The sequence below is a fragment of the Tyto alba genome, unplaced genomic scaffold, assembly GCF_018691265.1.
Source record: "Tyto alba isolate M040663 unplaced genomic scaffold, T.alba_DEE_v4.0 Super-Scaffold_32, whole genome shotgun sequence".
Classification (NCBI taxonomy): Eukaryota; Metazoa; Chordata; class Aves; order Strigiformes; family Tytonidae; genus Tyto; species Tyto alba.
The window spans coordinates 5,083,607-5,227,785 of record NW_024881307.1 but is presented as its reverse complement, the minus strand read 5'-3'; the positions used below and the strand labels follow the sequence as shown (position 1 = coordinate 5,227,785).

At 43.0% G+C, this 144,179-nt stretch overlaps 3 protein-coding genes across 4 annotated transcripts; all 3 read left to right on the top strand.

The window, feature by feature from the left end:
* The first annotated feature begins 29,594 nt into the window (after positions 1-29,594).
* On the top strand, positions 29,595-105,000 carry UBASH3B (ubiquitin associated and SH3 domain containing B). Of its 2 annotated transcripts, none has more exons than XM_032998201.2 (14): positions 29,595-30,011; positions 77,642-77,695; positions 78,296-78,482; positions 78,969-79,167; positions 81,352-81,521; positions 83,719-83,927; positions 90,376-90,511; positions 90,925-91,045; positions 91,985-92,107; positions 93,916-94,008; positions 94,725-94,869; positions 97,740-97,846; positions 98,786-98,895; positions 99,773-105,000. In XM_032998201.2, exons 1-14 carry the CDS (start codon positions 29,851-29,853, stop codon positions 99,908-99,910), a joined length of 1,953 nt encoding a protein of 650 aa, XP_032854092.2. In that variant the 5' UTR covers positions 29,595-29,850; the 3' UTR covers positions 99,911-105,000. The 2 variants fall into 2 exon arrangements, with proteins under 2 accessions (XP_032854092.2, XP_042656494.1); XM_042800560.1 differs by having other exon boundaries at positions 29,851-30,011; positions 77,642-77,699.
* Positions 105,001-107,001: 2,001 nt separating this feature from the next.
* CRTAM (cytotoxic and regulatory T cell molecule) lies at positions 107,002-121,576 on the top strand. Its single transcript, XM_042800388.1, has 12 exons — positions 107,002-107,050; positions 110,348-110,494; positions 113,216-113,368; positions 113,582-113,713; positions 116,785-116,955; positions 117,528-117,599; positions 117,731-117,796; positions 118,849-118,920; positions 119,452-119,556; positions 119,951-120,097; positions 120,471-120,554; positions 121,446-121,576. Exons 1-12 carry the CDS (start codon positions 107,002-107,004, stop codon positions 121,574-121,576), a joined length of 1,329 nt encoding a protein of 442 aa, XP_042656322.1.
* A 1,216-nt stretch (positions 121,577-122,792) lies between these two features.
* Positions 122,793-142,636, top strand: JHY (junctional cadherin complex regulator). Its single transcript, XM_032998185.2, has 9 exons — positions 122,793-123,155; positions 123,670-124,093; positions 127,076-127,565; positions 131,574-131,684; positions 134,263-134,885; positions 135,729-135,987; positions 137,903-137,983; positions 139,256-139,381; positions 141,449-142,636. Exons 2-9 carry the CDS (start codon positions 123,702-123,704, stop codon positions 141,650-141,652), a joined length of 2,286 nt encoding a protein of 761 aa, XP_032854076.2. The 5' UTR covers positions 122,793-123,155; positions 123,670-123,701; the 3' UTR covers positions 141,653-142,636.
* The last annotated feature ends 1,543 nt before the right edge of the window (positions 142,637-144,179 follow it).

The window sequence follows — 144,179 nt, the reverse complement described above, 5'->3', positions numbered from 1 at the left end:
ACTGGCAAGCAAAGAGAAAAAAGGGCGAGGGGGTGAGAGAGAAAAAAGGGAGGAAGGAAAAAGGATGCGAAAAGAGGAAGAGAAGGATAGAAAGAGGGAGGGAGAAGATGAGAGGATGCTATCAGACTAAAAAGGAATGCTCTTATTGCCAGGAAACAAATAAAAGACCAAATCACAGCACCTCTGGTGACACACTCTGTGAACTTGATTCCTCATCAAATAAAAAGGCTGCCACATTTTCCGGGGTCATCTTTTTAATTCATTCCTTCAATGAGGTTTTTCTGGTGCTTTTTTTTTTTTTTTTTTTTTTAACCTTAACTGCCGAGAAAGGCAAATGCTTAAGGGAGAAAGGACTATCCATTGTCTGGGGTGTCTGCTTCAGCTTCCTTTGTCTGGGAATTATAAGAGAGAGGTAGAGGCTCCTTTTTTTTTTTTTTTTCTTTTTATGCATCTAAAAAAAAAATCAATTTTGCATTTAGCAGTGAAAAATAAAGTACCACGATGCTAGAGCAGACAGACCAGCCTTTCTCTATTTGCCTTTTCTCACTTCTCCCCCTTCCACTTCTCTGCCCCCCTCCATAAGGTAGTAGTCGGATAAAATTTTCAGTCGAGTCCATCAGTCATTCCTGAATCCATTCCAAGGTTCCCCCTCCACCCCGACTCCTTCCACCTCCCCCTGCTCTCAACTCTGGCTATACTTGTCTAACAAATCATTTTTGTAGGACAAGCGACTGGCTCATGCGGAGATTGCACACATAACCCAGGCACTGCCGACAAACTGTCAGGGGAGGAAGAGCTTTAGTAGATTTTTTTTGTTTTGTTTTGTTCCTTTATTTGTAAAAACATTCCTTTTCTGGGATGTTCTCCTCCTCTGTGCTCTCCCCCAGCCACTCCAACCTCAAGCTGACCACACTGATTTTGCCTGAAGCTTCAGTGGAGTGCAGACCATGTTGGGAATTACATCACATAAAATTAGCCTTTTATCAGCGTGTGGCAGCATGGTGGTATCCCCTCAGCGCACAGCAGCCTCGTAAAAACATCTTCTTTTGTGCTTTCTGCCTGAGAATGGGTTTTCTGACCATGCATGCAAAAGGTGCTGCTGTTTGCCCCCTCCCCATCCCACCATACCCGCACAGATTTAGCACTCCCTAAAGCTGGGGAGAAGGGAAAATTACCTGGGCAATGACCACAGTTTTCTTTGTTAGCAGCCGGATGCTCTGTTCATTGGGCTGGGGAGGGGAGGACGCTTGTGGAACTACCTTGGCCATCTCCTCTGCCGCCAGTGCCAACGAGAGCCCCACGGCAAATGCCCACTGCCTGCAGCAGTGGGGGTGGCAGGGCCACACAGACTGGCCACCTGCCTCCCGCGAGGAAAAGCATGGCTATTTTAAACAGCACGAGCTATTTAAAACTGTACGTCTAAAATAGCTCTGGACATGTAGAAAAATGCCCAGGTGAAGCCTCTGGTAACTGTTGATAATGATGACGTTCCCACACAAGGTATATTCAGAGAGCTTTTCTTGGTTATTGTTCTGGCAGACATCTGAACCAATCAATTAAAATTCATTTTAAGATTTTGTAGTCAGAGTCCAAAGTCCTCTGAGATATCAAGTGACTCTGTGGCTAGAGCTGCGGAAGACCAAGGTTTAAGTCCCATACCTAATTAATTGGGATGAATTAGGTTCACTCTCTCCTGCTGATGGTTCTTCATTGACAATAAATTACACTGTGCATTTTTTTCCATTCAGTCACGCTAAGTTTCTAGCAGACACACTATTCTTCCTCATTTGTCACTTTTATTATAGCACTATCTTGAACGCATAGTTGTAGACACTTAATCAATCCTGCTGAGCTGTTATGTCTCTTTGCAACTTACTGCAACTCTGAAGAAGACTCCTAGATGATTCAGTCTTCACTAGAAAACCTTGGGACTCTTGCTTGCCTATGTATTTTCTGATGCTGAAAGTTAAGACATTTCATAGTGCCATTTGCCCTCTAAGAAGAGCTCACTGCTAAACAAAAATCACTCCCTACTTTGCTTAGGTGTCAACTCCCACAGTATAGGGATAAAACAAATTCAAATATCCCTTCTTCACACAAAGGTGACTCCAAATCGAGAGATCTATTTCTCATTTACTGACATTTCTCCAGCTGTGGCCCTCCAAAGGGTTAAAGCAACGGCACATTTGTAGATGAAGACAACGCTGCAGGTCTGACTGCGCTAATTGGATAACAGAACAATAATGAAAGCAAGAACAGGGGATGGTGGAAAGGGGTTTTTGCAGTAGACTGAACAATCGCAAGAGCAAGATTCTATGACAGAAGATAAAATCACAGTGAATTTTAGTGGCTTGACGCTGCCCCACACCAAAGGCACGCAATTCCCGCTGAGCTCAAGGAGAGTTACACCACCAGCGAGGCCAATTCCATACAGCTCTCATTCATTTGCCACCTCTCTCTGGAAGTACACAAATAGCAAATCGCCAGATTCTGCTGACCACCATTACTGGGGGCTGTGAGCCCAGCGCAAGCTCCAGCTGAGAAGGGACCTGAATATTGGAGCTGTGATGGAGCAGCACATCTGAAGTTTCCAGCCAAAGCCCAGGGGAAAAAAAAAAAAAAGTTTTTAGTTTGGCTCAGGTTTCAGTGCTAAGGCAACAAAGGTAAATGTTATTAATTATTACAAGCAGGTAAGCAAAAATGCCAGCAGTGGAGAGGATAAATATAAAATCCCCAGCTATGGTTCAGCCCAACTTCCTTCCCCAAAGCCTGGCTCCATTAATTCAAGAGCCACAATAAGAGCAGCATAGTTCAGCATGCACATGGTAAGCACCAATGGCCTCTGAGCTTTCATCAGGCTCTGAGAGAGGCAGGCAAATGCAAAGCAAGAGCTAACACTACAGCAACTTCCCAACTTTAGGCACAAAAAGGAAGAGAATAATGATGATTTAGAACAAGAAGTTTCTTATTCTCAGTACAAGACTCAATGAATTTGCTCACCAAGGGATTCGGTAGAGCCTCCAACAAAATTCTAAGTGGGAAAACACATCTGCCAAGGGACAATCTGGGCCTTGTGATCCAGAACTGGAGAGTGGGGATGGACTACAGAGCATCCACTCTAACCTTATGATTACAAAGCAATTTTTAACTTGTCCATTCTGCAGAGCTGGCCAACTTAGGTACAGACGGCTGAAATTACGTGAGACACCGAGTCCTGAGAGGGGCTCTCATTATGAAACTACTGGGTTTTTTCCTCAGATGAGTATTAAATGGAGCAGTGCAGACCTCACACAGTATTTGTTTATTATAGCTAACAGGGAATGGTTATCGGAGACTTTTAAAGTAGAAATAGCAAAGAACTTCCAGTGAAATTAAAAATGTAAATGTATTTCTGATATCAGTTTCAGATTCCTTCCCCCCACCCCACTTCCTGAAAATTAGTGTATAAGCCTCTGCCACCAGATTTCCAAGATAGCTTCCTGTAATACGACTGGAGGCATATGCCATCAGCACCTGAATATTACTTTGTTGTTAGGGACCAGCCATATGTTTCCTATTTAAAAAAATTACTTTATATCACAGGAAGCCACTTTTTCTAGCAACAATAGCGGAGGTTCTTGTAACCGTTTCACCCATAGAGGGAAAAATAATGACTAACCACCAACTATGGCAGCTTTATCAAAGTCACAACTGTAACGTGTTTTTTGAGTCTTTATATTCAACAAATCTTACATTCTGATTAATTTATTCAGTGAAATGCTGCTACTGCAACAGCAGTCAGGGGAAATTAAAAGACTTCAGGATATGAACAACATGTTGGAAAAGCGTCAGCTTCCTCAGTCACTGTGCCTCCTGCCTGAAACTAGAACTCAGCTTTACATAGGGACAGAAAACTTTAAATCTGACAGAATGTTTGGCTCGTTGACAAGGGGACACCTCCTCATCATGAAAAATAAGACCCAGTCACTTGACACAGAATTTCCAAAATCATATTGAAGATAGTTGCTGATACTACACACAACCATAGCGTGGAGTATCTGGAATGGAAGACAGATGGGAGTTTGCCAAAATTATATTACATTTTTCATTTGAAAAGGAAACTTTCTTTCAAACAACATTATTTGCAGTGACAGTGATTTTCCTCTTGAAAAACATCCTGAGTACATTTCAATTTGATAGACCACTGCATCACGCCATGCCTGAGACGGGAGGCTGGGGATCATCATGGGAGAGGGAGAAAAGTGCCTCCTGCCTAAAGAGGGACCAAGAAGCATTGCAGTTACAGTTCATAATGCACCATGATGCCTTATTTCTGGAACCTAAATCATTTGGGGTTTCAACTACAATATTTAGTGTTTGATTTCTAGCAGGAAGAAAAAAAAATTTTTCTTCCTCAGAAGCTCTTCTGGAAAAGCTCCACATCCCATTCCTCCTTTGCCAGCTGGCCAAGCGTTCAGAAACATGGCACTCGGCAGCAGTTGCTTGTGGGTATTTATTTCCCTTAGATATTGAGGTAGACATTTGATGCGTCTCTTGACAGAAATTGAAAGTGTAAAAAGTTTTAAGAAAAAGTGACAACTATAAAGAAAGCTTTCCAAAGATGGAAGGTTAAATATTTCAGTATTTTCAAGGTATTCTGATGGTAGCAGGTACATCTTCCATCTACTTTATGAGAAGAAAGGTATCTGAGTCTCAAACTCTGATTTGTGAGAATCAACTTTATTTCACTTTTCACTCGATTACAGCTGGGATTTTTCAGTCGCCAATGTCTGAAAATTTTCAGTCAGACGCAGCAGAGTGCTAAAGCTGGTTCGTCATCGAATTTAGGTTGTCACAACACATATTTGAATTTGAGTTGAAATTTTCAGGATATTTTTGGGAAAATGAAAATATATGACATACTCTGCCTTGTTCTGAATGTAAGCATTTTAGGTTTAATACCCCAATCTAAACTTCCTCCTGAGGAGTAAAGTACTGCTCCTCATGTAAAACTCTGGCACACAGTCTATCCTCGCCACACTGTAATTCATATTGTCCATCTGAAATTCCCACAAGTTCAGAGTAAGATTCAAGATACCCTTTCCCTCAGAGCTTTGGCTGAGCTTCCCTCAAGATATTTTGATGTCTCCAGTCCTAAATGAAACCACACAACTCCCAAATGTGTGAAAATTAGCAAACAAATATTTAGGGTTAAAAAAAAAAAAAATTATTATTATTTTTCTGCCAAGTAGATATTTTGGTTGGCTGCGGGTGTGCACAAAGTGGTTCAAACTGCCATCTGCGTAAGAGACAGTAATGGGATGTGATCGGAGTGCAGACACAACACGGCGAAGGCAGCGCTGCCTCACTCGCGCTATTGTCTTTCAGCCTCTGGGAGCTCTGCCTGCATCTGGCAGAAAAGTTGATCAACTTGGGGTAGCTAATCAGGCTGCTGCAATTTCCGGCCCTTTCTTTCCGAGATTCCTCAGATCAAAGTTCAAGTCCCAGAATTATTATTCCCCGAATGCTTAATGAGCTCCAACCGAGGGACACCAAAGGCAAAGCTAAAACATTGACCGTGCACTCCATTGAGTTTGGCCAATGTGGCTAAAAACAGGAGGGTGGGATCCATTGCATGCAAAATCACAATATACAGATTTGTATTTTAATCCAATTAAGATTCCTACACAGGAGCAGGGACGGCAAAAGGCTTCAGTCACTTTGTAAAGAGACGTCTGCTTTCCTCATTGCTTTCCCCATATTAAAATTTTGCAAAGGTAGAATTGGCCTTGTCGTCAATCATTTCTAAAGACCTCTCTTTTGGGAGAACAGCAGAGCCCCACAAGCACAAAAGCTTCCTTGAAGACTAAAGTTCAGGATGTTGAAATGCAAAAGTCAGATTTTGCCAGGAGGCACAATTTCTGAAGCCAGATGATTCCACCTCAGATTAAGTTATTGAAGATCTTTGCATGCAGAAACATTTCTTTGTTCTGGCAAACACTCCCTGAGTTTTCTATTCACAAACGTGACCCCTAGGAAAGCCAGCCAAGATTCTTTCGCGTTATCAGGTCAGAATGTTCAGGGCCCAATTATTTTAATAGTTATAAAAAAACCCCCGACAATGGTTCAGTACACCAGTGAGAAAAGTATTCAGGGACTTAACAAGTCGTTCACTCTAACATCTGGCATGTTCTTTCGAGAAGACTAAACACATGGAGAGTCTTGCTGCAAAAGTCAATGGAAAGGAATGATAATTGCTCATTAGAATGCCTCCTCCACAGGTTATTTTTAACTTCCCCTACTCTTTCTAATCATGGTGCATGCATCAGATGATACTGAAAAGGGTCAGTGCATAGGTTTCTCCTCTCCAAAAACACACTTATAACAAAGCCTTTTCATGAAGCTGAAGATTCACATGCTACACCAGTGGCACCTGTTTTTAGACTACAAGCAGGGGCCCAAACAGAATACTCCCAAAGCATCATGCCTTCAGCCAGCAATCCAGACTGCAAAGGCAAAGATACTGACTAGAAAAATCAAGAGCTTTATTTTAATCTATGATGAAGACAATCATTTTCCCTCTCCCTCAGCTTTAAGAATGATGTACATGGGATGAATTAGACATGCCCAAATACAAAGGCATTAGAAGACATAAGACACAAAGAACAAGGACAGGGTCCTAATATCAGGAGCCCAGTGTCAGCAAAGTAATGAATTAGAAGCCACTAACTGTCAAATGAAGCAAAGGAAGAAAAATTTTGGCTGCATTTCCACAGCATATTTCACTTAGTGTCTTCAAGAGCGGGGGCTACAGGTTTTTCTCATTCTTAAAATCAGTGTTACCAGAGCATGCCCACAAGTATGGAGAGAAGAGACAGCAAACTGGTCAGGTCTGCACACTGTTCTTGAAAGGTTGGACTGGGCTAGCCTGGCTTGGCAGGGGCACCTTTACATCCCTAGCTGTGTCTCCTTGGCCTTTCAGGCGGTGCAGTGCAAAGACATCTGAGCTCAGCCCTGTCTAAGTGAGTTCAGATCTTTTTGCTGAACCCATCACCATAGCATCTGAGCCTTTGTAAGTGGCACAAAAACTCTTTGCATGGGTCACCCCACTTCCTCTCAACCTAGTTACATAAAACTTTTTTTTTTTTTTTTTTTTTTTTTTTTTTTAATGGGGGTTCAGCAGAGCATTTGGAAAAAGGGGAGATTCTTTGTGGTGTAACATCAAAGACTGCACACAAGGAATCTTGTTCTGAAGCCTCTCACCAGGAAAAGCCAAACGAATGAAAAGCTCACATCAGACAGTTAGAAGACAGCAAAGGCGACGGACCTAGAGGCACAAGGAAAACTGAAATCCAACAGTTTACAGCCAAGACTCAGGAGGCTGTGTCCTTATTTAAGGCTTTTTAAAACAGCAAAAAGCTGTTTGAAGAGGAACTGAAGGACATGCTCTTAATGGGCTGTAATTTGTTTGTTTATCTGTCTGTTTTTAATGAAGGAACCACAGAGCCTACTGGAGAATATTTGAGTTTCACTTCTGTCATTGTCCCAGCCATTCTCTAAAAGCACTGCAACCACATCAAATAGCTGCCAGAGCTCCCTAGGAATGGGCCTTAAAACATGTTTCAGAGCACTGAGCCCCGAGGGAAGGCAGCGGCTGGACGCTCCTGGAATGCAAATCTTCTTTCAGCAACCAGACACGACCCTGACAGTAGCCATGCAAGCATCCCTCGCGCCTCCTGCACCAACCTGCCCCCCAGACCACCCTGGAAGGATAAATTGCAGGCGGAGGAATTGAGATCAGGCATAGAGGGCTTTTCAGCCTTGATAACTGGAGCGAAGCTGCCAACAAGCAGGCCACCTGCGCAGCAGCCGCAGACGCCGGGATGTTGGACACCCTCGGCTCCAGCTGGCTCACGTCTGCCAAACCGCTTCACCTCCACCAAACAGCTGTCTGAGGCTGCAAGGCAAATCCTTGGGCCAAAACCAAGACAATGATTTGGAGGTGAAACCTGGAGCTCCCGGGACCAATTCAGACCCCAGCCATCTAGCGTCAGCTCCCAGCCCCCTGCCTCCGCAAAGGCGAGAGCCGGACCGCGCTCGTTTTGCCGTTTGCCTTTCACACTTGTGACAAATCCCCTTTCCTGCCAAGAACATACTCCTCACTCGCACCGGGTTTGGCTGTACACAGAAGTAAACCAGGGTGGCAAACAACCCAGAGGTGGCCCAAGCCGAATTAACCCTCCCTTCTGGGTCAAGTTTTCCTCCAAGGCCATGCTGCCTTTTTGCAGCCATATCCGCAGTGCAACACTGACCTCCTGTGGCTGCTGCTCCTCAGCCACGACCCAAAGCAGCCACCAGCAGGCTCTGCCCTTCTCCCCCCTGCCAGCTGATTACTTAGACTACCTGGGCAAAAAAGGCTGAAAAACTCCCTCTGTGCACATCCCTAACTTCGACGTGTCTATCGCCAGAGAGAGGATGAAGGAAAGCTTGCTTTCACTCAACTCCTGGCATCAGTCCCAAAATTACGACACAAAACTAGTCCCTGACAGAGGGAGAGAGACATGTATTTCTACAAAATAAGGCTTGTGCTGTGCAGAGCCCTTCTGAAGTCATCTACAAATAGATGAATTCCATCCATAGTTCAGTGGCAACGTTAAAGCGATTTCTGTTTTTTCTCATGGCTGCCTAAATTAAAACAGAAACGGCATCTTGCCTGTGTCAGAAGGGGGTCTCAGGGAAGCCAGGATGTACTGTCAGATACTGCTCTTCTGAGCAAGAGAGTGGGAAGGCAGCTTGGTCGGGGTTTTATGGTTGTCACAGCTACCAGGTGTTGAAACAACTTCCATAGCGTGTTTTCACTTCCTGCAAGCTTATGCTCTTTTACCACAGGCGATATGAAAATCCCTTCTGGGAGACAAGTGCAGATTGTCCATGAGTTTCCACCTGAGAAATCATGCTGACCTGCTGTATAGCTCAAAGCAGTAAGGAATCCCACAGCAAATCCAAGTGCTTTTAACAGGTCACCATGGTAAAGACTTTCAAAATCTAAGTCATGCTCAAAAACTGTCCAGACTGCATTCATGGTATTACCTGCCTTTGCTCTGCAAGCAAGCTTGGTCCTGAAGGGCTCTGTTTTGTGGCTGGGTCCACCACAGAGTGTGTTGGGAGTGGGGAGAGCCTCTCGGCAGCTGATGAATATCCCCATACGACAGTCCCAAGACACATGCCTCAACTCTCCGAGAGCCCACAATGAAGATGGCTCTTGAGGAAGATGACAGCAGATTCCCCCAGGGAATTTCTCCATTCAGGACTGTGGGAAGCCTGGCTACACAAATGAACCATGCACAAGCAGGTGACGCTGGCCTCAGCCACGCTCTCAGGTACCCTCTGGGATGCTCAGCAGCACCCAGCACTGACTTGCCTTCCCTGCTCACAGGAGCCACACACATGTTCCCAGGAACCACAGTTTGACTATCCACAGAGCGTGCTGTCTCCAAATATCACTAGATATGTTGCTGTTCCTGCCCTGTACCAAATATTTTAGGATCCTCTTCAAAACAGCCTGGAGTTAGACGACTTTTCTACTGACCAGCAGCAACACACCACTGAAAGACAAACAGCTGCCTCCTAGATGCAATGGGAAATGAGCAGGGATCAGTGTGTCCCTCGGAGTGAAATTATACCTGTTGGGTTGCTCTGGGTGACCCCAAAACCTGACAAGGTCCTGCAGATATGGCTTGGAGGGCACGCTCTGCTGATAGTGGTAACTTGCCATAGTGAAAGGACACTTTCTCTGCCGTGCCAGCAGGAAGCAAGAGGGAAACAAGAACCGCTGCCCTTGCCAGAAGCTGTTAATCAGTTGGGTTTTGCCCCTGTGCAGAACAGTGGCTCCTGCTGAGCTGAGAATTATAAACCTGCATTTTCACTCCACCTGCCCCTAGCCTGCCCTGGTTTGAACACTGGGTTGTAAATGATGCATAACCCTTCTGGGCCTTCTGCCTGGGTGCAGAAACTTTTTCATATCATGGGAATTAAAAACTAGGTTAAACATACTTGTCACTCCAGTAAGTTCCTTAAAGCAGATGCAAAAGACTTTTTTTTGGTCACTTCTCATTAGAATTGTGCGATAAGACTCCCTGCAAAGGCTAGAAGTGTTAGATCACAGCTGAAACCCAGCAGAGAGGGGCTTGTGGTGGCCCATCCGGACAGCCACGTCCATGTGTTTAACAGGCTTGTTCTCCAACAGCAATCAGCCCTTCTGGAATTTACCAGCGTAAAGCCATAAAAGACATGTAAGAGATTAAACTGACAGTATACCTGAGTGCACACATTCATTACCCTGAATGCTTGATCCTTAACTGAGCATATTGTAGCTCTATCACCCCTAAGGAAAGCCGGATGGCAATATTGATGTTTGGATATGAAGCATCCCAAAGTACAAAAGATCAGGTTACCACATGGGGCATCTTCTCTGCCAAGTCCACATTATTTAAAGACAAGGTAGAAGCATTCAGAAGATTCTTTTTTAAAGCCCTGTTCTCATCACATGGTATACATGTCAATGATACACAATTAACTGCATGTGTGCAATGACGGAGACATTGGCAGAAGAAATGTACATCTAAAGGAAAAGAAAAGCAAAGAGACATGCCGTGACATGTTATCATTAGGGAGTCATAATTTCCTTCCTGTAGTCATACAACAGCTGTCACTAACATCTTGAACACAGACCATGTATTAGAATACCATAGCAAATGCCTTTTCAGGCAAAAGAAAGAGAGGGCATGTTAACTGGGTGAATAGCAGGAAGAATATTTTGACAGCTTGAATGCATTAACCTCCCCGTAGAACGCCCACCACCTTTGCTAGAACTTGGCTTGGTAGATACCTTCCACATGCTGGGCGAGGAGCGAAGGACTCCAGCAGCTTTATCGCAGGCACCTCCAGAAGCCTCAGCTGCCCACAGGCCCATTTTGGTAGGCAAGGGAGATCCGTTCCCCCATAGTCACCTCTGGGGTCCATGTCTCCATCTCCACCCTCACAGCTTTGCACTTCCAGCTTAGATTCAGAAGAGCCAAAGCAGCTGTCTGAATGCGAGTGTCCTACCTTGTAGACAGAGGGAATGATAGCACAGGTTGACCTTACACATGAGAATAGAGCCTTTAGCGTTGTCTTCAGGAAGAGGGAAGACATTTTATATCTTCTAGCTATGACTGCTAGCCAACAGACAGGTCCCACCAAGGATGCTATAGTTGCCATCTTAAAACAGAATTCAACCTAAGTAACTAAATCTTTTGATGGTTTCTGCCTCAATATTGTAACTTCTGAGAAAGCTACACACCACTGTCTTCACCACCCTCTCTTAGTGATAATACATCAGCCAACACATTTTAAGAATACATTTTCCTCACATGGATGAGGTCCTCAAGGGTTACTGTGATAGGACCATGTTCCTATCACCTTGAATGTTTGCTATAAGCAGTTTATCTAAGGCAGACTGATTATTAAACCTATCAGTGCAGCTTTTCCAGGAACAGTAGTTCTTGTTACAAGGCAGGCTGCAACAACTCCTCAATCTTGCGCAAAAGATAATTAATCAGCATCCAGAGCCATTTTTGCAAATACAAAGCCTGGTTGAAACAAACCAAAATAAGAGAGGGGGAGAAAAAAGAAAAACATGACAGAGCTGTTGGCACTTGCCAACTCCTCTTGATTAAACTTATTTTCACCTCCAGGTGCATACACAGGATGAGTTTTGTTAATTAAACCTGCCAGTCAACTCATTATGCATTCAATTAAAAAAGCCTGATGCCTTGATTTTATGCAGCTGGCAGGCTGTGCAGTGACAGGCCGTGTTGTTATAGTGCATAAGTTCTAATGGGGAAGGGAGAAGAGATGCTCCAAAATATGGCTAAGTGAGATATTTGCTAATTGGACATCCTCTTGGTGTTTTGTCTTTTTTTTGTTAGGGTTTTGGTTGTTTTTTTTGTTTTGAGGTTATAATGGATGGGGTTGTTTATCAGACATACAGCCTGCCTGCGTAAAGTGAAAGTCAAGGCAGAGAGTGGAAGAGTGTGTTCATCTCATTTGGAAACCCATATAGATGCTCAGAATATTCATGATAGACTCTGGCAAGGTTAAGAGATGAGGAGAGTGGCACCTAGATGCCATGGTGATGAATGCTGTGTGAATAGATTAGACAGAGGCCCTGAAGCTTCTATAAAATTGTGGGGGTTTAATTTACATGAAAGATAGCCTTTATTCTTACGGCATCACACAGAGTCGGCAGATCTGGATGCAGGCCCTGGCTCTGCTACAAACTCCTTGCATGACCTTGAATAAATCCCAGAGGACCATGCTTTAAAGATACGTACAGTTATATCTTTCAAGTGGCAACCCTTAGCCACCTCTGTGTTCCTCATCTATCTGCCAGTAACTGAAGGCTATTGCTTCTGCTGTGCCTAACACTATGAGCTATTTATATTCAACTTCTTAAGAACAGACTATATCTCTTGTTATACACTGCAAGAAAACCTGTTTACAATGAATATCCCATCTTAGATGACAGACAGAATGAAAACCTGTAACATTGGTGACAAAAAGAATTTGTAGTTGCATGCAATAGTTTTACAGTTACCTCCCACTGACATTTCTAACTCTGTTTCATGCTGACCACAAATATGAGAAATGACCTACAACAGAGGTGACCCATCTGTCGTGCTCTGAGGTAGAGAATTATTTTACACTGTTTCTGTTGTTTTCACGTTTGCATGCTTTTGAAAAAGCTGCTTGTACAGACAAGAGGTATACTACTCCAGTATTATGTTAATGTGTTAATGACATCTCTCCATCTCAGACCATGCTCTCTAGTTCTTGTGATAATCGGGGAAATTTCTTTAATGCATATATCATCAGTGGGAAAACCTTAGGACACTGGCAATAGCATTTATTTCTTCTTTTTTTTTTTTTTTTTTTTTTTTTGTGCAGAGCTGTATGATCGTGACTTTTCACATTTTTACTGCAGGTCTTCATTTTGTTACTGGATATTTTGTGACTGATGAGGAATGAACCAGATATTCTGTGAAGCCCTCTAAACTACACCTCTGTCCTAAAGTTGACTGTAATTGTGAGAAACTGAACTTTGACCAAGTTGGTCCCTTGAGTCTTGTATGTTTTATCAGACCTTGAAATGGAGAGGGTTTTTTTATTATTACTGTAACTGTCTTTGCTATCAGGTTTCACACACCCCTGCAACTGCTAGAATCAATGGCCCAGATACACAAGGATGTCCAAGGACAAAAAAACATATACCAAATACTTGGTCAATCCCAACAGATCTCTCTAGTGACCTGAATCCCATTGTCCACCAACATATGAGAATTGGTCCAAATCCAGAATGACTGTTCCAGACTCCAGCTAAATGCAAATCAATAGTCAAGCCTCTCTTCCCTTGTGGATTTTTTTTTTTTTTTCTGTTAGCAGCTGTGTCCCTATCATCAAAACTAGCAAGGCAATTTGTGGTTGGCAGTAGCTATCACAGCTGGTCTGAATTTTTTATTACAACTTTCATTGAGAAATACTAGTTTGTCAGAACAAAATAAAAAAGGTTGTGAAGGATGTTGGGTCAGATATTCTCTGTTGGGACCAAACCACAGGATGGATAATAGTCTCAGAGAGACACTGACCCCTACCCAGCCAAATACCCTTGTGACTGAGTCTGTTATTTGCTGCTCCAATCTGTTTTCTGACCCAGACTTGGACTGGAGCACTTTCACTTCCCAGGTGAGAACTTGGCCCACTGGGTCAGCAGCTGCTCTGTTCAAGGAGTTTAATTTCCCTATGAAAGTTTTCTAAAAATCACAGCTTAGCCTCACACCTGGATGGAAGAAAGTGATAAAACCTCAAGCTTTTTTAAGCAATCTGTCATTCTTGAATTCCAGCCAACCATAGATGTTTATCACCTTTTCCAACAGATGATGGTTTGCAATTCCACCCACGTGTGAACCGTTTATTAACACATCTTAACACACAGAGACCAGCAGCTACTGCTGAACAGTCTTAAGCCAGGACCAAATTTTCTGTCCCTTCTCAAACTTCTAATAGAGGAAAATAGTTAAGTTTGCATGGAAAACATATCCCACCAAAGAGTTATGGTTGTTTCATCTGAAGGCAGCCCAGATCAGATGCTGCATCTGGTTCTCCCAGGAGACACAATGCAGGCAAGCATGTGTGTACTGGTGGGTACATGGAGGGGAGACTTTGCAGGTAAGAGCAACAGCCCATCTAGTCCATGTACCCCATATGACCACTGTGCTAGGGAGAATGCAGGAACAGGATACGTACAGAGAGATCCTTCCATGCTTGGTCTTTCCAGCCTCAGACACAGGCGCTTCAGGGATTTTCTCAGACAGAGGTTACACTAGGTTAAAACTAAACTTGCCACCTCAAAGGAAATTCAAAGTGAATATAAAATGAAAATAACAGTTCAAGAAAATCTGGAAAGCCTTTTTCCATGCCATCAGTGTAATTGCTGCTGTCCTCTATTCACATTCATTTGCAAGGATAAAATAGAAAATTACCGGTCTACAAGTAATTGCTTTCTTCCCCTAACCTAGAAAATAATAATAGTTTGCATTTCTATAGCTCCTTCCACCCAGAGATCTCAAAGCACTTCACAATCACTTATTAGTCATTGCTCTCAGACCCCTGCAAGGTAGGTAACCAAACTACAACGTACTTTGTACACACCTGGAGATGCACGGAACACACATGGCACAGCCACAAATAAGCATATAGGGAATCTGACAGAGTCTCTCTCACCAAGCAATAAACTCTATACCCAGTCAAATGGAAACAGCCCCCTCCCCTTTACTCCATCTCCAACTAACAGCACAGTGGGAGGTGCACGTCCCCCCTCTCCAGGCTGGAACAGCTCAGGGCACCGTCCAAGCTCCAGCATCCATGAGAATTGTTTTGCAAGGCTGTTCCTCAGGTCCTTGTAACACACAACAGTTGTCTCCGTGCTGCTCATCTCTCATCTGATCTTGCTCTCCACTCTACAGACTAGAAAGCTGGATGCTGTGCAAGGTTTATGTCTACTTTTGCAATGAATGGAAATACTCTGGCTATATGTCCAGCATTCCTTCCCAATGATCAGCCTTTGGGCAACTGAAAATTGAGCACAGGATCTGAGAAGGGAAAGGCAATATGTGTTCAGGGTCTATGTGTAAATTCATCGCATCCTCTAAAGACCTAACGTTATTTTGGTTCCCTATTCCTGTAGGCAACAATTGAAAATACTATACTTAGCACGTGTCATTGTCAGCAAATTACTACTTTCTAAAGACGAGGTGGCAGTGACTTGAGCAGCAAGGAACAATTAACATAACCAGAACAAATTCACAGTTACTGCGCTTTATAATGGTAAATCCTCATTCCTCTAGCTCTTTCCTACTTGAAACACTGTTATTACCCTTATGGCGTATTGTGTCCAATACTTAACCGGAGTGAAAGTATGCCTGAAAGAAGACTATCTGTTTTAGCATATTAGAGTAAATGAAATAATAATTGTTCCCTTACCACTTTGACTTTTTATCCAAGAACTGTAATAATATTTTAGATGTATTAAATTAAGACTCCATCTCTGTAAGGTAGGAAATATTCCCACTTGGTGGAATCAAGAGACAAAGAATCGGCCACTGTACATGATACTACAGCCTCTATGCACTCTGCTGGGTAGGTAATATGCCTGATTTCCAAGTGTTACTGAGTCATTAGCAGAGCAGAGAAGCTTTGGAAATCACACAACTGAACTGGGAGCTTCAGTTCTGCTTTCCGAAGTGTCTTGAGACCTTGCAGTTCATGTGACTTTTCAGTGATAGTGGGGTCCTTAACAAGCTTTTCAAAGTGAAGCTGTACTAACCCACAGCCACAGCCCTCAACCCTTGCACCACACTGATCATGCAGTTTCTTCCACCTAAAACCCTTCTCCAATCCTCAAGCCAGATGGCCCTTTAGTACAAACTGACCTCTTTGGCCCAGGAGCTAAGCACGTTAACAAAATTTCTTGCAAGAAATATCCTTATCTCTACTGAGGTCTGAAAATGATTTCCGCCTCCTAGCAGATGGCAGAGCTGCCATACAATTCACATCTTGGCACCACTACAGGCTGGCCCTGCCAGGGGTTTTTTGGAACACAGGACCATTATGAGCTTCACAGAGAAGTTCGGAGGGAATCAGCAACACAGAGAAAGATGGGGAGCAGCCTTCAGCTCTTAGATGTCAGTTCCATAATGCTACTGCAAAACACCAAACAATGTTGAGGTCAGATAGGGTATTTCAGACATTAAGCACACTTACAGCATCCCCGAGAAAGCAAGGTTAATTTTGTGCCAGCATTTTAATACTTTACCTTGGATCCAAGTGAATAAAAAAACTATTTTATTCTTATCTATTCTCATAAGTGCCAAGAATAGCCTCATTGCACACTGAACAGTCCCCTTGCACCATTTAAAAATGCAACATAAATAAGCCCTTAGCATTAGCTTTTTAAAAGTGGGACCTTCTCCACGTGAGACAGAGCTGTTCTGGAAAAGGGATGAGGAAGGGGAAAGACCTCTCTAACCCATCACACGAGAGAGAACAACATAGAGCACTCATACAGAGACCAGGCTACAAAAGCCGCAGCCCAGCTACCCCATTCCAGATGCCTCCAGTGGATATGACCAACTTGTCCTCTCCCCTTTCTATCCCACACTGGGGGCTCCTGGGACTTACTAGCTTCTCCTCGACAGGCCACGTGCTCGCAGGAACTAAACAGGACAGTCATGTCACACATGGTCTCTACTAAGGCCGAGGGAGCATCAGAGCTCAGCTGCACTTCGGTCGCCGCCGGGCAGAGGTCAGCAACACAGAACAGCTCGCAGACACCCTGCTCGGTCAAACAGTCATTCTCTCCGTCAAAAAACAGGGGGCTTGGCTTCATGGTCCCAATTCTCATCTTCCCTGCAAGCAGGAGGGCAGGGAAAGACCTATAATACACTTTCCATGTCTACAGTAAGTCCCTGTCTTCCCCACCTTGCCTTGCCTTTCTCTCTGAGGCACAGCAAAACCTTGTTTCTTCAAAAGCAGAATATGTACAAATGTGGTACACACCAGAGTGTCACCACCCTGGCAAGGTTGCAGCCAGAGCCACCAAGCATTTGTTGTTTGAACATTCTGCATTAAAAAAATCCACCTGAGGTAACTCTTCTTATGAAATGTGTTGGGGTTTCAGAGGAACATCTTTTATATTCCCTAAATTTTGTTTTGTTCTTTCCCAGTTCTGAACACCCATACTTTTAACCCCATACCCTCAACCTAGAAAATTGTGACATTTTCCAAACTGCTCTTTTTGTAATCTCATTCTGCAAAAAATGAGCCCTCATTCACGCAACACTTCCTTTCAGTAACTAATGCTTAAGCTATTTCTCTGTGTGAGAACTAATTCTGTGTATTTAACATGCACAGGTATTGCTCAAACAGCCAGAAGGCAAAACTAAAATGGGGGACTGAGAGCTGCATTAGGTAAATCAAATGCGGGAATTAAAATTCAACAAACTCCAGGCTCAATACATAGTGTACCCACTAGATGGGGCAAAAAGCTGTATTCTGTTTAAAAAAAAGCTCTCCAGGTGCTCTTTTCAGTACAGTTTCACCTGCCCCATACAACTAGGCAGAAGGCCAGGGCAGAAAGAGCTCTGGGTGCTAAACTGTTTTTTTTAAGTCTAAAACTGCTCCACGCTGGAGCAGCCCAGCTCCTTGGCTGTGCTCCTCTATCCCCCACATATACGCTGACCTGCCAGGCCTGAATTACTACAGCCAGAGATTAAATAACCCAGCCAAACCTAGACTCTGTGTCAAAGCTGTCACTTAGGAAAGAGATCCTCGATGAAGCTGGCGTGCAGGGGCTCCCGTGCACGGCCGTGCCGCTGCAGAGGAAGGAAGGACACAACACTCTGGAGCAGCGTACGTCCACGATGCAGAGCTGCCCCAGCTGACAGCTCAGCGTGGTGTAAGTGCCATGAACCCCACGCAAACCCACAGCCCCTGGGAAGCTGAATGTAGCTAAAGAAAATGAAAGGACCTTAACTCTTCCCCTGCCAAAAATTCCCCTCCCGCACAAACATTTCACATAGCTTAATGTGCCAAACCATTTGCTAAGCTTGGCCTGCTGCCTTAATTTTAAGGCCCTGCTGTTTTGGTCATATGAGAGCCTTTTGTCTAGACAGTGTTGGTGTTAGGAAGTGTTTTAGGCTGGGCTCTGCGCTCAGCTGCACTGCCTGTGGAATAACTCTCTTCACCTCCCATGGAATTATACCAGCTTCAAACCGATGACCCTGTGCGGGGGATCAGGACATCTGCTTCACAAGCAATTGCTCTGGAAGCTGCATTTCTTCACCTTCAGCATCACAACTATGTCCAGTATTTGCCTTTCACAGGATGAGCATGATATTCTAGTCAGAGCGATTTCAGGTACAGACTAGGAATGAATTACATATATTCACTAGTACTGCACTAACAAGTTGCCAAAGCAAGAAACGTCCCCCCGTTTTTATGCTTCTAGAACACATGAATTTACACAGAGCAATGTTAGCAGACCAGGCATCGACTCAGTGAGGCCACGAACACAGAGCACAGAATCCTGATCCAAAGCCTATTAGAAATGAGTAAGAATTATGGAAAAGCTTCCACTGGGCCATCCAGAAAGACACTCAAGGTTGCTGGCACACTGGGAGAGTCCTTCCCAAAACCTTCCTGGAAAACACCTGGAAGATGAAGTATCAGGTAGGTTTTTCAGGCTGAAATACCATTACCAATTACACTGTAATTCCAAACCCCCATCAGCCCAGCCCAGTAGCTTGTTCAGCACCCAAAACAAAAGGCTTTACAATCACACTCATCCCATATCTCTCCTCCTAGCAATTTCTGCAGCAACTGGAGTGAACATTAGACCCTGGTCTGTATGCAAAAAATAATGTCAGTATTTGCTATAATCACATACTACAAACAAGCTTGCTAATCACCACAGTCTCCTCTCCAAGGGAATGGCCATCAGCCCACACCCAGAATTACCAAACTGATTAATAAGATTTTCCCACCTCAAAAGGCTTCTTTTCTTCTTTATGCTTTAATGAGACCACGCTACAAAAAAATTAAATAAAACTTGGCGAAGCTCCACAAACAAAACCAAATGAAACCTCAGTTTGAGTTACTGTGAACTTCCACTCTCTGAAGCCAGGAAGATCTGATTCACCGAAACAGTTGCTGTGTCCCTGTAGCTCTTTTTATAGCACATCTCTGGTCTCTGCTGGGTGCCTGGTTTCCCCCAGTTATACCAACCACCTGTGCAAACCTGGCACAAAAGTTAACTTTTTGCATCCCTCATCTTGCATCATGCCTTCACCCCCCCTCCTGCAGTTGACTTATCACTTCCAACAGACTTCTTGAAAATGACCCATTCATGCAGAAAAGCCTCATTCAGCACCCCAACTGGAACGAGTCAACTCGCTGTAATCCTGTACATCTCACCATCAAAATGCAGCTGCTCCTGGTCAGAAGTACGCTAATATTTTAACAGGGATAAGTTTAAGGCAGGGAATAAGAAATCTTCAGTCTAGACTCAGTGGGACTAACAAACAGGCTGAATGCTAACTCCCAGGCTGAATCAGAGCACGTATGAATGAAAGAAGCCAGTTAATTTAGTTTGCCTTGACTGTAGCTCAGACTGGCTTGCGTTTCTTATTTCTATGCTGAAAGCTCTCATGTACCTCCAAGGATGGCAATTCATCGCTAACAAGCCACAACCTTTTCTCTACCACTACCAAAGCACCTTGCAGCACTGAGAGAGGCAGCATGTGGCTCACGATCCCCTTCTAGCTAAATATACTAATGCAGCCCCATTAAAGGTCTCACGTCATGTCTGAAAACCTCATCTTCAATCACACACTTGGCCTGCAGATACTGTACCTCGATTCATTTTCTCCTCTCCTTGTTTTGTAATAAATAATTGCCAGGCTTTCAAGGAGGAGGATAAATGGAAACAAGTCATTTGAGGCCTACATTAAAATCAAATGCTCTCATCTCTCTTTACCTGACCTGCTGGAAACTTTCTCTTCGGCCCTGCTCCAAATCAATAGCTGACAGCAGCATGGTGCACGCTAAATAGCATCAAGCAAACCTACTTTGTATGGAAAGAACAGAAAGTCCATACTTAAATGCCCTAGGAGAACTTTTGCTGAACAGGTAACAGCATCTCACCGCAGAGACAGATAAATTTCAGCACAGCAACCCTCAGTCTTTTGAAAACATAACTGGAAAATATTTCTATACAATATTCAGTGTTAGAAGTCTCTTTCAGCATAGTTAAGTAAGGGAAGCTGATCCCAATTCATACGTCTGCCTTCCTTATGGTGTTAAATCCAGAGCTGAGGGAGGAAGACAAGCATCTGTCTGTATATACTATGAGGATGCATGATCTTGTGTGACCCATCTGCTGTAAAACTATATGTTCGGATTCACTGGGGTTTTTTGATTTGTCAGAGAAGTACCCAAATGTTGTGCAGAATGTAGTAAAAATCTTGCAGAAATAAAGCAGAACTTCCATATATGTCATGGTAGCTCCCCCCTTCAAAATACCTCCATGGGAATATTGGTGGTCTGAGACTTTAATCTCCAGCAAATAGGTTAGGAGCAACAAAGCCAGGAAAAAAAAAAAAAAAAAGCCACTATTAGCTGCACTGTAATTAAGCAGCTCCAACCTCCTTATTCATCCTGGTGAGAAATGATTTACTAGAGTCACTCTAGTTCTGGGGTTTTCACTACTACATGATTTTTCTTTACAGCCAAAATCAGAAAAATGCGCTGGAACACAACTGATGATAGAAAACCTCATCACTTCATCTCTTGCCTAAAAAAAGTCAGGGTATACAATTGTACTTCAGATTTAGTAACCCCGGGACTGGACCCTGATTTTGCCATTGTATACAAGCTGGTTTAAACTCCATGGACTAGAGTGTGAAAGGACAGGCAGGACCTTGCCCTCTTGGGAGAAATCAGTGTTCCCTTACATGGACTTTTCTTTCACAAAAAAGTCAAAATGTCACTGTCCCAGGGCAACTCCTCTTCTTGTGACCCCAGCCATATGGTATACAAGCTGGCCAGAATTATCTCATGCTATATTCAGCACACAAAAACAGGGCTTCCGCCTCAGGGAAAAAAAAAAAAAAAAATCAAAAATGGCATGGGGAAATATTCAATTATTCCAGCAACTCTTGGGAAAGTAGACAATCAAGGAAGGGTAAACAAAAGCTGCTCACCATTCACCAGGATTTGGGGGGATACTCCTGAGAAGTGCAACACTCTCTGCATGTCTTGCAAGCAGGCAAAGAAATACAGTATTATTGGCAAACACAAGAGGGAAGTGCAGCACCAAAATCCAGCCCATCACGGGGAGAGAGGAGCAACAGGCTTTTAGGCTCGGCTTAAAGGTTTGTGCTCACACACTGGGGCACAGTGACATAAAAAAGATGGGTCATTTCATGGTAGAGCCTGTCCCCTTGTACTGATGCCTGGACCCATCAAGAATCTCATTTACTTTACATGGCTTCAAGGTGGCCATTTTAGTGAACAACACTGCAAGCTCAGGGCGAGTGCAAGATGCGCTTCAGCCACAGTCTTCAACTAAAGAAAATGTTGTCACTTAAGCCCAAGGTTAAATTCAATTGGACTGTATATTCTACTGTAGGTACATTTGTAATTATCCATATTTTTCTTGTCTAAATTCAACTATTTCATTGTCTACTCTTTGACAGAATGCCTTTAAAAGAACAGTGTTACTAGACCCTAAAGCAGGAATCTGAACCCAGTCACTTAGGACTTTGTGTTCAGTATTTCAGAGGTTGATACAGGAAATCCTACCAGATTTAATAGAGATAATGAGCTTTCAGACTGTACTTTGGACAGAACCACAACAATTTTCCATCTTAATGATGACACAGAATGATTCAAAAAAACTTTGTCCAACAAAAACTTTTTTTTTTTATTATTTTTTTTTAAACCGTCAGAAAGAATTAATGCAAGATCCCTTTGCATTTCCAGAAAACCCGAAGGACTGTACTCTAGGGTCTCTAGCAGTTCTCTGAAGACCCCTTCTCAGAGGTGAATGTCTTTCATGCATCATTACCACGTTTTCACTGAAGTAGCACCTCTGCCCTGGCAGAGAAATGAAGGGGCGAGAGCTCATTCATTTGCTGCGGCTGAAAGCTCTGGAGCAGCAGCATCAATGGCTCTGGTGCATGTTCCTCAGCAGTCTCCAAGCTCTCCCCTGCCCCGAGCCCCTGATCTGCAATCACACCTCCATTTCCTACCCTCTCCCATTTCCGAGCAAGCCTATCTCCTCTAGCAGGCAGCAGCTTGGAGCTCGGTTGTAATTACTCCCGGGTTGCTTTTAGCTCAGTGTAACACCAAGGATTCCTGCAGGGACACAGGCCATCTACACAGATCCGAGTGAAATAAGAATCCAATTCAGAAGTAGGAAGCTCAAAGTATTAACCCAGACTTTGTGTTCTTTAACATGAGATGTATACAGTGTGGAAATGCTCCCCTAAGTCAAACTGAATGAGAAACAGATGGGAAATTATTCGCAAACAGGAACTCTTTTCTTTCCTTGTTTGCTTGCCTTGTTTTGTTTACCCCTCAAAATCCCAACATGAAACACAAGCAGGATAATATGACTGCAAGCTACTTCATACTAGCAGAGCTGGGTAAACAAAACTACAAAGCATTGACAAAGCAACATATTTATTTTTACATGATGTGTTGAGTAAGGCATCAAGTCTTACCTTGGGCCCCAGTCCAGCAGATGCTGATGCATGGACTTAATTTCATTGCTGGGAATACAACGAGGCTATGCTGAGCAGCAGAGATAAACATATGTGTAGACTTTTAGGACTGTGGCCTTAACCACTAAATCTTAATTACTCTTGCAGATGACAAGAGCAAGGTTTATGCTAAGTATTATTAGTAGAGATTAGAGTTTTGACTGAGCATATTTAATTTGGTGCACCGTTCAGTCAGATAAAGACAGCAGCAGCTGAAATCAAGGCACTATGTAAATTTATGCTCTAAGTAAGAATGTAACATTTTAGTAAAAGATTGCAAAGAGTTACACATGGAGCCACATACGGTGGAACTTAATTTACGGAGAACAGTCTCTATCTTTTAGCCATTCATATAATGAAGATTTAAATACGAAATAAATTGCAAACACTTGCAGCTGAAACAGGATGTTGGACGATGTTCATTCATATTGAAATTACATCTTTAAGTTCCTCTCAAGTTACAGAAGTGTACCTATCATGGACATACACGTACATATGAAACAATCCTCTTCTGTAACAAAAAGATGTGCATTATTAAAGTGCTGGTTTCCAGATAAAATTCTTACCATAAACATTAAAAATTGGTCTCATGCTCCCAAGTATGTTCGATAAATACATTAGAAACATTTTTTTCAAATTTTGTTTCTCTCTACCATTTTGGCTTTGTTACTGTTTTATTATTTCCATGAACTTTGTGAAACTTGATTAATTGTTTCCACTTTTCCCTGTAAGCACTTAAACTCTCTTCTCCATTCAAAGGCTGTTGCTGTGTCCAAGAAGAGGAAAGCTAATAATCAAAAATAGCTAAAGAAAAAATGAGAAAAGGAACCAAAGCAATCCTTAGTGTTATTCCACTGCTTGTAGGTTGTTATTGCCTGTCTTTGAGACTAAACCAAATCACCAATCTTCCTATCTTTTCAAAAAATTCTACAAAATAATTAGGAAGATTTCAAGTGACCATAAACACCCCCTTCCCTTCCTTCTCAACATTACATCAAACAAATGTCCTTTTCTTGAAGTAATCTGTCAAGGGCCCCGTTAACGGTATGGGAATGCAGTTAAACAAATCAAAGAAAAAACAATAATTACAACAAAAAGCAAAAGTCAAAAAGAAAGGCCTTTGCAGCAATGCTGCGGAGTCTGTACAACCTCCTGCACATCAGCATATTTCACTCTGTGAGGCAGTTGGGGAAATCCCAGCAGCTTTCTATTGTATCTTGTTATTTCTTGGCTTATTCCCAAACAAATAAATAATCATCATAATAAACTAGATTCATACAAGTGTAGCAGAAACAGACATGTAATCCAGCAGATAAGATAGACAATGCTCAAGATGTTTCTTGCACATGGGCTAGGAGCTGGGACTCCATTAATCTTTTGTTTGCTCAACTGTTTGTCCACTTACAAAAACGAGGATTACAGAGAGAAAACCACAGCAGGACCCAGCTAACCACACTTCTCAAGCCCAGCCTAAATGGATTTCATACCAATATGCTAATTTACCAGTGGCTTTAGTTCACTTTGAAAATCCCACCTGCGTTACTACACAGAGACTGCGAGCGTTTTTCACAGCACACTGTACATGAGCTTCCCCCGGTCAGCTGCACTGCTGTGGCAATCACGTCTGCAAGGAGAAATTAAAAGGAAGATTTGCTGTGTGCAAATATTTGCCGAATATATGAAAGAATGCAGTGCTGCACAGGTTAGGAGAGGCTGAACTCCGTCATTGCAAAGCCTCAGCTACTCACTACTCCTACGTCTGCGGTTTGTTCATTTTTTAATGACCCATGAAAGCCCATTCTGTTAAAAGTGCTAAATGAAGCTCCCATCCCTCCTGGCAGGCAAATTTTGCTCTCGCATACCGAGTCCCCTCACTCCACGGGGTCACTGAACTGAGGGAACTGGGCTCCAGAGGAGAAGATTTGGTGCAGTAAATCATCTGCTAGGCACAACCAGCAAGAAAGCCAGGAGTCCTTCCTCACGTGGAATCCCCTGTTGCCTTCTAACCAAAAATAGCTCAAAGCATTTTAAAATACATATGCTATTTTATTCTTCTTTTACACTGAGAACTGGGCTTGAAAATTAGGCAGGCTGCACTAGATATCATCTCCTGCCCTCTGCTCTCAAAGTGAAATATCTGAAGGACATTTTGCCTCCTGGCTCATACCTGACACTCCTGCTCAACTCCACAGCTCTATGCACAAATGAAGGGATTATGATGAAATTAAAGTGGATTTTGTTTGTAATGATGAAAATACGCTCCAAATTTGAAGGAAATCCAAGCTAGCAAAGCAAATTCTCCTGTGCCTGTGGCCAGCTTGGATCCTCCAGGCCCAAGGCCCAGCTGCTCTCTCACGAAGCCAATAGTTCTGTGACCAGCCCTGGGCCCAAATCCACCCCCACACCTCCAGGTCTGCAGCAGAGTTTGGAATTACAGCCTCAAGGCAATAAAAGCTGGAGATGGATAAAAAATCCTCAGTCCTTAGGGAGTGGTCTGCAGCCCTAATGAACCCTCCCAGAGCCCAAATCTCATGGCAGAGGTTTGAGGTGAGGTAGATATGGTAAAGGGTGAGAAAGTCCTTTCACAGCCTTCTGGACAAAATACAGAATCCTGTTCTATAAACCAGCTGCTCTTTCTATTTTTAAATACTCTGGAGGGATTCAAATACTGTGGTGATGAGAGAAGAGGAGGCTCACATAAGTACCTAGGCAGATGGATGCTTAGCAAAGGAAGGAAACTGTCCCTATGGGATGGAACCACAAATAAATGCTCATTCCAGCTCAATTATCGAAGCCCAAACAGGTAAAATATCTGGACAAAGGTGTTTTAGGCTTTAAAATTAAGCTGCTCTCAGGAATGTTGTTCTTCCACTTTCACCAAGGCTCAGCAGTTGTTCCAAACATGCTCAGATGGGTGTTACAACACAAAACCCAAGCAGTCACAAAACACAGCCCACAGAGCAATTACCAACTACATAAGGAAATGGGCTGAAGTTTGCTGAAGTTTCTCTGGTCTTAAGCTTTGTAAAAACTCTGACTAATAATTTTCATGCTGTTTTGAATCAAGTGTGAGGCAGCTGTTCATTTTTCTCAGTGATAAATCACCATTTCTTCACATTTGGAAACTAGGGAGACAAAAAAAAAGGAGGGGGAAGTGCTGAGGGTGGACTCAATTTCAATTATTTAGTGCATTCAGATGCTCAGCCACAAAGATGTGTTGACACCGCTTCAACATGCAGGCAAATAATCGAAGGATGGACTTGCCAAAGCAAGTAGCCCTCCTTCCCCTCAGCTGCCAATGGGCCTCAAGTTGCCATGCGGAATATCTGCGTATGTAAAGATGGCTCAAGCATGCAAATCACTGCAAGACCAGGCTCAAAGTTGAGCAAACCACAATCTTGCTGTGTCCTTCGTTGTTCAGCTTTTACTCAATGTTTGCCTTATGGCAGACTTCTCTTTCTCTTCTCTAGGGACAGGAGGGAAAAGGGACAGGCTTCCCCTTGCTGCTCCTACAAAGGAGGTGCTGGGCAACAACACAATTCAGTTGGTAATAATTCAAAAGCACAATCTTGAATAGGGACTTTCTGAAAGCATCTGACCCCTTTTTTTAAGGGAGGGAATTTAGGAAGGAGGAAAGCAAAACCCCTACTCTCTTTCCTGCTGTTGTGCTGTTTATTTCAGAATATTTCTATTGTGAGAGAGTAAGCCCTTTGCATGTGAAGGCGAGGAGGTAGCATCAGCCTCCGAAGACTGCTAAATTTGGCTCCAATTCCTTAGGAGCCTGACCTCTTTCTACTGAAGTATATAGCAACACTCCCACTCACTGTCCAGTGTGGCATTTTTAAACACCTCCCCCCCAATTAATCTTGCATTGCATTGAAGGAAGTGATATAAATAATCCCCTAAGAATGCATTTTCATGTAGGTAAATGGATAATATTTGAGTTTCAATCAGGAAAATAGAAGAGCACAGAGAACACAGACGAGCCTGTTGCTGCAGGAACTCATACACTTGCCTGGCTTTGGGTACCCGGATGCTATCGCACTGGTCAGGAAAATGATTAGCAGTAATAAGTTAAGCACATGTATAAATTTCTAGGATCAGGCCAGCAGAGAGAAGGCCACGTGAAAAAAAAAAAAAAAAAAAAAAGAAGAAAGGTTTTATGTGAAAATCTGACAGCATTCTAAAAGAAACTGCATATCACAGATTGCATACAGGCACAATACTTTCATATATTTCAATTTTTTTCACTAAAATTATTGTTAATTTGGGGGACTGAAGCACAATTTTCTGGGTGTTTGCTTTTTTAAAAATTTGCTTTCTACCTTTATTTTCTTTCTTTTTCCTATTTGATCACTAAGACAGCTTTCATTTTCAGCTTTCAATCAAAAAAAAAAAAAGGTGGGAGGAAGCATTATTTCAAGGCACATATTTAATTTGGGGGGAAAAAAAAAAAAAAGGACTGCTTCCCAGTGAAGGAGTTTTAATGTGAAAAAGCACAGCCAGACTAAATGCAGAGGCACCCACTAAAGTTACAGGGACAGGAGGCGGTTCTCTTAGCAGGCTTGAAAAATGTTTTCAAGACAGTATACAGCCAGCTTCACTGATGGACTACAAATTGTACACTCAGCTAGCCTAGATGTGTAAACATCCTATTTCTGTTCCTTCTTGTTTGTTGTAACATCTTCAATGCTTCCAGCGGAGTTAGTTGCAGCAATTCATCCAACCAACCTTCAATATTGTAACTCCTATAATGTGGACATTTTTTTAATTGATCACGTGAATCTGTCACAGCTACAGAAAAGAGATTCTCATCTGGGCACAGTCCCTGGAAGCTACTTCCATAGCAAATTACATCTTTATTGTTATTTCCTGATTGAGTAATACAGTTGGAGCAGAAGCATGCATGGGTAAAGCATATCGAGTGAAGTCAAAACACAACAACCCTCACAGATTGCTGTTGGCTGCAACCCCCTGGCCATTGATCAGATTCTCCTGGAAATTGCTTGCAGCGCTTGTTTGGCAGGTGGGAGAGCGGGGTCAGCTTTCATTTGGGATTTTCATCTTCCCCCTTCACAGGCCCAGAACAAGCTGTATCTTTGTGGCACTCCTAGCATGGCTGGGTATGAGTTCAGCGGTGACAAACGCTTCTGGGGGCTCTGGAAACATATGTTCTGGTGCAAATATTGTTAATAATAATCCTTAACTCTCCTCCTCTGTTAAAATGGAATAGATTGGGTGCCTGGTTTTCATTTCACGGTTGCAAAACGTCTAACACGGCTGAAATCCATGACTAAACGCTTCTTGGTTTCACCCACTGACTTTAATGAAGTTCTTGCCAATTAATAGCGGGGGTAAACGAAAGAATCAGTGCCTCAGCAACATCAAAGGAGTTAAAAGTGACTTCAAGAAGCGAACAAGAAGGGCTTTGTGCCGTGCCCTTCTGGAGGTTTAATTTTCGTGGCGCTCGTTAGCTCAGCCCGCGCGAGGACGGCTTGCCCGGCCCGTTGTCCCCGTGGGAACACGGGCCCCAGCGCAGCACGGCAGCGCTGACTGCAGCGCGGCCGCTCCTCATCGCGCCTCTGGATAAAGCGGCAGAAAATCAGCTGCCGCGGGAGGGGAAGGAGCGAAGAGTCGGGAGGGGATTTTTTTTTTCCCTTCTCCAGCTTCATTGATACAACAAAATGGAAATGGGCTGTTTGTTTATCCCTAATGCTAATAACTGTAGTGATGGATGTGTCATTGCCAACATTGCTTTCCTTCCCCAACACAAATTATTCTACTTTAAAAAAAATGCCTCTTAATGGTTTTTATTTCTTTGCGGGGTTTAATTTCGCACTGTTCTCCACAGCCCTGCAAGCTGGGCCTGCTCTGGGAAGATCAGTAGTGGTGTCTGCTTGGCTTTAAAAGCGAAGTAGAAAGCCGGGCGGTTGTGGGGTGAAGGAGGGAAGAAGAGGATGTCAGAAAGAAGACCAAGGAGGAGGAGGATGCCTCCTGGCACGTATAAACCCCTTGTTTTACACCCCAAACTGAAGTCTGAAGTACAGCTAGGAAGAAAACAGCAGTATTTGTCACACCCAGCCCATAGGAACACGTAGTTTTTGCATGGGAGGGGAGCAGAGGAGAGGAGCAGAGCTGTGGGTCACAGCAGGACAGGAAGCTGTGTCTTGGGTCCATTTTTGTCAAATAGCTGCGTCCACATCCCTGCCGTGGAACTGTCACCCTCCGAGGCCCTGGATTGTAAGGCCAGGCCTGGCAAGAGCTGAGAAGGATGCGGGAGAACACAAGATTGAGGTGGAAATTTTGGAGGGCAACTCTTCTGCCTGTAACTACGTCTCGTTTAACCACTACTGCTGCCACAACAGAGCAGTGTCAAGAAACGGACAGGGCCCCCGAAGTCCCAGCGCTGCCATGGAGCACCCTGTGTCTCCTCTGCTCTCTCAATATTACGCAGAGCTTTTCCTCCCCGCCAAAAAAATAAAAAAGGTAAAAAAAAAAAAAACCAAACCAAAACACAAAAAACCAAACCCACCAAAATAATTCTCTGTGCACGTGCTTTTGTTTTTTAAAGCAAGCCTGCGTTTCTCTCTCAGTGGCCCCACTCAGCGCATCCCTCCCCTCCTCTCTCAGCGCCTCCTCCACCCCCCCCCGCCCGTGGGTCATCCCCAACGCAGCGCCTGCGGGTGGGCGCCCCCAACCCCCCCTCCCCACGCGGGACACGGCGTGGGGCTGGCTGCCGGCCGGATCTGCCCCCGCCCGCCCGGAGGCGGCTTTTAAGAGCGGGGGCGGGCGGTTTCTCCTCGCCCGCCGAGCCTTTGCGAAGTCGCCGGTGGCGGCGTGGGCTGCGTGGGGCGCACACGTGTGGCGGAGGGGGCGGCCCTGCCCCGGCCCCCGGCGGGGCGCTGGGCGCTGCGGGTGTGCATGGCCCTGCGTGGGCGGCGATGGCTGCGTGATGGCCCAGCGCGGGCAGCCCGCACCGCACGCCATGGCTGCCAAAGAGGAGCTCTACAGCAAAGTCATCCCCCGGCGGAACCGGCAGCACCGCGCGGGGACCATCAAACATGGCTCGTCGCTGGAGATCCTGCTGTCAATGGGCTTCCCCAAAGCCCGGGCGTAAGTCGCCGCACGGCCCCTTCTTTCCTTTTACCCCCCACACCCCCCCCCACGCCCCTCCGCTTTCCCTTTTCGCGGCGGGGAGAAGCGACGGGCGCCTTTTTGCTTCGCTGCTCCAGACCGCCGCGGGCGGAGCCGGCGGGAGGGAGCCCCGGCCCCCGGGGGCTGCGCTCCCGGCGCGGCCCCGGGGCTGCTCTCCGGGGGCTGCACCGGGTCGGGTCTCCCGCAGCCCCCGCAGGAAGCGCTGCCCCGGCTGCGGGGGGCGAGGGGGGGGCGGCAGGTGCCATCCCCAGGCGCGCTGAGACACCCCCCCCCCCCCCCTTAAGCCTCCCGCGGGAGCCAGGGTGCTGAAGGGGCCCCCGGGGTGCTGAAGGGACCCCCGGGGCGGCCGGAGCAGCCCACCCGCACCACCCAGCCAAGCATCGCTGGAAAGTTTGGGATCGCCAGGGAGGCAATTTTTTGCACACACGCACCACTCCCCCCCCCGTCCCCCATAGAAATCGGAACCCGTCGTCCCTAGGCTTGGAAAATAAGGAGTCCGCGGTGCAATTGCTTTGGCTAACTCGGTCACCCGGGAGGGAGATTTTTGTTCATCTGCGCACAAGTCAAGCAAAAAGGAACGGAGCGATACAAGAAAATTGCCATAGTCCAAAGTGGTGGGGGTTTCTTGCCCAATTTAACAATGCCCTGGTGTAATCTCCCTGCATGTGCTTATGCTTTAAATTAATTAGGCGGCAACCTAATGATAGCTTAATAGTGACGCTCCCAGTTTCAAACGTAGTGACTCCTGAAGTGGGACTGTGCGCCTTAGGATGCAAATGAAATCAGTGGGGATTTGGATGATTCCTTGATCTGCTTAAGTTTTTTCCTTTTGTTGTTGATACCAATCAGAACTCGGTGGTTTTGCAGCCTTTGTGCAGTTTTCTTATAAATATAGAAGTATGCACATGAAGTTTTAAGGACATATGTCATCTGTGGGTTCATGAGATTGCCATGGATCCGCTAGCACATACAGAAAACCTAATCTGTGTTTTCCATTGTCCTGCTTACACTCCTTATGTCTGTCAGTGATTTAGTTATCTATTGAAATCAACATACAGCACGTATATACAATGAATGCAAATTCAGATAGTAGGAGACTGGTGTCTTCATGCTCTGCTTGTTTGGAGAAACAGATGTGCGTCTTTCAGTGTAGCTAGAGAAAAAAACAGCTTGATATTGTGAATGAAACTAGTTATTACCTGTACAACAGTGCCATCAAGGCTGACAGCCAGCTCTGGTCTTACCTAAATGTTAGCTGAGGAACTATGTCTGTGGTTCATATCCTTGCCCTAGAAAATGCTAATATTTGACAAAAATGGACCCAAAGCTTCATTATACAAGATAGGGAAAGTTAAACACAGAGGGCAAGCCGGAGAAAGGGGTAAAATATACCCAACTGCAAAGAGTACTTATTGCAAATATAACCAGCCAGATGGGTAAAACTGTCTTGATACTAAATTCAAGATACTGTGATATAACCCTGTTTGACAAGTCAGCTGTCTGCTCAGAGGGGGACTGCTTGGCTGATCTGAAGTAGCAATTAGTGCCCCTATTCTAGCCTTATGGAAATACTACATATAATTCATCATTAAAATTCAGATAAGAAGCAAAACAGAAGTAAAACCAAACAACTAAGTACTGCCACCAAGGGTACGCTATGGAACAGCACACAAGGTCGGACGCGTGGGAGATAGGACCTCACGGGGAAAAAGGACATTCCCTAAAGGTCACTGCTTCCCAGAAGCTGCTTTTTAACTCACAGCATATTACTCTGTAAGCGTGGATGGAAGATTACCAAGTTGCCAAGAAGGTAAAAAGACCCAGTCTCCCAAAGATGGTACTGAGAAGTAGCCTTAGAGCAAAGCCCTTTTGAGTGTTCTCCCAGAACTCTCCCACCCCTCCTCTTTCCTACCCCAAAGCCACAGCTGCAACAGGAGACAGAATTCAGCGGAATGGGGAGATTTCAGATCTGTGCCTGTAGATGCTGCATACAAATACGAGCCAGGCTGATACTTAAAAGTGGTGACCATCTGTTTGGATGGCTTACGCACAACAAAGCTCCCAAGTTGTCAGACTAGTCTGTCAGGCATGTCACAAAAAGCCATCAGTGGCCTCCTGGCTTCTTGTTAGAGCTGGGGGGTGGGGGGGAGTGGGAGAAGGGAAATGACTGGGGCAGGGGAAAAGAGAGGACTGTCAAAGCCTGGGTAAGAGACACGGGAGCTACCTGCTGATGACAAGAGTGCTGTTTTCAGGTGTGGTATTGAGACAGTACTGAGATCCTGGGGAGTACTCACATCGCCAAACTTTCAGCTTCTAATTCAGCTCAAGTAACTTCACGTACCTCCCATCCCTGCCAATGGGCAGGTCAGCTTTTGTCTTTTCAAAACTGAAATTGTTAATTATTTGATAATACTTCTCCATGCTTACAGTTTATGGCAGCAATAAGAGCTCAGGTGGCCAGGATGATCCTGGGCTTGCAAAACTGACAGGAGCTGAGGATTCTCATGTTAATTTTATTTTCCTGGTTATGTGTTACTTTGGGAAAGCCACTTCTACCCTATGTGTGTTAAAATAATCAAAGGTAAAAAACTAAATATTATTTCCAACTATTACTGGACGGTTAGTATAGACTAGCTCAGTTAAGGGTAGAAAATGGTATGAGCCAGGCTGAAACCAAGAGAAGATGTCATAGTTGTTTACTCTTCGGGTGCAAAACTGCTGTGGATCTTTTGTTTAAATCAAGGCATTTATTTTATAAGCCTTTATTTGTCCAGCCTGCATGTGGTTTATGGGGGACTGGGGGTAAAGGGTCCCTCAAAGAAGGACATATCCTTCCTTTCTGAACTAAGATTAATTGAAATGAATGGAACTCCACTGGTGTCAGTGTCCCACAACTGACCCCAGAGGTTTTCCCCACTCCCCACCAAAGTCCTTGTCAGCACAGGTAGAAAAGCAGCTCTGTTGTGTGCTCCTGGACGGACGTCTGTCTCTTTTCCTCCTTCCCAGCAAGAGCTTCAATTCAGATGGGCTACTCAAAATTACATGGTGACACAGTGATGTACAAACCACCTCTGGATGCGTTTACCTGTGGATGGCAATCGCTCAAACCACTGTAGTATGTCATTACTTTGGACTATTACCACGATGAGCTGGTCTATTTTGGTGGGTTTTGTCAGCACACCAACATTCTTTTTTTGTTTTGCAATTAGCCCATTATATTACGTACTGTCTAGTCACACAGGAGGAGGCTGTCCCTATCCCAAGTAGATTCTGATTTAAACAAGGAAAGAAGGCAAAGGTGATGTTATGGTTGCCATTTTGCAATTTGGGCACCAAGACAAGCATTTTACCCAGGGTCACACAAAAGTCTAACCAGATCCCCAGTGTCCCAAGACTCTAAACACAAGAACAGGCTTCCTCTAGAAAGAGATTTCACACAACTATTTTTTCCCTGTTGCCCTGAAATATTGTACCTCATCTCGTTATGGATCTACTGCCAGTGGTCGTACCCACACATCTAATCTGACTGCCAGCACCTCTCATTATTGTGTGATAATCCTATATAGGTGTTGATAGTTTTCCTGAGAGTTAATAAAAGGGGAAGCACAGTGTAGTTTACAGGCCACTGAAACCACAGGGGATCCCTTAAAATTATTATGCACGTACAACCAAATAAAAAAAATTATGCATAACATGTATCTCTCCAAAATGGTAAATATAGGAAAATTTAGTGATGGACTGCAGTTTTTTTCAGAAGGCCTTTGACCAAAATTCAATTATTGGAACTAATACAGGGATAAGTAGTTTAAATACTCTAGCCTACATGATGCAGAAGTCAGTGTGGCTCCAGAATCTGCGAGTTCAGTGATTTACCGTTTTTAAAGTTTCATGTCAAAATTTAAACTCTTCCAAAACATCCTCAGAAACAGAAAGTTAAAATTCTAGTATGAGAAAAAATCCTGCATGCTTTGTTTTAACTCTGGTTGCACATATGTGCATGAATATATAAATATATAAGATTTTAAGTGTTACTTGAGTTTCTGCATATAACTCTGAATTCAAGCTGCAGCCCCAAGGGGCTGTTTCAGAAGAGATCCAGACCTAGAAAAATCAAGATAATTCTCTGGCCCCTGCATTACTCAGACTGGGCAAATCGCTGTCCATAAACAGAACACTTAGAATTACAGGCATCATGCTTTTTTGGTCGCTGTTCTCTGAGTGATAAGCGTAAGAGATGGGTGCTGATCTTGACACAGGTGGCAAAACTCCCCAACATTAAACTGGTGTTCTTTCCCAGCATCTTGGCCTGAAAAAGGGGGACCATCTTCTACAGATAGATCCATTCCATTGGTTCAGTATGTAATGCTGTGCTCCTGGGTGGATCTGCTGACGCTGGACATAACTGCAAACACTTCCCCCTCATAAAAATGGGATAGATGGGAATATTGTACGGTTTACCATGAATCAACTTCACTGCTTCCCCTATGCTACGCATTTCCTCCTTCCTCCCTCCCACAAAAGACCACCTGGGTTTAACTCCGTGTTCACGGGCATGAAGAGGAGATAATTCACAAAGCTGTACCACGTTTCCCCTAGTCCTGAATAGAACCAAGCTAGTCTGATTTTGTTTCTCAGTAGCTGTGAGAATTTAGGAGTATTAAGAGTTTCATTAATCTCAAAGAAAAGAAGCTCAGACCCAGTTTACAAACAGTAAAATCTTCTCTTGTGTTTTGAAAATGTTTTCTAGGCTGTTAAAACATGTTTTGCCTAGTAACAGACGTAGCAACATAGCAGTATTTCAGCACAGAAAGGCTGTGAAGTCTCTCATTCCTCTAGGGTTTGAACTGGATTTGGGAAAATACTGCATAGAAAAAAAGTACTGCAGATAATCTTTCAGTTTTGAAGTGGTTTCTGTTCCTTTGTGGCCTTGCCTTCAGGGTATTAGTTTTCTGCAAATGCTCTTAGCTGAAATTCATTCTGCTATAAAGGACTAGCCCAAAACATAGGCATCCTGTAAGTCCCACTTGAGCCCAAGCTTTAGAATGGTTTTTATAATTCACAGTGACTTGTGTTGGCTCGGGATGTGGAGGGAAACCCCATCCCAAGTGAAGAAGCTGATGGATAGAAATGTTTCTAGAAGCCACAGTTTAAAAAGCTACACTGAAAGTGGATTTCCAAGTTTGTTAACAGCACTGGAGGAAATCTTCCAGCTACTGAATAGAAAATCCAGGTGGTGTAGCCACAAGGTCTTAGGCAAAATCTTCCCATAATGTTCTGTCCATGCTCATCACTCAAAACAGTGAGTTTTGGGCTCGGACAGAGCCACTGGACCATGCAGTAGAGAAACCATCTAACCAAAACACTTCCATTTCCAGTACGTCATGTCAGCCATCAGGCCAATGGGCATTTTTAAGTAGGAGCTTCGTAGGAAGTGTTGGAGACCTGTTTACAAATAGTGAAAGGGGAAGAACTTGCTGGAGGTGCACTCTTTGGCAGATCACTTGGCTAAGACCTGCTTTCCCTACTGTGACCCTCCCTTTCTGTGTGCCTGTTTTAAGTTTTTGTCCGAAGTTGTGAGGCATGCAGCTCTTCACCCGTGCCAGGGTTTAACGGATAAGAGTCTGCGTTTTAACTTGAGCAACAGTTTGAGCGATTAACTGGTCTAGTTCATGTATTGCAATTCCAAGGTTCAGCACCGAGGCCTCTGAACAATTTTGTACATCTGTGCTGGAAGGGATCCCACAGGTCTGCACTGCGCAGTGGGACATGGATACGGCAGTGGAGTTAGCAGCTGCCAGGAAGGTGCACTGGAGAAAGGCTTGAGCAAACATACATTTGGGACCGAGTCCCATGGCTGCCCTGCATATGTTTTTTTTTTTTTCATGGACTTTATTGCAGATTTCTGCTGTGGGACTGAGAGATAATTACTGCAGTATTCAGACTGTTACGTGCCAGCAGCTCCACTGTGTTTGGTAGGGGGGAGATCTGTATCAGACAGTTCCTTACTTTAAAGATCTGAAGTGATAAAACATAGAGGGCTCTTTATTTCCACTTTATAGTCTGGAAACCGAGGCACAGAGAAGCCTAGATATATACATCAAATGTGTAGTTAGGCTGTCACTTGGCACCTGCCTCTAGAGTTTCAGTCTATTAGCTTAATCATAAGACTTAGATATCTTGTTTAAGTAAAACATCTGTTTCCATGACTTTGTATAAAATTTTCAAATGGAGAGAGACCTTCTCCTATCAGAGGCTGAAGGAGTCATTCCTGTGATAAGATCGCACTCTAAAATGATAATGGCAGCAGTAGCACTCCATATTACTGCAGTGATTCAGGATACTGTATTCATAACTGCCATTAATCATATCTGATGGTTGGGAGAAGTGGAACAATCAGATACTCAGGTCTGATATCGACAAAGAAAATGCTTCTGCCACAAACATCGAGAAAATGGTTTAAGGACAGAGCATCCCTAAAGATTGCTCACAGTAGAGCCAAGGTCAGCGTGTCACTGCAATACTTGCTGCATAAGTGCTGGCTGCCCAGAAAGCAAGCTTGCATGTGTTCAGAGGAGAAAAAACAAAAAACCACCACCAAAAAACCACCACCACCCCCCACATACATTTTTAGTGCCTTCACACACCATGCTTCATTGGGTTCTCATATTTAAATATCTAAGTAGCATCACCGTATGCAGTGTGTTCCTGGTTCAGTGGTCAAGTCAGTCAGAAGACAATAATCCCTGGATTTCTGAGATGTGTTTTTCAGGACTATCTAACTTTGGCAAACAATGCAAGAGTTGTCAGAAAGTTTCCCGGTCCCTACGTAATTAGTTTGTTTTGGTATTAAAAAGACATGGTGACAAGAAAACATTTGCTTGTGCTTCCGTCTGATGATTTTTTTGTCTTGGAGTGAAGGTCCTGAACTTGATCTTACTCTCTACACGAGGAAGGAGAAGAGCTTCAGAAAGTGCAACCCAGACACCACATGTCACTGACAGAGCCTGAGGAATTACTTTGTGCCTTCCATGCCAAAACCCCAAGCAGTTAATGTCTTGATCCTTAGTAAGAAATGCCCTTTCAAGCTACATATCAGTTTCAAGTGATATAGATACCAGTGTTACCTTTTCCTTTTCTGTCTCTTTCTCTCACTTCACAGACCTGATACTACTTGCCAGGAGCCAGTTTAAATTTACCTATGAGATTCTCAAGACAAAGTCTCGCTAGAGAAACTTATGATTTCAGATATCCAGCATGAACTATTTGAATGGAGCCTTGTTTGCATAAAATACTGATTATTCATCCCCCTTGGAGGCTTGGTGACAGTGGCAGCATATTGGCCTGTTTCTGCAGAATTCTGCAGCACTCCTTTTAAAGCCCTCTGGAAGTTTACCCCTGGATTACTGCTGCCACTTTGCTATGCAAGATCCCATGCTCAAAGGGTGCTGCCAGCCCTTGGGACCTCCTGAATAAATACACTGACAAAAGTCAGGGGGGAATTCAGCTTTTTGAAAAATCATGAGCAAAAGTTTGGGAAAGAAAAAAAAAGTTTTTTTAAATGTCAAGTGCTAATCCTGCTAGCTCCTGATGAAACTTGAGTTTTTAAGTCACCTTTGAAAGTGAGTCTTAGACTCCTGAGTCTTGCTCACACTTGAAAACACTGCCATAGGTTTTAACTGGTGCTCATAGTGGATTCACAGCATGTGCCCCGCAATTGCAAAAAGAATAGAGACATCCATGTGTGTGTCTGTACTGCACCAGTCTAATTATCCTCAACAAGCAGAGTCATCAAAAGAGCTGTAGTTTAGCAGCTGACAGCATTTTGGATTCCATCACCAAGACTCGCTGCAGGCTTTGTGCATTACAATGGGGTTCACCGCGGCGCCTGTGTCTTACTCACCCCCTATATAAACAGACCTGAAAAGAATAGGTCTTGGCTTTGCTTGGCATTATTCTGTCCCCACCGTATCCTATGCTGCCCGTTCGTGCACAAAGACCAAATCTAGAGAGCAGCGTAAAGTGGAAGGGAAAAAAACAGCAGCAAGAAATAACAGGATGGGTTGAGGGAATTGCTAAAGTCACCGCAAAAAAACAGCTGACAACCTACATAAACAGTGGTTTAGACATTTTGTTCCTCTTGTCTGTGTTCATATGATGCAGGTGCTACCCTTTCAAATCCACTCTCCCAATATTTTTCCTGAAGCTTTGTCAAGTCCCAGCAGCAAAAGGCATTGTTTAAAGTACTCCCAAATACCCACAACTCATGATATGCAGCTAAGAGATGTTGGTCTTGCATACCTAGGGAGCAGGAGCCATTGCTCCTCCATTCCCTGGGAAGCCTCAGCCTTCCCGTTTCTCACAGATTCACAGAAGAATAAAGACCGGCACGGAGAGCAGAGTTGCATGCGCAGATGTGACAATATCCTGACAGGTATTGTCAGGACCTGAGTGGTTTTTGTCACCCACCAAGCAGCAGCGTACCATTTAAACAGAAAGCAAGCAATTATAAAGTGGAACCTGGAATGGGTGACAGGAGATGTGTTTGATGTCTCTGCTTTCCCCATACACCAAATTCAAGTCCTTGAGGCTGAAGTCTCCTGTTCCTGCCAGCACCAATACCTTGCAGGCCAGTCCCTGTCAGAGGGAGATTAGCATGAAAATGCTGGTGAAAGGTGGCTGAGCAAACAGCAGCCCTCAATAAACGTCGGGATATCTGTCTTCTGTGCTAGAAATGCAGAGGCATGCCCAAAGATAGGTAACGCTGATAAACACCCTGGCCTTCCTAAGAAGTTTTAGCTGTATTTCACTCACACCCATCACCCCCCCTGCTCTTACCAAACACAAGGCAAGTGCTACTTTTTTCCCTTTCATGTAGTAATAGCTAGACTCTGCAGTACATGCTAGTGCAGAGTTAATCATTTGTGGTTGGTGACTGTGAAGTAATTACCAATGTAGAGGCGGGTGTGTTTCAGAAAGATTTTTCATCTCCTGATTTGTAAAAATGATGGTTTTCTTTCCCCTCTACCCAATGAAATATAACAAGTTCTTACATGACACAAATCCCATTAATGGCCTGATTCAGCAAAGCCCTTGAGCACGTGCTTCTCTTGAATGGCTGAGCTTAAGATGTTCGATACAATTCTACCGAGCATGAAGGGCAATGTGTTAAATGGCACTGGAAATACCCAAAATAGATAAAGTGGTACTGTTTTTCTTCTAAGCTGTTCCTCATTTTATCGAGAGCAATTGAACTGGTTTCACGACGCAGATTTCAAGCCCTGAGTTTGTGTGGATGTGAAGCACTACTACTGTTTTTCCCTTGTGTGACACCAGTGAGTAGAAGCCTGATTTTTATGTACCACAATTCTGTTGTGCTGTGGGCTGTGCGAACAGAAAAGGCAAACATCATCCCTGCTCCAGGAGCTGACAATCTAAAGACGAGCCAGAAAGAGCAAATGCCTCCAGAGAGGAGGGTAGGGAGAGGCCACATGAGGAAGCAGACGGTATCCTCTCCTGCTGCCAGGCAGTGATCCCAGCATTGCCTTCAAAATCTTTTACTCCAGCTTGCTACTCATAGTTACAGCAAGTGAGATTGATGGGTGAAATTCACAGCTGCATGAGAATGGCACTGTTATGGACAGCTACTTTGAAATAAGTACCATTCCCATTTTACACACGGAAAAATTTAAAATGAGATAATACATCACATTGCTTGATGCCACAGAGGGCATCTTAATTAACATTTGCCATCCGCTCAAGACAAAAGGCGCTCCAGAATTGCAGACTGTAAATGGTGTCAATGATGTCCTGCTCCCTTGTTTTACTATTATATTGAATTTATTCTTCACAATCAATATTTCTTTCTGAGAGTAGCTGCCAAGTCATAGCGAGTGTCAAATCACAATATATTACCCACAGATAAGTTGCAGTCTGTTCTCCCAGGCACTGTTCAAAGAAATCTCAAACTCAACAAGAACTGGATCTGGTTCATATTCACACTAGTCTATGGGCAACAGAAACAAGCCTTGGAATAAATGTAATTTACAGCTTTACCTTACAAGACACATTTATATTCCTTCTACAGTCTTTTTGACCCCTCCCGTAGCATAGCTGTATCACAAATGCATTCATGTTCTAAAGGGCAAAGCCTCCAGTAGTGTAAATCAGCCCAGCACCATTTATTTTGTTGGAGAGATACTAATACACACCAGCTGAGGATTTTACCCAGAAATAACCCGATTTTCATTGCTATGAAAGCTTCCTTTAGAGAAATAGGGTTTTTTACACCATTCAGGTAGTGCGAAGACCCTGTGTGTAAATAAGAATCAGTACCAAAGCCTCTGGGAGAAAAATATAAACCTCAGGTGTTTCTCACCTCTTCACAGCACATTTATATGTTGGGGCTGCAGAGTGTTTTACAAATAGTGGCTACTCGCTGCCTGGGGGAGCACCAGGGCCTCCCAGTGTTTCCCAGAGCTGGTGCACGTACTAGCATTTTCCCAGGCAGTGAGGGTGCAGGTGGCTCCCCAGGTACCCTGATTATTTGGGTCTGTAACACGTCAGCAGGCTGGGGGGAGGATGAATCAGGATGGGTCCACAGAGACCCGACTCACGCACGCTCCCTGCAGCGGGCAGATAGCTTGGGCTGTGGTGGTGCGGATCGGCTGATGCTGTTCCCTTACAGTATGACAGTGGCAGCAGGTTCGCTGCTCCAGTAGCATCCATCGTCTACACTGTTTAACCCCCTCTCTGCTCCAAATTAGCCCTGACGTGTACCAGAGGCCTCCTGTGTGGGGTGAGTTGCACAACTGGGACCTCTTACACCAACCTGAAACGAGCTGTACGGGGGTATTTTAAGTCTCATGGACCCGCTCCCCTGTGGTATTTCTTATGTTCCCACTAAGGTAAAATTTTCTACTTGCAAATGAGTCAGCCTTTATAAGAATTCTCCATTTCATCATCCAGCTTCCCAAAGCAGCTCCTCAGATACCATCTCTGAGAGAGGATTTAACTCCCTATGAAGACCCTGACATTGGGGGTCGATGTATCTTCCCAACTTCCACCTCTTCCTGCCCCAAAGCTGCTGATCCTCACTGGGATCAAAGGACTGTAAAGCCTTGGGAATTCTGAGGGGCAGAATGGCATGTTAAAAGTGCAGTTGGGGTTTTGCTGGATTTCCATGTGCCCACCAACATCTGACAGCCGCCATTCGCGCGGCCTTCAGCTCCTCTGAAAGTGCATCGCACAGAGGGGAACTTCTGCTAGTGGGTAGCCTCTGGGATTGCAGCCTAGGCTGTGTCTTAGCGACTCGAGTGCCCAAGAAACGTGTCTCACCAGGCTTCTTGTGTGAGTCAGCCTAACCAAGGGCACTGGGCAGCCTGCTGTGATCCTTTTCATGTTCTCCTAGGAAACTCCTGCGACCAGCTGCCGATTTCTTCGCTTGCGCTTGGTGTTTAGATAGGCCCATCTGCTGCAAAGTGAACTTTAAAAGGGTAGAGCCAGGGCCACCCAGCTAAAATGGGATGACAGGCGGGAAATAATGAATAAGTCTTTTAGGATGGTGCAGAAACCGGCTGCAAGAGCCTGGGGCCAGATTGGCAGAACTGCCCTTGGAAGTAGGTACTGGGATCCTTTGGGTTTAGAGATCTCTTAGCATGGGAACAGGATTGCCATGTCTTAATTAAATTTCCTCCCTCCCTTCGCCGCCCACCTCTGCACCACCAGTCTGCATGGCAAATGGGGATAAAATTCTCCCAATGTGGTTGCTGCCACTGTCTCTTTTCAACCATAGGACTAGGAGCTTGCTGAGGTGTCGTAGGATTTCCCTGGACAACAGCTTAAGAATTTTACATACTTGCTGTCAGCAGCTTGTTCTAGGGGTGAAGGATAGCAGAGACATGATTTCAGTCCTTCCTGACAGCCCGTGGGGTTAGGCAGATACGGGAAGGGATAAGGGCAGTGTATGCCAGAGCACCCAACCCAAGACGAGCACCTAACACCCCCTCCTACTTCTGTGGGAGTGAGGCGCAGCGGAGAGGACACAGTCATCAGGGGCTGTTCATCATCCTTTCTGACATGTAAAGGTCAGTGGAAAACCTCATCAGATCTAACAGGAAGCTCAAGTGAGGGATGCAGCAAGAGCTGGCTGCCAGCCTGGGAGAAGAAACATCTGCACCGGTCCCTTGCACCACAGCCAGCTTCTAGGGCAAGGGGCTGCTTTCCTTGGGCTTCGGGGGCCCGTGGGTAGAGCGGAGCAACTCCCTGTCTCACAGGTGTTTCAGAGGATAAATACATTAAAGATTGGGAATATAGAGGTGCGAGCTGTGATAGTGATGGGGCACAGGGGTTCTGTATGGTCCACAAAAATGGCATGGTTCCCCCTGGATCACCAAAACCCCCCCCCCAAAAAGCCCCAAGAAACATTACAGAGCAGCACACAGGAGAAAGTTGTATTGCTGGGTTGTTGTTTTTTTTTTTCCTTGCAACTAAGAGTTGATTCACCAAAAGAAACTCTGAAATCCAAGTGCGTTGCTGTGTCTGGAAACCAAGCTCTTTTAAGAAGTCCAAAATGGATTACCTAAAGTCAGCAACCACTTTGGAAAATCTTGGCTAAGTGATTCTCAGTGTCTCTGCAGATTAAACACCTCCCAACAAGCATGAAAGCATTATATGGTATTTGCCTGAGGACATAGAGTCTCCTGCAGTACTGGGTTTAGATCTCAGTAATTTGGATTTGCCATCAGGCCATAAATAACACAAAAATGTACTCTTATGTGGCAATTAGATACTGTTCCAGCCATCTAGCTCAACTTTCCACCTACTAAATATTATTTCAATTTTCATATCCCCAAGTTTTACCGGACCTTTGATGTGACTTTCATTTCAGTAATAGACATGAAATTTTACGGTTTCATAGGTTGGGTGTAAGTAGTGGTAAGGAAGGAATCCTTTTACCATGCTGCTTTATCTTTCCCTTACTTGCAACACATTAGTCCTGAGTGTCAGGAACATGCAGTCAGTTTATTTGTGGATTATCTTTCTAATCACAAAACTAGTTGAAGCAGTTGAACAATTTAGATGAGATTATGCAAATGGAATTGAATGTTGTGACTAGATAATTGTCCCTTTGCTTCAAGGTATGCGTCAAACCAGAAACAGGAATGAAAATTCCTGAAAACTACGTCTTCTTTGTGACTGTTATTGGTGGTCGGTGGGAAAACAATCAGTGAATCCTAGCAGCATCCCATCTACACCCTGCAAGGTCTGGGCACAGTTGTTTCCACTGCTGAAGGGCAGTTTAAGGTCTGCCTAGTGTACAAACAGGCCTGTGGCTTTTGCAGCTTAAAGCAAAGCCGAGCTTTGCGGCAGCGTGCCAGGCAGCAGGAATGCCATCCTTTGAGCAGCGCACTCTGAGGAGCCACGCAGGTTTCCACAGGTTCCCCCGCCGGGCCCCGCATCCAAGGAGGAAACTGGGATGAATTTAGGTGCCAGTCTGGCAAAGGATTCAAACGTGGTGCTCAAGTTCAAACACATTAATAGTTCCATTGGTTTTAATTGAGATTAATCAGGCGTGTAAATGCAGGGCTAGCTGGTGGCCGTTGAAACAATCTTGGTTTCAAATATTGTGGCGCAGGGTGGAGCTTTGCTCATAGTCCTTTGCTGCTGTTGTTACCATTAGCTAACTGCCATCCCACATTAGAACTGCTCTATTTGGTTATCTGGATTAGTGTCTCTAATTTCATTTCCTCTTGGGTGTTAATCAAGAAGGTTTTTTTCTCTTATGTGTATATGTGCATCCTGTTTGTTCTGAAATGTGCAATTCCATTATTTGTCTCTAATTATTGCCATACCCACTGCCCATGCCCATGCCCCTGATCTGCTGCTTCTAAAGCAACAGGGTTTCAAGTACAGCAATTGCCTCATAGTAACTATGAATGTTCTGCCACCCGCTGCAGCGTAGGGAAGACAGAGAAATTTCCGGCAGCTTTCTTTGCCATCAGCAGGGTGATAAGTGTTACCGCCATCCCCATTTCACAGATATGAAAACTGCAAGTACAGAAGGATTAAGCTTCTGTTTTCAAAACTGGCTTTCAATTTTTCGGTTCTAAACATGTAAAAACAGGCAGGTGTGAGTGCTCACGCGTCCAACACCAGATGCATCACGCTCACCATCTTTGAAAATCCCTGCACGACTGAAATGGAAGCACTCAAAATCAGCACCTGCTTTTGACAAACCGAGTCTATGTAATTTGTCCAAAGCCAAACTACCAGTCCAATTTGCATATACAACCTGGTATGACATGTCTAACATAATCTACAGATTCAATAGCTATTTTCAAAGGTGATTTGGGGCGGGCTGTATTATCAAAAGTACCTAGGCATCTAGACACACAACAATTCAATCTTGTTTTCAACTATGTTTTTTAAAAGAAGCTGCAGGTACAGTCCTGCCCTGGTCCCCAGGTGAAATCCAGGATCAACCCAAGATGGATTCAGCCATCACCTCCTGTTCGTTCTCAGCAATTCTCTCAGCACCATCTTGGCTGCTACCACATACCGTTCTGCACTCTCCTGCCTGCTAGATTTTGCTGTATATCTGTAATGGCTCCACTCATACCCACGGTGTTACATTGCATTAATGACGCATAAAAATTGGAAGAAAGAGAGGCTTGTATTCTACCTTATTCAGGTTAACCTTTCTTTTTCAATACTAGTGCTTAAGATCTTCTAACCACACGCAGGAGGCAAGGGGATCTAACATCTAACAGACGAGCTTTCTTTAAAGATGTAGATTGCATTATAGGAAATGAGAAGCAATAATCAAAGGAAGTCCTTCATTCTCATTATCAGTTCTCACAGTCTAGTTTCTCACAGTAGAGTACTTCTGTATATCCAGCACAGCCCCTCTCAATTCTCTTCATTAGAGACTGAAGCCTGCCTGCATCTCATCATCACAACCTCTGCACAGCCACAATCGCATTCCCCAAGCCAGCATGGATTTTGCCTTTACTTTTAAACAACTCATTTTCAAACCTAGCGAAAGACGCAGCTCCTTTGCCTCGAAAATCAATCGCTATCAAAGCTTTCTTTTGTCGAGCCTCGTTCAGAGCATGCTGGCTTGAAGAGAAATCATTCCCTTGGATTCAGCAGCCTTTGAATCGGGTTGTAAGCATTGATTTTCCTCCCTTACTTGTGTGCTAGTGATATCCAAGTCATCTATAAACCAGCTTCAGCCAGGAAATGTGATTAGCCTGGCCAGCGAGATTGGCGTGGCTTCAGCTGGTCAGAAGACCAGGCTGAGAAGAGAACGTGTAAATGTTTGCAATAATTGGTGACAATGAATCTTCTATGCTGATGGCTGAATGGACCTATTAAGACATGCAGAGAAGGACATTCAGGTTCCTGTTCAAGAAAGCCCTAAACACATGTTTACATCCCATTGATTTCAGTGAATGGGATCGACTGAGGTAGAGAAATATTTTCCTCTCTCCCTCCCGGTGCAAGCTAAGCACAGCAGGCAGCCTGTCGGAATAGGAGTCGTTTTCTCACTTTGCACGTGTTCAAAATGGCTGAATACAGCAAATGGCAGTAGGAAACCCAACCCTCTAGGTTTCAGAGAGCGGTGTGCCTCACTGATTCTGGTTAAAATTTTCAGAAAGCCCTGAAGTATCTAGTGGGTCTGGCTTTTAGGAGGTTTCTGAATCACTGTGGGGATCCAGCTCTGTGCCGTTTTGTCCCCACCGGGCTTTCAGTGCCAGCTGACGTGCTTGCAGAGGTTTGTCTCTGCGAGCGACGTTGGGGGAAACAAGAAGAGCAGATGTGGAGAAGGCCAGAGCCACCGTGACCTCCCGTCCAGCTGCAGAACCTACCCCTCCCCGCAGAGCTCCTTCAGCACAAGTGCAAACACGTGGCAAACCTTTCCTCCCTGTCGTGCTAACGCTTTCCAGGCATGCTCCACCGGCAGCTTTGGCCAGGGCTATTGGGCGTGTTTTTTCCCTTCCGAGGGTCTCCGCTTTTGCAGAATCTCGTATTCTCGTGATGCGATAGCTCACAGCAAAGCGGCATTGAACACATCCCAGAAACACAGTCCCTAGCTTCCTTTCCATCCCTACCCTCTCTCCCAGGAGTGTGTCAGACAGAGCGCAGCACACAACTGTCCTTGCTCTGGGCAGGAAACAAAGGTCAGAAATCTGGAGCTGTAAATCTGCCACCAGTGTCTATTTCTGGTTTCGGCTCTGGTTACAGAAATATGCTCTGGTGGCAGGTGACTTCACTGGCCTACCTTAAGTGAAAAGAAATGTTGAAATACAGGGGTTTTGTGTCTTCCTCTCGCCTCCTCTTCATGATTCAAAGGAGAGAAAGAATAATTCTCCCCCCTGAACTGTGCAAGTTTTAAAACTGCTATGACTTTTTATAAGTCATATTCTTCTTGTCAAGACCAGTGCAGCCCCTGGAGCACCTCTTTTACCCATTTCCATAATCTTTACAAGCGAGAAGAGAAGCACAGAGTATCTAGAAGATAGTGGAGGCCCCTTTCTCCGTCCAAACACTGAGTTTGCTTCCTGCTCTGCCTTCCCTACCATCCTGGGGAACTTGTCATGACACAACATAGGGACACTTTGTCTCCTGTGTACTGCATCTGGGAAGGAAAGGGCTTCTTTCATCTCTGCAACTATCTAGCTCACCTAAAACATCTTAAGGCAATTACATATCTATGCAAATACAACATATTTATAATGCTGAAAAATCCCCAAGATTACTTAGAGCTAGTAGCCATAAAAATACACAGCAATATACCTACTTAATATATATATATACAGGCATATGCACACATTTATATATGCATACACAAGCATATGTTCCTACAATATATACAATGAAGTATGCAGAGTATGTACAGTTGAAGTTAGGCAGCAATTTGTGGCCAGCATGTGGTTTTCCTTTTTTTTTTTTTTTTTTTTTTTTCCTCTCTACAATACAAACCAAACCATCAGAATTAGCAGTAGAAGCCAGGAAAAGAACCTGGAGAGTGACAACAAGCATCACTTACAAAAACCTGCAGGACACATCCCAACCAGCCAGCCATTGCAGAGGGGCTGCAACGTTATTCGATTCAGACCACAAGCAAAGTACTTGCAAGGGCTGGCACCAGGAGCACAAACCTGTCCTACAACATATTTGTTCTGATGAGGTATGTCTCCCTGACCACACTGGTAGGAACTTGATGCCTGGTTAATAGAATCTTACATTTTCACAGCATATTACATGACTATTTCACCCCTGCTTTGCAAGTTGTAGCCTGGATTAACAGCAGGCTGTTGTCAAACAACATATAGGACAGGGCTTAAAAAGAACAGGACACTCAGCAAATCACCCTCGGACCCATACTGAGATGAACAGCGCTTTGGGGAAAGTGGTGTGTGTATATTGTCTTGACAGGCCTCATTTTCTGTGGTTTCATCTAAGAGATGCACACCATCGCATGGTTGAACACATACAGGATGTGAGCCAGCGGTTTCAGGAAATGAATGGGCTTAATTCTGATCACGTTTGCACAGTGATAAATGAGCAGTCCGAATCCCCTGCTGCCAGTGGGGCTCTGCCACAGTTATCACACTGAATTCAGTGATCAGTCCTGGCCTGCTACGATACGAGAGATGTCAGAAATCATTCATCCAGGCTATAAAGAACAGCAGCTTGCCCTTCCTCTAATGTGCACACATAAAACTATACGACTTGCACAGATGAAAGGTTCATTTAGCTTAATATGCCGCTAAGCAGTTCTTCTGTTCTTAGTCTGTGCCAATCAGCAAATTGGAAATTTCCTGAGCCAAGCTTTGCATTTGGCCCAAAATGCTTGAAAGCTACCACTGAGCCAATCCTAACTTAGATTTCCTTTTCTTAATGCATTTATACTTTAACCTCCACACTGCTATGTGCCAGTAATTTCCACCACTCAGTAATGCATTATCTTAAAAGTACTTGAGTTTTCTTATGTTTTTAAGCACAAAAGATCTTGACTCTTTTAAGGTGAGATCTCGGGTTGTCTTAATAACCATCTAAATCAACTCCAGAGGATGCCCAAGCCTCCTAAGCTTTTATTTTAGGTGGCTCAGTTAAATACACGTAGAAGCATCCAAACCTGAGTTTAGCAAACAAGATTCAGCAAAGAGGACTTAATTTTCCTGGTAAAAAAAAAAAGGCAAACACATCTGCCTTCCCATTCTCCCCAAAGATACACAAGTCCTTTATTTCTCATCCACTCATTTCAGTGCTGCTTGTATATTTTTAAATTGATAGACCTGGGAAAAAGCATGGACAATGGCATAGTCTTAATTCTTTTAAATGCATTTGACAAAACTTGGTTATTAATCTTAGTGCAAGTTTTGACAGCACAGAAAGTATTCGGTTAGATAAATTTTAATCCTGGCCTTCAATGAGTACGAACAAATCCATACTTATTCTGAGCTGGGCATCTGCTTGCTGTAACTCCATCAAGTACTACACTAGGGCCACGAGCCTTTTGAAGACAATACTGCAAAGCCACATGAAAACTAGTGGGAGCACAGTTCTGACTTGTATTCAAATCATAGCAAATACAGTTTAGAAGTGTCCAATCTTACTGATGTTTGAAGGAAATTGAGAGAACCGAGGATGCAAGTTATCGCAAGAGTTCAGACAAACAGAGATCAGTGGCTATTATTTAGCTGCATTCTCTCTTAATGGAAAGCAAAAAGGCACTCAGTAGAAGTGGGAAACCCCCCTTCTCCCTTTCAGATAAAAAAAATGAGCTTAAAGTTTCAGCACGAGAATCCTGTCTCCCGTGTGCTGCTTGGTATTCCCCTATTCTCCAGGATGCTGTGAGGGCTGTGTCATACTTCAGTATTAGAAGTATTCTGAACTCAGCCTAGGCTGAACAACTCAGAAATTAGTCAGCAAGAACAGAAGTGAGCCATTATCAGGCAAAGCAGTCACGTGTTTTGTCTCTGAGCCAGCTCAGGGATGAACAGCATTAAAAACCAGTTTACAGGATCATGTAAAATTGTGATATAAGCAAATCCCAGCACCTAAGTCCTTTGATGCTGAGCTTATTAAAGGATGGGTGATAACCGTTAATTGAACGTGTGGGGGAAACAATACAGGAACAGTTGGAAGCAAAGTCTGTCTCTTTGGTCTGCGCGGTTTATCCAGAAGAAAGTACCCCATGTGAACATATGTCCACACAAGAAACTGGAAGGACCTCAGAATCTGTCCTGCAGTTATCATAGTCTACAATCTGAACACGAGTCAAATTGTGAAATCACTGGGATCCCTGCCATTCAGTTTCCTTCAATATGAATGGAAGGGTCACAGCCTCTATATTTTAAAAGTGACTAAGACTAATAAAAAGCTGGGCTATCTTTTGGTAGCAGAAGAAGGTGCCATTGCATCTGCTATGTGAGTGGGAAAACTCTTTACTTCTATTTAGTGCCTCTCTTGTCTATTCGTCCTGGACACGTGATAACAGAGCTTGCCCTAAAAGCTGTGGCTTGTCCCCTGAGCAGCAGGCAAGGTGCAGACCCTCAGCTGGCGAGCATGACAAAGGCCATGAGATCATGCCATGACCACCAGTGACTTCATGTGAGCTGCACTTGTACCCCTCTTTCTTCAGGACAGGTCACTTTAATTGCAAGCAGATTTTCCCCAAGTATAGTTTGCAAGATGATCATCCTTGGCAAAACAGGAGAGGCCAAAAGGTTCAGGGACAGTTGCAGGGCTACCAGGATAATGACTCAACCCAGATGAGTTTGGGGGGAAGCACTTTGACAGTAGAGACTGAAATCTGCATGTGTAGTATCAATGAACCTTTATTCTGCAACCAGATGCACGCCAGATGCTGGGATTAAAACTGAAACTTTTCCCTACAGTCCTAGGAAGGCAGAATAAAATCTAAACATGGGCCACTTCAAAGCTCAGCAGCGTTTGAAAGCTACTTTGCTGTGATCTCTGGTGGTTCTGCTCTTAGCAGGTGCCACGGTTGTAGTTGACAGGAGATTCAGCTCCTGACGATATGGAAAAAGCTTCACACAAATCAGTCACTTCAGTATTTGAGCAAAGGTGAAAGTCACGTGAATGACCCAAGTCTTGGGCAGTTTTATCACCACCGCCTCACCGGCGCCACAATCACACATCCTGCACACGGCTTAGATTGGGGAGGGTTGCCAAAGCCTAAAGGATTACAATTTGGGGAAATACTGAAGGGAGAGAATTAGACCATTGGCTTCTGTTACATCCTGCAGCCAAAACTATAGATTACAGCATCACATAGTCCACTTGCTTGGATGTTTGTGCAGAGAGATGATAAATCTCAGCATTTGCCGTATAAAGGCCCTCTACCTATTGCTAAGAGTGATTCTAATGACACAATAGTCCTTTTATGCAAAAGCCTCAGGGCATTTTGCAGTACTGCCTGTCAGGGGTGTCAGGGGGCCACCTTATGTGTGCAGAATGGGATGTCCTGTGTGAAAGCTGCTTTCCAGGCAGAGGAGTTGCCCCCCCACCAGTCCTGTAAGAGTGCTGCAAGCTCCTTGCTCAAGCTTTGCTTTCAATTCCTTGCAGCAACTTGAGCCATTACAAATTTACCTACTTGGTGGCTTGTCAGGCAGCTGAACACTCCCAGATATAGCCAAGGGCTGCGCTAGTTTATGTGGAAGGGGAATAAACAAAATGATAGTGCTACTGCAGAAATTACACTGCTTTGCGAAAGGAAAGCTTAGTAAAACAGGGGCTGAGACCTGTGCAACACATCTGACCTGCTCCCTCTTTGATGCTAGGCGGTCCCAAGGACGATAGACTGTTTACTCCAGTCTGTCTTCTCTGTTGAAGCTGTGAGTACTTCAGGGCAGGGATTGTGTCTTATCCTTTCAACACACAGCAGCTCTGGGCCTGAAGGAAATAAAAGCATCTCTCTCAGCCCGCATATTTTAGCATGCCTGAGGAGCCTGGCTGTGAAGCTCCGGGGAACGGCACACCGGGTTCAGCTCTTCAACTAGCAGAATACATGAGATGGGAGAAAGTATAGTAAACAACTCTGGGTTATTACTGTTTATTTGATAGGGGTTTGGGGAATGTAGGTGGTGTGATTTTTTTTTTTTTTTCCTTCAGTCACTTCATAATTTCTTGACTATTGGGTTGTGCCATGTTGTACTGAGAACTGATGGTTTGTTCCTGTGGAAATAGATGGAGCATTCGAAGAAGCAACACCCTGTTAGTTATGAGCAGATTTAACACCCCTGCAAAGCTACCATCTGCCACCAAGAAAGGGAAATTAAAGCAAGATGCCTGAGATTCAGACAGCTGCCAGGGCTTGACTGCCTCCTTGCTTTCTGCTTTAGTGATTTGTTTTAGGTAAGCATCAGCAAAAAAGAAAGCTGACACATAGTTCAGGTGTTGTGCCATTAAAAGAACATTTCTGTAATTTCTTGAAAATGAGAAACTGTTGGGTTTGTTTGGGGTTTTGTGTTTGTCATTGATAATTGTCAGCCTTGGGGCTATAATTAGCTTTTTTGTGCCATGTATTTATACAGGGGAAAACGGTGCTTTAAAGATCATGATTTTCCCTCTGTTAACAAAATGGTTGTACCACATGCTGTCTGCTCTTTGCTGAGTCTTTCAGGGCTCAGATGAATGCAAAACTAGCAGCACCGTTCACCTCGCCCCATCGATAGCACAGGAAGTGGTTCTCTGAGTATTTCCTAGACAACTACAAGAAAGAAATACCAAGGCAGGACTCTCCCAATGTCACACTCCAGGTATAGACCAAAAGGCCGAGGGGAATTATATTCATATGGGGACACCCACAATACTTCCCAGCCTACAGACAAGGGCAGCACCTATTCCATAATGGTCTTAATCTAAGCATGGAGGCAGAATAAGGGAGCGAGAACCAGGTGGAATCATACAAGTCAGATGGACTCACTGCTGGCAGAAAGAGACAATTCGGGCTCCGTAAAGGCACGCAAAGGGCCTGGCATGAGCAGGGCCAGCGTTTGGATAAAGGAGAGAGGGATTTCATAGGACTTGAGGAACTTCACATGAATTTATAAACAGCTGTGCATTTAGACTGATTCTTTTTTTGATTTCCACAGAGGGTTGCCAAACTCCGGCCACAGCTGGAGACTGAAGGACACGTCTGTGGCACTGCGCAGGGACGTTATCTGTGCTGTGATATCCCGGCGGTGCTTCATGGCATTGGAATGCAGCATCCTGCCATGAGGGCTCTGAGCTCTTTCAGGGGGATGGGGAAAATGATGCCAGAAGTATAAATTTAAGTTTTCTCCCTTTTCAGGGGTGTACTGTCCCTAGCAAGCTGTAAGCACAGAAATTACCAACAAAGTTTGTTGGGTTTTTTGGTTCTTTTTATTCCCATGCTATTAAAACCCAAATTAATTTCTACAGATGTACTGATACGCTCAACACGTGAAAATCAGAATTTCCTGGAAGTAGCTAGACCAAACTGTGACCATTATCAAGGCAATGGTCTTTACATTAAAGGATAGACAAATCCAGAAATGTGAACTATTCACCATTATCAATAAAATTCATAACATGACTCAGTCAGATGTTTTCATTTCTAAGGATTTTAGATAATCCCAACATGAAATTTTACTGTATATGCTTCTTTTTTTCCTTTTTCTATAAATGATGTCCCCATCATTCTGCCACTAACATTCCTGCTTAACTTTTTGTCCTTAAGTCCCAGAATATATTATTATCTATGAAAATATAATTCTTGAGGCAGCAAATAATAGGAGCAGAAGAAAGATGAGAGGATTTTTTTTTTCCTTCTAACGTTCAGTGAGCAGGACAGGGGAATTAGCTTATTCTTTGTTCTCTCACTGAATTACCTACCGTGTTCTAAGTTTAACTACCAAAACCATTCGTGCTGTGGTTTTCTCTCTGTAACTAAGGGTAATGGCTGCCTGAGACATCAGCATAGAGTTTAATCCACTGACCACCGTAAAGCATTCTGAAATTCTCAGAAAATAGGGTGCAGGAGTAATGCTTACCTTCAAATTATGGAAAATTCAGATTTGTTCCTAAGCGAAACACTGTCCCTTTAAGTCATTAAATATGTAACTGCAATACAGACACACTTAAATAAATTATTTAAAGTTATTTCTAGTTGTGTGTGGGAGTTGGGTGGGCGATGAAGTTGATACTTAGTGGTTAGAGCAGCCTTTAGCCTTTACATTTCTCCCTGCTTTCACATGAGCATATTTTTTTTGGTCTTTTTAACTCCTCTGTCTGCTGCAGACAATTGAGTTGGCTTTGATCAAACTTTTTAGGAGATTGTGAGAGCTTATTCTAATTCTGCAGTGTCATTAGGCTTTTTTATGCACCTTGAAAATGTCAGTTTGCAATGATACAAAAGCGGCTTCGCCCTGTCCTTTTGGTGACATCATGAGAGTCCAAGAAGGACTCCTCACTTCTCAGAAGGCTTGTCAGTCTCATGGCTTCTACCCTTTTTATTTAAGGATTAAAGCATATAATTTCCATGCGATCCTAGTGTTTTTTCCATGAAACTTTATTTGTCTACAACCAAAATTCAAAAATCATTCCTAAGCCTGAATTACAGCCCTGTGAATGTTCCTTAACAAACCCAAATCTCGATGCCATTTTCTCTCCCCATCTATTGCATATCTAATCACTGTGGTACCCAGGTACAAATGTTCCCACTGCAGGAGATGGAGTAAATTACACAAACCCAAATACTGACTTCTCCATTTTGCCACATTTCTTGCCCTTCTATTTCCTCTTATAAGAATTGTTGGGAATTAATATTGTTAGGAAACATTTTTAGCAGACAATTGGGCATTTTGCTTTTAAACAAAGATTTGAGTTTTGCGACTGAATTTAGTATGAACAGGATTTAGTGTCAGAGGGAAGCAGACAAATAGCAATGCTAGAAGATGAAAAGCAATGATTCTCTGAAAAAAAAAAAAAAAGATTAGAAAAGTTCCTATAGGATCAAAAAATACAGTTGCAGTTGATGGAGATCTGCATTGAGGAGGAACTACCCAGACTCGTGCACTGAGAACAGTCACATCGCTGACATACCCTTGAAATCTGAATATATCATTTCTGTAAATGTCTCTTCATGTGTATTTGTTTACAGGTTGCCTCCCTCAAACCTAAAATGAGCCTAGCATACATTTTCTGTCTTTCTCCACTATCTGCTAGTCCACATACAGCATGATCACAGTCAGATTTTGTTGTCTGGGTATAAAAAAATGCTCAATATTTCAAAGGCAAACAATTTCTCAAGAATAAGAAAATCTATTGAAGTTTTGAAAATTCCAGCATTTAAGGAGCTCTAGCTTAGATACAGCAAATACAAATTAAGCCACTTGATCCCTCCCCACAGACCTTTATATACCATAATACAAGGGAAGAAAATTCTGGTTCCTCATAATTAGTTGTTCTGATATTTGCATTAATAATGCATATGCTGGTAGAACCAAAAAGCCTCCTTCTGACATCAAGGTCACAAGCTAGTAAGCACTGTTCATACATATATTGATGCCCTTTACGACAAAAGGCTCCACCTAAGTAATGGAGAGGCAACATCATGTGAATACAGACAGGGAAAATGAAAGGGAAGATAGGGACTGTAGCATGGGAAGAATTGCCTGCTTCATCATCCTATACAGAGATGGACTTTGCATGGCAAATGAGAGTGCAGGACCTTGTCTACCCATAGAGCTTCCTAGAAAGACAGAAACATCAGCCCTTGTAACATAACATGCGTATATAATGCTATTTATTTCCATCTGCAAGTTACCAACCCCACACTGAGCTGCATTTCAGCATGCACAGCACAGACATTATAGATGAGCTCTGACTTAGGAAGGCTTTCGGGGGTGGGATTTTCAGAGGAGACTAAAGAAATTAAGCAATTTAGATCTTTGCAAAGCAAGGTGATTTTTAAAATGAAAGTTGATTTGGGAAGCTCACCCTTCAGGGTGCCTGTAAAAATCTCAGCTCAGGTGCTCCGTAATGCACAGGGAGAAAAAAAATCATCAAAGACTTCATTCTGCTGAAGTCTCTAAAGCAGAGAGCTACCAATAAAGCAAGGAAATTCATAGAAAAGCTGCAAGGAATTAATGGAAGGAATAAAATGTATGTTGGCTGAGCGACAGCGATATGTATCTCATGCGCTCACTGGAGCATCATGCACTGTGGAAACAGTTGGTAGGTAGAATTAACAGCCCTGTGCTGTTACCAGTTAGTGGCCACACTCCCTTGATATGACTGCCAAAGCTTCAAACCCTGCTTTCAATCCATACAAAAAAAAAAAAAAAAAAAAATCCTTTCTTAAGCAGCCAGATAGGAATGCAATTACAGTTGCCTCGTGAAGTTCATAAAGGCTAATGCATGAAAATAAGCAAAGACAAATTATGGCGGAATATTAGGAAGAACATTTCTAATTGTAAGGTCGGCTGGACTCATTCCTTGAGCCTCTGAATACTGAGCTGAAGAAAGCAAATGAGACAATACTACCGGGAACAATTCTGTGCTGTCTGGGAGATGGGCAAGATGAGTAATATGAAAACTGCTTCTCTACAATATAATGCACTTTTTCAGCCTTACTCTAGAAATCCAGCTACAGTTTCTGGCACCTACATATGAACCTGTATCCTTCAGAAATTAAGATATCTTTTTTTTTTTTTTTTTTTTTTGCCAAACTTTCTCTCTCCTCACTAGCATGTTTCCTTAGCATAGTGTAGGATGTTAGCACAGGCTTTACTGATTCAGGAGAAAGGACTATCTCCTCTCCTTAAACTCTCAGTCACAGCTGGAATTGGTCTCCAACTCATGTTAATATATTTGGCTTTTCTTCTTGGTTTGTTTTCAGAGTTTGGCTGTGACTTGAGCTTGAATTACAAAAATACCACATGCACACACAGAAAAAAAAAAAAACAGAAAAAAAAAAAAAAAAACAAAAAAAACAAAGCACCAAAACCCAAACTTGTTCTCAATGTTTCCTGCCATGAAGAACCAGATATTCTGCCTATTCTGGCCTTCTTTCCAAGCAGCTCTTGTAGGCTGTGCTGGTTCTGGTAGTTTAGTTCAAGGAGGGAAGCCTGGGAAACCATCGCCTTGAATCTATCTCCGCTATTCGCAGTGCTTAGGATCACCCTCTAACTTCAGGGTTTTTCCCTATGCCTGTTTTCCAAACTGTAAAATGGGAATATCCCATTAATAACACAGGCACTCTAGCAAAAAACAGTAAGCCTTTTCATGCAAGTGTATCTGTGGGAATTAGAGTATTTGTCACAAATGTACCAGTGATTAAAACTGCTTCAGGGTTCATTCATGCCTCAGTGGGGAATGTGAAGTGAATATGAATATGCATGTACATTTTAATTCTTTATCTCCTATCTTCTAAGACAGCTGTGGGGCATGGGGATGGACAAATAGTCGCCTTATTCTCAAGTATGTGTGAGTGTATCTCACACTCATGTGCAGGGAAAAAATCCTAAAATGGTGGTTAAATAAGTCTTTGTGTAATTTTTATCTACGATTTTCCACTATGAGTCACCATAATTTACATGTTATCTAACATTGAGAGTCTCAAGTTTATGTTATTCTGTTCTATCCAATGCTTAGTGGGGGAAATCGACTTCTTGAGGCTTTTACAGCCTGCTTGGAAGAGGTCCTCACGGATTGAAGGAGTTAATGGTTTGCTAGAATAACTGTCATCAGACAATTGTGTTATAAAGAGCAGCAGTTACCAAAATACATTTTAGCCTGCAGCATACAAGAACAATACAGCTATTGTACTGGAACCACAGAATTTGGCACACAGATAAGCTTGAAAGGGAATCATGTTTTGTTTATTACGGAAGTGATGGAATCCACTGAAAGGTTATTGTTTGACTCCTTTTGAAGCAAATTCCAGCCCATTTGTGAAGGGTGTTTGCAATCTTTGGGTCAAAGGCAGAAGGGAGTTTATTCAGTGGTGTTACCTTTCTTCCAGCAGAGATACTCTGGAGGATAACAAAATCAATCTGCCTCCAGGTGACCCTTCAGAAACCCCTGACAAACTGTAATTTCTATTACAAAGGCAAGGAAAGGCTGAAATGTTCAGTAGAAGAGTTTATCAGAATTTTCATCAGAAAACCCACTCCCTAAAAATAAACCCAAGCTTGAAATCAGAATATGTTCAGATCTTTTCAACAAGGTCAAAAAATGCATGTTTTATTTGCAAACATGTCATTCTCAGACAAGAAAAAGGTTGATTTTCAGGCTGCATAAAATGCCTAATCCTCATGGAAATGGACAAGGTGTGAGGCTGCCACTTACTTGGCTTATCCCCAGGATCGTGTATGCTGGTTTTAGTGAAGGTCCTCCATCACTTGATCTGTAGCTCCACAGTGTGTGTGTGTATATAAATATATATATATATATATTTATACACGGACGGTCTCAGTTACCATTTTACACATTGCTTTGGCCACAAGCAACGTAAGAAGCTGCCTGGGACCTACAGCTGGTGCAGGAGGGAAAAGGCTTAAAATAAGCTCCAGGAAGAATTTCTTCACACAGCAAATAACAGCAGCATGGAAATCACAGAGGCAGGTTGTCATAAAGGTGGAATGCGATCATGGGTTCAGAGATCATTCCTCACAGTCGTTCAGTTGCCCTTTCTGGCTCAAAAAAATACTTAGAACTGCCAGTTGCCAAATACTGGGAAGGTAGAAAGGTATGGGCAGAGGAAAATGACTTCTGTATGCCTGCGTTTACGCTGGTTCTAAGTACTCACTGCTGGCCACGGAACAGGAAAAAAATAATGCCCTGCATGGGCCTTCTATCAGGTCTAATAAAACACTTCCTGAGTATCACAAAGATCAAATACTGCAATAAAAACAAAAAAATCAACAGTGGATTTTAGAATGCTCACAGAGAAGGTTTTTTCAGCAAGTACAGACTCTTTTGCCTTTTCTTTATGAGTAATGTCTGAATTTATTCAACCAACCTTGAGTTGAGAGAAGAGAGGAGAAAAATGATGGGCACTTTAATATAGTGAGTAGAGTTTTAAATGATAGTGGACTGCCCAAAAAAATGCTCTTTTGGGTGTCTCTATTAATGGGATGGAGAAATACAGAAAATTAGCCACAGCCTCACCATAAACTGCCATATATTTTTAATTCCTGTGGGGAACTGCCAGAAAGTTTGAGGGATTGGAGGAACTGCAGTTTCTGACCCCTTTTTCTCTCCATCTTGCACCTACTGCAATAGAGGACTGCAAAACTTAAGGCTTATGACTAAGGACAGAAGCTCATGAGATTGGCTTAAAGACAGTGAGATTTAATAGCCAGAACATTAAATCTTGATTTTTTTTTTTTTTTTTTTGGGTCATGGTCTCTAAGATTTTAAGACACACTTAAGTTATTTTCTTAAGCTTTTCTCCGCAGGCAGGAAGGATATGGATTGACTTTGCTTTTTCTAATGAAACTCATTGATTCTGAAAGAATCACTTGGTATTAGGACCTGTGCCATTAAATAATAATAAAAAAAAAGGAAGTAAAATGACAGGATTGAGGAACTCTAATAATATGAATATGAAAGGGCTTTAAAAATTCTTCAAAGGTTATTATGCCCTCAACACTTTGCTGATTTTTTAAAGTGCATAATTTCATTTGAGTCACTTCAATTACATACTTAAAAACCTGCTGATATTGCCTCCAATACTTAGAAAAACATCCCATTTTAGACTTTTTTCCCATCCCCCCACAGTATCTCAATTCTACTTCAACAGATACATTCAGTCCATATTTTAAATTTTTTTTTTAACCTCAGCAGTAGCACAGTAACTCAGTTACAATTAGCTATCACATACAATGCAGAGCCATCTTAAATCTTCAGTCTTCCTAGTTCTTTTTCAACAGAAGGTTTCTTTTCTACTATTTTAATTATCTTTGCACTTGGTATTACTAATTTTAAGCCAAGTTCAGTAGGGAGCAGTGGCATTTCATATACTGTGGGATCTTATCCAAAATGTCTACAGCTTTAATTAGAAATATTAAAGCCAAAGACACTCAGGCTTGGGTAAGTTAGGCAGCAACATCTATACAAAGCAAAATAAAAGCAACCTGGTTTGATAAAAATACTGACTGCCTGCTGATCCTCAGAGCCACAGATTTTAACAGCACATTTGAAAATTAAGGCAGTTTTGTTTAGGTTTCTATTGAGATGCCGTACCTGAGTGTATGACATTTGAAATTTTTTGCCCAAATAATCAAAATTCACAGTGCCTTGTGCAGCCCACGGCTTATAAAACCCTCCTCCATCTTACAGATGCTGAAACCAAATGCAGAGAAGCAGATCCCTCCCTCCATGTAGCCATGTTGAACTGGAGCACACACGTGAAACAATCCTTCCACTCATCCTGAAGGAGTCAGACCAATTCATACAGATGTCCCAAAGGCTTCTGTAAGCCACTGGGATTTTATTCTGTGGGTTTCAGCAGATTTTGGGAATCTCTGATAACCTAAAGAATAGCAGCAGCAGCTAGAGACCTCACTACCTCTATTTTGGGCACGGTGTAAAATGCACCCAGAAATACACAGATTTGTCAACATCAACCAGCAAAAGAGAACCAAATCCAGTTCTCTATCTGACTACCCAAGCCCCCTCAAGACTTTAAGTCATGTTTCTCCCTAAGTTTCGCTTGGCCTTACTTTATTGCAGTGAAGAAGCTCCTCTATTAGAAAAAAAGCTACATGTAATTTCTCTTCCACCCATAGTCCATCCGTCCGTCCATCTGGATACCACAGAGAACTGTGATTTCATGACACAGGTGATGTGCAGCAGGAATTAGTGAGATTTCATCGGTATTGGTGAACTACCAAACAACAGAGGTTCTGTATTCATGTAAACACCCCAGAGACAAAAATAGGGAAAACTCAGAGAAGTATATACGTGTTTATTTCCAGAACAGTCTCCACAAAGACTACTTTGTACAGTTTTATTATTGTTGTTTTTTCCCAGAAGCAGCAGCAATTCCTTAGGCGTGTAATTTATAAGAGACTAAAATCTAAATTATGCATCAAAAAGGGAAAGATGTAACTTTGGGGTAATGATGCATTTCAAAAATAACTTCAAATGCGTAGTTCAGAGCAGCAGCCTATAGCTGGAAACTAGTGCCCAGTCAGCAAAGGAGTAAAAATGACTCTTCCCTACATATAAAAAACTGGTAGAGATCTTTATTTTTAAAACTGGCAGCAGCAGGGCTGTATCTTGGAATCCTGAATCTATTTGAAGGACTTATCTGAGGGGGTGATCCTTCAGAAAGACACTAAACTATTAAAATAGACAAGTCTTGCATAGAGGGCAGCTGGGTTTGCAGCACGGAACTCTTCCTTCATACGTGACTGAATATCCAAAAAGGACACTGCAAATCAACAGTGAAGGAACTATCTGAAATTATATTTCAAACTGAAAAGAAAGGAATCCCTTCTGTTTAACAGACACATCACTATAATATAGCCCAGGGCAGACAAATACCAGTCCTAAAGCCATCACTCGGAAATCTATGAGAACTCTGCGAGAAGACCTTGTAGTCCAGTCTGCAGCAGAGATATAACTTTCTACTAAGTTTCACTGAAACCTAGAGATGGGTGATCTTTTACTAATAATTTCTTACAGGGGGTATTTAGTTGAGGATAAAGAAACTGTGAATCATACATAAAAGATGCTTGCATGGGTTAGGGTAAAACATCTTCCCTTTTAGCTCTTTTGATAGCATAGAGACCACACTATGAATAGCTCGTCTCTTACAACTGTTTTGTTTTTTCTGGTCTGTATGTACTAATTGGAAAGTATTGTTCTGTTATTTTTGTGATGGTACTTCTGAAAGATTCCAAGATACTGTGACGCTGACATCACGCGTTACAGGAGTTTACAGTGCCGAGGGGAATTTATGAGCTAAACATAGAGGAGAAGAGGATAGAACACATCAAGAGACAGAGAGTAAGCACAGAAAAACGGAGGGCAGGCGCACTTTCACATAACCTTACATGTCAGTAGGTGATGCCCATGTCTGGACTAGTCATCTCACTCTTCTTCCAGGCCATGGGGAGAAACAGGCACTTCTAGAGCATGAGTCATCTGGCCCATTTTAGATGCCGACCCTTGCCAAAAGTAAACATGCACTATGGGTACCCTATTAACTGTGAAGACAAGCCTAGATGCAGGTATCTACAGTATCAATAACTACACTTAAAAGGAAGGATGCCACCACCACAAGATTCTTTCACTTCACTGAAACGACCCACAAAGCGAGCAACTGATGCCACCGCAGTTGGTTTAATGGGGCAAATCCCCCTCAACCTTTCCTTGAGGCAAAAGTCTGTCCTTAGGCTACTGCCATATCAGGTGCCTTTTTAACTGTCCACATTTACTGCCACAAAGAAACGGATTCAACCTGATATCCTCAACTGGACAAAAGAAAGGTGGAGAAATCTAGGCATAAACCGATGAAAATCCACCAGAACAGGATGATATGGATTCTCTTTCCATGTTGTTTTACTGTTTCCCACTAACAGCTGGCACTCAAAATATAAGACAGATTCTGCTCCCAGCAACCCAGATGGAGTCACTCCAGATTTACTGTGAATGCAGCACAGTTTTTGGGGACTCCTGCCAGGGTAACTGAGAAGAACACACTCTCTCCAGCTCCCTTCACACTGCACTGCAAAAGTGTGAAACACTTTGAGAGGTGACAAAGCCCTGTGTTCACAGGTGGCCACCTTACTCTCTCTTAGAAGATCAAATAAAAACCTATTTTGGGGGACAGGAATGCTAGAAATAAAACAATAACAATAGGGAAAGTAATAGCTCCAAGCTTGTACACCTCTCCTTACTCTTCTTCTCACAAGGCTACAGGAGAGATGGCTTTGGACATGCAATTTTTTATCTCTCAGGGGTTAGTTTCTTGTCAGGGCTGTGTTGCAAATGAAGGCCTTGACTATCACAGTGAGTAAATTTTTATCCTTCACCAATATTGGGGCTCCAGTTCAGTGTCAAAACTGGGACAGGAACTGGTAACAAATTTTTCCCTTCCTCTTTTAATGGAGTTTTAAATTTTCCTCTTGTGACTAGGTTTACTGCTCTCAGGGTATGCAGTCACACTGAAATACTACCAGAATTTGTGAGTGTAATGTAAGGAGATACAACAATAATCACTGATTAAAAAGGAAGAATGAAAAGAGTAAGAGCTGGTGGCAGGATTGCTAAATGCTGATCAGTACTGTAAGACAGCCTTTGATTTTTTTAATTAATTATACATTCCCTCATACTTTGTGCTGCCGTTGATTTAATTGGACTCCTTATTTTTAGACAACTACAGCAAGGGGAAGATAGCATACAGCTTTCAAAAGCTCAGCTCATGCAATACCACTGGGAGCAAAATTAGGCTAATGCTGAGCTCTTCTGAACGGCTCGTGGTCTCGATGCAGTTTAGCACACTGCATGTTTATCTGTCTTGCAAGATGGAGTAATTTCGATGAAGTTTAGTCTGTCCACACAGGAATCCACGCAGAACTGGGCCTAGCATCCGTAAACATCCCAAAACAACACAGGAAAGAGTAAGTGTTGAACAGCAGAAAATGGTAGTGAGGTCTGTCTCCAACCAACAGAATTTGTGCTGATACTCACTTCAGCCTTACTCCATGCAATTTATTTGCGCCCTGTATAGAAACATGTGTGCTAACATGCTTTGTGGAGATAAAGCATTAAATGTTAAACTGCAGAAGGGCAAAGAGAAGTGCACCAAGAAAGATCTGTTTTCAGCTGCAGCCTGAAATCATGTATTGCCACGGGTGAAAGGGACATGGGGAGACAGAGAAAACCCCTGTGTGCACGCACTAAGTGACATTTCATGGAATTTCATCTGTGCTTCCCAAGGGTGCTTTGTGAAATTATTGAGGGTGGTAGGAGCAGCAAGAGGCTGGCAGAAAGAGATCTGTTGAGAGAACAGGGAAGGAGTGAGGAAAAGTTACGTTATCCCACATGCCTGTACACAGATGAAACAGTGGCTGACAGCACTGGCAGCACAGAAGCCTGCAGATCTACAGCTGGGAGGCCCTTATCCTGCAATATTTGTTGATTTTCTCAAAGCCTCAGCTCCTCTAGTTGTAGGATCCCCCAGACACATGTCTTGTTGAAACATTCTGCTCTTCCCCAGGATAGTAATTTCTGCAGAATGTTCCCAATATATCTGCAACTGTGACAGCATAAAAGCACTGGTGTTGGTATAGTTCTTGCACTTTCAGATCTGAACCCCTGTACAGTCCTGATCTTGCTCGGGCTTTCACTCTCTGCACAAAAGCCCTGCCTACCCTGATGAATCTACGGCAGAAAAATGTGTAGAGCATGCTGTAGCTGTCTTTGAACCTTTGCTGTCTTTGAACAAGCAGCTCCGGGAACGCCAGAACTCACAAAGCCTCGTTTTGTGCACGTCTTTCTGATAGTTGATGCTTTTCTTATGACTGCAGCATTTCTTAGGGCCTGCTTCTGTGAGGACCCTCTGATGTCTAATAACAAGGAAGCTCATCTCACAATCTTTTCCAGCTGGTGCCCTCCTAAAGTTACTTATGGCTATCCAAAAACCTATTTTTACAGAAGCTGCGAGACATGAAATATCCTTGATAGCTCTACGTCTCTGTCACACTGGGTTTAAATATACTAGTAGGTTCAGAAGTTATTGTAGGAAGTTAAACTCGCAGACACACACACGGATGCAGCACGTTCCTGTAAGCCTGAGATTCTTTGAGAACCAGACTAAAGTAAGGCCTAACTCAGAGAAAAGCTTGAAATGTGTTCCCTCAAATTTTAAAACCTAGGAAAAAAGGCAAGAAGAACTCACCACGTCTTCATTTTCAGTATTTTTGAGAAGTGGGTTCCATTTTTTCAACCTGCTCAACTTAGAATTCTGTATTTTCTCTTTTTGCCTTAATCTGAGGATCTAAGCCTGTCTCCTGGTTTGGTGATGGCAAGCCTGCAGCTGACTCGGGCTGCAGTCTGTAGGGCAGCGGCTCAAATGGGCAGTGACACCCTGGATGCGTTTGCATTCAGAAGGCAATGCTGGGCAGGGTTAAAAGAAGGGCTACAGCTTTCTATTCCTGTGAAACCCACTGGAATGAGTTTGTCTCATGGAATAATGGGGTTCTGAACTCCAGAAGGGCTCTCCCACCTCTTACAGCACACTTACACACACGATTTACCATACATGTCTCGCTATTAGCCTCTGAAATTTACTGCAAATAATTATTCTGAACTGACACCTAGTATTCTCCTTTCTTGCCTACTTTTCACAAGACAGCTCGTAAATATTTACCAAGAAGGAAGCTCATGTCAGTCTAGGTCCTCTACCATAATCACAGAAGCCTGCATAACAAAGTACTCTTTAAAAACCAAGGGGACTTTTAACTGATCCTTATCCACACTAAGCACCTGTCATTCATTAATTTATAGCTCCTTCTTATTTTGTCTCCCAAGAGCCCACTCTGACAGGGCCGAGAGAGGGGGTCTTGTCGTAAGCACAGCTATTATTTTGCAGTACCAGTGCTGCAAGGTGCTCTTCCTGGGTACTGCCGCTGACGTGCCACACTTGCTAATGCTGCTGTTAGTGACGGCTGCCTGGCTAGCAAGAGCTGAAGTGGATCAGTGACACACAGCACAGGACAGGCTGCCTCGTCAGTGTGATGGAAAGAAAGGCTGCGATATTGTCACCAGTCCTTCTGCACTGAAGAAAAAAATTGCACTTCTTCATACGCTTTCAAGATATCAGACACACACACAAAATAGATAAGATGGGGATTAGTTGTAAAAGATTTGCATCATGAATAATTTTAGAAATACACCCCCACACCAGTACTTATACTCCAGCGCGGGGGAGAGCTACGCTATGGAAATGAGGTGATGCTAGTGTGTATGTGTATCTGTCTGTCTAACAATACCTGCCTGAAAAGATCAATCTGGATAACAAGGTCTTCAAGGCAAGCATCCAAGACTTGGCCTCCTACACAACCCTGGCAATGGGATGAAGTGTGCCTTCACACAGGAGATGCTTCTGGTGAAGTGCTACGGCAAAGCACTAGCTGCCTTTGGTGACTGGCAGAGGAAAAATCATGAGAAAAAACACTTCATACTTAGGCAACACACTTCATCCAAGAATCCTTATGGTCAAAACACTTAACAAAACGGAAACCCCAAATCTCCCACCATTTAGGTACCCGAGCAATCACAAAACATCAGAAGTCATGTTGGCTGAGCACATGAATAGCAGAGGCCAGGTTATGTCTCAGTCCTCATACACATACACAGCGAGCTTTGTTCAGGCAAAAGGACTATCTCCTTACCTATTTCCAGCCTATTGCTCCCAGTACCTGACTTAGGTGTCAGAAATTAAAATGATAATGCTGAGAGGAAGAGAAGAAAAGAGACATAACTAGACTGTGGGACCCACTTCACATTGATTCTTGATGTGCAAAACACCGAACAGGAGTCAAGGACCTTTATGGTCAGCGCTGTAAAGTTTGCAGGTTTCACCAGTGGCTTAGCCCCTGGGAATTCCCATCTTCTGCAGTTGGATGAAACTGTGTGCTGAGCACTTTCTAAGACCTAATGCTGCTTGCGTTGACTCGGATGGCTCCGAAGAGACTGAGATGATTAGGGGGGGGGACCCACAGAGCTCATGTTTCATGATCTATACTGTGGTTGTGCACTGCTGAGGTCTCTGAGCCTCACTGTGCCAGGCACTGCAGAGTGCTGCAGAGACCATCTTGTGATTTTAAACAGACATCTCGGAGCACAGAAAGGTGAAGTTACTCCTCCACAAACATGAGAACTAAGTGCTAGCGTAACCAGTGCATTCACGATACCCTCTAGATTTGGGAGCCCTTAATTGAAGGCTGTGAACTGGGTCAAGGAGAATCCCGTGGCGAGGGGACGAAGCGGGGCCATGCGGGTGATGTGCTGTGCTGCAGGCTGCGACAGAGCTTGGGTCAGGTATGCTGCTTTGGGGGTTTTTGTGAGGGGGTGAGGGTGTTAATTACAGTCCTGTTCCAGCAAGTGCACATCCATCTGTTACTTGCTATCATCAAATCCCCAGGTTATCACTGAAATGAAAAAAGTCACCTTTATCATATCAAACACTTGCTTTAAAATCCTTAGAAATGCTTACAGAAGAAATAATAAACCCAAAGCCTTGATTTGCAATAACCTTTCAGCACATGCTTTGCAGAAGAGCAGTTGGCACGTGCTTATGCCTCACTGAAGTCTGTAAGTACATGCTTGAAGTTAAATATATGCATAAGTACTCTTTGGTGTAGGGATAATTACTAAATCCAGGTCTCATTAAGGTCTTCCTATTTGCTTTTTTGTAACTCACGTATTCTGCAAGAATATGATCAGGTACAGGAATAAAGATTACACAGTTAGAACTAACAAGCCGTAAGAAAATCAGGAAAGTATGCAGGGAAATATTCCCAGTCTGTAGTAGTTTTCTCATTACATTCTTAGATCCTTCTTTATCTCATTGTTTCTCAGTTTATCACAATTCTTCATTTCCTGTTCCCTTTTAGACTTCAAACATATATATTTTTAATGTGGCTTTTTTTAACCCTATCGTCGTTAGTATTTAAACCTTTCAGAGACTCTTGGTTAGAGCTGATGTGTAAATTCGAGATTACTTAACCAGACATTACAAGGACACTTCTACTATATAATCTGGTATTAGAGTGTAAAGTCTGGCAAAAAGTTTATGACTTCTTATTGTTATTAATGTTATAACAGCAAAACAATTGTACTGTGTGTTGTTACAGCTTCTGCCAGGCGAGGCTGGTAAAAGATATTAATGCAGCATACTCCATTTAAATTTCAATATCCCACCTTACTTTTGTGTATAGGACTCATAAAAGCATCCACATTTGCCTAAATTTCCTTCTCTGGCAAGAAGCAGTAGAAGAGGCAAGCCAAAGCTGAGCTAACCTAAAAATCTCCACCAAAGTTTTTGTTACAGCTTCATTTGACTGCAGTTTTCCTTATGTCCTGGTCTGCAGGATTACTTTAGAAATCTCACCACAACTAGCAAAGACTTGTATCAGCTGAGGACTACAAAGCGATCTGAAGAAGACAAAATACAGTTACCCAAATTGAAATTGAGACTGGAGCTTGCTAACTAACTTTTTTTTTCCCCTAATGGAAACTTTGACATTAGCTTTGGCTTACTGGTTTAACCACACACTTCAAAATCTCTGAGGCAAGAGGCTGAGACCTGTGTGCAATTTCTCACCCCAAGATGGAGCTTCTAGTACCATGGCACTCCCAACCCCAAAACTATTTGGGGGGGGGTGTTTTAGCCTTGAGTCAGTGGCAAGTGTGCCTCATCATCTGCTGCATTAACCCTCCTTTCCCCCATATCCTACAGCACTTTGGGGTTCTTGCTCAGGTCTCCCATACAAATATTGACATAAGATGGTCCTATCTAGATGGCAAGAAACAATAAGCAAGGAATACTTACTTGAAATATTTGTACTACTGAAAACAACAAGGCTTAAAAAATTTCCTGAACAGAGCTGTCTAGAGCAGAAGGCTATTTTGAGTATCTCTCTTTGCCTTTAATCCAACTATCTCAGCACCCCACCCTTCTTCCTTCCACCTTCCTTAATTTCTTAGACTTCCTTCTTGTTGCTTTGCGTGAATCTATTTGAGGTGTGAGATTGTGGTTATCTTCTTGCTAGGCATCTACTTCTCATTTTCTGTCTCTGGAGTTTGCCTTTTCAGCAAAGTTGTGAGTCCATTAGTACATACAACATGTAAGATTCTTCATGATAAACAGACATGGCCCATAAAGAAGAAAAAACAAGTACTTGAGAAGAAAAATCAGGTGTCGGAATACACACAGCTAGGCTTTTCCAGATGCAGGAAAAAATGCAAAACCTGACTAGTGCAAAGAACACCAAATTAAGTTTGCCGAGTCCAGCTGTCAGAACATGAGTGTCTTAACACTTCCATCTCTGGCAAACAGATATTCAGACTAACCACAAAATATTGCTTTGATATTAACCATCGCCTTTCCTCTTGGTAGAAAGTTATTCCATCTCATGCATTGACCAACTTGAACATTAAATTCCAAATAGGCCCATGAAGCCTTACTGTGGAGCCCACGGTGGGATTTAGTCATGATATATTCCCTCTACTAGATGGACAGGGACTGAAACAGTGAATGGATTTGGCTATGCAGGCCCCAACCTGATGCTTCACTCTTTTTGGACAAAACTTCAGGGGTGCTTGTTGTTTGCACATAAGTGGACGGGATAGTCCAAATCTCATTGCTGTCAAGTCAGAGCAAGTTCAGACAAACATTCAAACTCTCCCTCTGAGGATATGCATGATACAAAGATCTGGGCTGTAGCCTAGAAGGAAGTTTGCATCACAAGTTTCATCACAAGATCCAAACCGAGTAGCTCAATGCTTTGTTTTCAGTCTTTAGCTATACCATGTTGACATTGGTCTATGTTATCTCTACCCGCTTCCTCTCTGTCGGGCCGGGAAGACTTCCCCTTAGCTCTGGGGTTTACTCCGTCTCTGGAGAACAAGTCAACTCTCCACTGGTAGTCAAGAGGAGGTAAAACCACAAGGCTCCTAGTATTAGGAGCAGCATATCAAAACCTTCTTGCATCGCGCTGAGAATTAGTCCCAGAAAATGAAGGCCTCGGTGGCCTGCAGGACTCAAGTTCCGGGTAGAGCCCAGTGTCACCGACTTCACAGAACAGCGGCTTTCTGGCAAATTGTGCAACTGTACCACCCCCAAACTTCCTGTTTTGAAACCCCAAGAAGCTGGAAAATGTTAACACCGGCACTTTAAAGTGCTAGTTGTGGCTTTTTTTTTTTTCTTCTTCTTCTTCTTCCTAAAGATCTACATGATACTAAAAAATCCTACATACAAAGGGGCAAAGTGGGGCTGCCTTAAGGAAGTGGGGGCAGAAGAGCAAGCACGTGTCTCTCCAGGGAGCCCTAAGCCAGTCAGAGCATCCATAACAAACCCATCCATTCCGTGAGCTGTGTGACACCAGGTAGCTCACCTCCCATCTCACCCTCTCCGAATTTGGTACGGGGTGTGCTCCATCGCTGTGGCCATGGCTAAGTTTTTTTGGCAGCGGGTCCCGGTGCTACAGCTGGAGCCGTGCTGGGCACTTGCTGGAACAGCGGTGGCCGAAGTCGAGTTGTGCCACCTGGAGCGAGCGGCGAGGTGGCAGATGGAGGGGCGGGTGCTCACCAAGTGGCAGCGAGGCAATCACGATTCACGTGTCGAGCTGTGCTCACCGGGCACCGCGTGCCGCGAGCGGGCTTCCCACTCGGGCCAGCCATGTGGCAGGTCCACACTGCCTAAAACCCACCCGTGACGGGGAGAAGAGGCTCTAGTGATAAGAGGACCTTGATACCGAAAACAGATATGGCCAATCTCTGTTTCATTCCAGCTCATTCTTGTATAGGAAGAAGAGCAATTGGAAGGAAGAAAGCATCATGTTTGTCTTGAAGGCTGAAAGGGAACTTATTTATTTCCAATCAGCATGACAACTGCTTCCTTTTCAGGCTATCACTGAAACTCCAGATGGTACATTTGAGCATACTTAAACCTCTAACTTGGCTCCTTACAAAGACATTGTCTTCCTGGTTAGCTAAAAATGTATTAATAGTATTGGGATGAAAGCTCCTGTTCTCCTGCACTGTGCTATTTGAATAATGAAATCTTGGCCATTCTGCAGCATTCTGGCTAGTATTAAAACGAGGCATTTGAAGGGGACAAGCCTCTGCTGAATGTACTCCAGTTGTAACCACCTTCTATTTTAATTTATTTGCATTAACTACATTTGACTGTTTTTCTAATATTCAGAATTCTGCAAATCCTTGAACAGCAGCAATTATTACCTGTCTGTCTTAATATTACCTGTCTTACTTAACCCTGTCACCCTCTTCCAGTGATTGCGTCAAAATTTTGAACCTTTCTGAATCAGCCAGCTGAGGCACTGCTAACTCTTATGGGTTTAGTAGGGAACTGTAAGACACATCATTTTCTTAAGTCTCCAGCTTCAGGACTCCTGTTATTCTGTTCATCGAGCAGCAGTATATTTCTAGATTTGCACATAGGAGGAAAAGCTTGAGGAAGTGAACTAGGAAGCCAGGCAACAAATATAATCCAAAACAAAAACTAAAAAGAAAACCAGTATCATGCTAGTAAGCAAAACTAGTAACAAGGATTTGCACCTGAGGCTGAAGGGGAGAATAAAAGGACAGAGGAATTTCTATAGTGTGTGACCAATTCAGATCGTCCAAAATACCTGCACCTCGGTCCTCCTCCTTCACACAGAACCTGGTGGAGTGGATGCAAATGCAAGCTCAGGACTTTGACATCTAAGCCCATGCCTCATAAAAAAGCTGTACTGTTATTGTTCTAAAGAAAATAATATCCTGTTTCCTTTTTAAACTGTGTATCTCTTTAAAAATGTTAAATGGCTGCTACATTCCTGCCTTTATCCCGGACACTTTTTATGAGTCTGTACTTCCCTCTTGTCTTGCTTTAACAAGCCAGCTAAGCAGAGGATTAGGGGAATGACTTAGTACACATGTGCTAAAGAAGGGGGGGGGGAAAATCTGCCTTCAAAATCTTACATAACTTTAAAAAATAAACACGTAAAACAGAGACACACACCCAGGCCCTCACTCTTTGCACTTAAAAATAATAATCATCATCATGTGGCCAGACTGCAGTTTGCCAGCTGGACTGTCCTCTGAAAAAATGAACATTTTAAATTATGGAAACTAGAAATACATAGCAGCACATTTCCCAAACTTATTCCTGATGGCGTTTCCCATTTCTCCCTCTTTCCTATTACCAGAGCTTGGTATTCAATAGCTGGGAGTACGCACGCACCCCTCGGGAAGGAGGAGGAAGACAACTACCGAGCCCCTATCAGGCTGGCTGTCAGGCACCTTCTATAAATATTTATGTGACCTACAGGATACAGCACAGTTTGAAATCTTGCAGTCTCCGTAGCCACTGTGCAGTCAGGCAGTTCCCCCTACTCCTCAGAATGTTCCTGTATTTCAGGCAAGACCTGGGTCTTTACATAGCCGTGATCTGCTTATAGCATTGGCTGACCTAAATTGGGGATGTTGTACCGAACAGCATGTTCCTAAGGGGAGCTCGGCGTCTAGCAATGAACTTGCGTTTTATGGAGGATGTGGCTGCAATTAGAATCACTCAGTTAAACGTGAGGAGGACTTCATGTCCACCATCACGCGCAGAGCGCAACAGAAGAATAAGACAAGGTAATGCTTGAAGGATTGAGCCAGAGGTCAGTGAAGGGAAGAAAAAGTAATTCTTCTGCCATGCACTTATGTTAGAGTCATTTCTGTCTTGCAAAAAACTCAGGTTTTGTTGTTTTTTTTTTCTTGACAAACTGCAGAAAAGGAACCTACCCAACCCCCTACCCTAAACAGGAACTTGATCCCTAGTGATATCTTCCTGTCCTGTCCCTATTTATAGAAGCAAGGTCACCCAAATAAGAACAGAAAAGATATCATATGATTTTTGGTGACCAACTGAATTCTGCATATTGAGAATTCAGGGGAACATATTTGAATAACCCACATAGAAAACCATTTGGAAATAACACCTCACTGTGGCCATTTTTGTGTGCAGAACAACTAAGCAATTCATGAAACACGCGGTCAGTTATTCGGAATTTGGGTATCTTTCCCTAAATCAAATAATCAAGTCATTAGATAGACAGAAATTTTGCTGGCAAAACTGTTCTTCAGTGTGCAATTGTTTATTGAAAGCCTAAAATAGACATGTTTCCACTATTGTACTGTTAATGGTATAAACAATTGATGAAAAACTGCAAAAATTAAGGAATCTGTAAAGGTCACTTGATGGGCAATTTGAAAACACACACACACAAAGCCGGGAATTTCACTGTTTGCGAAGATTTACAACTGCTTCCCTGTACGTATTGCTATAGAGCAGGGTTTGAATTCAGAACCTCCTGCACCAGGACTGAGTTTGACACGTAAGCTACAGAGGGAGTTAACTGATGAGCTTCTGACCTGTACCTGGCCTGACAGCCGTGCCCCAAACAACAACTACAGCCACATCTAGAAAAGGCCTATTTTTTGTCATTCTCTGCAGACAGCCAGCATTTTGTTGTCTGTTCTTTTACCACTAACCAACACAGACTGAAAAAAGTCAAGCATTAAATAGATATACCTCTTTGAATATATGTTTACATAAATACATATTTTATACACACATACAAGCAAAAATAAAGATGCCTATTTTATATTCCTAAGAAAAATGTTACTTTGACAGCATTCTTCTTTCAAACTCATTTGGCATAAATTACGATCCATAATTCCTATCTTACCATGTCAGGCAGTCCTTCGAACTGAACCTAATGATGAAGAGTGCCAAGTACTTCCATCATGTTTAATGCAGTTTCCAAAAAATCTTTATTTACACAGCTAAATATTTTATGGGCCAAAGATTCAGGGCTACTTGAAATGATGAATTCATCTCTCCGAGGGGTTTTGTTCACGGATAAGAAGTTTGTCTAGGCTTGAGGCACATAATGAAAGGAAGGATTTAGTCATTCCCTTTCTTTTACAGGCTGCCTCCATCCTTCCATTGCTCATTCACAAATCCCTTGGTGCCTCCGTAGGCAGACAACTCGTAGGTGGATCTGAGGTAGAGACTGCTCCGAGCACTTTCTGCTGCCTCTGTGAGCGGCAACACACAGCAGAGCAAGCTCCCCCTTACGAACTGAGGGAGGCCAGCTCTGCCGACGGCAGGGTTTGAACCTAGGCTTATTATAGCAAAGGGAGAGCCAGCGGAAACGGGGAAATTCAGTCCTAAGCGGCAGCCAGAGGGGCCAACTTTCTATGAATTAGATGTTGCTTCTGGAGAACAAACAGGCTCTCCGGGCCCGAGGGTCCAGACCAGCTGCGTGACTCAGCCTCGGTGTATTTGAACGTGTGAGGAGGAGCAGCGACTGCCTGCCGCGGGCCCTGCTCTGAGGGCCTGCACATGCCAGGCCCCGCAGCCCCGCCGGGCCGCGCCGGGGCTGGGGACCCCGCACGGCCACCCCGCACGGCCGTCGGCTGACCGCTGCTGCGGGCATCGACACCCCGACACTGGCATGCCTTTTTAGCGATACGGTATCATGCAGGTGCAGATAAAGAACTTTATCTCAAAACCGTTCACCTCCATCCCTTGCTCTTGTGCTGTTTGCATTGGCTTTCCTGCATGGCAGTTCGTTACCCGGCGCACTACGGCACTGCTGGCAGACATACACACCCTCCTTTTTTGCACCGGGCTAGAGTAAGGAAGCTGAGCACTTACAGAGGAAGGATTTCTGTGTGGTGCTTCTGAGACTGAAGGTTCTCTTTATGGTTATAATGCATCAATCCCCATTACAGTCATTTCCTCTGAAGTAAATGGGATTTTGCCATTATACTTTATGTTCATTGATACGTATTTTCCTAGCTGAATTGACATTCCCCTGTCACCTTTTTTTCCTACCTTAAAATTGCAGGAAGACAAAAATCCTTCAACAGTAATGAGTTAAGTTCTGCAGCCAGCAGAGCTGTGTGCTCGCTCATTAAGTGGGCCGGAATTAAAATGGGCACCATTTACGCATTAATATATGTGCCAGGGCAGCAACACGGGTTCTTCTGTAATGTTTCAGGCTGAGGGGTCAACTGTTTAGCTGGGACGCTTCCTAGTGATATTTTGGCACTGTTTAACCAGTGATTGAGTGGAGGAAGACTTTCCTTGTGACTTGGTGAGTGTCACAGGGAAGCCTTTGAGGTTGAAGAATCAAAAACATCCAATTCTTTGCAGTGGCTAAAATACCTGCAGCCCTTTTGGGAGACACTGGTATTGGGATCTTCTTTCCCCTTCCCATAACTCTTCATTTCCAGACCTGCAGTTGGACATAGCATCTCCCCTGTTGTCTGTTCAAAATAGTTATTGCGTGTTGCTGTGCATTGTTAAATGATTTCCCTGTACTTCATCTCAGAGGCAGCACGAGTTAAGAGATAGAGGAATTGGGTGGCTTGAGGAAATATTAATACTGCACAGAGCCTTTCACCTCAAATCTGAATCCCAACTGCAACTTAGGCATGACCAGAAATGGTTAATGTGTGATGCCAGTTTGTTAGATTCTGAAAAATATGTTATTTTCTCACTTTTTTTTTTTCTTTTCTGGTGTATCTGCATCACAAAACCACTTCTTACCATTAGCTACAGTACTACAGCCAACACTTACTACCCAGCATGAGTAAATCTGAGTACCTAAGCTATAGCTAGTCACCTAATTAAGTGACCTGATTTTCTCAGGAGCAGAATATGTCTTCCAGCTCCCACTGCACTCAGCAGTTGTGAAAATCAGGCCATTTTTGAAAGTGGCAAAACATAGCTGTGTCTAGTTTTGAGTAGTCAACTTTTCAAAAGTTGATCTTGACAGGGCCGTGGGGCTGGAGCACCTGGAGAATGGGTCCTCTGCAGGTTCTGGCTGGTGGCTACAGAGGAGGGTGTTTGGGAAGGATGGACTGCATGCCCTGTTTTCTGACTAACCAGAGGCTATCAGTCATCATCACCATTCCCAGCACTAAATAAAGAAAAAAAAAAGCTTCAGCCCCCCTGATAAAAATATACTTTGGCTTTTGTTTGCTTTATGCAGTATTTCCTCCTTGCACTGAAAATTAAATTGAAAAGGGAATTTATTGTCCCTGTGGAAGAGATAGGCACCTTTTGAAATCACACATGAACAAATGTGCATGGGGCCCAGCCTAATGTTTTCTACCGCCCTTTGGGGTCCCAGGAGCACAAAGGCAGCAGAGAAGGAGCTGCAGTCAATTCCAGCAGAGCTCTATTGTGCGATTTGTTCCAAGGAAACATCAATTCATTAAGCGAACGAGTCAACAAGGGTGGGTGGCAGAACCGTCTGTCCTGCTAGATTGTGCATGACTCCTTCAGAGATCTGCTCTGGGGTCTGGAGAGTAAATAACAAGTGAGAGCCAGCTTGCCTGCCCTCGCTTTGCAACGGGAGAAACTGCTCATTTCAAGCCACAGCTTTACTGGGAGGGTGTTTTAAATGCACTGCCTGGGATGCAACACAGACACACTTGAATGGCAAGATACATGGTCAGGAGAGCCAGGTTTTAGTCGTGTTTTAAAGAGCATAAACAACCCAGGCAAGAGGGGAGGTGAACTGAGCAAAGGCAACCTAACAGAAAGGGACAATGAAACCAGGGTAGGGGAAATCCGCAACCGGCCATCGCTCTGCTCAAGGAGCAGCCTCCCTGAAAGGTCCCCAGCCTGCGTAAGGGGAGAGCTTTTTGCTCTTTGCTCTTGTCTGAACCACTTTTCAAAGCAAAGTAGCGGCTGTTGTTCATAGTGCATCTGAGCCAGACTAGGGAAAGGTCAGCAAGATAGAACAGACCCAACTACGATGTTGACCACGCAAGATACATCCTTCCAGAAGGCAGGTGCTTGGACTAGCACTCTGCTGATCTCAGATGAATGCTGGCAGATAAGGGCAGCAAAATGCTTCAGGAGGAAGTATTTTCATAATCACACATTTGCAACACAGCCCTTTTTTGCAGCATTATCTTTCTGCCTTCCTCTTACTCTCAAAATTAACAGAAATATGTATATTCAAGGGGTGGGGAAGCCAAGGGCAGAGCTGAAACACAGCTGAGTCAACAACACATGTGTACGAGCTGGTGGGTAACGTTGCATATTCCCACATGGTTATCAGAGTGCTTTCGAAAGGCATCACCGTGGACAGAAAGGGCGACAGAAGCGCAGTAAATACCCTACACAGTGCTATGGGCAGAAACAAGAAATGCTGACGGGTCCCAGCTGCCCTGATCCTAGAGACGTGGGTTGGACCCCAGAGTCACGACCCTTTTTCCTCACTTGGACCCTCTTCTTATAACCAACCAGCAGATAACACAGGGTGCATAGTACATTGATCTTGTCCCTTTGGTCAGACACGTTCCCTCTAGCTTAAAGATATCAGCAAGTCTTTTGCACTGTTACCAAGCTGTAACACACCATATTTAGTAAGATTAGGTTGCGGCTGGTGTAAACTAGAAGTTTTCCTGTCCTCAGTCAGATTTTCTGTCGCTAAGAGCAGGCAACTCTCAGACATGGCATATAACCCACAGAGCAGAAGGCAGGCAGCTGCTTCGGCCAAATTAACACCAGGAGACCACAACTAGCTGTCACCTTCACCAGTCCCTGTGCTGTCCTCCTGCTTGTGCTTCCCACACCAAATGGCAGCCCGAATGCATTTCTCTGCTAGGGAAGGCACCCCTGTCTACCGGTGCAGCGTGGTGGCTCTGTAGGTTGTAGATCCTGTTCTGGCACTGCCCATCTGCAGAATCCCTTTCCTGGCTTTGGGGGACAGCTGCCTGGAGACCCCACTCTCACCTTCTGTGAAGGCTTCTTGCTCTTCAGACCTTCCTCCACCCACACCATTTTGTTCAAGTGTGTGCTAGTTTATTAGATTAAACCAGCATCCTGTTCATTTTGTCCTCCTTCCTACCAGACCTGTAGTACTTGTTTGAGAGCAATACTGCCCTTCTTCCCTTAAAGTAGGAAGCTCTGAAATCATCTTGAAATTCGTGAGGGATTTGCCTCCTGATACCCAACTGGAGAGCCTGATTTCTGCTCCACGACCCTAACGTTTCTATCCTTTTTGCTAAATATTTAGGCCATTTGGATTCTGGGTGAATTCCTCATTTTGGCAGTCTCTAGCGTTACAAAGCTGAGCTGATCCACAGCTGCATTTCAGTGCTGATGTCAAGCATTTGGAAAACACTATTACATGCCTACAAGTTAAACAGCACTGCGCTGGCTTGTTCTGCAACCAGAAAACTTGCTGAACGGGAGACTTGAGTCTTCCTAGCTGGAGTGAAAAGGGATTTACACGCATCCTGAAGGGAAATCAGCAAAAGAGCACTTTCAGCGTATCAAGGACAGAAGGGAGCTAGCAAATATTGGCAAGTTATTGTAACCTGAAAAATCTCTGGTTTGTGCCCCCTCGTGGCAGTTGAATTTTTCTTGTCCTCAGTGCCATTGTAATGTCTGCAATTCCAGACCCAAACTTTTTGATTTTCATGCTGAGCAAATGACCAGTAAAGAGGTTATTAAATGCCAATAGCCAGTGCTTCACTGCCCAGAAAAACACCAGGCCAAGCAGGGAAAACCCAGAGGTCCATCTCTCATACTTTAAATAGATTGCATGACTTTGCCCCTCAAACTGCGTACAGCTATTTGACAGGCAGCACGTTTGAAAGAAAAGCCCAGGGCTGAGAGAATCAGTCTGAAAAGAGTATTCTGCAGGTTTCTAAAAACACCATTACAACCCTCCCCCAGCAAGGACCCAGGTTCAAGCAATAGATGTGACTATAGCCATATAATCCAGCATCACTGAAATATTCTTTTTATTTTGTTCTCTCTTCAGACAAAAAGCACTGGCATCTACAGGTGGAAGAAGTGTTCAAGCAGCATGCGACTGGTTGGTATGAACTAATAAATGTTAAAAAGAGTAAAAGAAATAGTGAATTTAACATCTAAGACTCTCGCCATTAGAACGTGGAATGAAAACCACTATGTTTTGTATAAAACACGTAAAACATGTTTTATCTGAAAAACACTAGCAAAATTATTGAGCCATTAAGTGCTGTAAATAAGCAGACCAGAAACAAGCCTTGTCTGAGAGAGTTTGTGATCTTGACTAATAGCAAAAAAAGGTAAGAGAAAGGAACCACTACTCTCTCCACCCTAGCATCTAAACAGAAAACTGAGAGCTGCCTTTTCAAAGATGTTGAGCAATTTCTAGTGCTCTCCTCCCCGTGTTTTATACACCGAAAGTCAGAAAGGCAGAAGCAGTGACCTGGGTTAGATCTTCAGAGCCTCAGTCTGAAACTAAAACCCAATTTTCTATATTACTTAGTAATGGTAATGGGCTGCAAGTGAGATAGTGCACCTCTGCCTGACCTGCCGGAGCTGATTTTTTCCATAATGGGAGAACAAAAGGGAGTGATAGGGAAGCTGATTTTTCTGAAAAAATAAGATGTCTTTATCTGTCAGTCTAACAGTTCTGTCTCCCTCTCAGGCTGTTCTCCCATGTGGGTGACCCATTCCTCGATGACACCCTGCCTCGGGAATACGTCCTCTACCTGCGCCCCACCGGCCCCCTGGCTCAGAAGCTGTCTGAGTTCTGGCAGCAGTCAAAGCAGATCTGTGGGAAGAACAAAGCTCACAACATTTTCCCACATATCACCCTTTGCCAGTTCTTCATGGTAAACCAGAGCTCCTCTTTCCGTCGCCTTTATGCATGCATTCATGAGCAGCCCTCGCCAGGCTCTGACTGGAGATGTTACACGCTTCCTTCAGTCACTGCAGAAGGGTTTGTGCTCACGGGTTGGGGGGGGTTGTTGAGGACGTAACTGGTTTTTAAGTGGGTTGTTTTCAGCAGCAGAAGACTAAACTCTCATCATCTCAAGTGATCGTTAACATGAGAATAGACAGCATAGGGAGGGGTGAGGTTAGGAAGGTTACTTGGGGATAGCTGGTCCTGCTTTGAGGACAAGAGAGGGGCAGATGACTTCTAAACATACCTTTTTCTATGACCCTGTGCTTTTTCTCACTGGGTTACAGCAAAGATAGACCATTCACGCCCACCCACCCAAGCCTTTCCTTCCTCTACCCACTGCAGTAGGGAGTTAAGCACGGGGGTAAGGAATGATTAGCCACCTGAGAAATGCTTGTCCTGTTTCCTTTGGCAGTGTGAGGACAGCAAGGTCGATGCTCTCACTGAAGCTCTGCAGGCCACGGTGATGCGGTGGAAATGCAAATTCCCTGCCCCTTTGCCTTTGGAGCTCTACACGTCCTCAAACTTCATTGGGCTTTTTGTCAAGGAAGAAAGTGCTGAGGTGCTCAAGAAGTTTGCTGCAGACTTTGCTGCAGAGGCTGCTTCTAAAGCAGGTGAGTGACTATGCTGGCAGCTACAAAGAGCTCATGGCTTGGTCAAGGCTTGGGCATTTTCAGAAACCAAAGTTTTAATGGCATGAAGAAATGAAGCTCATTAAGCCAATACCTGATTTTTAAAAGTGACCTGAAGGCTAAGAACCAAAGAGGAACACTGTACTGGGTGCTTTGGGTTTCAGCTCTTTTGCAGTTGAAAGTTCACCTCACACTTAGTCTCAAGTGTTATCTCCTGAAAGGGAAGTTGACATTTGGTGGTTCCTTAACCTTTCAGATAGACACATTTCCTGCTCCACTCGCTACCTCAAGCCACTGCCACAAAACTTTCCTCAGCCATATAAAGCCCGTGTTCATTTGTTTGCTGAATTTCTGAGATGCAAACAGGACTCTGGATGAAGACCCCAAGTGCCCTGTCAACCTAGAAGGAAACTTCTTCAAATCTCAGTACCAACACGTCTGGCTCATTGCCTGGTCCTCTACTGCTTCTGGAGGGGAGAACCCGTCAGGAGCCGGGAGTGGGGAGATAACCAGAGCACCCCATGCTCTGATGGGCTCTCCAGGTGCCCTCCGATTGCCCCCAAACTTGGAAGTCAGAACAGCATTGGAGCACTATAATAGCTCCCTGATTACTCCTCCCACACGCCGTCACTGTAGTTCCCAGCATGGACTAGGCACAGCATGTTTAGTCCTGCATTATCACAGGCTTATGTTGGAGCTGAAGTGCATCAAGATATAGCAACTTCTGAGTCCCTGGGGTGTTTCTGTGCTAGACAGGCACCCCATAACACCATGCAGAACAGCTACAAGTCTCTGCCCCTGGTTCAAAGGAAGAGATACAGACGTGTCATGGGTTCATCACATCTCTGAAATGCATTGCTTTCTCCTGACAGCGACCTAGAGTTTTTCTTCCCTTTAGAAGAGGGAGGAAATGGCTGTTATCTTTACAAATGCACATTTTGGAAGGCAGCGACAGGCACAGTGACATTAGGCGGGTCCAAGAACTGATGCAGCCACACGAGAATGGTACAAGTGTTGCCCTGCACAGCACAGACATACCCTCCAAACTGACACAGTCACAAGGGGCAGTTCTTACTCCAAAAACACTGGCCTAGAAGAAGGAAGCATCAATTACTTCCAGCAAGCTTCTGCCCCTGCAACTGCTCCAATTCAGACCAAACTGGTTCTTTTCTTAGGGGAAGCCGATTGCTGCACTGCAGTCCACAGCTTGGTCAGGTTATCACATTAAAGTCTCTGGGGCTTTTTCAGAGATGCAGAGCATATTTTTTCTTGCTGATCAAAAAAAAAGATGGATGAGCTTGCAGAGCTACCTCTGGCTGGCTCTTGGAGCCAAGTCTCTGAATAGCTGCAATTTTAACTGAATAATCAGTCAAATTTAATTGCAATTTTCGGTTGAATAAGCAAGAATAAATTACATGCAAACAACGTATCCTATGATTTCCACATCTACTGGAAGAGTCCAATATTTCACACACTTTCACCTTTCTGCTTCCTGGAATCTTCTTCCAATAAAAATTCTTTTTCTGGAGGATCATTTTGAGTCATCATATCACTGTTTCCACAACTTTGGAATACCTCACCCTCAGTGGGGAAAACTGGTAATGTAACTGATGTGCAGGAAAAAGATCTAATCAACTCACGTGAACCTGTAAATTCCTTGGATTTGTAATTGCTTCTGTAGGAGAGAGAAAAGAGGAGGGAGAGTAAAAATTATGATTTTTAACTTGCTTATTCTGGAGAGATCCTTATCTGCTAATGAAAGAAAGTCCACCTCTTTCCTGGAAAATTCTCTTTTTTGGCAGAAGACGAAGTGGGTTCAGAATTACAATAATTGTTATCACACCATCCAGAAATCCATTGTTCTCTGAATACAAATGACATTTGGCAGTTTGGCAAGGATGCCTTGTCTACCACCATGGTGTGACTCAGGACTGAATCAGACCAAAAATCTTGTAATAATTTAAGCCAAGGTGCAACATATATAGGGAAGTCACGTTTAACTTCCCCAAAACCTTTTCATAAACCAGCCTACAATTTGTTCCACTTGAACTATCTTGAAAAGTTCAGCTCCCAGCTCCTGTTCGGAGGCGATAGACACACTTATACCTTCGAAAAGCTGCTAATCGCGACAGTCGCTTGTTGTTAACTGACATCTTCTCGTTGCAGATGTTCACGTGGAGCCCCACAAGAAGCAGCTACACGTGACGCTGGCCTATCACTTCCAGACCAGCCACCTGCCCACGCTGGAGAAGTTAGCGCAGAACATCGATGTCAAGCTGGGCTGCGACTGGGTGGCCGCGATATTCTCCCGAGACATACGCTTCGTTAATCACGAGGTAAATTTTTTTGGAGCTAGTTTCAGTCCAAAAAAAAAAAAAAAAAAAAAAAAAAAACAGCAAAGTTGCAGGCTGTCTTAGCTGCATTTGCAGCTCAAGAGTGCTCACAAGCTGCGAGCTGAATGACTCCCATGTCCCCTGCTGCAAACAGTATGGATACACAGTGCAGACTATACAGACATTAAGGAATTTGCCTCAGGTCCCACAAGGACACCCAGAATCTCCCACATCCCACCAGTCATCTGTTAAGATCACAGACCATCTTGCCCTTTTTTACTCATACTGTCTAGACTTGCTGTTTCACACACCTCATTTATTGCTTCTTGTGTGAATAATGTCCGGCCAGATTAATTAATTCTAACCATGATTCTCCTGTTCACTCAGAGTAAACTGGTCCAGTCTCTCAAGAACCGGGGCCAGTATCTTAACATGACTGCTATCCATTTCTTCTGTACAGACTTGACATTATTACTAGTCACAGCATTTCATTTCACCATGTAAGAAACATTTACCGTCATGGCCTGTATACTTCACTTACTCATGGATTATATAACTGCAGTATCTAAGTGTCTTAACATAGTTTTCTTAATACTGTTTTCTAACACAATATGCAAAAAAAAAAAAACACCACAGTATTTCCATTTTGTAGATTGGGATCTTGGGCGTAGAGAAACCACACGTGAGATTCATCTAACCTGCCTGTAAATATTCCCAAGTTAGACCTCTAAGTCTGAGCCAGTCTGAGGTTCCCTTTGCACTGAGGCTCGGTGCAGAGAAACAGGCACCTCCAGAAAGTGAGTCATCTGACCTACCTAAGATGTCTATCTCAGGATGAGATGAATCAACTTCTGGAGGAGGGAACCTCCAGAAAGTCCCTGCTCAGGCTTAGGCAGCTAATTAGACTCCTAAGGTTGGGGTGATAAACCCCACCAAAGTGCATTGTCCAGAATGAGACACACAAAACCTGTGGCAGAATGGGAAAAGATTATTTCAGTCTAGCACACAATACACCACAGAGTAAACAGATGCCAAAACTTCTGGAGAGCTGAAGCCTCCCGTGCACGGTGCTCTGACCCAGCCCGGGCCATGCTTCAAGCCTGACAGCCTCCTTTACTATCCAGAGTCATCTTGTCCTTTAGAAGCTGCAAGTAGTCAACACTATCACTGATTGCAGAAGGAGCTGCTGATGAAAACCAGCTCACATCTTTGCATATCTGACTTCAGGCAGCCATGTGTGAAAGTTCTGGCCTTGTGGTATCAGGTGACAGTGACTAGTTTCCATCTTCCTTTGAAGATAGCACAAATAGTCTAAGGAGAATTAGTGAGCAAACGGGCTGACACCATCAGGCGATCAGAGCTGCTCAGCAGATGATGGGTTTTGTTTGCCTAATGCCATTGGAGAAGTTAGGTTTGGCCAGGGACAATAACACGTTTGTTCTCCTTTTAAATGGGGGACGGCTGTAGCCATTTCCAAGGAAAGTTACTGATGGATATTTAATACATGTGGATTCCTCATGCTCCAGTGAGAAGAAGATCACAGAATTACACTCACTGATCTTTCCCCCACCTTCTAACTTAATCTTGTTCATGTTAGGAAATACGAATAAAACAATGAGGCCACATCCCAGTGTTTCTCACCACCTCTGCTTTTTCCTGTGCATTCTCTTGAACAGTTTTGAGAGCAGGGAGTCAGAGAGTCAAACCTGTTAGCCTCCCCAACAGTGTCTCTGCCTTCTCTTCAAAAGCAACAGCAACAAGGAGAACTTCTCTTTCCAATCAAGCATGAGAAGATGAACCAAAAATGGTCACCATCCACTGTGTAAATTCCACGTCCCAATAAGAATTTGCTTCCATTTTTAACAGGGCACTTAGATTTAAGCACATGGTCATGTTTTCGCTCACTCTGAAAAATCATCCCCTCCCTTTCCCTCCTGGTTATCAGAGACACAACTGGAATCAAAGCAGGAAGCAGTAAATAACTAAAAAAGCTTTCCAAAGGCAAAGAGCAGGAAGTGGCAGGAATTCCCTGAAGGTAAAGCTTTCCTGGATAAAGCACAAAGCGATGCATTACAAGGAGAGCTCTTCACACCTTGCTAAGGTTAAAGGCCCAGTATGGGAGTGCTCCTGCCCCACTCTGCTAAAGGTTCCTTTCCATTAACAATCCTTTCATTCATTTGTGCTTCTGTTTTTCCCCCAGACTCTGCAAGTGATCTATCCTTACACCCCCCAGAATGATGATGAACTGGAGCTGGTCCCAGGGGATTTTATTTTCATGTCCCCAGTGGAACAAACCAGTACAAGTGAGGGCTGGATTTATGGCATTTCCCTTGCAACTGGCTGTTCTGGGCTACTGCCTGAAAATTACATCACGAAGGCGGATGAATGTGGGACCTGGGTGTTTCATGGGTAGGTAAAGCTGCACAGTCCAGTTTCCATCGCTGTAAAAAGGGGGCTTAGCAGCTGTGATTTTACCTGGGTAAGTGAAGAGTCTCCCAGGGCTGCTGAGAAGGTTGCTTGGGGGGAAACGTACTGGCACACATAGCCAGCCCCATCTCATAAGCAAAGGAAGAGCAGATGCTGTCCCTGGGCATGGGATTAGAGGACGATGTGATTTATTTAGCTAAGATGTTACATCAACTATTACTCATAGGATCGCTGCTGCTGGTTAATGGAACCAGAGCAGATGGCCACTGTAGAGCCACTGCTGTGTAGATACCTCTGTGGTGAACTGTGATCAGGAAAGTTTAAATTTCAGCATTAATTTGGGAAGCAAGATCTTCTGTGCATAATTCCCTGGGGAAAAGGACTTGGGATCAGCAATGTTTCTTAGCAAGATTTTCAGAAGCGATTGGTCACCTACATGCTGCTGGCTTCACTGAGAATGCAGACTTCACCTTTTGAATAAGGGTATGCCTTATGCCTCTTGATTTTGATGGGAATTAGTTAAACAGCAATAAAAAAGTAGTCCTTGAGGGGTGCGTCTGGACACTCCTACATGGCTGCCTGCATCCCTAAGCACCCAAACGCCTTTGACAAATCTGGAGCGTAGGGAGTAGTTTGTATGTAAGAGCACAGGACGACAAGGAGCGGCCGTGCAGGTACAGCAGTTCGGTTACGGTCACACCAGCAAGCAGGTTAGTTACAAAGGGAAGGAATGGAGATACAGAACAAAACACGGAGAGTTCGGATTTCAGGTTTCAGTGGGCAAACATGACCTGGGGAGGGGGGATCTCTGAGCAGAAGGGGAAAGTGTTTGGTAACCCGTGTCAGCACAGGACAGCCAGAGGAACTGACTCAGCACTTCAACAGAAACTGATCCAACAACTCCTTAAATCGAGCAAAATGCAGGAAACAAAAAGAGCAAAAAGAGGCAAGCAGCCTTTTTCTTCGGCTGTGACTTTTCGTGCTTAACACATGCAATGTAGTGAGTGACAGACGGAGAGCAGGCACAGGGCAGTCGTAGCTTGCAGGCTGGCTTCCAGATGTGACTGCCACCGACCACTGCCCTTCTGTAAGCCAGCCCTGGCTTACCCTGAGTTCTCCCCAACCCAGAAGTCCATCATGCAGGGACAAGCATAGCAAGAGATCACTCATTTACCCCTCTTGTCACAACCATCTATTCTTTTCTTGCCTGCCCTCTGAGAAATTAACACCACAAATAAAGGGCTTTCATCCATACATTTGCCAAACTGAACAAACCTATCTATACCGAATCTGTCGCTATCAAACTCCAACTCAGCTTTCATTACAAGGAAAGAAAATATCTCCACTAACCAGGGCTTAAAGAACTGAAAATCAAGACACATGAGCAAAGTCAGTTGGTGTCTGTATGAAGACAGGACTTAATCCAGACCATCCAATTTGCAATCCTGCAAGACCATTCTTTCTTCCCCTAAAATTTGCCAGCCAAAATGGTCTCAGGTCCACAAAGACTGCAGCAGCCTGCTCCAGTGGATTCTCTTTTTTCTTATAGTGCTTGGAAGAGTTTTGAGGCCTACGGAATACCACGGAAAAGAATTACTATTGCAGCAGCAACTAAAAGGAAAGCCAAATGTTTTGTAACTCCAGCACCTCTGCCTCCAGACAAGCAAAGAAAGGAAATGCCCCTTCCCTGATTACTACTAAAGACTATAAATCATTAATTGGAGCGTGCAGTATGAAGCGTTTATCAAAACCATTATTACATACCCGGAAACAGCCTCATTTTGCATAACAGCTTCCCGCAGGGAATATTAGGTTACAGAATGTCATGTGGTCAAAACAATATAGCAAGCTAAGGAAAACCTAAGCCCCACTGCTGTCTAGGCCACGGTATTCAGAGTAGGATCCTTGTGATAAGAGAATGGCATACAGATATCTTAATTTCAGAGGCATGAAAATAAGCGTAGCAGTACTCACAGGGACTGTAGGAGATTGGACCCAGCTCATGGTGTTGGGACTAAGGCTGTTGTTGGCGAGCGATGCTGTGATCCCAGGGGCTGGTTTGTGCTGCCTCTGTGTACGCAGCCACATCCTGTTTTATCCTGCAGAGGATGAAAAAGAAAGAATTAACAGCCATGGAGCTTTCCCTCCTAGTCACCAGAGACTGCATTTTTCAAGTGAAAATCATGCATTATCGAGATCGTCATGAAAATACAGCTCACTGGGCTTCAGCACCCTGGCTATACCACGGAAGAGATGTGACAGGCAAAATGCTGTTCTGGGATATTTGATCAAGTCTTTATTACAGAAAAATTAGATTGGCAAGTTTGTGGACATTTCACCTGAAGAAGGTTTTCCTGTTGCACTACTCAGGTGAGGCAGAAGCTGAGCTGTGGCCTTTGCAGGACATGGTTTTTATGGCTAATATCCAAATAGTGCCTCAAGAGCTGTGCCCAGCGCACAGACCTTCCTGCCTAGCATTGTACAAAGACACAACCAAAAGCTGTCCCTGCCCTGTAGAAAGGTCTCTACCTTAGCTGCAGACCAACAGGCTGCCACAAGAAGACAAGCTTGATGATGTGTTTAATACGGGAGAAGAGATTTTGCCTTTGAGGCAGAGTTACTGCCCATGAAACCAGGTTGTGTCTTGAGAGACTCCAGGTCTGAATCCTTTCCCTATCTACTAGAAATAGGAATGGCATCACTTCTATTCTGCAAACCCCAGGGATTTTCCATACACCTCAACTACAGTTCTTTGCTGGCTGTGGCACATCCCTGCATAATTTCTTCTCATGCCAAGGACTGGACCTGCTGGTAACAGTGAGCAGAAACATTCGATCTCTGGTCAGTTCTAGATTGGAAAGTAACTGAAGATAAACTGCTTCGGCATCCCACACAACGCAGCCCAGATCCTAAGTCTGTGTAACCCATTCTTGTCATCCCCCTCAATAAGGGCATGCAAGGCAAAAATAACCTTTCCGAACCAAGCACTTGACTCTCCTTGGGGGAGGAACCAATTATGTTTGTATCAATATCAGGAGATCTGTTCTGATTGAGCCTAGGAGAAGACCTGGCCACAGGTATGTTAAAACCAAAATACTTTTCCCCCTGTATGGTGTGAAGATGGAAATCCTCTCCTGGTAGCAGCAGAAGCTACTGGTGAGCTGAAACTACTTGGAATTAATCCAAACTACAGATCCAGTAATAAAGATATATATATATATATATATTCTCTGTGTGTGTGTGTGTGTATATATATATATGTGTATATATATATATATGCATATCCACCCTTAAAGCTTCCCAGCAAACTGCCTGCAGGGTATTTTCTAAGTTGTCTTCTGTGCCTGAAAATTAATGGGCTACCAAGTCAACAGAAGAAACTCTCCACCTTCAGCACACGGAGCCCAGAGGAAGTGGGAAGCCCAGTGAAGGTACAAGAATTTACTTGCCCCGCAGAAGCCACAAAAACCAAGCATTCAAGACCATGGGGCTCTCCACATATGTGTGAAAGGCATGTGGTAGAAGTAAGTGTGCTATCTTTGTATCTGTGGACCCAGCATCACCCCAAAGCTGTCTTTCCATTACCAGCAAAGCCAGAAACAGTCATTTCCTCTGCCCAAAAATGGATAGAAACACTGTAAATACTACACCACAGTCTATTTCAGCTTCTCATGAGATGCCAAAGCTATTCCTTGCCCCTTCAATAAGCCTGAAAAATCAAACTTGGCACAAGTACCAGGGGGAGGAAAAACAGCCCTTATTTTTCAAACTATATTTGGGCCTCAGTATGTTGTTTTCCACTCTGTCTTCCTCCCATTCTGCAACAATGAACGGCTGGTTCGTTTTCCCCCAGGATCCCTCTCCTCTAGATAATGATGAGTGATGCAGCAGAGGAGTCTTTTCCTACACAGAGCTGAGGACCAGCACTGTTGTGCCATGACAGAGACCCTCTCTGCAGCATCTCCATTCTTCAAGGAGCCTTTCCTGACTAGGAGGACATTACTTCCAGGGACACAGCAGTACCACTGACAGAGCAGTGAAGGCAAGGCATCATCCAGAAGACGGTAGATGTTGTTGTCTGCCCTCAGTCTCTGTTTGCCAAGCAGAGGAACCACAAGCCTTTGGGAAAATCTTCCATACAATGACCTATGCTTAGAAGATGACTAAGCTGAAATAGCTTCAGCGGTTTCTGTTTTCCAGCAACATCAAGGAGATATCACTGAAGACAGGCTGGTGGCTCTCCTCCAGACACACCAAGGTAGCATGGCTTTGCCTCATCATCACTCACAGCTAATCCTAGCATCTATAAATAGACAGTAAAGCATTCCTGGCCTTTTAATAAGGGCTTAGAGAGAAGAAAGTATTAGAAATTGTGCAGCAGCTCCTGGGGGTAAAGGGAAGAGGGATACTCAAACAAAGCTGTAGTATTCTCCAGGCTAGCATCCTTAAACTGTCATATGGGAAAAGCAGGAAAGGGCTGGCATGGGATGAGGGGCTAGAAGCTGCAATACAGAAGTAAAGACAAAGAGCTCAGGCACAAGATCTACTTCGTACAGCAACAGAGATGGGTCCTAGCTAAGAAATTCAGATTCTTCTCATATTGAGATATTCGTTTTCAGGTATTTATGTATCTGTGCTAGCAGCACCCACACTCCAAGTTGACCACTTAATACTGTGATAAATGTCTGTTCTTGCTCCCTGCTCAGTGCTTAGCACACATTAATGCACTCAGGCAGCTTTTGGATCAGAGTTGGCCTTATCCTGCCAACTGGAAGTGTGGTCCCAGTGTGCCTGTAAGGTATTGCATACATATATTCTGAGGAGGGTTAGACATAACTTCTCACCACAGCACCCGGTAATATTTCCTTCAGCTTATCCACAAAGCTCTCCTGCCTACATTTAACTCCCCTTCAAATCCACCACCCCTGTTGCACCTCAGAGTCCTACCATGCCTAACTCAGAGGTATTTGCTGCCCTGACCTCTGATGCTCATTTGGGCAATGAGAGGAACAGTTCCTTGGAGCGAGCCCAGCCCTTGCTGGGAACTCACCACAAATAAAATACAGTTAGAAACCAAGAAGGTCAGGTCTGACAGAGTTAGAGCAGGAGGCTGGAGAGGTTATCTGCTGCAAGGCTGCTGCCTCACGCTCTTGGACAGGGACCAGCAGTGCTGTCCCCAGCATGGCTGGTTCCCACCTCCCGCTCCCCTTGCCTGCCAGTGCTTCTCTGCATAGCACATTCATCTGACCAAATAAGCCAGTACCTCAGTCTTGTCCTTGCACCCTAATTCCACCAGATAAGGGTCCAACAGTATGGTATTTTTTTTCTTCTTTAAACTGGTGCAAATCATACAGTCTCACAGAAGATGAGTTCTTCACAAAAATGTAGTGACCTATTTTTGTTCCATTGGTAGAGGTGCTTGGTATTATTTTAACAGCTATGAAACCCCTCTGAGATTTTATCCTAACTAGGTGCTAGTCTGGAAGCAACTTCTGACATATTTAAGGCACTGAAAAGTGCAAGCAACAGCAACTATTTCTGTCAAAGTAAATGACCATATACATTATCTGCCAAGGGGGTTTTTTTAATGACTAAGCAAATGTAAGCCATACAGTGTAACTGAATCAGCAGAGGGTCACTGAGGCTTCTGTAATTGCCTGTCAGAGTTTACTCCCAAGGGTCTTGGTCAAAGTCCTTGAACATCTGGACATGAAAGCTCTATTCAGAGGGAGCATCATTAGATAAGCCCCTTGAGGGAGAATGGGATCTATTATACCCTTTTGGCTACACTTAACAGGAAGCACTGGTGAGAATAAATTCCCACTGTGGATTGGAAACAGAATAGACAGCACTGAAAAATGTAGAAACAACAACCCAGACTGAGTGTGCCATGTCCCTACCGGGGGATACAAGCTATTTTGTGCACATGATCCCTGAAAACTGCCCAGCATGAGAAGCAGGGCTATGCTTCAGCTTTCTACTGAAGTAATAGCTTCTGCTACAAAGGTGAGTGAAAACTCCCCGTAGCCATTAGTTTCCAAACTTTGGTCCACAAGACCATGGTAAGTAATGTGCAGCTGGTCCCCAGATGATGTTAGCGAGTATCCTGTAGCTGTGAGGAAGGTCTTGGCGTTTTCCGTGAGAATATTTGAAGGCTGACAGAGCCTAGCAGACCAAAGTTTGGGAACTGTTATTCTGTGAAACTGTTTCTAAGGAAACGGAAAGCCTGCTGAGATGGGATTTGTCTCTTAATGTGTGTACATCACCTAGCAAGGTTCTCTCTCGCAGCACTAAAATGCAAATAATAATGTAATAACATGACAACGGTAATTATCATCAGTTCCTGAAGTCTACAGAAATGTCCTTTCTGCAGCCTGAGCACACGGAGTCCAGAGCATTCCCAAAGCCAACATCCTTCTATTTTTGGCAGGTCCTACTCAATTCTGAATACTACATCTTCCCCGTCCCTTCAAGCCTTCACTGACGGAGCTCTGGAAAGAAGACAGCAGGAAGACCAAGGACCTGGGGATGCAGGGCCCCTCACTATCATCTGCCAGAACGTGCAGGTAGGGACACACACACACACAACACACACATATATATATATATAAATCACACACAGTTTTAGTGGCAAGTTTCCAGCAACTGCGTTTTCCCCAACTACTTATCCTTTGGTCTCCTTTCACTGCCTGCCTCAGAAGTTACAAGTTAAAGCTTCTGAATGACAGGATTAACCATAGGCACAGAAGACATTGCTGTCCCCAGACTTGCTCTTAGCATGGGGAGGCAGGGCCCCCCATCCTCTGCTCACTTTAGCTGTTTTATACCAGCATACCTTTACCAACTTCAGAAGAGTAAAACTTCATTTGCATGGGGGTAAAGCAAGCGGTGCCTGGTCCTGACTCCCGTTAGTAAATGAGATCTCAGAAAAACCTTTGCACTTTGATGAAGGTCAAACATGCCATAACTTTCCTTCCAGCCTCTGAGAATAACCAGCCAGCCAGGGCCTCAGAAACGCTGCCTGTTTGTCTGCAGGCATGGGGAAAGGATGGATGTCGTTTTTGGGAAGTACTGGTTGTCACAGTGTTTTGATGCCAAAGGTGAGTCAGCTCCTGTGTGTCTCTCGGGGTCTAGGCTTAGGTGAGGGAAGGAGAGTGGTAAAGCTTAGATGGAAGCTGGGGTCTCCTAACACAAAGTCTTGCTTTGAGCAGTTATGAGTAGCACAGCATCTCAGTGGAGAGCTCTGCCGTGGTAGGGCTGCAGTCCGAAGCAGAAGCACAAGCCAGGGAGTAAATACGACATTTGCTAATATTTGGGAAACTATTGCAAGAAAGATTACATTAGAGTAATGTCACCAAAGAGCATTTTCATTTGGAAACGAAGTCATGATGTTAGTAGTCAGTGTCCAGTGCAAACATCTACTACCATCAGGAAAATCTTTTGCTAGCTGTGTCCTAAATGAAAATACTACCACTACAAGTACAGTTCATAGTGCCTTTTGGGGCATAAAACGGAGTTTGCAACCCAGTAATATGCTTGAGTTTCAGATTATAGTGAACAGACTATAACTTCCAGCTGTGTTGGCATAAGAGCTGATCAGAAATTTGTCCAAAAAGTCCTTTTTCTATTCAAAAATTGCCAATATCTTGTACTCAAAATCATTGAAAAAAAAGGATGATTTTACAACTACCTTCTTTCTAAATTATGTTTGAAGAGCTCTGACATTTTAGCCTCCTGTAAAAGCGTAACATTTGAGGTTTCTTTTGTTGTGGGATAGAAATTATGTTCCGTTAGGGAAATCTGTCCTAAATATAACTTTAAAAACATTAGCAACATTCTCTGATGATTTTGTACTGATAGAGCTGCTTAATTTTACCAGATTCCTGATAGTTTTACACAGGAAAAACTGCTCGACAGCCAGGCCTGGGCAATGCCTGCAAAGTGCAGATGTGGTGAAAGAGGGTAGAAACAGGCCTGACACTCTCTGCCTCTCTCTGATCGAATAATTCCAGCAACTACTTCTGATCTCTCCCTCACAGGAAGGTATATGCGTAGTAACCTGAATATGCCTCACAGCTTACCTCAAAGAAGCGGCGGTTTCAGGGATTACGAAAAAGACGCGCCAATCACTGTGCTGGGCTGTACGCAGGCAAGACTTGTTGGTAAGTTGTCCTCAGCAGACAAGAGCTTGCCCAGGAAGCTTTGTTACCTTCCTCCCACACACCCAGGCAGAGAAAGAGAAAGTGCAAGGCAGAAAAAAACGAAGCAGAGGCCCTCAACAGACAGGATTTAGACATTTCAAGAGCCTTCGCAAAGTCCCTTCACCTTCCCCAGCAAGCCCCCTTTTTCGAAGGAAACCTTGTCTCCTTCAGCTGCTGCAGCTGAAGAAGAAACAAAGCCCAAAATCTAGGACATGGTATGAAATCAGAGCCATCAGCAGTGCGGTTGCAGAGCGTTCCTACTGCCCTGTAAACGTGCAACGCTGGAAGATGCTGTTGTTATCGTTGTCGGTGAGAAATGCAGCAGCGTGACAGTCACCTCATGCAAAATACGTTTTTTCCTTGACTTTGAAAATCTTAAATTTTGGCCTGCAGTTTGCTACACCAATATACTTTTATCAGCCTGTCTGGCTTTACATTTATGTGGCGCAAAACCGGTCCAAATTCTTTTCAGTGTTCTCCCACCCCCCCATCCTTGTCCCTGACTTCTGAGCCTGTTGGTTTGTGTACAGACAGAAAATTACTTGGGAGTCAAAGAGCGCATATTGAGCACTGTGATTAGAGGAGCCTTAAAGACGTGAGCTTCAGAGAGCAGTACTTAGCATTTTCTGAAATTCAAATCCTTTAGAGCACTTGGTGTCGGTCACATTCAAACTAGGCCAGCTAAAATTATACTTGCTTTTTAAACAAAAAGAAATCACTGTGCAACAGCAGGATGCTCCGGCTCCTGGCCACATGGCATCAGGGCTCGCAATACACCCAGAACAGAAGGCGAATCTGGGAGCACTCACAGCACGCTTTGCTGGTGTCATTAATCGGGTCCGAGCACGCAACTGCAGACGTGACCCCGATGCCGTCGAGCTGCCGGTGCGGCCACGGCACACCGGCCGTCTGCAGGCAGCCGCACAGACGCAGCCCCGACGATTGCTGGAGCCGTAATTCCTCCGACAGCCGAAGCAAATGAGCAGCTTCCCCGTGACGGAGGGCTGTTAGCTGTGCCGCTCCCTCTAAATCACCCCACTTCTCTCAAGAGATTTATGGATGGGTTTGACATGGCTACAGCCATCATTAAACAGACGAAGTCAGGGTTAATAACCCCTTCTTGCTCCCACTTCTTTGTCCTGCCTCTTCAAATATAACAGAAATATAATTCTTTCTCACTACAAGTCTGTGCAACGCTGAGCAGACTCCTGTTCTCATTTGGTTCCCTTTAGCATTGCAAGAATATTAATAACCCCAATAGCAGAGTTGATTCTTATCTCATTTTCAGTGATCCTCCACCTGTGTAATGACATGGTAATTTATACTAGCGAAGAATCAAGCCAATTGAATTAAGTTGGGTTTGAGTTAAGTTGAATCATTCTGATTTACAGCTTATAAATGAAATTAAATTAAATTCAAGCACTTTACAGTTTTTCTCAGCACACTGTTTGCTTTTTGGCTAAATCTAAGAGAAGCAGAAACTGAGCAAAAGCTTCTGTGATTTCCTTGCATAATGGTTAAGTACCTAGATGCGCGTGGAGCGGCACACACAGAAAAAATATATCCCAGTTCCACAGCTGTGCACATCACAGTACCCAACACACCACTGAAATAAAATACGACGGGTAAACATGTTTCCCAAAATACAAGCCGTGCATCTGGGAAGCTGCTTTAGCTCCTTGCTCGGTGGCAGATACCCTGCACACTGCCATTGCTGTTACAGTGCCATTCGTCTGGCTTTATTGATGGGTGTTGAAATTTGCTTGCAGGTGAAGCCTTGCTAGAAACAAATACCATTGTAGACTACATCTACAGCTCCCCATCCTTACGGTGTGTACAGACAGCACACAATATCCTGAAAGGTAAGAACCCAGTGAGCAGGGAAGGCTGCATTCTCCTCACTTTCTGTGAAAAACACTGCCACCCAGATAAAAGGGAGCCTTGCATGGGAGACCCAAGGACATGGTAATTCAGGGTGAGGATTATTTCCATGGGAATATCCTTCCCATTAGCGCAACACTGCCCATAAGGAGCCCTTTTCTACTTGTACAGTGTGACAAGTGCTTAGGCAAGCAGCGTGCTGGCCCTGGCACCAGCTGCCAGTCAGGGCTGGGTTTGTTCCCCCCCCCCAGAAGCCAGATGTGTGGTTGGGATGGTTGGCCACGTCCAGCTCGGCAAGCCTTGCGCCCGTGCCTGCTTCCACAGCAGTTGCTACCACCAAGCAACTTCCTATCCCCAGTAAGAATAATTTACTGCAGAAACTGGGAAGGGAAATAGTGATCGAGGCATGAGATGCCCTGGCATGGAAAACAGTCGAGGAATAGTTCCAAAATACAGTCATGCCTGGGTTCAGCATATTACATGTAGCTGCCAGCCAGAAGTTTGCATTCCCTGGGATATCATATGCCAAGTACATATATTAAATACTTCATCTTTCACACATACTATTAATCAACTGACTACTCAGAGAGAAAAAAATTAATTTACAATCAAACAGAAGTATTAAAGTTGCAAAGTCTTGCTGCCTTCCTCCCCAGCTACATTCACTGATACCTGGTCTCCTTTCTGCCTTCGCCAGGTATGCAACAGGAGAACAACCTGAAAATTCGAATAGAGCCGGGCTTATTTGAATGGACCAAGTGGGTCTCTGGGAGCACACTACCTGCCTGGATACCCCCCGTGGATTTAGCTGCAGCTACTCTAAGCGTTGATACAACCTACAGGTAGCTGAAAGGGGGGTGAGAGGGTCTCCAATTGCTTTCTGGCTTTGTTTTTTGAAGAGTAACATTCTGTTGAGTTTTCAGATTTAGGCAGTGACTGGAAGAGCTGCTGAGGCTCCCGGAATAACCTTCAAGTAGGCTCAAGGCCTGAGAATGGCTTATTATAAATCAGATTTCCCAGATCACTGGCAAGGTCCAGCTATGTTGCTGATCATGTAGGTTCTCTTTCTAGTGCTCCTTCCATCCTGCGCATCTTTCAGGTGTCCAGGAAACCCTCAAAGTATTTCTGGTTTGTTTAACCCTTTTTCCTAAAACTTAGGAGTTTGGGCTAAGCTAACAGAACTAGTTTTGCTGACTTAGTTCCCTGACCATGGTGTTCATAGATTGAAGCGGATCCAGAGCTCATTGACACCCGCCCCTCCCTTCCCCAGAGGAAAAATCTAGTCTGTCTCTCTTACCATTAGTAGGGTGAGGGATCTTAACTGTAAATTTTGCATCACCCTGGGGAACATGTTTACATCTGTCAGGAATTCAGGGTTTCCTGTGACATCAAAATTCAGAGGTTTTCTATCAAAGAGCTAAACTTTAAGCATTTCTCACCTCTCAGCAATTACATCTGAAGAGTTCTTAGTGGAAAAAATGGCAGGTTTCTGACTCAGATTTTCATGGTATTCAACCTAAAAACAGTTGCTGAAAGCAAACAGAGTAAACATCTAGAATGGCAAATGGATAAGCACCACTGATCTTGCCTCCCACTCTGCAGAAAAGGGAAATACAACGATAATTCACTCGGCTTTTGGGGGCCCTGACAGAGCTCCAAAAGCGCAGAGCTGACCTTCGCAGAGCCCAGCATTTTTGCCAGCCACCCCTGCGGCTGCACAGATCAGTCCTGCTGCCTGGTGAGGCTCCATATCTCAAATTCATGCCCTGCCAGCCTCTGCTGCTTTCCTTTTATCCAGCCACATGGCCATACCTCCGCGTTCCCAATGTCATTGCCAGCAAACACCACAGGGCCCCTGGGAGCAGCCTCGTCTGGAAGGAAACTCAAGACCTTCTGACTCCCCAGTAAAGCATCGCAGCCATGGTGCCCTCAGCCTAACACACAAATGCTTTTTACTGTAAGCTGCGGAGAGGAAGGCTAAAGAAAACCCAGCAGAAATAGTCATGTGGCACAGAACAGACAAGATGATCTGTTCAGGCTCCTTACTCTCAAATTTATGATTCATTTATACAAGCCAGACTCAAAGAGCTCCCACAAAGAGGGAAACTCCAGAAAGGTCACACGGTTCCTGTCCTCCACTGCATCTCACTGCTGAAATTTCTGTATCACTATGACTTTTTGCGGAGACCAGCCCTTTCTATTTTAAGTGTGAGCCTGATCACCGGCTGAGCAATCTCAGATAAAAACAAAGCATTTATAAGACACATGTAGTATACATAGACAGGAGTTCCACCTACATGGGCTTGGTGACAACTACTTTGTGGCTGGGCTTTTGTGGTTTATGGTATCACCAGAAATGCTGGTGTCTCCCAGTGTCTCAGGGCACCCATGTCTTTAAGAACCCTCAAGTGGAATAGCAGTTGAAACATTAAAAAGAAAAAAAAAAAAAAAAAGGAAAAATGTAAAGAAAAGCCATTTTTTTTCATACCTAATTATACCGTAAACTTACATTGTGTCCTTTTGGTTTGCAGCTAAAATTCCAACTCCAAGTATCTAAATAGAAGTCCTTACACTGTATTTATCCCTGAAAGGGTATCACATGGCTAACGCTCAGCAGAGCGTCTAGACCACAGGAGAGTCTCTGCTTTGGAAAACACGTGTCTTCTGGGAAGACCATAATGAATATTCTCAGCACAAGAAGAGAGCTGGCTCTTGTGTGCTCAGCTGGTTAGGTGGGGGACTGGGAGACAGCCCTCCTGGTGCTCTCTGTCTCCTCTCACAAGGGTAATTCCTGTAGATATATCAGATCACTGAATGTAAGGAAAAGTTTGGCCTTTTCCTTGCACCACAGCAGGGAAAATACAGCCTTCTGCTTCCCGCCCCTTGCTCCTCTGCACATGAACCTACCCCAGCTGATACAACTGGCCAGAGTCCTGCCAGGCAATTCACTGAAACGCCCTGGCCCAGGAGGAGTCCAGCTAATTCCAGGCATTTCCCAGCAATGCAGCTTTACAGAGGGCCAGAGCAGCAGTTTGCCTCTGCCCTTCACCATCAAAGCCTGAGCAGCAAAGCGAGCCAGCATCTGCCTTCTCCACGCTCCACGTTTCTCCCTGTACCTGCCCGATCTCCCCTGACAGACACAGAAGTTGACAGCCCAGCCCCGAGCTGGGAGCCGTGGTAGCCCAGCGCAGACCTCAGCCTGGGAAAAGATGGCTTGGCCGGTGCCTTGTCGCGCTGCTGCGAGCGCGGAGCCCCCAGCTCGACACCGTCCTTGTCCTGCCGTCCCTGCCAGCTCCCCTGCTCCTGCCCGGGACAAGTTTAGCTCTCCTGCCACTCACTAACTTTAGGCGGGTGGGTGAGCCCTGAAATCTGCTCCTCAAAGGACACATGCTTAAATAAATGCAAAGTGGCATTGTTACTGATGCATGTAACACACGTATCGTCAGCGTGTTGTCTGCTGTCTCCACTAACTGGTCCACATCAGAGGAAGCGACTATAATTTTTCCCAGATAACTGAAATATCTTAATGCAGGAACAGTAAACATCTCAAGTTGTGGAGTTTAAAAATCATCATAGTGGTCCTGACACAACACGCAGTTCTGGGGATGCGGGGAATTAGAAGAGTTAAACAGATACTTTCAGATGAATCGTAACTTGCACTTAAAACATTATTGCTTCTTCCAATTTACCGTACTTGTTTTTATGCTCACAGACCTCATATTCCTGTCAGCAAGTTAGTGGTTTCCGAATCTTATGATACATACATAAGTAGAAGCTATCAAGTAACAAAAGAAATCATCAGTGAATGTAAAGGCAAAGGTAAGTGCTACAGAGGGGGTGAAAAACAAGACAGGCTTTCTGGGATGTGAATGCTGATATTCCTGACCAGTCTTTCCCTCTTCAAGGAGATGAATCCCCATACCTGAATCTCTCATCCCCTCTCCCGGAGACATTGCAAAGTCCTGTATGGGTCAGAACTGAGTTCAGATATGCTTACCTCACAAGAAAGGTCCATAAATTTAATAGCAGAAGTATTTTAGGGATCCCTACCCCACACAAGCTCTCTGTTTCTCCAGGGAATAAATAAGGCACTTGCACTCTGTTGTTACTAGCATCAGATGGGGCATCCCCTATCTGAGCTACTCTTCTGAAATATACTATCCACAAAGAATATAGGACATTTCTCCAAACACAATATTGAAATTAAAAAAGCTCTAGCTTTTATTTCCCATTCACAGTATAGGAACAGGATGTTTCTAAGTTCTGGTGATTTCACTAATTTCATTTCACTGATTCGTCTCTACATTCTAAGCTTATATTTTAATAGTTTTCCCACAAACCTTGATAGCACAGTGTGTCATTGGTTGTAAAGGCTCTTGGAAATGGAAATCTAAAGCTATCACTGTGGAAAACCAGCAACTGAAAGTAAAGTGCTTGTTTTAATCAGAATTAATTTTGGGGTAGGAGGAAAGCATTTGCTTCACAAGACAGCTGAAATCTCACTGGAATTCTTGTTTTCTTCAGAAAGCCCTGTTAAAACTAAGTAGCACTGAGTTAACCATTATCCTGAAAATTGAGAAATGCTCTAAATATGTCACTAAACCATGCTTTTTCCCCTGTATACATACAGTTTAATGTGTTGTTATATGATAAACTGAACCTGTTTTGCAAATTTTAAATGGTCTCCTTGATCTTGGCAGCAGTCCCTAAAGCTGGCTTCATCTCCCTCCTCAGCTGGCATTTCTCACTTTATTTCAGGAAATAACATCCTGATAGTGGCACACGCATCCTCCCTGGAGGCTTGTACCTGCCAGCTCCAAGGGCTCTCGCCGCAGAACTCCAAGGACTTTGTACAGATGGTCCGAAAGGTAATTACCAGCAAGGAGTAAAGCTCGCTGGCTTTACAAAGAGAAAAGAAATTTGCAATCTGCTTAACCAGGCAAAGGACACTTTGTTCCTCTTGTCTGATCGTTCTGCGCATTATTGTGTTCCATCCATTTCAGAAGTCAGGAGAGTAAAGCAGATGGGTTTAAGAGGCTTATCTTAACATGCCACTTCTGTAGCAGACAGCATGGGATCAGATGCCCACCTACAAATGGGCTTGCGGTCACTTCATGCTTTATGCTTGTAGATACCGGGGCTGTACAGAGGCTCCCACAGTGCCCTCCAGTGCCGAAAACACCTTAACCACAGCTAACAGGGCATTTCTGGCCTACAACACTTCCCCTTCTCTTTCCACTCTCTTAATGGTCAGGGAAAAGGCCTGAAAATTCTAATGCGGTCTTCTGCCTTCATTGCTTTACCCCTGCCCTGGCTAAGGAGATAGCATTATTCACTGCCAACCTTGCAGACACTCTGTGGGATATTCATAGCTGGTACTGATCTGAGGACACCTGAGCCAGAGTAGCATCCGCATACCTCCTCCGTAGCTGTGCTGGCCTTCAGGGTTTGGGACCATGTCAGCCAACAGGACATCTTTGGTTTGGACTGGCCCATATTTAAACTACATTACAGGAGTATAATCTGACTTTCCCAGTGTTCTGCACACACAGTGGTACACACCGTCTGGCTGTCACACCTGAGTCCTACGGACTTCTTCTGAAAATGGACTTTGGGGAGAGGGAAAGAGAGAGAAGACAGTTAAATGCTTCAATAGCACAACAGTACTTCAGCCCTTAGGGGAGCTCCCTCCTTGCGCAGCTTGATCCCTGCTCATTGCCTTTATTTCCATCTCTCCTCACACAGATTCCATACTTGGGATTTTGTTCGTGCGAAGAACTGGGAGATACAGGTGTTTGGCAGCTTACGGACCCCCCCATCCTCCCTCTCACACACGGACCAACTGGAGGCTTTAACTGGAGAGAAACCTTACTACAAGAATAGGCAAAGCTACATAAGCAAGGAAAACCCATGGCCTTTCTAAGCATTGGAGAATGTCTCTTCTTTCTTGTGTTTATTGACAGTGGAAAAATAGTCATGATATGTTCAGTGGATCACAAAAACAGCTGTTCTAGCATCTCTCTCACAGCCACAGTCATGCAAAAACTCTTGTATACAACTAGGCAAATACAAAAGGGGGGTGATCTGAGGGAAAAAATACTGAAATACAGATTGAAGCTCTTGCAAAGCAGGGAGTCTCCGTTTAGTCAGTATCTCGGGTAGATTTTCCCACCTTGAATGGAGCTGATAACACCAGTAGCTTTCACTGCCTTCTGCACCGCGTTAGAAACAACTAGCACTGTGTAAAAGTTGAGCAATTCAGGACGCTGGGGTTTTTTTTCACTACTACTTTTGCAAAGCATTAGCAGACTTACTCGGAACCACATGTTGACACCCCCTCACTCACAACCCCCAACTTCTCAGCACCTTCCACAAAGCGTATCACCACCAGCTGGAAACGAGAGTCCAGCATCGCCTCTGCAGGCAGCATCAGACTATTCCCCTCCTCAGATCACCGGGGTAGGTGTTTCGTTGGGCACCATGGATGCAAAGACTGACTGACGCTGATCTGCATCAGAAGAAAACTCTGAATTTCACATCAGTTACAGATGAAGTTTGCACATCGAAAGACAGCACCATTGTGAACAAAGACTGGGAGCAATTTCTTTTAAGTGGAGATGAAATAAGCCTTTTCCAACCAAACCTGAAGGATTTGGAAAGCTGTTTGGTTTTTGGTTTTGTTTGTTGGTTGGTTGTTTTTTTTTTTTCCTTTTTTATTTAGATTATTGAAATCCACCCGTGTGCACAGACCCAGCCTAAAGTGTTTGTGTCACTTAAATTCCCTTCAGAATACCTTGGAAAAGGATTTTCTCTTTTATATGGAGATTTTGCATTGGTCATTTACACAGTGGTGGCTTTCTGTCCCTTGTGAGTTTTTTTGTCAGCCCTGGTGAGATCCTGCAGTAAGCAGCTTTCTTCAGGAGGTAACAATGAAATCAAAGAGATACAGAAATTTAGCATCCACTGCATGCTTTGCTTCCTTTTCCTTAATTCCTAAGTGCCATCTATCATAAAGACAAAGCAGAGCTGAAAAAAACAGTACACTTAAATTTAGGAGCAACATTCTTGGGGCCTATTAAGATGCTATTTGTCCAGTGGGTGAAGGGTTAAGGATTTTGAGAGCAGGGGAAGAAAACGATTTCCATCTGTAGCTAAAATCTTTGAAATCACAAGAAGTGTCCTCTTAGTGCAACAGCCTGCAAGATGCCAATACCAGCTGCTTCGCAGGAGAATGCAAAATACACCACAGTGGGTAGTTTATAGTATAAACTGGCTTCAGAGCAGGTTTCTTTTAAATATTATCTTAGGTCATCAGCCTTGGGTCAAAAAGATCCTGCAGATATTTGTATGGGTCTTACCAGCATAGGCTCACTTTCAGAAGGTACTTAAAACTGTGCTTTAACGGGATGAAAGAGATTTAGGCATACTCCTTTCTTGGTTTGGGCCCTAAGTCTGAGTATTCCCATAAATAGCATCAAAGGCAAGCTCAGAAGTACCAGGAAAGAACTTCTGGCATCCTAGGTACCCCTCTTCTGTCCTGCTTCTCCTCTGCAGAAAGTGTTATTGTCCTCATTTTAAACGCTCGCAATGGCACAGAAGTTGATACTGGACAACTCTGACAAAGACTTATTACTGATAGCAAGATCAAAGTTTGTTTTGTGTTGGTTTCCTTTAACCTATCAAGCCTTCGGCAGAACTGGTCTCACCTGTGGTAGCATATAACTGAGCTGCACTTTCAGCAGTCAGAAGGCAAAAGGAGTGATGAACTGCAATCCCTTCTTCCTAAACGAGGCAAAACACTCAGCAATTGGGATGTAACAAATCTCAAGGGGTCTTAGCTCAGCTTTGTCTCTGGGTTTTACTGAGCTTGCCAGGGAGAATACACCAGATTCTGTACTTGCTTTGAGTCAGCAGAGAGCTCGCCCTGTGCAATATGTACATTGTCACGATCCGTAACAATAGTCCATTATTTATACGTTTATGACTATGTAATACACTGTAGGCCATTCGTAAGTGCATTATTATACCAGGGATGTATACTGAAAAGTCAGGGAGATAACTTAGAGATGACAGAAGAAACTGCTCCAGTGCAGTTATACTGCTGTCACTTTAGATTTTACCTGTAATTTAAACTATTTTTGGCTGTGTACAGACATTCCGAAGAGCATTTCAGGCTTGTTTTCCTCCATGCTTACTGACTGCAAATTTGCAAAGAGTTTGAACCTACATAGTTGACAATCACACCAAAAATAAGTTGGTTACTTGATGCACATGTAATTCTCTGGACTGCTTTTGTTTCATGCTGTGGGCCAGGAAGATGTAAATTGAGGCAACAAATACTGCCTATATAAACCAGTGGAGGCTGCTCAGGTCCTACTGCAGTTAAGCGACTTTACGAGGGGTTTATTTAGACAGAAATGGGAAACAGAGGGAACAAAACCTGAATGCACAATTTGAATATTGTACTAGCTAATCTTTGCATATAGTAAGTAACATAGAAAAGAGTGTCCTGTTTGAGAAAGTAGATGTTAAAATACTCTCTTAAAAAAAAAATAAATTATATTTTTAGATGTTTGGGAAAGTATTTTGACAATTGTAGTCTTATCTCAAATTAGATTTTTCAGGTGTCAAGAATCTCAGAAAGAAAAATCTTATTTTCTTCTAGCATTTTGATTTCTCATAGGGGTTTTGTGTTAAGTGTTCTCATGTTGGTAAGACTGGGGGGGGGGAGGGGGGGGAAGAAAACAAAAATGTTCCTTTTGAATTTTCAATTGAGATGTTAAGAATATAAAACAATTGCTGCTTCGCTTCCACTCCATTGCTGCTCATTAATATGTATTTCACATCACTTCAGCATTTTGTCCCAGAACAACATTAGACTTCATCTCCCTAAAGCGCATGCAAGTTTTTGCCTTGCCTTCACTGTGAGCTGCATCAGATCCCAACAGTTTAATTAGGGTATAGGAGGCAAGGAGCAGTTCCTAGATTTTTCCCTGTCTTCCCAATTAAGGAATAAAGCAGGAAATCCTCCAAGAACAAGTTGCTTGTCCAGTATTTTCATAAACTTCAGGGTTGGGCTACAGAAATACAAGGATCAAAGTGCAGAATCAAATTCTAGCACAACAGCAGCTGACAGGATGGCACTCAACACCAGAAGGTCAAAAACAGGGTATTTGAAAAAGATCAGGTTTGATCAAGAATTTGTCCTTATCACTGGACTTCATATCTCGCTGTGCCTGGGGATACCTTGCTAGTTTAATGCAGGTGCCAGGTCTAAAGCTTCATTCATTTCCCTTACATTTAGTGCAGTGGCAGCTACGGCCAAGAACTTAAATCCTCTGAGCATGGAGCCAGGTTCTCTGTGAGTGTAAATTGAGACTGTGTACTCAAATCTTGCTTGTTCATTCAAACTGAGGATCCAGACTGTGACCTTGGGGAAAAAACAAACAAACAAACAAACAAACAAACAAAAACACCACCAACAAAAAATATATTTCCCTTTTCACTCAGTCTGAATGATTTCAGAAAGAAGTCACCTGATGGTAGGAGCCTCCTTCTCTCCTCTGGTGTTAGCTTCTAGTGTCAACATTATTATAAAAGTGATAATTTACATCAACAAATAACTAGTTGCTTACAAGAATTATCTTTAGTGAAGGCAACATCAGTAGTAATTCCGCAAAACGAAGTGGGCAGAAGGGATGCTAGAATGCTATTCCGCAGTGTATCGTTCTGTATCTGCAGCCCTGACTCCCCCAGGCAGCAATATCTTAGGGACATGGGTACTGTCACCTTTGTGGGCTAACTGCAGCTCTGGGAAGCAGTGGTCAGAGGATGGGGAGGGGGTTGCGTACAGCACCGGGACGAGCTCAGCCTCTCGACTCAGCTCCTGCCTACTGCACTGGATGCGAGGGGTCGTAAACTTTTGCCTCTGGGTCCTTACAAAGGGAGTCCAGAGCCCAGGGAAACAAAGCAGAAGCTTTCTCTTGATTTCCTCAGGCTTGGGATGAAACTGGGCAAAGCCTGGTCCTACCCCAGGCTGCTCCCCCCCACCTGCCACTGACTTCAGGAGGAATTCGGAAGACATACCTGGGCAGGGTTAGGCCCTTCCAGTCCTTATTTAAGAAATGCATGCAGAAGTAGGGTGAAATTTAGTGTCTGATTATAGTTATGGTCATTTCAAGAAGAGGGACGCTGGATAGTTGAGTTAGGCTGTAGCTGACTAACCCAGAGCTGGAAATCAGTCTGCGATGCTTCCTAACTTAAAATGTATTGAAATTCCCTATGAAAACTACTGTTTAGAAAGGGAGCCTTAATAGGTTTGATTTGTGGTTTGGTTTGTTTTATTTTTTAAAAAGAGCCTAAGTATAGAGAAAATTCTTTCAACTTTTAAAATATACGTGAAATGACGGTGGTAGCAGACATGCTTAAAATGGTGAATGAATGAACAATAACAAAAAAAATAAAAGCAGTAGGTGTGATTGGTTGCATATACTCTAAATCGCTACTTACTTCTCACCACTTCCTCAAATACTTGTTCCCTGGGGAATATTCGTGAACCATACATGCTACATAACAGAAAACACACAGGCAGTTCCTTTCTACTACTTCCCATTACAATGTATTTTCTGAAGTTTCTCGCTGTGGACATCTCTTAAAACTTGATGTTATCAATGGATAATTTTTTTTTTTTTTCATTTTAAACCTGTTGTATCATTCTGTTACGTTTTTTTAGTGTGAGCAGATTGTATTTATTTGAGAAAAATGTTTGCTGTTTAAAAAACACAATAATTGTATTGCCAAAAATAGCTGTAATTACCTGTGACATCTGTATTTTTTTATTTTGGGGGGGTGGGAGGGTGGGTGTTGGTTGGTTGTTTTTAATCTCAGTTTCAAGTGCTAACAACTGTTAAAACAACCACTGCATTTTAATTTGCTTACAACAATAAATGGATTTCTTGGAAGTCGGACAAAAATGCCTCGTAGATGTTTTAATAAAGATGCCACACACCCACACCTTGCCCTCCCCCTATTTAAATTTTCCTCTCAAGCATGTTGGACTTGGCCGGAGGGAATCTCCTGACACGGACTCTAGATGAAGTGCCCCTTCAGAGGGGCTGCTGGGGTGCACCTGAGCAATATTCTCGGTGGCTCCAGCAAGATGTAAGTAGGAAAAACATCTGTTTGGGGCCTAAGCCTAGAGAGCAGCTGTACTGGGACCCTGAAACAAAAAGGGGGTCAGGGCTGTTCCTCACTTTGGGATGCAATGCTGCCCTCGCCACATCCCACTTTGGGATGCCCACCCAGATGGGGTGTAAACCTCAGAAGTGTCAAGGAGAAAGGGGGATTTGAGCTGCATTTTTCTTCCCTCCACTGAAGATGAAGTTCATTTATTTGACAGCAGATGGCACAAAACCATCTCAAGTCTGGGTTTCCATCTACTGCACAGGGTCGGAGTTTTTCCTCTGGGTTGGAGGCAGGTGGCTTCACTGTCTCTACTGGCTGATGGCTTTTTTCCCCAGTTACTTTACTGGCAGGTTTAGATGTGTGGAACGGGAAGCACAACTTCTAAACCAAAGCAATGCTTACGCATACAACAGTTGCCTTCTTGCTTGATCTGGATTTTGTAATCCAGCAGTAGTTTTACCAGCCAGTGAGACTCTTCCTTTTCAAACCAACTATCTACATTAAACTTTGTGGCCTACAGCTCTGTTTTTCAGTAAAACTGATTATATTACAATTAACATAAAAGCCATAGTTTTTATCAATCAAATAAACACTATTAGAATGACACACTTCCATGCACCTGGAAGTTTAATGTAAACAGGTTCTAATAAATTAGAAGTAAAATGCATACTGTATTTATAATAAAACATTTTGTCCAGGTTCACTCAAACCCACGTCCTGCAAGCACACAGTTGTTAATCCATATTCCTTATCTTAAAGTAAGCTCAATTTGGCAGTATTAGTCATTTGCACTAAACTTTGAGCAGTTGTGGAAAAGTGCCAGAAGAGGATCTGCCAAAGCCTTTTCAGAAACCAGCACACATGGCTACCTTGTGAGAAGATGCTCTGCCTACAAGAGGCTTGGATAAATCTTGTGATCTTACTAGACATCACACATCCAGGAGACACAAAAAGTTTTGCTATGCCCCAGATCGCTCCTGATATCATCAGACCTGCAAGGGGACACGGGAAACCCAGAGTCTGCTACTGGTCCTCTGGGACCAACTCAATGCAGTCATCCCTCTGCCCCGTGCTTCGGTGCTCAGTGAACCTTTCACAACCACCTCACCAATACTCTTCATTCCCTGGAGAGCCACAAACCGCACGCAGCAAATTACCTTCCTCTCATTATTTGTTTTGCCAGGATCCCTGCAAGCAGAGCAAAGCAAGCCTCAAACACACACACAGTGGTACAAGATGCAGTGTGACACCAGATTTTTTTTTTTCCAGGAATTTAAACCACACAGCTGGGTTTTCAAGCAACCTTGCCAAATACCACACTACAACCGTGCCCACCAAATAAGCTCGGTTTTCCCGGGTGCCTCCCCATCTTGGGGCATTAAATCCTGAATGCTGTGCACATGTAGGATCACTGCAGCAGGGTCTCCGGTGGGGTTAACCCAGGCCCACATTTCTCTTAACCCTGACCTTCTACCCCATGTACATCTCCCTCTCCTGAGCGAGACAGAGCTGGAGGGGGTGCAAGGTGAAGAGCCCCCACTCCTGCCACCCACCAGTTTCATTTTAGAGACCTGTGAGGTCACCGACTTCTCAGCAATTGCCAACACATAGGAAACGTGAGACGGGGGGAGAGGAGAGTGGAACAGCAGGGAGGAGGGAAGGATGCAAAGACCTCGGCAGTGATGAAGTCATGGTAAATCTGCTCCCCCCGTGCTGAAAAGGGACCGGCTGAACAGCGGCCTCGGCAGAAAGAGGAAGTCAGCACAGGCTGCCAGCGCCCATACCGCAACATGACTTTCACCAGGGTGCTTCATGTCGCGGCTCTGTTCCTGATGCAAGGTAAGCGATACGTGTTGTCTTGTACACTGTCCCCTTTGCAAGCAGTCCAGCCTGGAGAACTCAGTTTCCAGGGCTTCAGCACACCACATGCAAGGCAACTTTGCCATTGTTCTCTTGGTGACGATGCTGTATTGTCACCCACTTTCCAAAGCATGTTGGTGCTGAATTCCAGCCAACTCCTAAACCCAGTATTGATGAGACCAGTTCACCTCCTAGCAGCTGGTGGCAAGCTTGAGACGGGAAAGCGTTGGGAAATGAAAAGATTCTCCCTTAAATTTGGACTGCAGATCACCACTTACTTTCCATGGCTTGGATATCTGCGTATGCTTTTATTCGTGTATTGTCTGAAAAGAGGCTAATATAAGAATTCAAGAGTCATTTAGAAAGCACCTGCGAAGTACTCTGAAAATGAAAAGCGCTTTAAATGCTCAGTCTCCTTACACCTACTACAAGATGTAGCTTATACCTCCTTTGCTAATCTCCCGTCCTTCATACATGGGAGAGTGTGAGAGATACATATTTGACCATGTCAAATAGGGAAAGATTTAAGTAAGAGAAGCAGCAAGACAGCTATCTACAGCTCAGGATTCTTATAAGCTTCACTCCTGACCTTTGTGGGAGGAATAGAGTGGTGCTGGCCAAAGCATAGTCTCTCTCCTTTCCTAACAAATGCTGGAGCAGAAACCATAGCAGTGCTATTGCTGACACTTTGCTAATGCTCTCACGCACAAAGGTATTGTTAACAGAGACCACATCAAGTCTCAGTGTTTAAACAGCAACAAACCGTTCTGTAACACCATACACTTAGAATATTTTATTATCATTGATTGTATTTAACAGAGGCCATACCTTAAGGAGCTGTCAGTTATATTCTAGCTGAACTAGCACTTGCTATGCCCTTTAGACTTGCTCCAAATCATGAGTTTCCACTGAGTGTGCAACCTGTCTTCCTCCAATATCGCCATATATCTCTGCATGATGAATTTGTACCTGCTGACAACTGCTAGCTGCTCTTGGCCATCAGAATTAATTCAGACCAGCACCCGCAGGTCGACAGCCACAGGTCAAAAATAACTCATTAAACAGGATGTCTCTAAAGGCTCCAGTTTTAAAGATAACTCTGAAATGATGCACTGAGCATGAACCACCACAAAAAGTTCTCTGTGCACTTTCTGATGGCAAGGATAATAGCAACCAGAGGCATGAACCATTCTGCTCAATTACATCCTGCAATTTCTAGCAAGAAATCTTTGCCCTTTCTTGCCAAGGTGGCTATTATCACTGTACTTGATGCCAGACTAGTCTTTACAGGTAGCCGGGGCACCCGAGATCCCCATAGTACAAGGACCACTGCCCTCTGGAGCTGGCACAGGAGCATCTCCCACACCCCAGTGATTATCCTGTGGTGGGCTACAGTGGCTTGAAGACCACAGCCATGTCAAACTGCATCCTATACAAGGAAGGAAATTTCACCTGTGAGTTACAGTCTGAATGAAGCCATGGTCTCTCATGGAAGTTATATATATGCTGTTCTGGAGGCTATCTTTTTCTGGTTTAGAAGAGCAAGTAACACCCCCACCTTTACTTGTTCAATCTTGCTGCTCTCACCTCAAAAGGTGTGACTTGAAAGACCCCACGCTGCTGTTAGTGACAGGAAACCATCGCTATGAGAAAGTGCAGAAGGGCCCCTTGGAGAACCACAAAGCCCTCCCTCCTACCTTCAAAACATGCTCCTCCTGACACAGGTCTTCAATAGTGGAACCCATGCCAGGAGGTCTTCCCTTCCTACTGCTCCTCTGCAAATGACCCTCGTGTGGCACAAGCCCTGAGAAACCATCTGAGACACTAAGCCTAGGAAACAGAGGTAGAATCAAGAAGAAATAAAAGCCAAAGGCACTGATGTGCCATATGTGATAGTAAATGAATTACAGCCACTCAAAGTTCCACAGGCCTTCACCAGCACACAGCAATGGAGTTGAACCCGACCTGTGGTGTCTCCTGGCAGTAAGGGTAGACAGGAGTTCCTTATTGCACAGCTTCTCCTTAGCTAACACAGCATACATCATGCTGACAAATTCCAAAGTAAAAAATATTAAGATATTACAAGGAAATCTCTCCGACAAGCTTATAGACTCCAAAAATTAGATAGTGAAGCAAGAGAAAATATCTATGGCGTGTTTGCTCTTTGTGAAGTCCCAAACTACATCGCTGACCATTTTTCCAGGCCACCTCTGGCCCAGGAAACACTGAGGTGTGCTAAACTCAAGGGTGAGGCATGGCAACAGACACCCACAGGAAACTACTGTCTTACAGGGAGACAAGTCCTTCCTCTGATTTTAGTGGTAAAAGATCAGGTCCAGCAAGAATGCCGTATGATAGCTTAATTTCTGGTATATTTTAAAATGCTTTTAAGAAAATTAAAAGCTTTCCTGAAGCCCAGAAATATTCATTTCCCCAAACTGCAATGCATTGTGTATGCAGCAGGAACTTGCAGCAGACAGCTACCTGAAAAATAAAATCAAACCACACAAAACAGGAATGAAAAATAAAACCCTCTTACTGCCTATTTACTTAACTCTGACCCAGGCACTGCTCTTAGTAATTTCTCCAGGGCAAGCTTTTTTCTGGAAAATGCAATTCATTCCAGGTCATCAAATATTTTCACAAAGTGTATTATATATCTTAGAAAGTCTGGAGAGAAAAACACACTTTACTGCCTGTCTGTATAATGAACTGGGAGAAGAGGGAGTGAAATTTCATTTTAGTAACCTATGCCAGGCCAGGTTTGTGGATCTTATCTTCAAAAGAAGTTCCAAATCCAATTCAAAGCAGTTGCAGCATTACAATTTCTGAACAAAAAAGCCTCCTTTTTCAGAGGTGCTGATCATTCACTGCTCAGTCGCACACACTTGCAAATCAGGTTCAACACTTCCAGAAGCGAACATGGAATAATGAAAACTAATGTTTGTGAAAACATACAGGGAGAACATGCATTACATGAGTCTCCTATCAATTCTTTATTGACTCATATGGAATAACATTTAATAAATAAATTTGGTTGTGCTAGCAGGTGAAGGTGACACAATGTTGGTACAAGTCTTACTCAGTGACTGTCATGACCTATATAATGACTGCGACTTATTTTTATTAGTACAATCATATTGACAAGTTTTCTACTGTAGAAAAACCTTTATACCCTTGAAAAAAGGAAAGCTTAAAATATTACTCCGTGCTAAACACTGTCATTTTAGTTTGTGTCACATTTTAATACTTGTTTTTTCCCCTCTTCTCTGGCAGGGGATTTTCCAGGAGCTGGCAGTGAAACCATAACTCTAAAGGAAGGAGAAGACCTAAATCTCCGCTGCACCCTCAGCAGTGATGACAGCTCTGCCCGGCAGTGGTTAAACCCTGATGGGTTTGCCATTTTTCTTGACACCCAACGAGGTAAGTGTGAAAACTGAATGCTGCACTTTCCACGTGGGGCTGGAGGGTCACTCAGGAGTGGGCTTTCCCTGCTCCCACCCATGGCCAGTCTGAGTCACCTCCTACCCAACTGCTCGAGATGGTTTTACATTCGGCCCCTTTCTGGCAGGAAGCTGATGAAACGGAAACCCCCACAAATATGGTCTGGCACTAGAGCTTTTAACTGTATTTTTCACCAGCACCAGGAGATTCACACAAAAACCCACTCTTGCCTTACATGAGAGACAGGGGTAGACGTGCCTGAGAGCCCTGGGTACTCTTCTACTCACTGGGGAATTTAGTGTAACACATCAGGAGGAATTTTTAGAAAACAAGCAGTAATTTCTAATATGTGCTGACAAAGCCAAAGTTACAATTACCGTGTTCCCTTCCACTCCCTACACCTCACATCTCTCTGTCCTTATCTCTCTTTCTGTTGGTCCAAATTCGACAGCTCTGCAAAATAAGAACTGCCTTGGTCTTCCCCATTTGTACAGTGCCTAGTCAGCATCTCTGCTTGTTAAAGCCTTTAGGCTTTAATGATAATAATGACTTGGATTTATCCAAATGATATTGAGTACCCAACTTCCATTGAAACTACCCAGGAACGGAAGATCCTCTTTGGTTGCTCTGGGAATCCCAGTGACCAGGATTTGCCACCTGCATCAAACCAGTCCACTAATACATCCCACAAGTATTGCCAATATTTCTAAATAGAAAATGTCATGAGTAACTGTTGCTCCTATTTACTCAATTATAACAGCAAGTGGGATGAGTGTTCATTAGCAATTTTAAATGACTCATACATGTATGTATTAGGAACTGTTTCCTACAGAAGAATCCAGGATCCCAAGTCCAATATTCTCAGTATAATGCATATGAACCACTAGATTCAAATTGAATCCAAAAAAACTCAGTGCTGAGCCACTGACAGCTAACCAATACAGGCAACAGGGCTATTGCAACCCACCCTGTGCTGCTTTGACATCCACATTTCCAAGAACCACAGCAGGCTATGGCAGGGGTTTCTCTCCCCTGTGGTAGTCTGTTAGTCCGATACCTAAACCCAAGAACTGCAAGACCTAGGAAGAAATCACCTCTCCATCAGTTATATCTATTTTTGACACTTATGTATGTTCTCAGTATTTTACACCATAGAGGTAGGTAAGAGTAGCAAGAATTCTTTCATCTATGTAAGTTCTCTATGGCCCTGGCTACAGCCACAAATGCTTTATTTCTAGGCAAACAATTTTGAAGTGAGACATTTTATTTTGCCCATATCCACTTTTAATTATTTCCATCTTTTAACAGCTCTAGCCCTTTTGATGCTTAAAGGTTTGCTGAGTGGATATGGCAATGTAATAAGGTTAGGGAAAGAACATATCCACTGGTATCTATAGGAGCAGGCTCTAACCCACATGAACAAAACAGTATCTCAAATCACCTAAGAATTCAACCCATAGTTTCAACATCCCACAGTTATCCTTCAGTAAGATGCATGATATAACACTCACAAGGACTAGAGTTTGCAAAGCGTTTGCATCCTCAATAAGTCAGATACACTGAATAATTTCCTTTTTCAATACAAAAGAAAACAGTCCTCCTTTAGAGAGAAATCAAACTTCACACTGCACGTGGACAGTTCCATTTTTTATTCTGAATCACCATTGTGAATCTCTGTCACATTGCTTCTCCAATAAACCACTTCGTGAATCAGTTCCCTCCTGTCTCATTGTAGTTAAAAATATGACAAGCTAGCTACTAGTCTTACATCATGGTGATCTGAAAATCCTTTAATATTTAATCACTTCCATAAATTATAGTATTGCTGTGATTTTCTCCCAACTCCGTATTTTTACAAGACCTCAGCTAAAAAAAATTAAATCTAAAAAGATAGTTTTTGGGTTCTTATTCTCCCTAATGACTGGTACGCATCCATAGTTTCAGTTCAGTTTAAGGGCAGAAAGTTTCTGTGCTGTGATTGTGGGAAAAGTCCATGTGACTTGCTGGCCTGACCCCGAGGACTCCCATGGTTCACCCAGCAGAAGGAATGAAGTCAAGACTAGAAAGTCGAGAGAGAGAAAGGGAACTGTACATCAGCATACAGATACCCTATGAGGTGGTCTCATTAAAATCAAGGTAATGATACAAGGACAGGAAAAGTTAAACAGCCAAATAATAAGCAGTTAATAGAGGTGTGTGCTGACCATAGTGTTCATTTATATATCACAAAATACATCCAAAGAGGGGAAGTGATTTTTTTCAAGTCCAAATATAGGCTTGAGGAACGGGAAAGGGAAAGATCTTCAGCTCATGCATCTATGCTCTATATTCAAAGGTCATATGATTTCCCTGACCGCACACCCCAATGTTTGCTTATATTTATCCATCTAGATACTTAAAGAACCCAAATGCTATAATACCTGGGAACACAGGAATAAGACCCCCTGAAAATAAAAGTGAGAAAAAACATGCCATTTTTCCTTGCTGACGGTATACACCCCCCCTTCTTCAGTCTGCTGCTGCCTCTGTACTAGCACAACACCCGCTAGAAATACTTTGTGCTACAAGTGCTCCCTTACATCAAGTGATGATGAATTAAAAAAATCCAATAAAAATATCCTCATTCATTACTGCTTTGATTATCTGTCTTCCTCTTATGTACCAACACGCATAGCATGCTGGGTTTTGTTTTCCTTACAGCTTTAAGAGATCAGAGGTACAAACTTATCCATTATTCAAAGGATGAATTATCCATCCAACTGTCTAACGTAACAGTGCACGATGAAGGCGTATATAAATGCTTCTACTACAGCATCCCATTCAAAAGCAAGAACAAGACTGTTAAGGTTTTGGGTAAGTTCCTTCACCTGCTTTGCTTCAGAGGAGCAGAACAACAGAGCCAGCTCCTCAACTCTAGACCTGCATTTGTGCATTCAGCTGCATGGTGCTTAACACAACATAATCCTGGTTTTAGCTCAGTCCGCCCAAATAATGCTATGCATGCAGCCATTCATAAAACCGAGTTGAAAGATGTTCTATAACTGACTCTAAATCTTACTGCTTCAGCTGCTCCTTCTACTCCAGTACTGGAAGTATCCCGAGACACAAAAAGAAGCATTACGCTGTCTTGCTATGCCCAAGGATGTAAACCACAGCCCCAGATTACCTGGCTGTTGGACAACGGGATAGAGCTCCCTGGTAAGTGTTAAAGGCATAGGGATTGATTACTAACAATTTCTTCTTATCAGCTTTGGGTATGTTTAAAAATAATGGAGGGTGAAGCACCAGCACCTTCTGCAACACATCATTTGGGATCACCACTCATCCTCTACTCCTTTAGTACAACCTGGCCCCTGCGGTGCAGGTCTGAAGAAAAGTCAGCACTAAATTCCAGTGTCTGTGCAAGGTAGAGAGCTCACCTGCTCAGCTCACACTCAGTGCAGAACACCACCACCACTTGGCACCTAAGTCCCTTGAGAGTCTGGAATTAAATTCCATTGAAATAAAAGGAAACCAAAACTCTGGAGGCACAATTTTCAAAGCCCCAGTATAAAGCCAGTTCACAAATCCATTATAACTATTTCCATGTTGTGACCAGTAGACAGATTTTCTTCAGTTTCACTGCGCAGCTCACGCACGCCCCAGCAGCCTTCCTCTCTCATTTATCTGTTCCGAGCCAAGCAGCTCACTAGCAGAAGCAAGAGGAGAGCACAGGAAACACAGCCCACACCAGCCTGCCATGGTTTCCCCAGTGAGGAAAGGTCTGCACACGTTTGGGTGGACACAGGTGAGGAGGAACAGAGCCACCACATAGCTCAGTTTAGCTTGGGTGCTATATAAATAGCTCCTCTGAGTGCCGTGTCTAATAATAACTACCTTACTAGCTGTAGCACAGTGGAAAGGAAATGCACGTCTGTATCAAAGCATGAGGAAAATACCCACAGATGCAAATGTATTTTCTTTCACATATTAACAAGCTCTTATTTATAGTTTGCATCATCAAACAACATATTCAAAGCTTAGCCTGTGTAATCTTCCTCCTCCCACCCCAAAATGGCTAAGAGCTCTGGAAAACAAGAGAAGCATGCTGGTCTGAGCATAGCTAGAAATCAAGAATAAATAAAAAGAAAAACAATAAAATAATCCAGGCTGCCAGATACACAGGTATTAATGCAACTGCATAAAACCCTCTGCTTAAAGAAACTGTACTCAGGGGAAGCAGTATATCTGCTAAGTGAGGCACACGAAAGCCAGGACAGAAAGCTATCTGCGATTGCAGGGGGAAAGGTGATCTGGAGCAGCACATGGGTCTTGGGAAAGCAGGTCTGAAAATTCTGCATGTGTTCGGGAAGAGTTGGGCTATGTGTGACTGAAAGGGTTTGGGGGAATACCAACTGTGAAGTGACAAAGAGTTCAGAAAAGCAATATATCACCTCTGAGTTTTTATATACATTTTTCCCAGTGTTCTACTAAATACAGTGCTTTGCTTAAGCTTGATACAACTGCAATTCTGGCCTGATAAAGTATATTATTTGCAACATCATGACACACAACTCGGTCACTAAACATCCCCCACAACACATAAAACCAACCATACGTTTCTCCACTTTTTTTAACAAAACACTCTGCTCACCTTTCTCCCTCCTTGCTTTTGTAGCACTAAGCCAGCATAGTGAGAACTACCTGACTCTCCCCACACGGTACGGGCACCCAGGACCCCAATTCAGAGGCATAGGGGCTGCTCTGGAGCTCTTTCATCTGCTTTCATCTGGTTTTCAGAGGAAGGACTATTGCACAAAGAGGTGCTGATTTCACCACATGGCCTGCTTGGGGCAGACAGGAATTAAAATGTTTCAAAGGAAGAAATAACTGTCCTAATTCACTGCTTCTCAAACTTTCTGCATGTGCCTTTCCCCTTTTTTTGAAGGTGACTGCCTTCAAATAACCCTCCCTTCTCCCCCTTCCATGCTCAGCTTTAATCACTTACTGCAAATATTTATACTAATCAGAAAACAGCTAATACATCTTAATTACTGGCAGCACCTCGGTTCCACCAGGGCTCAGCAGGGGCAAATCAGCTGTAATTACTGAGCTGTTGCTGACAAAGATTATTTCCTTCCTAGCAAAAACACTTTGAAATTCTTTTGAGCTTTTATATGACCCTGCTGGGGATGGAAAAGAGGGTTGAAGAATACTGATCTACATGATACAGCAAGTTATCTGTAAAGGCTAAATTGGAAACAAGGAATTTCCTTTATTTAAGAAATAAGGGTGTTACCAAGGGTAACATGAAGAGAAAGCATCAGTTTGTTTCCAGAGAACTTCTACATTATAAACAGACAGTAGAAATTATTGTGCCATCATGGTCATTTAAGGTAAACACCTGAAAAAACCTCCCTCTCCACCAGAGCTATTGAAACACGTCTCTTTGCGTCACATGAAATACATCTTTATTTTTCCATGTCATATAAATGAGCAGAAGTCAGTATTACCTAGAGGACTAAGAACTACATCAGACAAGTTACATGGCTCGCTCTAATTCATTACGGCAAGGCAATTAATCTTTGTGATTAACTTTCCCCAGCTGCAAAAGGGGAACAGTCAAACCTGCACTGTGGGGATGATGGAGGACTTGCACAGGATTTCAGAGAGTTATATGAATGTTTATTGCAAATGCAAACATTGCACATTAATATTTATTGTGCATATTTATCAATATGCACAAATACTGCACAACTTTTTTATGTTTGAAGTAACAAAGCCACAGCTATTAAGACACAAATTTCAATGTCCTTGGATATCACATAGCAGATTCAGAATTTTTCTAGATTTCGGTCATGCTGCAAAACAGCAGGTCCTTGCCCTGAGGTTCCCCACTTCGGGCCATGGGTGGCTGTGGCACACAGCAAATCCATTTATTCCGTTCAGGAAGGACCAAAATTGCCAGTGGGTGTTTGGATGTTTTGCCACAGTCCTGCAGGGTGCTGCTGGGGAATTACTCCATGTCAAATCATGAAACCGAGCAGAGGCCCTGGGTTGAATGCAGGAGGTGCAGTGAGGTCTGCACTTACACAGCTGCCGAGGAAGAAAACATGACCTTGCTGCCTTTGGGCTCCCAATGTAATCCATTTACACAATGAACCACTTGTGCACAGCAATCAGGTGCTGCTTTAGCACAGCAAGGTAATACAGATTGTGCCTGGAAGGTTTTTCATTAAATTGCTCTTGACTAGAAAGCACTTAAATGTTTTCTTCCAATGGGTGTATAGGTGACACTAAGCACAAGTTAGAATCTGATGGGAAGAAATGGACCACAACCAGCACGCTGACAGTCCTCGCCTATGGGCCCAATTCGACAGCCAGCTGCATCATTCGCCACCAAGCACTAGGAAAAGAGAAGCTGATGGCATCTTTCCAGTTTGAGGACCTCTCTAGGACAGGTACTGCAGGCTCCTTCAGCAGAGGCTTCCCATTTTACCACTCTGAAGCGGCGAAAGCTACACAGATATATATGCAAAGCTGAAGCTCACAGCCTACTGCCCCATGTGTGGAATCTGTTTTTAAATGAGATGGCTACCTGGGGAAAAAAAAAAAAAAGAACTCCAAACTAAGATTGGGGGGGCTTCTTCCTGCTTCTTAACTACCTTAAAATTCACGAAACTTAAGCCACAGCAGCCCAAGCAGGTCAGTTCCCCAGGGCAGCTGTTAGAATTCAGGTGATGTTTGTCCTAAAGCTTTAAAGATAACTCAAAGTTTATGTTCTCAAAAAGCTGTGAGCTTCCCACATCTTCTGCGTATTAGACACATCCATCTGGAAAACTAGCAGAGTGTAAATATTGTAAATTAACGCTGAAGCTGCTTGTCTAATAATCAGAGTAGAGCTTGCCTTCTGCCTATTTACTCATCATTAGGATGGATCTAATTATTCTTACTTCATTCTTCTTTAGATTGCTTGCTTCAAAAAATGCTTATAAATTGCTCTGAAAGTTGTACCGTTGTTGGGTTTTTTCAGTGAGAAAACCAAATCCTTCACCAGCTGTGCTGGAGGTGGATACACATGGCTCTGAGAATGAGCAATCTACAGGTAGGTATTAACTGCTTGGCCTCTTTTAAATAAATGCACAGGTCAGGTAAACACAGCATCTATCCCCAGTTGCCGTCAGCACTGAGGGACATTTTGCACAGCCCTCAGAACTGCTTTGGATTTCTCCCCAGTGACCACAGCAATGTCAGATCTGAACAGCAGCACGGCCTCTGCTCCAAGCTACCCACAGCATACTGGTAAGGGTTTCACTTTCTGTCTTTTCCCCATTTCATAGCATTTAATATATTCAGAGGATAGGGAAGCTGCAGGTGGGAGGGTAGGGCTGTAAGTCTAACCACTGATCAGATAGAGCAGCCAAACAGTCCAGAACATGGAGCATACAGGGCAGGTGTCCTTTTTCAAGGATCAGTTCGATGGCAAAGTGTGTTTTCTGATTTTTGTCCTGTGTTCTGGGGGGGGTTCCTTTAGGATCCAAACAACCAGCTGTCCCTTCTGCAATACCAGAGGATCCAGTAGTTACCAGCTCAGCGTCAACACCAACCCTGCAAAACCTCCAACCACATGTCACATCTACTTGTAAGTTGGGTCTTAGTTACACAAATTTACCAAACCAGGACAGAAATGCTGCAGAGACAGCATTACATTCCACATTACAAGCAAGCACGTAACATAAAAAACAGCATTTCTTGCTTGTGCAAGGAGTTTTACAGCCATGAAAGCAAAGTCCCTCTAGTTAGAAGATCGGCATTAGCAACTGCAGCCACTATCGCGTCAGGGTGGGATTTCTGTGGACGGTTGCACTAGATGGCACTGTGCAACAACGGTTATCAGTGCACATAGTGTGCTGCAGGCTGCAGTTATTGAACTGAGGAGTTGTTTCCAGCAGAAGAATTAAGAGCCTCACTGCCCAGATCGGTTGGCCAAAACCCACCAAGGTGGGTGCACGCCCTGCTTCGTGTGCCGGGCCCTGCAGTGAAAAAACAATTGGGTGTTTCAGAAATAATGTGAACTCTTCTTATATTTGTTTAAAAGTGCTACATCAGTGATTACAAACACTGCAGAATGGCTATGACCCGATAAACAATTCATACATACATTGACAGAAATACATGGAAAGAGAGCCTGAATCTTTTAACGGGACTTTCACCAGGTGTGCTTACATGCCCGAGAAGGAAGAAAACCTCTTATGAATGTACAGTTTTGGTAGACACAGCACATAATTATTTTAGTTTTACAAGGATATGTTGTCTGTGTGCATAAATCGGAGCTCACCTCTCTGTTTGCACAGGGTCCGAAGTAATGACACCTGCAGCAGGAAAGGAAGAATTGGCTGGTTCATCGAGTTATCGCGTCCCCACCGGTATGACCTTACATCATCAGTGGCATCAGGGGGCTGGTGGCAAAAGATAGGGATTCTCACACTAGGTGACTGCACCACTGTGAGCTATGAAGGCAGTAAAAAAGTTGTCAGGGATATGAATACCAAAAAAAAAAAAAAAGAAAACAAAAGCCCTGTTTTAAGGAAAAGGATACGTGTTCATTCCTGGTTCTGCAAGCAAGAGAAGCAAACGGATGGACAGGGAAAGTCCCCAGATGAGCAAAGAGTCAAAGCTCAACTGTGTTTTAATTTGGCTGTAAATGGGAACCATTCAGTGCAGCAATGTGTAAGAGACTCTGAGGATTTTCTGTTTGTAAATCCTAGGTGGTCTTCAGATAAAAACAAAATACAGCGTTCAGGAAGTGAGCACAGAGCTTTAAGTCAAGGGCTCCAGAAGTCCCTTTCTGTTCCTGTACCAGGTGCCCTGGACTTCAAAGCTGCTGGGAAAATATGCATTTCTTAAGCATCCTTTTCCCCTTCAGAGAAATACTGTTCCCCTTTCCATTCCTCCAGGGACTGAAACATCATTTAGTGCCAGTGTCACAGAAGAGGAACTTTCCAGGACAGAAGCTCCACTACCAAGTGAAAATGTAACTGTGATTTCCACCATCGCCTCCGGTACGAACTCTTTAATGACAGCTTCCAAACATGCAATGATCTTTCTTACCCCAAGCTGGTTCTCTCTGACCATGTATCCACCTCCAGACCTTCTGTCAGTACACTAGGGTAATGCTGGCTTGCAATCCTGGGGAGAGACCGCAGAAACACAGCCATTTTTATCAGCTAGAAAAAAAAGCTAAATTTTACTGTCCACTGATTCCAATCAGTTTTTATTGTTCATACAAGAAGAAAAAATTTGACTTCACGTTCTAAAATGAAGTCCAGTAAGGTGACTTCTGTACTCCCACCATGTTCGTCTGGCTTGGTTCAGAATATATCATTCTTGTCTTAATTACCAGAGACTCACAGAAAGCTATTTAACAACACAAACATACACCTGCCTCTTTTGCAGAGCAAGATCAGAAAACTGAAGGCATCAAAAATAAGGAGAATAATCTCTTGCTGCCGATTTTGGTGGCTGTTCTGATTTTCATGCTGCTCATCATTGTCCTGCTTTTTATGAGGAAGCTGAAAAAAGCTCATGGAGTGTGGAAGAGAGGTGGGTGTCCGCACAACTGCTGATGCTGCTTTATTCAGAGGGCCTGGAGAGCTAAGGACCCTCTTAAGCAGAGACAAGACACAGCTCCTCCAGCCACCCATTAAATGTCCTTGTCCCACAGGCAGTGACTGTGACTTGTTGCAAACAACTGCTGAAGAGTCCCTGTAGCGGGTGGCCTCGGGCCATGCTTCAGCTGACATGAGGTGCCACAAAAGCCAATTAAATTGTTGTCTTAAGCACACCTCTTAGACGATCGAGATGACTGAACACCCACTTTATAACCAGTCTCTCGGGATTTTTATGCTCAAGGCAGAGGGTGATGAGGTGTCACAGAAAAATCTCATAATCTTAATTACATTTGTTTTCTGCACAGAAAATGATGTTTCAGAGCAGACACTGGAGAGTTATAAATCCAAATGTAATGAAGACAGTCTGGGCCATGAGAAGAACGGACACGGTAAAAAGCTTTAACCAACATAAACTCATTCCTGTTAGAGCACTGCTACTGACCACAGCCCGAGCAGATTGCAATCAATCTTACAATACAGAGATACTTACAAATTGCACGTTTTAATCCTAAATTTTCTAAACCCAAATCTTTCATACCCAGTGGTCCACCACAGAAGTTATAGCTTCAGCAAGAGTGATGCAGAACTGTGCAAAATGAAAACCACTGCTTTTTATTTGCTAAGTTAGACTGGATAATCACAATGGGTTTATCTAGTTTCTAAATATAATCTACTGAAACATTATTAAAAACAATATGGGTGGTATGTACTGTGAATACTACTATTGTTAAATTCTCCTGAATGGCTCTTATCCGATTCTGCCACCAACAAAACATCAGTTCTTCATCAGTCCTGTCCTCAGCCAGTGACAACGGACGAGGCAGGTCTGCTAGCCCCCTCAGCTGGGCTATTTCTGCTCCACACTTGGACTTTTGTCTAAACAAAGGCAGCTTTTGGCAGGTTTATAAACCCACATGGCAAGAATGAGAGAACTTTGCCAACATCTTTCAACATTTTATTGCAGCACCTAAGGAGTATTAAAAGAGAAGGGGGCTCATAATTACTGTCAAAATATTTTCAAAACTTTCCTTCTTTTTCAAATATTTTGAAATATTAAATATTTAAACCACTTCTAGTACAAATTAATGCCTAGAGTGTTGTGTAACCTGCATTAGATCACATCATGCATCTCAGTCTTTGCTGTGATGAACGACCTAACAATGTCTAGGAATGCATGTTGTCTTTTATTATTCTATAACACTCTAATTCAACACCTATTTCAAGCAGGTACGCAGCACCCTCTATACAAAATCAGTAATAAATGTGTGTTTATCTTTCAGTTGTCAATCAGAAGTCCAACACACAATATGTGACAGAAGGATATGTGGAAGCAACGCAGAAGAATCCAAGAGACAAAAACATTGCAATAAGTGAGAAACTGTTTGGATGTGGAAAAGAAACAGATGTATAGCAATGGCAAATCTGTACAACGTGCAGAAACAGCACTGTTTCCTGATATTTATATTAGAGCATTCAGATATCAATATGATTTCAAGGAGCAGAAGTACAAACAGCTACCCTCAATCCAAAAGACCATTGAGACTGCTTTTCTTTAAACAGTGGGACACGTCTATGGGACTGGTGCTCCTAGAAACCCATTAGCAATGAACACACTGTTTTACCTGTAATCCTCAGAGGATTTAATTAACCACTGCCAGAAACAGAGCTCATCAATCCCATCTCAGATCCTATTGGTAATTAGGGTCCAGGCAAGGGAACATGCAATAGCCCTGAAGACCGCAGGATACCAAGATATTCGTGTAATGCTTCGGCCACCTCCTCTGCAAGCGTGGGACTGAGCTGGAAACCCTGGGAGCTGCAAACCAACTGGGACTTGTATTATCCCGTTCTGCCCCCAAACCTGGACATCCAGCTGTATATAACCAAGCAGGAAAGCACCTTGATGTCCAAAGTGTTTTCAAAAAGTGGGGGGGGGAAAGGGCTTCAGTTTCTTACCTGTACAATAACAGCACTCTGCTGTGCAAGGCTGCATCAGCACCAACCTGCAAGGGGCTCTGAAACAAAAAAATTTGGGTGCTATGACTGTACAGTCTCCCACATCGCCTAAGCTCCCCGGGGTGTCCCTGAAAATATGGAAGTCTTCAAACTAGGTGCTGGCAAACAGAAAGAGGCTGCATGGTGTAACGCACGGGCCTCCCAAATTCAGCGATAGTGTCACCTGCCTGCCAGCAAGCAAGCGAGGAGAACCGCCAAGACTTTGCATCTGCCGAGCCCCGCCACGCCATCACGGGGGAAGCCTGTTTGTGTTGCAGAAAGATAAAACCGGGTTCCTAAAATAAAGGAAATTGACATTACAGCAGAAGGCTGTATTTCTTTTTTCTCATTAGAGATTATTACTTCCCACTAGCACTCAGAACGATGCTGGAAACTGCTTCTGAACTCCGAATTGAACGGATGACTGAACAATCCCATTTTGAAGCGGTAAACGCCTTCTCCCCGCAGCCCCTCGCCCAGCCCGGGCGCTACCACGCTCCCCGCGGGGGGGGGGGGGGGGGAGGGACGCGCTCCCCCCGCCGCTCTCGCTGTTGGTAGGCGCGGCGTGCGGCGGTGCAGCCATGGCGACGGCGCGGGGCGGGGCCGGGGCCGGTGAGGGGACGCGGGGCCGGGCCGGGCCTGCCGGCTGGCGGGGGCTGCGGGACACGGGCCGCGGCGGAGCGGGGGCTGCCGGCGGAGAGGCCGTTCCCAGCGGAAGCTTCCCTTGCCGCTGCCAGGCTTTCCTCTGCGGCGTGCAGGCCTGCCGGAGGATAAACAGTGGTAAAGCGGTGCTAACCCTGGAAAATCGGAACTGGGAGTTTGCGTTTCCAGAGCGTAACAGTCGCCCACGTACCAGTGTGAAACGCGCTGTGTACCTTTAAGCGCGGCCACACTATGCACTGTGACTAATTGCTTCAGTAATTACTACAGTTACAGTGTAACTAACTCCATTTCCTCACAAAACACTGCCTTTTTCCTTCCAGCCGCTTCCTCTTGTAAGTATCTGGTGGTGCAAATGACTGCTGAGCCTTTAAATGCAATGAAAGGAAAAGAAACTCTTCCTAATTTACAAAGTGTTCCAGTTCTTTTCACTGTGTTCTGCTCTGTCGCACCCACTTTCCTGCTGATAGCTTACATGTCAAGATAGTAAAAAGTTGAGTAAAGAGAACACAGAAAATTTGTTACCTCGAAAGTTAGCAGATACAATTTTGTTGCTTTGTCTTAGCATCATTTTCTTTTTGATAAGCTGTTTGTACATGATTAGCTTTGTTACCACTAATAGTTAAGGTAGATTTCATAGCAGGAAGTCATGCATTTGCTGTATAGGGATCTTGCTATTAACTGCTTAAAGGAAAATCAGTGGAACAGATGAAAGTAAAGAATTGTTTTAACTATAGAAGGTCAAATTCCGAGCCTAAGCCAATGATACTACTCACAATTCCACCTTTTAACAAATATTATTATAGAGTGAACAACCTCTCTGTTGACTCTCATGTTTTCCAAATACAGGGCTGGTGTATACCATCAGTGCAAAACACAGAATGAATACTTCAGATAGGAAGTATATTTCCGTTTCTTCTCCACACACTTGCAACAAGAGTAAAAAACGTGTTCCTCAAGACATACTCATGCAACCAGATTTCCACCCTATGAACTGGAAAAGGCCGTCTGTAAGCAAAGGGGGCTTTGCCTCAAGTCTGCATGACTCCCAGGAATCTGACTCTGAAAGCCTTGTTCAGGAGAGGCAGTATCAGATAGAACTCCAGCAGCGGATTCGTGAAAATGAAGAGCTGGTAGGACTGTATTCTGATGAGTTGGAGAATGACAGCTTAGAAGACAGCTTGGAGGAGATCAGCTTAACAGAGCAGGAAGGAGCTGAGTATGGCACAAACCAATATATAAATGGAATACTAAAGAATGATGGTAATGGAAGGTAAGGCATAGGATTTTAGTAGATGAGTAGAATAGTTTTGACACTTGAAAAGCTTAACGTTCCTGAGAATATCCATGACAACTTCAAGACCAACTTATATTACCAAAGTGCTATTAAGAGCACCTATGGACTTAGTTACACGCAACCATGTACTGCTTCATCTTACCCACATTCATAATTATTATACCCATTTCTCCAATACAGCCTTAACTGTTTATTATTTTGGCTGAAACACCAGTGTAGGAGGGTAAGATGGAAAAGGAAACATCCCTCACGGAGGTGTATAAGCCCCCCACATGCTGGCTCTAGACCCTGCATACAGAGGTGAACGCTACGCGCCTATGTGTTTAGAGGCTATTTGCCTTTAAGACAGGCGGGCAAGAAGGTAGGAAGTGGTGAACAGACACATGCTAACCCTTACTCTTAACATTACTGAGTAGGCTAGTGGGGGAGCATTTAACTACAGTTTCTTCTGGTAAAGGCCTATTGAATGTAGATCCCCTCTTATTCCTGCCTACTTGACCTAGAACTGCAATCAGTGGAAGCAGTCCAGTGACTGTAATGGACTGTGGACCAGGCACTACAAGATTTAGCAGTACGTGCTGGCTACCATCTCAAACAGGCAACCATTGCCATGCAGCTGTCAGACCTTCAGATGGTGCAGCAGCTCTGAGATCATGGACTAGAGGGCTTCTGGAACTGGGCTGTGAAAAAAGGACCAGAGAGCAAATGAGAACCAGTACCAACACATCCCTTTCTCCTTCCTTACGGAAAGATCTACGCTGATCAAACCAGGCCACTTCCTGTAAGAAAACTTTGAGGAAAAAATTGGTGGGTCGGATAAATGCAGTTTTGCCATTATAGCTGTATAAAATTAAAATTTCCAGGGTTACTGTCACCTTTAAACGTGCTTTAGAAAGCGGTAAGTCGGTACATAAAATTTAATTTGCTGTCATATGCATACAAGGTTTAACACTATAAATTGGGAATAATTCTCAAATTTAAAGGGATTAAATTAAACCTGAAGTAATAATGATGTGCAATTTCAATTTAATTGTCTACTTAAAATAAAATGGCAAACAAATGAAGGCTAAATGATTAATAGCATGCTTTTATTCACCTTCTCAACGGGCAAAATGGTCAGTTATTGAATATTTTATTGTGAGTGCAAATGATGTTAATTGTACTAGAAACATGCTCTAATTTTTAGTAATTTTTTTGACTGAATACTGTGCTGAATGTGAGGCTCTTCATTAAATGGAAATTTAATTTTATTTTGTTTGAACTTAGGCTAGTAAGTACTCAAATATGGTCCATTAACCGGAGCAAATATCACAGCATATACATATGAAACCCCCTCTCTACATCCATTACTAACCTCGGAATTTTAAGAGGAAACGCTGCATCTGTTGTCTACATACAACACTTTTGTTGATGAGTACAGAGTCCATCTAACCTTTATATCAAGTTGGGGGGAGGAATAAAAGGTGCACTTTTTGTCTGCAGATGATTAGAGATGAAGGAGCTCTTCACACTCATTTTGTTCCCATGCGGTGACCTGGCCTGCATAATACAATTGAGCTGCTGTGCACACATTTCAGCACAATAGAACTCTTTAGCATTATACTCTGTTATCTGAATCATTGCAATTATATCACATATTTCTGTACTCATTTCAAACTATGGTCACCTATTTCTGTTTTCCTGTGGTGTGTGACAACTAGGAATAATAATGTTTTCACTAGTGTAAATCATCTAATCTCTGGTATACAGGGTACCACAGCACCAATGCTTACCTGAAATGAAAAGCATTGCTAGAGAAGCAGATTATTTTATTATTAGGAGCTACTTGAAATATAGGCATAGGCATGTAACTAATTTAGAAAGGATGAATAAATGATTTCTGGAAATGTTAATATAAGTAACTATGCCACAGTTTGAAAAATCCAGCAGATTAGTAAATTTTTTTTTAATAGGGGCTGAAGAGTCAACCAGGTTTCGGTGCCTATAAATGTCTCTGTGAAAGGATCACCATTTTTCAGTGCCCAAGAAACCAGGACTATACTGCAGGTCCAGTTAAGAAAAAACAGTGTTAAAAGCTTTTTTTCTCCCACGCTCCTTACTCCTGCCACTGCCTGCACTTCTCCTGGAAGCCAATTTGTATGTATTTGGTGCCTTCAGTTGGTTTTCCTCCTGTTGGATCAGACCGTAAATCATAAACAGAATTAATTGTGGGTTATTTAAGGCAGACCACCTTTCTTTGCTTTATGACACATGTAATTCAGAACAACAGTTTGGACACGTGTTTTTTAAAAAAAAAAAAAAAAAAAAAAAAGCCAAACCCACAAGCCTTTCTGATTTGTGTTTTTCTACACTTATCTCATTTACAGCCTGATTTTAATGAGAAGTTACTTGAAGTCTTTTACAGAGAGTTTTTTATTGAAACATCATGATGGATAGGAGTGAGAAGAGAGAATGAAAATACAGAGCTGTAGGCTGTTCCTGCTTAGACAGTCTCAAACTGACATTTGAGAGTGTGATTTTACCAGGAATATCAGTTTTATTTCACACAGCAGAATCTTTGAAGAAAGAGCAGCACGTATTGTCTTTTTTAGGTTACATCATTTTAGAGGAAACAACAGAAGCAGTACAATATATCTTTTAAGCTTTTAGATGAATTACTAGTACTTATGATTTCTATGCTAAATTAAGGATAAAGAATGTATTCTACTGTGATCTGAATGTTAGGCCAATTTATCATACACTGATAATGAAAAATAAAAATGAAGAGGAGGTCCTGCCTAAATTTTCTATTAAAAAAATGTTTGATAAAACTGTTCCGATTGCAATCCCACAAATAGCCATACTGTATGCACTGAAATCATTCAGCTGACCATATTTGTTGGCTCAAATTGCACACTGAAATAATATCAATTTATACAATTTATACATAAATAATTTTATGTTTCTTTTTTGAAAAAGGAAACAACAGGCTGTGGACAAATATTTCAGCCTAAGATACAATCCTAACTGGAAGAACACAAAAGAGGTAGCAGAGTTTTCTGAGGCAGAAAAAGCATGTCAGGTTGCTGGAGGAAGCGTTGTAGACTTTTCACAAGATTCATTTTACCTTCATTCCAATGGGTCCCCAGAAGAAAAGAGTCAACAGGAGGCAAAGTCACAAGACTCGTTCTCAGAGTTTGGTACAGAATTACTAAGCCTTCACGAACCAAATGCTGTGGTCAGCAATGAACCTTTTAGGCTACATACCAAAGGGAAGGAATCTGCAGATGGCCGTCATTTCAAAGACAGTCCCAGTTCACATGGCAGTGCTGCTTCTCTTCAAGATCGACCCCAAAGAGCAAAAAAAAACTTTGTGGAAAAAAATAAACAGACTTTAGGATTACGTTCAGAGAAGATAAATTCCTATCTTCAATTACACAATAAAAAGCAAGAAGTTCTTCAAGAGCAGGTAGGCAACGTTTACATATTTTATAAATGGTATAAACTGAGGACTGTCTAGTGTTAAAATGGAATAGCTGCATGATCAGATTTGCAGAGGAGGTAAGTAGATTTACAATCTATCATGCAATTGATAACTTCATCTTTCCAGTGAGAATCTTGTTGACCCTTTACGGAGTAACTAACAAATGCTCTGTTAGTCACAACCCCAGTGATGGCCTTGTTAGAAGCCTTGTTTACTTACACATATTCTTGGCCATGAATCATGTCACAGAGGTGATATCTCACTGGTTTTTAATCTTGATGATAAAGAAATGCCGTCTTCCTTCCCATGGGATCTACATTGCATCTTATCAGTGGGGTTTTTTTGATGGTTCTGATTTTTCCTCTGCTTGGCCAACATGAATTTGTTAGTGATTATCTCTGCTAACAGCATATTCCAAGTTTTGCTCAATGCAACAAATGCAAATTTATTTTAATAGCAGAACACTCGCAGTTTTTTAACTGCAGCAGGAAGCCTTGAAGTCACCATTTGGCTTAAGAAGCTGTATCAGTGTTTTTCCACCCATGTTGTTCATAACAAAAAAGTGTGTGTGAAGTTATTGTTGAGTTTAAGAACAAGAAAACACATTGTGGACACACTGCTTTCAAGGGCCATGCACATAGGGCCACTCAAGTAGGAGTATTCAAGAAACACGTGTTAGATTTGGGTGGTCAGACAACCCTTTCCTCCTGCTTGTTTTCTCAGCCAGACCAAACTGTATATTTGAAATCAATCAGCAGATACCAGTCATGTACAGTACTTGGATTTGAAGGGCCCAGCTTTGTTATGATTGACTGCAAAATGTCAGACAACTTGTCTTAAGGATTAAGTGGAAATGTAATTACAGTTCCTAATGAACGATTATATATGAGTTTGTTGCTTTTACTTGCTACTTATTATGCATAATGGGAAGGTGGGAGTCATTGAATCACTCTATGAGTTGTAGCATAGAAAATTCCTAACTTGCAAAACTACAGAGACTTTCTGCTTCACGTGACACATTTTCCAAGGCTAATGAACGGTTGACACAACGTTAGAGGGCATCTGCTGACTACATTACAATGAGTGTAATGGTGGACATGCTTTTTCGTAGCTGAGCTATTAAGAGCACTTGTTTTTTTCAGTTATAATTTGGTTGATGGTAAAAATAATTAGTGTAGATTGATGCTAATTAAAGCTGTGTTGATATGATTATGTTTACTATTTGGGGAATATGCAAATGTTTCACATGGAAGTATTGGAGCCAGGGATCAGAACTTCATTGTGTAGATACTATTCAAAGATGTGTAATAGGAAAAAAAAAAAAAAAATCTGTTAAAACGAGGGCTATGTTCTGAGATTGCCTGGCTGAAGTAGCCATGGGGACAGCAGAGCTGTGACATGGCAGGAGCCAGGCAGCATGTGTTTCTTTCCTCAACAAGTTGATACAGCCGCAACAGCATCACCGCCTCCTGTCAGCCACCTTTGTATTTGCTGCAGATAGGCATAGGAAGAAGTACTTGCCTCTCTGGTCCTGAATTGAGACATCCGTTGCTCCATCTTGTTGGAAGCAGTGAAAGAAGGCCTGGTGGAAGCGTCTTGTTGACCAGAGCTGGCCCACGAGCCAGCTTTGGTTACCTCACCTGGAGAACTGTATCAGAAGTGGAAAAACAGCAAGTATGAAAAGAAGCAAACAAACTACATGTCTTCTGCTGGAGCAATTGAACATGTTCTGAATACTGTTTTTTCCTCAGCTGGATTATTTTGAGCTTTGCAGGATGACAAAACTGGTTTTACTGATATAATCACTGTTGGCTGTCAGGTACTATGGTAATGAAATAGTGTTTACATTGAAGTAGGTGCTTTGCAGAGAGCTCTTTACAACTGACATAAAATTAGGTAAAATATTTTCAGCCTCATTCTTGTAAGATTTACAGCTGCTATCTCTGTGCATACAGACAGCAGGCTGTATGTACCAAAACATACCATAAATGTGTGTTGATCTGTATATTTACTAATTTATATAGCATTTTATAAAGCATCAAGTTCTTTGCGGTGTTGCCTGATTCTTTAAGAACCTGATGATGAGTTTCTTTGAGAGAGAGAGGGAGAGGAAGAAAGAGAGAAGTAGTGGTCCAATCTAGCTTGGCTGTACTCAATATGAGTTGCTTTCCTACCTACAAGCCCCTTACTTCAAAGCAAGGAACATAATGTACAATTTTTTAATGGCTCTAGAGCAAGGCACTCAGACTCTCTGTGCACTGCGCCTTACTTCAGTGTAAACACCTAATCAAGATTGCCTGCGCTTCAACAATAGCAGCCAAATGCAATTCGAGAACCACAAGCCTTTGAAGTCCTCACTGCAAAGGCCGGTTTTCTAGTCTGGGATAATGACATGCCATGATTGCTGTCTTTGTTGTATCTTTTCAGTAGAGAAGCAATTATGGGCCTCAATTTAACAGAATAGGCATTACACAGCTTATGATTCTCAAAATGCAATTTCATTTGATCATTTTCTCAATTTGATTGGTATTAATAGAATAGTTCACAAAAAATGCTGGCAGAGGTTGTGTCCTGTTCCTCTTTCAAAGAGATAATGTAGAAGTATGCTTTACCTGCCCAGTAAACTATCAATACAGTGAGTCAGTTGGTTCCACCAAAAACATCTTACTGACTGCAAAGCTGTATCTGTCCACAGTTCAGGAAGCCTGTGTGGTAACTTCTAATTTGTCAGCTTTTCTTATCACAACTAATAGAATCTACATTGCCATTTGAAGCAGTGACATCACCTGAAAACTCAGCAATAAACCCTACCTACCTTTTCCTAGTCGTCCTAATCTCATCTCTCACTCCCAAAGATGAGAGGCTCAGCTCCCCGGAAGGATTTAACACTTCCCTTACACTGATTTCACCATTATGATTGTCAGTTAATAATTCTCCTGGTCACAAATATCTTCTCAGTGCAAGTTCTCCTGTGTTAGCCAGTGTCACTCTGCAGTGGTGCATAAGTACTTCTACCACAGCATGAGTCCAGCACATAGTTAGCTGTAGTCTCTTTGCAGTGAGACTACCTAAATGCACACTTAATTGAGGTCACAGCTGCTATAGTACTTAGCAGGATAGTTTGGGACAACACAAGTGTAAATAAAAAATAAAAAAAGAATTGTCTATAGTACTTAGCAGGATAGTTTGGGACAACACAAGTGTAAATAAAAAATAAAAAAGAATTGTTTGTCCTGAATTTTTCTAGATTGGGAAAAAAGGTTTGATGCTTTCAAGAAATATTTTCATTATTGCTCTAATTCGAGGGTATCACTTGGCTTCAAAATCTGTAGTGCCAGCAGCCACCCTCAAAAAATTGCTCAAATTTGATTTCCAGCCATAGTGCTGCCACGACTGTGGCCACATGAAGATGTTGTTCTGGTTTGTGGGTTTGCTGTTTTGCACAAGCTGTTTGATATTGTTGCCAGGCTATGTGTATTAGATGGTTTATTTCTGCAGCTACTCCTTGTACTTTTCTACCAACAATACTGTGTTTTACCATCTTTTTCTGCATGACTCTATTGTTCAAGACCTTGCTATGGTGTGTGTCATGCATCAGTATCTTGGTACACTGGCTGATTGCTTGGACAATGATGATTGTCTAGTTGTTTTTCTGTTGTTAGGTACATCTACTGGCTCTCATATAAGTGGAGAAGCCCAGACATTTGAGAGTCACAAGTAGGTTTGTGTGCTGCACGCTTCCTGCAATTTTCTTTTCCTCTCTTCTTCTTAAAAGTAGAAGGAATACTCCTACTACCATACCACTGTTAATTGGGTTTTTTCTTCCTTTTTCATTGCGTCTTATAGCCATTCATTTTCTTGTTACTTATTATATAATGCCTCACTTCAGCATTTTAGCTTTAATAGGAGGCAAATTATTTCTTATTCTTTCCCCAGGGCTTTTAAGTCCTTTCATCTGGTTGAGCTGTGACCATAGACTTTCTTGGGTTTTAGGTTACAGATCCAAAAGCTGTCGATGTAGAACCAGTTCAGAGTGTCCTACCAATCCAGACTATGAAGATGGAGCGTGAAGACAAACGGTACCTGAAAGCACAGCAGCTCAAGGTTCCTTTTCAATAGGACATGAAAATTGAAATATATATGTAAAAGCATTGAAGTTTGAATATGTAAAGCTGTAATCTCATTACTTTTACAGTACCAATTACTGAAGATAAATCCTTAGATATATATCAGTAGATAATCATCACAATTTAATGTATATACTGCTTTATATTCTGATTTATTTTAAATCAGAATAGATCCCAAATCCCAAGCAATTCAGAGCTCAAAGAACCTTAACAATTTAGGACATTATTTGGCTGTTAATAATGTAAAAGCACAAACTAGTACATGGTCATGCTTGATGGTTCATGAGGATTCTGAGCTAGAACTTAGCTACTCTTGCATTACTTGTACCCTAAAAATCCCTGTGAACATTAAGGGGTTACCATAAACCAGATGATGTTACAAACAGAAAAAGTTGCACTGACCTCCTCCGTACACATAACTCTATAGATCTGTTTTACACTGCACTTTCAGATCAATGCAATGGGATAGTCTTTGGAGCAAAAAGAGACCAGGTTATCATCACTGATGAAAACCCAAGAACTTCAGAACCAGAATCAGAAGCCAACTGGAATTATTCTCGGCAAACCTAGTTACTCTCTTTGTATTACGAGTATTTAAAGTCATTCAGGCAGACTATTTAAATTTCCTGCTGCTCCCTTAAGACTAGAAGCTGCACCTCTGTAAAGGACAAACAAGATTTTATGCTGCTGTTCACTGTGAGAGACGTGCTTCATATATGGAATTTCAGAATGAAGGAGGTATTTTACAGGGCTGCTCCTTCCATTTAAATGGGAAAACACTGGCCTGGTCCCAGTTTGGCAGCAGTTCACGCTTTCCACCAGTGGCACAGTATGCCAGAACACTAATCGTTACAGCAGAGGTCGAGCTAACAAATCATCATCCTGGCACCAGGAGTCAGGATTCCCCAGTGCTAAAGCTTTCGCCAAAACATTCTTCTCTATATGTGGATTTAATACCTACCATTAAGTAGTTATTCTGAGTGCATATGCTATGTAGTGATTGCAAGTGTTGCTAACAAAAGAACCCTAGAGAGAGAGGAGGATGAAATGGAGGATTTTAGCACTGACAAAGATTAAATGGACTGAGAATGGATTTGTATATTCCCTAGAAGGAAAGCCATGTCTTTCCTCAAAATGGGCAACACCTGATGCTGTAATTGGAAAGTGATAAATGTTAAGTAAACTCCAGATTTAGAGTATGTCAGTTTAGCTCAAGACACTAGTCCTGGTGTGCTTAAATTCTTAAATTATTATCATTTGGGTCATGTTTTGCAGGATACAGAGCAAGGAGTTGTTTTTGGTTTAGAAATTAAATCACTGACATAAGTCTGTTTCTCCTGTGGACCAGTCTAATAGTGTGTACATAGCCATCTTTTCCTGAAATTTAGTACAGTTTACTTTCATTAAAGGATAAAAACCAAGAATCAATTTGATTTTTGAAACATTTTCCCCAGATGGTTGACAGTGAGCTACCACTCGTCTACAGGATTAGAAACTAGTAGTCCTGTGCATTTAAAGGCACCCATTTTTGCACCTCATTCAGATAAAACTCCCTCGTTCCATATTTACCACAGCATCTTTTTTTAGATATGGTCTGCATCTATAAGGAACTATTTTCAAAGTGCTCAGCTTCAGAATTTGCCTCAGGCCATTAAGAAAAGTTTTGATGCAGTATTATGTATTGTCTGTGCAGCACCTGAATAGCATCTATGCGTCTGTTCTTGACTAGGGGTTCCTGCATATTTTAATTTGGGATTAAGTCTAGCCAGGCCATCACTTGGTCTAGTCATGAGCATAATTTACTGAGTCAGGGTTAGATACAAGCAACATGGAGTGATTTTGATGGGTCTAATCAAACTTGTGCAAACTGACCTAACTCATTATCAGTACATTAAAGAACTGTTATCCTAGTCGTGAAGGACTAATACCATATGTAGGTCTCTTTAAGGGCCCTTCTATCAGGACATGTTTTGTTAATTCAAAACCCCAAACCTGAAGCCTTACAAATGCCACTAAAACAGACCGTTCTCAGTACCATGCTAGACTTTGACACAGATGTTTTTCCTTTTACACTTCACCTTCTGCTAAGAGCTCACTTTTAAAACTAATTTCCATCACGATACTCATTCAGCTGTAGAAAACATTGCTACAGCCCTTTTCTAATTGTGAGTGTACAAACAGGGGTGGCTGGCTCCATACATCCCTGATTTTTAAAGGGACAGATGATTATGCACCCCAGGCTGTTCAGGCCTGTTCGAGGGACCACGTCAATATGTGTTCAAAGTTGAGTACATGTTCAGAACTCGGCTTCATTGTACCTGCACAGCTCTTTAAGGGCTGTCTAAAAGAACGTCGTCCTGAATTAGAATCATAGAACATGATGTAACCTAGATCAAACATCAATTAATCAGTTAATGTATAAAATTGTAAGAAATAGCTATGTGAAAGGCATTGTGACAGGCAAATTTACCCATGCACTTGTGTGTTGTTGATCTTCATGAACATATAAAATAGCAACCACTGAAATTCACCCCATTTTTGATAACTTGTTTTAGGATCACCAAAATCAGTCCTGCCAGAGAAATAAAATAAAATCCAACCACAGTCTCAAAGGGAGAGATTTTCCAGGGAATGAAAGCAAACAACCACCAGGAAGACCAGCAGAACCAAAGTCTTGGCACCACAGGCACCACCAAATATCAGAAATTCACACTGCTCCCATGCAGGCAGCGGAGCAAGAGAACAGCAGCACACTGCAGAAATGGCTGTATCCAAGTCCTTCTGTCAGCCCTGACGCCAATACAACAGCAAATTCAGATACTTCCTTAAATAATTTCCTGAATTCAAGACATTTTGTTAATCAGGATTTTACCACTTCTACCTGTCCTTTTCACCCAACATTCCATAAATTTAACCCAGCAGAGGTTATGTCTCCAGCATATACCAGCAAAGAGAACAAGAAATATCAGCATGATTCTCCAAATGGATTTCCACATGACCAAGAACATTTATACAACCATGACACTGTGCAGCTTTTTTCAAGAGGTAACAGTACCAATGGTCAAGCACATCCAAATCAGAGGAATATTTCATCCACTTCTAACGCCAATTTTCAAGAACTGGTGAAGGTTCAAGTATCACTTCAGGATTACAAAAGACACATTTATGTGGATAAAAGGTATTAGAACTAAGCTATCAATAGTTTATGGTAGGGATAGAATTGTTGAAACGGTATTATCATAACACTATAATGCCCAGAAAAAATCAGATATGGATAAGAAAAAGTTTTAAAGTCCAAACTATAAAATTATCTTGCTACAAACCTGCCACTATAGATTACTACTAACTAAAGATTCATTATAACTATTAACCTTTAAATATGGTATTGGAAAAGGACAGTTCTGTACTCCCAGCTCTCTTGCACACAGAATTTTCTGCAACTGAAAGTTTCCTTCCGAAAGACTAGACAGTAGATAGCAAAGAGCACTGTGCGTAAACTAAGTCTTCAGCTAGCTGCACAGTGTTATAGCAAAACTCACCTAGCAGGGTGAATATCCAGAGACATTCCAGTGCCAATTTTGGCTTGGTACACATGGGGAAGGACATGAACATCCTTAGTTATGTAGAATTTTACCTGCCTTGATAAAAATGAAGGTTTTATTTCACATAGACAATTAGTTCTTTCACTACTCAGCAGGCTCAATCCAATGCTGTTTAAAGGTAGTTTTCATTGGCTTAAGCATTTGCTGAAGGTTTCCCTATCTGTAATTTTTAATATAAATAAATTTTTAAAATAAATTTTTAAAATAGAATTTATTTTAAAGAGTTTCTGTACAATTAGATACAAGCAAAGTCAGTCATTGTGAAATATCCATCTTTCCATCTTCACGTTCCCAGTATATTCTGTGAGCAAGGAACATTCCATGTACAAATTGCTTGTTGAGCTATCTGCTACGTAAAAATAAAGATTCTTATTTTTCCTCCTTTCTTTTTTGAGGCCTTCTCAATCTTCTGTTCACAGTTCACCAACAGCCACTTGTACAACCTCCCAATTTACACAAACAATGGAGCGACATCAGCAAGAAATCATTAGTTTGACAGAAGATCACTTTGATGACAGACACTTGTTCAGCCTACTTCCACCTATTCCACAGGTAGAAAGTGGTCCAGAGGTAGATCCGGAGAGCAGTGAAGGAAATAAAGTGAAAATAAGCAGAAGCGACTCAGAAGGCTATCTCATGCAAATGGAAAAGCAAAAACAACCTAAAGTCAGCAAGAAGGTAAGCAAATAGATGTGGACTGGATGGATTCACATTTATGTTTCCTCCTCTGATTAATATTTGTTTTCTTAATAGTCCGAAGACCTTAGCCAAAAAAAAAAAAAAAAAACACCAAAACAAAACCAAGGAATGGGGATTGAGAAACATTTAGTTGTTACAGACAGCACACTGACACACAGGGACTTGCCCAGAGCATTAAAAACCAAGGAACAAAGGTGGAAACAGACACTAAAATCATTTTAGTCTAAACAGCATGGTGGTTCACCACCACCTCTCCCTATGTCATTTGCAATCTTGATTAGCTCTAAGAACACACAGAGCAGTGTTTGTCCTTTAAGTTATCCAGCAATAAAATGATTTAGAATAAAGCTATTTGTATAGAGCAGCAGGTAGCCAGGCCTCAGATCTGAGCAAACCATTATCCTGGTCATGCTCATTTGCTATCCAACTCAAATCTTGTGGTTTCCAAGGGAATCTAACTGAACAACAAACTTAGAGGATTTGTAAAGCTAACGGCATAAACGCTATTACAAGTCTCCTGATGATCCCATTTTGGTCCTTATTAAAAATTGGTTCTTTCTGTCTTTTCTGTGTGTCCAGTTTCATACTGCAACCAGTTAACACAGATGCAATGGAACAGCATAGAGATATCCCTGTGTGTCCATGACAAATTCAATGTTTAAGAAATTAGCTCAAAGTCTCAGGGCAGACAAACTAAGCTGGAATAATTACTCGTGTATTTCATCTAGGAAGCAGTTTGTGTATTGCTGCTTGAATGCCTTTAAGAAGAATTAGCTGGATTACGATAGCAACTGAAGGGCAGATTTCCTTACCTTTCTGTTCCCCTGAGTTCTAACCATTGTTTCTGTCCTGTATTTTCAGTAGCTTTCTCACGCTTCATATGTGAGGAATGCCACAGAGAATAAAACAGATTATGTCTCTCAGAAAAATCCATCTTTTCTTAATAAACAAATACAGTCATACCCATCACATGAAGTGAGAAAATCTTGATTTGGTTGTAGACAGCTAAATGCTTAACTCTTCACAGTACCTTAAAAGTTAGGCGTAAGTATATCACAAAAGAATAGGTATAACTGACACGAAGAAACATAAACCAGAAAATTCAATACATAGAATTAATTTCTCTGCAATTGAGTTTAACTTGAACATGCCCTTTGAAGAAATGCAGGTTTTATTTGCATGTAGAAATTTCTTGATGTTTCTGCATTATTTTGTGATTGAAATTACTATAGAGCTGATCATAATGACAAGTTTTTAAAATGTATTCCACTTCTAAAAATTGATCCAGTGTTTTTGAAAGAGATTAAAAAGGTTCAGGAAGTATTGGAGTCTTTATAGTAATGTTATGAAGTACTGAAATGTCGTCACCCGTCACTCATCTTCTATCTTCCCTATGCACTTGTAAAGCTTATGCTGTGCTGCAAGTCATGTGTTTTTCAGTTGAACAATTTTCCATTGCAGTTTTGAGAACAAAGAAAGGTTACTATTACTATTAACATGTGCCTATTTTTTTACTACCAAAATCAGGTATCTGCTTTTCTTATAACAGTTTATTTGGAGTTTCATTCTAATAACAATCAAATGGGTCACTGTAAGCTGTTTAAAAATAAAGCTCACAAAAGATCATTTTTGATTGAGAAAGTATTGCTTTGTGATTTGGATCATTGGCAATTACCCATCCAGAATCAAAGGAAATACAATGTAATTTGACCTCTGCAATTAACTCAATCTTTTTGGTCACTCACAATTGTTAAAATGAGACATGCCAGAGGTAAGACTGAGACAACAAGTTGAATCCTGCTCATACTTTGGGTGTCCACTACAAGACTTACTTTAATTATGCTCTCCATGAAATCATATAAAGGAAAATCTGTCACTGCTGTTTGGTTTTCAGCCATGTAGCTCAAAAGCCTACATAAATCTGAATGTGAAGCTTGGAGGCCTTGGACCTGACTATGAAGCAATCAAAGAGAAGGTAAGCTGTCCTTATTATATGATCTGCTTTTCAGTTGCGCAATGTGAACTTAGGCAGGGGAGAACAGCAAAAAAATCACTGCTGAGAAGCAACTTACGTTTGTCTGGTGCTTTATGTCCTCGACTCTAGCTCTAGCTTGATATCCTAAGGGGGAGATTCAAATAGAAGGAAAGACAACTGTATTGTGAATAATTTTAACCCTCTAATTTTGTATTTCTAGAAACAGAGAGTAGTTCACTGAATTGAACAGCGCTGATTGCCCATCAGTGAATTATACACTCATGGGACTGAGTTGCATTGTCATTCCCTGTGTAGAAGGTTTGTGTAACCTTCAAAGTGGAAGTAAGAGAAGTAGTGTAAACACAAGAACAAAATAGCTGGATGCACATTACCCTGTTGAAATGGAGACAGATTGTTCAGAATAAGTATCTGAACAATTGATATTGTTTGAGCTGTTCTCTGCTGCTAATGAGGGTCTGGTAGCAGCTGTATATTGAAGGTGCTGCAAACTCCACCCTGCGTGCTTTGAGACCAAATTAATCTGACAACAGGTGCTTTATATAGCATTCTTTATAGAAAAGTTGTAGGACAGGAAAAATGATAAAATGATCATCCCTCTGGAGTCATTGAGAAGCCCCTGTAGTTTCTTCCTTCTTGCCATAAATGAAACAGTTTAGAGATCTGAAATGGGAATGGACAGAGTGGTGCAGAGCCCAGGACTCTGCATTTTTAGCACCATCATAGCACATCTGGAACCTGGCATGCCACTGGGGTATCATTCCATTGAAAGGCAATAATTAACATTGGCTGGAACCAGGGGCAAGGTCGAGCATACTGCTGAATTTGAGCTTAATGAATTGCTGGAAACATAAAGACAGAATACCCGTTAAGTAAATAAAGCTGTTCGTTCAGGGCCTTAAAAGTAAATACAGAGGTTTTAAAAGTCATTGCAAAAGCTGACAGAAATTAGCAAAGCCACTTTAGAACTGAACAGATGTATTGAAACATTCAGAATAAATATGCACCTGTCACATTTCTGTTGAGCTCTAACCTCAATATGGTTCAAGAAAAAGCTCTTAAAAAATGAAGAGCGACTAAAAAAGCTGTGCCATTTATCAAGATTCCCTGTTGTGTTCTGCTGAGGAATGATCAATAGCATAGCCAGGTTAAACAGCAACAGAGGTGTAAATGGAAGACTCCAGTGTAAAAAGTGTTTCATTGATGGATCCACTGAGACTTTTAATTAACCGTACGCTTTCTTCCTTTTGTCAGAAAGAGAAGTTAAAGCAACAAAAGGAATATGCAAAGCAAATTAAGGAACACAATATGAAGAGCATTGCTTCAGTTCAGAGGTTACCTACAAAACCCCAGGTCATATCTTCAGTGTCAAGACAGAAGGTAAGAAGAGAGTCCCTTTAAAATGCATGCAGGGATTGATTCTGGACTTTGCAGAAAGAAAAAGAAAAGCATACATTTAACTCACAGTAAGCTAAAATATTTTCTCCTTTTTGATTTTCTCCTTTTAACTCTAAAGACTCCTACTCTCATGGGTTCCTGGCAAGCGCTCATCTGTGCATCTATTCTGTTATGGCTGTAGCTGCTGATTTCTTTGCCAACAGCAGTCTTCAGTCCGTGCATCTGCCTTGCTCTTCATGAGAGTGTACCAAATGGAAACAGAGCAGTACTCCATCCAAGCTACCAGCACTCAACTTGGCTTAAACAGCTACTGATGTTTTCCTGGGGAAAGGGCGGGAAGAAAGGAGAGCAGGACCCCCCTAGGAACATTACCTAGTGCAGCACATGCCCTGCTTCACATCAGCAGTAGAGGCCACACTACTGCAGAGTGCACTCTTCTAATGGACCACAGATATCCTCTTGTTAGTCTATTACCCACCTGCCTGTCAGTCTCACTCACAAACTCTTTTCAATTCAGTTGCATAGCTACAGTAATTGGTCTTATTTCTCAAGCCCATACAACATCACTTTAGCCTTCACTGGCCTTCAAAAATAGCCCAAATGAGCAACAACTGACTACATGACAATGGCATACATAAACAAACAAAGGGAGCACCTTTTCCCTATTGCAGGAAGTAATAAAGCTCTGGAAATAGCATATATTTTATCCAATCAGTACTGCAGGAGCTCACCTGCCTGGTGCTGAAAGCTCACTAACAGCTCTTTCTCCAAGGTGATGAATGAGAACTACATGCTTCAGGAAAAAAAGTTTCGGTGTTTAATATCAGTTGCATTCCTCAGTTAGCTGCCTTTATTTCCAAACCTCACATAAACCACAGAGATGAAAATACATTCTTTGGATGTCAAAAATGCTGTGGGTTCCCTCAGAAGACTTCCCAGACACGCTTTTGCGAAGAACGCGAAATAATGCAGCTTCCACTTGGAACATAACAGGTGTTTCCAAATACATGTGACTGAAACACAGACACCAAAAAATATCCCAGGTTAAACCAGGGTGCTCTCAGTCATTATAAAGTCTTTACTTACATCTCACGTTCACATGTGCAAGTTTACCTACATACTGCTACAGAAATACATACTTGGAAAAGCGTGTGGTAAAAATAAACACTCGGCCGGTGTGGGAAATACAGTTCTTCAAGATATGCTGTCCCTGTCAGTATTCCAGTACTGCCCTCTTTCCCCTCTGCTTCACAGTATATTTGTTCAGAATATACACATTCAGGGTGTCTGAAGTAGAAAGGAATTGGAATGGTGGTTCATTTCAGGCTGCCGTTCATATTCTCTGTGTAGTGTGTGTGGGTCCTGTGCAGACCAGGTGTTATTGGTAAAGAAATTTCCAGTCGCAATAGAATATGCATGGTTATAACGGACCCCTGGGAACTCTGTGAGAGGCAATGCTTTCCTTACTCCGAAACAGTTACCTGTTAATAGTTGGCATGCTTAACACCATCCTCACTTGTACAGAAAAAGGGATTATATTAAACCAGGTTCCAGAGAATTTAAAACAACTACCTAAACTTCATTTCAAAACTTGTTTTAACATTTTAGGCCTTTCGATACATCAGTTCCTTAGAATTTGTCATAGGAATATTCAGTTTCCATCCCTGTCATAGTAACCTGGAGAACTCCCTGCTATAAGATATGAATGAGGATAAGAACTTAGTGAGACTGAAAAAAAAAAAAAAAAAAAAAAGCGTTTATAAACTTAATAGACTTGTGTTGCTTTTTCTTTTTAAAGAAAAACACTGCTTCAGTACTTAAGGTGGCTCCAGTGGTGCCAGAAAGTAAATACTCTTAAGGTGGGTTATTTTGCCCACTGCAGAGGTTTCTTGCAGTCGCTACTGAAGCATCTAGTATTGAACACTGTCAGAAACAGGATCAGGAATTAGGAGAACTATTAATTTGACTCAACATACAAACACCTAAATTGTCTTGATAATATTGATCAGGTTTTCCTTTAATCAGTTACCCCAATTTTCATGGTTTTAGGCACTGGAGTATGCTAAGAAGATTCCTAGACCAAAGACTTTCATGGCAAGACAATCAGATGAAGAGGTGAAAGAGGAGAGAGTTCTGCCACAGACTTTATATGGAGACAGTTTACCTCAGATTGCATCCTTGGAAACTTTGCAAAATAGACACGAGAAGGAGAAGCAAGTTGTAGCTGCTTTCAGAAGCCTTCATGTTTTATAAATAGTTTGAAATTAGTAGGGATATCTTCAAGGCAAAAATGTCTGAACTATTTAATGATGAACTGTGACCATCACATATTGATTTACCATTACACTGAAATATAAAGCGGCTCAAGTTTAATCATTGTTAAATTTTAGAATCAATTCTACTATATGTAATTTTAAAAAATTGAAACAGTTGCATATGTAGCATTTTAAATATGATCACCTCTGTTGTTATTTTTCTTTGGAATCAACTGATCTGGCAGTGGCATCTTTCAGACTAATCAGCTGTTGGCTTGCTGCAGCTGATACATTTTTAGACATGTCAAACATACAGGCATATCTACAAAACATTACAAATAAACATCAGTTTCAATTGATGAACCTAATACCAGCAATATTTCTGGTTTTTAAATGCAGAAGAGACTTTGGCAGACTGTCCAGAAATAAAGCCAAAAATAATCCATTACTGGTAAGAACAAAAACAAGAATGTGCACTAAACATAGCAGTTGGTAATGTCACAATAGTAATTGTTCAAATGTTACTCTGTTATCTGTTAGTGAATACTTGTCACATCAAGAACAAAATTTTGAAGCTTCATCTGGGACAAGAAAATTCAAAACAAGTACTGGCTAATCACGCAGACATTCTGTTACTAGCCAGAAGCAGTTGGAAAATATATTGAGTAACTGAGGATAATTGAGAACTACATGTTTGAGAGGAAACAGCTTTTAACAGATTAAATCTATAAAAATAACAACAAACAGATGGGTTTGTTACGAAGGTTCCGTTTCTTTAACTTAGTAAATTATGAATTAAGTCAACATATGAAATGTGATTAGAACACACAGCAAGGGAATTTTGAAGAAAACACTAAAATCTCTTAGAAAATAGGCTAGTTAAAAAACAAAATCAAAACCACCACCTTGTGATTATGTGTAATTGCTTTATCCAATTTATTAGGTTGCTTTTTCCATGGGAGGGGAGAGAAAATGAGTCTTTGGACAAAAAAAAAAAAAAAAAAAAAGAGTTTGAGTCTCCTTGAAGGAAGTTAACAATGGAAAGCTAAAGTGGGGAATAAAAGGAATAAAAAAGAGAATATCTTTGAAATGGCTTTCTCTTTTTCTAGATGCACCTTTTCTTAAAGGTAAAGACAGAAACGTGTAAGACTTACATTTCTGGGTTAAGATTTCTTTGGCTGGATGTCTCACAGGAAAGCATTTTCCAGCAGGTGTACAGTGAAGTCAAGGCATTGGAGGCGTGACATGGATTGGTGGAAAACTCCCATACCTTTCATTTTAGGGAGTCCTGGCTGAGTTTGACCTAGATCCTACAGTCCCCGGGGTGCCTCAGTCCTCCTGAAAGTGGGTTAGTTGCTGAAATACGCCCTGCAGGACCTCCAGTCAAGGTTCCCAACTTAATATGGGAAAAACTGGTCACCATACTGCCTCTCTCAGCCACAGGAGAAGGACGTGTTCCTTTCTCTAAAGCCCTCCTGACCCCCCCACCCGAGAGATGGGGAGCTCCCCGCACTGTCGGTTGCTTCCCACCACACGTGCTGAGTTAGACCGTTAGACTTGGCAGGCAGAAGTTTGTGACATGCGTAATATTTAGGAGAAACTTGGTGGAAGAAGCGTCTTCCAGGGTGGGTCAGGATGCAGGGGAAATGTTTTGCATATCAAAGCACAGCAGTGGACGTCTTCAAATGTCCACTGCAACTTCTGGAAGAGGACCATCCTCTGCCTCAGCCTCCTTTCTCCTCGCCTTTGGGAACTGCATTTGCCCCCCTTGGTAGAACATGCATGCCTGTGGTGTGATCCATCAAGCTGGGCTGGGTAAATGTTTCCATGCTCTGCCCGTTGCTGCTTTTCTACTTTTATTTTTAAACCAAACGGTAACACTTTGAACCATTTCTGATTAGGGAACCTCAACTTGTTGTTTCTGCTTAAAAGTGATAATCCCCCCTTAATACAAGCCTCAAGTACCTATTTTAATGAAACCTTCAGATGAATATCAAAGAGCTATTTACTCGTATCTAATATTTTAATTAGATTATATTCTCAATTTAACCCATTAAACCCCCTTTGATGATATCCATGTTTAGTGTTTAGCCCCAGATGCTGGAGGTAATGAATATTGGACCTTTGATTTAATGAGAACTTCTGCCTTTCCAGCCTGACTCCCTTTGTATCCCCCTTTTTTATTTTCTGAGCTATAGAATTCAGTTAATTGAAGAAGTCTCTTACCACCACACATTAAGGAACCTAAATTAGCATCCCTTTTCTGATTAGAAAATGCAAGCAGACATTTTCTCTTTGATCTGAGGATTGAGTTGAAGTAGGCAACAGCCCCCTGAAAATGAGCTGATGGCCTTATTATTTGGCTGACATGCAGATGCGTCCATGTGGTGCAAAATGCTTAATGTCTTAATTGATCACCTTCCTCCCTATCTGTCATCCTACTACCTTTTAGAGCTCCCATAAATTAGGGTGATCCTTCTGGGTGGGTGGTGTGTTTTGTCTGGGATTTTTTTTTAATAAAACAA

Bases quoted from the DNA above. Each gene is read 5' to 3' on its own strand.
- UBASH3B (XM_032998201.2), top strand. From the start codon at position 29,851: ATGGCCCAGCGCGGGCAGCCCGCACCGCACGCCATGGCTGCCAAAGAG. The intron at 30,012-77,641 runs GTAAGTCGCCGC...TTCTCTCTTCAG, and splicing joins GGCTTCCCCAAAGCCCGGGC to ACAAAAAGCACTGGCATCTA. The intron at 97,847-98,785 runs GTAAGTGCTACA...ACTTTATTTCAG, and splicing joins CAGTGAATGTAAAGGCAAAG to GAAATAACATCCTGATAGTG.
- CRTAM (XM_042800388.1), top strand. From the start codon at position 107,002: ATGACTTTCACCAGGGTGCTTCATGTCGCGGCTCTGTTCCTGATGCAA. The intron at 107,051-110,347 runs GTAAGCGATACG...CTTCTCTGGCAG, and splicing joins GGCTCTGTTCCTGATGCAAG to GGGATTTTCCAGGAGCTGGC. The intron at 113,714-116,784 runs GTAAGTGTTAAA...ATGGGTGTATAG, and splicing joins CAACGGGATAGAGCTCCCTG to GTGACACTAAGCACAAGTTA.
- JHY (XM_032998185.2), top strand. From the start codon at position 123,702: ATGAATACTTCAGATAGGAAGTATATTTCCGTTTCTTCTCCACACACT. The intron at 135,988-137,902 runs GTAAGCAAATAG...TTTGGTTTTCAG, and splicing joins AACCTAAAGTCAGCAAGAAG to CCATGTAGCTCAAAAGCCTA. The intron at 137,984-139,255 runs GTAAGCTGTCCT...TCCTTTTGTCAG, and splicing joins ATGAAGCAATCAAAGAGAAG to AAAGAGAAGTTAAAGCAACA.